At 46.3% G+C, this 114349-nt stretch overlaps 1 protein-coding gene across 1 annotated transcript; it reads left to right on the top strand.

Annotated features, from left to right (window-relative positions):
* The first annotated feature begins 27673 nt into the window (after nucleotides 1–27673).
* On the top strand, nucleotides 27674–107899 carry TRAM2 (translocation associated membrane protein 2). The gene is made up of 11 exons (XM_068279001.1): nucleotides 27674–27850; nucleotides 72424–72487; nucleotides 85945–86054; nucleotides 90725–90841; nucleotides 94383–94441; nucleotides 95573–95657; nucleotides 99280–99350; nucleotides 101515–101619; nucleotides 104080–104226; nucleotides 105697–105869; nucleotides 107149–107899. Exons 1-11 carry the CDS (start codon nucleotides 27734–27736, stop codon nucleotides 107220–107222), a joined length of 1122 nt encoding a protein of 373 aa, XP_068135102.1. The 5' UTR covers nucleotides 27674–27733; the 3' UTR covers nucleotides 107223–107899.
* Nucleotides 107900–114349: the final 6450 nt, after the last annotated feature.

Genomic DNA, 114349 nt, shown 5'->3' with positions numbered 1-114349 from the left:
TTGTCACGCCGGCCACCGTGATGACGACGAGCTTCATCGTTTAGGAAGTGTCAGCCCGACACTCGGCCCCGGTGTCGCCGGTTGTGATTTCTGCCGAGGGACTGGGAGAGGAGCCAGGAGGATGCTGGGGGACCTCCCGACCTACGGTGGGCTGGAGAAAGCCCCAGGTAAGTTCCAATTTAGTTTGTTTTTTTACTCCTCGGAGTCCCTTTTTTAAAGAGAGCCTCAGGTGGGCTCAAAATAAAAATCTGCGGGCTGAGCGGATCAGGTAGCCGCAAAAAAGTCACTCCCGTGGGCCGCACTGGCCCACTTTCACTTTTGTGACCTTATAGGTCACAACGCTGCAACGAGAGACTGTGTTTCTCACAGCGTGCAGGGAGGCGGGGGCGCGGCCAATGAGATAGACTCTGTAGGAACGCCCCTGGTGGGCGATCTTGAACAGGGAATTCCTCCCCACAATGTTTACCTCAGAGATGGCAACAAATATTGTCGCTAATCTTGAGGGGCTATAGTGTGTGTGTGTGTGTGTGTGGGGGGGGGGGGCGCAGAGAGCAGAGGTGTGGGGACACAGGCATGTCAGGAGGCAGAGAACATGCCTCAGTGTCCCATGTGCCCACCTCTGTTTCTCTTTGAAGAGACTCTGAAGTCTCAAAGTATTTTTATTTAACCAGAGGTACAGACTAACCAGCAAGCTCATGGTGACCCAGAACTCATTGGAGTGTGTGAGGGGCTACAATAGTCCTAAAAGCCTCCTTACTAAAATACTAAGGAAAACAAGAGTTTGCTTTCTGAAAACAGAAAGAATTTGTGATAATTCACGTTGGAGTGAGCTCGAGATGTCTCCCAGTGCATCATTGCTGAATATATGCAAATTAACCATTGTTGCCCTTAGAAGCTAAACACACCTCCAGAACCACTGGAATGCAATGATGTGTTATCTCACTCCAACCTGAATTACCAGACATCTCAAGCTCACTCCAACCTGAATTATCGCAAATACTTTCTGTTTTAAAGGGAAGGTTCAGGGAAACGTTTAAAAAAATAAAAATCCATATCTACTTACCTGGGGCTTCCTCCAGCCCGTGGCAGGCAGGAGGTGCCCTCGCCGCCGCTCCAGAGGCTTCCGGTCGTCTTCGGTGGCCGACCCGACCTGGCCAGGCCGGCTGCCAGGTCGGGCTCTTCTGCGCTCCAAGGACGGGCTCTTCTGCATCCCACGCGGGCGCGCTGACTTCATCGGACGTCCTCCGGGCTGTACTGCGCAGGCGCAGAACTACTGCGCCTGTGCAGTACAGCCCGGAGGACGTCTGACGTCAGCGCGCCCGCGTGGGATGCAGAAGAGCCCGTCCTTGGAGCGCAGAAGAGCCCGACCTGGCAGCCGGCCTGGCCAGGTCGGGTCGGCCACCGAAGACGACCGGAAGCCTCTGGAGCGGCGGCGAGGGCACCTCCTGCCTGCCACGGGCTGGAGGAAGCCCCAGGTAAGTGGATATGGATTTTTATTTTTTTAAACGTTTCCCTGAACCTTCCCTTTTAAGAAAGCAAACTCTTGGCAGTGGTTACTCAGGCACCCCTTGACACAGCAGTGCTTGCTCTGGGCTTCCTTGACAGTTGTTGTGAGCCAGGTTATTGTTGAGAATTGTGGCTGTGTGGACTATGCCTGAGAAGTCTTATTTCCTCCCTTAACCGCTATTGTGTATAGCAAGACTGCAGTTGTACAATCTTCATCTGCATTGGGTTGAGCATCGGTGGGTTGAATATCCTAATCTGTTTTATCCTATATCTTGCCGTACTTGGCAACAAATATTTCCTTACTAGATCCCTTGGCTTTCTCCCTGGTACAGTCAAAGATCTATGTTCATTTTTTTTTTTTTTTTGTACAGTGAAGAGGATGTCCATGTGAGAGACACATGACTAGAGTGCCTGGAGCTGGTCTCTGAGGCCTTCAACATTTACTGCTCAAGTCTTCGAGAGCCACTATGACTGAAAATGGAGCGCTTGAAAATGGCATGTAGGTGAGCAGAGGTTCTACCCATCAGAGGGGCACCTCTGCTATCTATACTGGGGAACTGCCTATTCCAGGGGGCACATTTGCTGCCTATACTGGGGGAACGGCATATTGTTGGAGTATCTACTACCTTTACTGGGGGAAAATCTGCTACCTATAAGGGAGAATCTTCCCATTACTGGGGGGGGGGGGGGGGGAGACATCTACCTGTACTGGGTGGTTCATTAGTACTCGGGAGTTATCTGGCTTTCCTTACTTGGGGGCTTATTTGGCTACCTTTTTTGTGGGGGGGGGGGGGGGCGGCACATCTGCTACCTGTACCGAGTGGGCCACCTAATCATGTGGCATTTCTGGCTATCTAATAGTTGGGGAACATCTAGCTTCGTAATATTTGGGGGATGCATCTGTCTACCGAATACTAATTTCTAAGGGTGTACTTGGCTTCCTAATACCTGCCACTACTGAGAACAGTGTTCTCGTTAGTCTTGTTGCGATCTTTGGTGGTGGTTCTGCTTAAAGCTGTATCGTCACCATAAAAATCAAATTTCAACAGCAACTGGTCTGAGTGTATTAAGTGATAAAGATGCTAAGCCTGCATTCAAAACTTTCTAAACTTTTCCTGCTGTTATGTTTTGGAGTTATCACATACTTAAGGAACACTGGCCCTTTAGTAGTCGGTGCCAAAGAATTGCATGCTGGGGGTTCTTTTATCTATAATCTATTCCTCCTCTTCCCTTTATTTCCCTGCCAGCTGCTTATCTGAAACCTAATCCCCTACTCACTTGTGTTTACAAGCAAGGCTGAGGCGACTCAGCGATTGGAGGAGGCAAGAAAAAAAAGAAAAGGGCAGAAATGACATCACGAGTTAGCCTTAACTGTGGGCAAAAGACATGGCCCCCACCAGGAACAGAATTCTCGGCATTTACTATATAACATTCACTGAAATCAAAACATGGACAGTATAATACATGTGTTATGTAAGTAGATCAAGTGTTTATCTACTTATGTGTTTTTTTTCCTGGCATAGTATGGCTGATCCTTCTTCTGCTTTAAGGAAATTGTGTACCGGGAGATGTCGAAATCTGGTTTGGTGGGGAAGGGGGGCACCTGAGGCTGGCCCCAAGTATAATCTTCTTTTCAACACATGTGATTTGGTCGAGAGGAGGCTTCAGTGACCACGCTTGAGGCTTTAGCGCGGTGGAGGGGGTTTCTGTTACATGAAAGTGTTTTGTATAGTACTAACTTTTTCCGCAGCACTTTATAGAGTACACAGTCCTGTCACTAAGGCCTGGTGCACACCAAAAACCGCTAGCAGATCCGCAAAATGCTAGCAGATTTTGAAACCCTTATTCTTCTTTTTCTGTAGCGTTTCAGCTAGTGTTTTGCGGTTTTATGTTGCGGTTTTGGTGTAGTAGATTTCATGTATTGTTACAGTAAAGCTGTTACTGAACAGCTACTGTAACAAAAAACGCCTGGCAAACCGCTCTGAAGTGCCGTTTTTCAGAGCGGCTTGCGTTTTTCCTATACTTAACATTGAGGCAGAAACGCATCCGCAATCCAAAATCTGCAGCAGCCCGGGAGTATGCGTTTCTGCAAAACGCCTCCCGCTCTGGTGTGCACCAGCCCATTGAAATACATTACCCTAGCGGATCCGCACCCGCAAGCATATCGCAAACCGCAGCGGAAATGCTCCGGTGTGCACTAGGCCTGACTCCTGATTGTGGTACTACCTGTCAATTTGAAATTGGTCCATTTCCAAGCTGGAATGATTTTCATGTCATTTGATGGAGCAGAGTGGTTGGTGCACACAGATAGGCACCCAGTACAACAAGTTAGAACTCTTTACTGAAGAAAACATTTAGAGATAAAACCTAAACACACCATCAGGTAATGCAGCTTACTTAGAACAGAGAGGAACATTCATCACAACTCCATAGAGATCACCACACTTTACAGACAGTGACCTCTTGTGGTAGCTTTAGTATACTGCATCTTAGGTAATAATGTTAAATCCAACATCATTGACCACCTCTAGTAGTTCATGCGCTCTCACCCCATTGGTTGGCTCTATGGCACTGGATAAGCTGCACTATTGAATAACTGGAAAGGCACAGTCTCCTGTGCTTGATAAATGTATAAAGCTAGGCATAGGTTTATGGCCCGATATGCCTAGCTAATCGATAACCTTTCTGATTGGAGTTCAACTGGATTGTGATTAAGCTGCACTGCAAACCCAATCTCAATAGATTTCCACAGGAGGCTTATGGTGGGTACACACTGGGTACCGCTGTAGCTTGTCGCTGTAGCTTGTAGCTTGACAAGCTTGACGTATGCGCGACAGCTCGTCGCCAGGTCCCTCTGTGCAGCAGCCGTACACACGGCGCACAGGACAGATGTGGTGGAAGCTGCTGTCGCCGAAGGCTCCTTTCCCCCTCACAACCAAACCCACCCCCCTCCCCCCGGAAGCTACGTCCATTGTCTATGGGTTGCTGTCTCTAGTCCACATACACATGCAGTACACATGGCGGACTAGCGACAGTTGCGGCGACAGCTGTTGCCGGCGATAGAACACTGTCTGGCCTTCTCTTTTCGCAGCCCCATCCCAGATCATGAGATTTTTCTCCCTAAAATCGATAGTGAATCGGTCAGCAGACATCCAGTAGATTTAATTTGATGCAATCAAATTGACTGGAAAAATCCTTGCCTAGCTGTAGCCTATACATGTCAGGTGTCATTGTAATGCCTCAACATTTCATTGCTTACCCAGTGTCTTATCTAGTGTCTCATAAATGTTTGTAGAATTTTCATAAAGTGATGTTTTTAAAGGGTATTATACCCCTATTTATGTTTACATAATGTATCTGTTTAGGCGTGACTAAAAATTTCAGATTTAATGGCTTAAAGTGAACCTCCGGACTAAAAATCTACTCAGCAGAACTGAAAACGCTTGGTGTTTAACAGTTTCACAGCATCAGAACTTTGTTTCTCTTATACAAGCCTCATTTTTAGCTGCACAGAAGAAAACTGCCCGGGCTTTTTTCTCCTGATGCTGTGCAAAGCATGATGGGATTTCTGATTGTTGTTGCTCTTTTTTTTTTTTTTTTAATTTTGAATTTGACAGTTGAAGCCTAGCACGTGCAGCTGGGAGGAGTGATCAGGACACAGGACAGTTGGAACTGTGTCTCCTGCTCCTTGTCACCTCCTTTCAACCAAGAAGATGGCAGCCCCCATGAATCACAAACATTTGCCTGTTCTTTTAAAACAGGGTGGGTAAAAAATTATATTACCTATCTATTCTAATTAACATAACTAATGTAACTTAATGACAGTATGTTTCTTTAGGCTGAAGATCCCCTTTAAGGTGCACACTGATCATACAATTTTGATTGTACAATTTTACCACTTGTATGTAATATGAAGGACCACCTACATTAGTTATTCAAAGCCTATTCATTCAGTGTCCCCTTAATTTACATAGATTTAGGGGGGGGGGGGATTGTACAATCAAGATTGTTTCATTAATGGTCACCTTTTAGAGGAGAACCTTGATATGGCAGCTGATCCATTTTGACATAACCTCACTTTAAAGCGGACATGAACTCAGAACTTCCCCTCTGCTCTAGAATATAAGCAACAGCATAATGACCTTTTTAAAGAAAAAAACCTTTTTCTGTTACAGCTGATACAAATCCTGCAATAAATCTGCAGTGTGTCTACTTCCTGCTTTCATAGAAGTAGACATAGGGTTACCATCCTGTGTTTACAAATTTGCTGCTCTGCGTTGCAGTTTCTGGCGCACCGCATTAAAGCGGAACTGAAGAAAGCAATAAAAAAAATTCACTTACCTTCTGCCAGCCCCCTTGCAGCCGCCCTGTGCCCACGACGTTCGCAAAGGATACGCCCTACAAGTCAACTGCTACTGCACCTGCGGGGGGGGGGGGGGGGGGGGGTGTGATCTGTACACAGTGACAGAGGGGGAAGTTTTTTAACTGTTTGTATGCGCTAAAGTATCCTTTAATGCCCACTAGGCCCCAGGCATCTGCCAAGGTTGTCTTGTGAATGATCCTGACCTTGGTCATCCTGTACTTCTTTAGTGGCGACGCTGCACAATAGGCACCTTCAGTATGTCACCTAAGCTGGATGTCGTCAGAAACAGGGCTGTACAGAGGCTCAGCAAGTGCCCAGATGAGAATCAGACTACAGACTGGACTACCATCTCTCTCATTACCGGTGTGACCTTTACTTTGCCTCAATAACTGCTGCAGGGAGGGGTGGGATTCAGCGTGAGAGGCTGATGGGTGGCATGGGCTGCAGAGGTGTGGCATACGGTGGAGGGCGTGGCCAGGCGCTGAAACCGAAATCCAGAAAAGAGCTGGGCGAACCGGACCCAGAGGAATTGAAGAGCCCCAGCAGCCTACACTGCTGAGATAACCAGGCTGTATGGGATATAGTAAAGCATACAGTCTTTCCACTACTTTGTGGCCATGTAATCCTCAACAAGGTTTTTAAAAAGGACCTGAACTCCATTTAGAGAGTTTAGCTCGTCGCCATCATCTGTGACTAATCACAAGTTGTAATTTGATCTATCAGCTGTGTCAACTCTGGTATCTCCTCTGCCAAGGCAGAGCAGCAGATTTGTAAACATAGGATGGTAACCCTATGTCTACTTCTATGAAAGCAGGAAGTAGACACTGCAGATTTATTGCAGGATTTGTATCAGCTGTAACAGAAAGTTTTTTTTTTTCTTTAAAAGGTCATTATGCTGTTGCTTATATTCTAGAGCAGAGGGGAAGTTCTGAGTTCATGTCCGCTTTAAAGTGATGTTATGTCAAAAATGGATCAGCTGCCATATCAAGGTTCTCCTCTAAAAGGTGACCATCAATGAAACAATCTTGATTGCACAATTCCCCCCCCCCCCCCCCCTAAATCTATGTAAATGAAGGGGACACTGAATGAATAGGCTTTGAATTTCCCACACCGCTGCTCTCTGCACCATCTCCCCCCCCCCCCCCCCCCCCCCCCACTGCCACACAAATTCCAGGATAAGGAGGGTGATCTGCAAACTCCCATGTGCACTAAAACCAGCTTTAATTAAGGGACCAACATAGTAGGGCAAAGTACATCCACAAAACAACTGATGAGTATCGGGCTCACATTCCGCCCTTAGTCGTAGTTGTGACAACTATGACTAAGGGTGGACTGTGAGGCCGATATGCATCAGTTTTGTGGATACACTTTGCCTTGACCATGTTCGTATTCCTTCTGAGATGGCTTATTTTAATGCACACGTGAGTTTGAGGATCACTTTCCTTATCTTAGAAAAATTGTCCTTGTTAAATGGTTTAACTCCCAACCCAATGACATTTCATAGAGTAATCTTTTATGTTTGAACATATAAGCTTTATATGCAAGTCCAATGATGTGACTATTCCAAATGTTGTTTTTTTATTGTATGACTTTAACTGGACATGGATTGAAGGAAAAAAACAATCCTGGAAGTATAGTGTATTATTCTTGTAACTGTGTATGTTATAACTTAATATAATATAATCTATATTTTGTATCAAGCTTTTACTTACACTACTATGTTTGTATTATAAAATATTTATTAATCTTATTAATTTGTGGTCTGCATTTCTTGTAAGGGGAGGAGAGAGAGGGAGAGCTGTGGACCTTTTTGAGGGTTCTTTCACATCAGAGCTTGCGTTTTGGAAAAGCTAAAAGCATGCATCCTAGCTGTGATCTGTGGCATGCTATTACACAACATGGGCCGGGTCCCAGAGAACAGGCGCCCCTGTGAGGCTGAAGATGGGAGTGCACAGCCTCAGACTGACAGAGGAGCGCACCCTACAGGACAGATGAGATGCTACTCTGCCAAAAACTGAGGGGGGGGGGGGGGGGGACAGTTAAAGGAGCGACAGTTAAAGTGGACCCAAATTAAAAATACAAGATTTCAGAAATAAAACCTATTTTCTAAATTATAATAATAAATAGCAGCCTTTGTTCAGCTGCATGATGACAAATATAAAATATTTTACATTTATTGGAGGAACCCCTCCCTTCTTTTCAAATTGCCGGGATTTTTCCGGCAAACTGGTGGAGTAGATGGTGTCCAGCAATGGAGGAATTGCTAATGGCTGCCCCCAGTATAACCCTAGATATAAAAAGAGAAGGGTGAAAAGCATGCACTGAAATGATCATAGGCTTGAAGGAGTGTTTATTTATCTTTGTATGTGTCAGAGTGGTGCAACTAAATATTTTTAATAAAAAAAATGTTTGGTTTGGGTCCGCTTTAAAGGATACCAGAGCCCAAATGAAGATGAAAAATGGGAGGGAGCAGGCATGTATGGTGAGCTGACCTGATGCTCACAGCTCCCCCAGTTCTCCTTTCTAGCCCCCCGTCGTCCGGTTGAGCATCAGTGCGCCGTGGTTGCGTGCTTTAGTCTTAGGCCACATACAGACATCAGACCATAGTCTTTGGAAAATGAAAGATCACAGACCAATCTTACCACCCTTCCTGTAGTATAAGAGCCATACTCTACACAGTCTTTTCTATGGAGCTGAACTCCACATCAGAAAAAAAATCATTGCAAGATGCTGCACACACAGATGCTGTACAGACACAAAAGATCAGTATCTGCAAAAGATCTGTTCCTGCCAAAAATCCATTCCTGCAAATTGCAATGATAGTCTATGAGATCTGCAGATCATCATACACACATGATTTAACTGACATTCATCTGCAGATCAGATCCACCAGGATGGATTTTCAGATCTGCAGATGAATGTCAGTTAAATCATGTGTGTATGATGATCTGCAGATCTCATAGACTATCATTGCAATTTGCAGAAATGGATTTTTGGCAGGAACAGATCTTTTGCAGATACTGATCTTTTGTGTCTGTGCAGCATCTTGCAATGATTTTTTTTCTGATGGGGAGTTCAGCTCCATAGAAAAGACTGTGTAGAGTATGGCTCTGAGGGCTTGTTTCCACTGTTGCGACGCGATTTCGGCCGCATTCCGACGCTTGTAAAAACGCATGCGGATGCGTTTCCACATGCGTTTTTACCCGCGATTTCACCTGCGATTTCGCATGGCAGGGTGCCATGCGAAATTAACCATGACACTGCCAGGGCTAAATAAAATTGAAAAAGGTGCGAAATCGCACGCGAAATCGCGGGTAAAAACGCATGTAACATGCGTTTTTACTATTAAATACATTAGCGGCGATTCGCACGGATTCCCGACGCAGGCGAAATCGTTGGCTCTTTTGTGCGTTTTTTTCACGCTGAAAAAAACGCACCTCAACAACGCTACAGTGGAAACAGGCCCATCCACTTGTATTACATGTGCGGATCTGCATGCGTTGGACGCATGCAGATTCGCGATAGTGGAAACGAGCCCTTATACTACAGGAAGGGTGGTAAGATTGGTCTGTGATCTTTCATTTTCCAAAGACTATGGTCTGATGTCTGTATGTGGCCATAGTTCACATTACAGATACGGGAGGAGGCAGAATAGAGAACGGGGGGGGGGGGGGAGTCTGTTGGGGCGGTAAGCTTCAGGACAGCTGCCAGTACATTGAGCAATCCCACTTTCCACACACCTATACAGGCCTATATTTCTCCAGGCCCGGAAGCCAGTGCCAGACTTCTGCTGGCACACCGCTCCTGCATACACTTGCACAACGAAGAAATGGAGACTGCACATAAAATGCTTCTTCAAGTAATCTGCATAGTCACCATACAGTTGGCGAGCACATGACCTGTTTTGGGCGGACAGGCTAAGCCCGAAACGTTGTGTGCTCTGCAGGCATGCTCTGTAATTGTACGTTGACAATACAGAGTACTTGATGAAGCATCTTGTGCCGTCTCCATTTCTTCATTCAGCTGCCAGTACATGAATACCACCGCCCCACCCCCCCTCGTTTCTCAACTTCATTTGGTCTCTAGTATCTTTTAAAGGACACCCGAGGCTAAAATAAACGAATGAAATGAACAATTGTATCTAACTTCCTTCTAAAAATCACTTTTTAAGATATTTCACGGTTTTATTTTATGTTTGAATCTACTTTTTAAGTTTTAACTGTTTTATTGTTTTTGCTCGATGACACCATCAATGAAGTATGCCAGAGCTAAAATCTATGAACTATTGACCCCTTTTATCTCTGTCCTGCTCTCAGAAGCCATTTTCTGCCAGGAAAGTATTTTATAGTTGGAATTTCTTATCAGTGAGGGTCACACTGTAGTCACTTCCTGTCTGAGTCAGGACTGAGTCAGCCACTTAGATACCTGATATTTAACTCTTTCAGGCAGAGAAAGAAAAAAGGAACACAGCAGTTATTTGTGTGCTAGGCACTGTACATACACATGTCTAGCTCATCATGTCACCTCGGGTATCCTTTAACCTTCTTGATGGTTATCCCGAGCTGAGCTCGGGGTAACCTGCGCAGGAAGATTGCTCAGGCCCCGCTGGGCCGATTTTCACAATTTTATTATTTTTTTTTTATTGCACGCAGCTAGCACTTTGCTAGCTGCGTGCATAACTCGGTCTTTGCCGCTACCTGTCGCGCCACCCCCGCTGGTGGATCAGAACTTCCTATGATGTCGGTGACGTCATCCTGCCCCGTAGCCATGGCGACGGGAGAAGCCTTGCAGGAAATCCTGTTCTGAACGGGAGTTCTTGCTTGCGCAGATCGCCGGAGGCGATCGGAGTGGGTGGGGGGAAGCTGCTGCTCAGCAGCTATCATGTAGCTAGCGCTAGGCTAGCTACATGATTTAAGAAAATAAAGTGCTGCGCTGCCCCCTTGCCGCAATAATTGGAACGGCAAGGGGGTTAAAACAGACCTGAACCAAAAACTTCCTCTGCTATAAAAAATAAAATAAGCAGCAGCATAATATTTAAAGAGAAACATTTTGTTACAGCTGATACAAATCCTGCAATAAATCTGTGGTGTATCTACTTTCTTTCAAGGAAGCAGACACGGTCAACGTCTTGTGTTTACAAATTAGTAGCTCTGGTGAGGCAGCCAGCTGACAGATCAAATTACAGTGGTGATTAGTCACAGAGGAGGGGGAATTAGACAGCCTAAACTCTCTAAATACATACAGGGTGCATTTCTCAGTTTTCCTTCTGTCCTGTGTAAGAGTTCAGGTCCACTTTAATAAATGTGACATTTATTTGAAGTATGACCTCAGTGAAGGTTTCCTGTAACAGGCAGCCACGCGTTCCTTCGCTGAGATCTGCTTGTCCCCGATCACGCCAGACGTTGCTTAATTGGGTAAACTTGCTAGTCGCTAATATGGGAATGTTCTGACTTTGTAGCTATTTATGTTCTTGTTCAATAAGCTATGTAGTACTCTGTGTGTCTCACTGTGAGGCATGGAAGAAGTCGTGCGCCAGGCTCTGGTCATTTTCATCACTGCAAAATTAAAGGACCAACAGAAGTGAGAAGACTATGGAGGCTGCCATATGTATTTCCTGTTAAACAATACCAGTTTCCTGGCAGCCCTGCTGGTCTGTTTGACTGCATGCAGCTAATCCAGTCAGATCTGACAATAATGTCAGAAAGACCTGATCTGCTGCATGCTTGTTCAGGGTCTATGGCTAAAAGTATTGGAGGCAGAGGAGCAGCAGGATAGCCTCTAATACTTTGTTATAGACCCTGAACAAGCATGCAGATCAGATGTTGGAGTGTACCTTGGGTGCAAAAAGATATACTTACCTGCGGTCACCCGTCGCCAAGTGCGGATCCCCCTGAAGACTACTGACAAATGACTAATCCCCATACTCTTGAGTTTTGTTGATAGTCGACTCTTCTTCAGTGCTCGCTGGGGGTGCGGCTACTGCTTGGCTGAACACTGAAAGGGGCACTGGTGTGCTTTCTACAGGAAATTACTTTAATTGCGCCCCCCCCCCCCGGCCAGGTTTAAAAGTCTAATATTCTAACCTGATATTTGCTTATCAAAGTGCTTCACAGCCCAGGACTAGGCTGAAAATTTAAAAGTCAAAATAAACATACACACATCATACTTACCTCCTGTAAAGTCTACTTATCAATCTCTTACTCCTTTCCTGCATCCTGTTTGTCCACTGTGATCAATGCAATTCTCAGTCCTCCATTTTGAAAATTGCCTTTACCCCATAACAGCTTCCTGGTCAGCACACTTATGGCCCATACTCACGGGCTACAATGTCGCCGCAACATGCGGCGCGCGCGTGTTGCGGCGACAGGTCGCCCGTGAGTATGCGGCGTTGCATGGGCGCGCACCCCGAACTGTCGCCCGTCGCTGATGTTGCCAGGTGATTGGCGCGGTCAATCGCCTGGCGACAGTCGCTGCCGCAACTGTCGCTAGTCCGCGTGAGTACGCGGACTAGCGACAGCAACATAATTGTAAATAGACGGCGCTTCCGGCGGGGGGAGGGACAACAGCGACAGCTTCCGCCGCATCAGTTGCCAGGTCCCTCCGCCGTGTGTATGCGGAGGGACCTGGCGACGAGCTGTTGCCGGCATGTCGCGCACACGCTCCCGTGTGCTAGCGACATGCCAAACAGTTGCCCGTAAGTATGGGCCATTAAACTGTATTATTGCCCACTCAAGCCATAGGAAAACATGAACATTACCTTTCTCGTCAGTTGTTCTTTCAGTTATAACTGACAGCAACTGATTTAGGCCTCTTTTCCATGGCCTGTTGAACTGTGTGCTCAGCAAGCAGTTACCAGGCAGCAACAACCAGTTACCAGGCAGCTGTGAGCGTTTGAGAGGCATTTAACTGCCTATCAACAGTCCGTGGAAAAGAGGCCTTATTTCAGTTCTGACAAAATCTTTTCAGAACTGGAAGGAATCGTTTTAAAATGATGAGCTACATAATTTTACTGGTTTCATGTTCTGTTTAAGCTTGCTAGCTACGAAAACACTAGAAACTGCATTTCTTAATCTCATACTTCAGTATTATTCATCCACCCCACGTTATTTATGTCATTTCACCTGTTTGGCCTCATTCCTGGGACACGTTGTGTATGTTTAGACTGATCTGGTCAGAACTGCCTTATTATGGTGGCCACTAATGATCCAATCTTTTTCATCCAATCTTACCAAATCTATGTAGTATAAGGGTAAATTGAGTGAATATATTGAATGGATACTTCAGGCAGTTACCTTATATTATAAAGAAATGGTAAGATTGGATGAAAAAGATTGGATCATTAGTGGCCAGCTTGATATTTGTGAGGTAGAGAGAAGCGCTGCAGTCACCTGTGACAGTGTGATGGGTTTGGCTCACCCCGAGGCCTCTTCCACGGGCTGTTGAACTGCGAGCTCAGCAAGCAGTTGCCAGGCAGCAGTGAGCAGTTACCAGGCAGCAGTGAGCAGTTACCAGGCAGGAACAAGCAGTTACCAGACAGCAGTGAGCAGTTACCAGGCAGGAACAAGCAGTTATCAGGCAGTTGTGAGTTTGAGGAATTTCACTGCCTATTAACAGTGGAAAAGAGGCCTGAATCAGTTGCTGTCAACTATAACACAAACTGACGTGAAGGGCATTCACCATGTTTCCCTCTGAGGCAGTTCACTTCCTTGCATTATAAGACAAGTGTAAACTGACCCACCGGAAAACATGGAAAATTCCTTCTCATCGGTAGTGAGGGCTGGAAATGTCGATTGGAATGGAATTCTGCTTTCTGAGAAGTATATTTCCAAAATTGGAATTTCTGATTTTCAAGCAAATCGGAATCTCCTGTTATTGTTTCTTTGTTTTTGCTATTTTTTTAATAAAGTTTTTTTTAAATAGTTTTTTTTTTGTGTGCAATATCTGCTATATTTTGCTGATTTGCGCTATTGTGCATAATCTGGATTTCCAACTGGCAGCCGCGGTACACTTCCGAATTCTCTGATTGACCTAATAATTCTTGAGTCTTGTGATTGTCCTAGAAAATCGGAGTTTAGGTACTCAGAAATATCGATCTCGGGAATGTGGAATTCCGACTACCAAAGTCCACCACAGAAAGATTTCCGATCAGCAGTTGGAATTCGGAAGTTCATGCCTACTTATCGGTTGTCTGTTGCATTGGGGATCTTTTCCACTAAGGAATGCAAATCACATTTCTTTCTATTTTCCACTATTGCGGTTCTTTCGGGTGTACGGCGCTGCGTCCGGAGCTGTTCCTGAGTAATTCCCTTTGGAAAAGCCAGTCACATGATTCAAAGCAAGCCTGGTGCTGGCAGCAGAGTTGGTCTTCATTGGCTAGTGCTCAGCTCTTAAATGACAACTGAAGCGAGAGGGATCTGGGGCTGCCATATTTATTTCCTTACTAGCTGATGACCCGGCGTTGCCCGGGTATGCATTTGCCTGGTGATGGCTCGGCTCCAACCTCTTTTTATAACCCTAACACACAATTACTCAATGACCTAGTTTGTGAACTTTGCAGTCTTTGGCATCAATAATTTGCATTGAAATGAAACGAACTGATTAGCTGTTTGTGTCTCCACCCCCTTTTCTGAGTTTAAACCCAGCCACCCAATGACCAACTGTACCAGGTTTGAGGCTTGTGCCATTAAGAGTGCAAGAATGGCAGCAATCAAATATTCCGTTTGAAAATCAATAGGTTAATTTTGATTGGCTTTTGTAGGCTCCACCCACTTTTCTGAATATTAATCCCAGTCACCTACTGACCAACTGTGCAAAGTTTGAAATCCCTGCCATTAACAGTGTAAGAATTGCTGCAGTTTACATTTTCCCAGTGAAATATGTATTTTGTCTCCGCCCACTGATGACCCCGGTGTTGCCCCGTTGTGTATCTGGCTGGTGTTTGCTGCGCCCACTTTTTCTAACCCTAACACACAATGAATAAATTACTCATTGACCAAGTTTTTGAGCTTTGCTGTGTTTGGCATTAATAATTTGCACTAAAATGAAACCTAGTAATTTGCCTAGTGTTTTCCTACCCTCTGGAGGATCCATCTGTTGGGCCGCCACCTCCCATCCAGTGACATAGCCCCCCACTTCGCATTAAATAATGTGCTCTTTCCCACGCCAGTATGGTAGCCAGTAGCCAGGCGGGCTCCCTACCACCCCAGTATAGTAGCCAGATGAGGTCCCCTTCCTCCCCAGTATGGTAGGCAGCTAGGTGTCATGTCATACCCGCCACCCCCTTCCTGGAGCATTGCAGGGCGCACTGGGAAAGGTTACAGGCAGCACACTCACCTCTTACAGGCTCCAGGCACTAGAGGTCCCGTCTACCCGCTCTGCACCACCGCCGCTCTGCACTTCCTGCTTCAGAGATTGGCACTAGAGCCTAAACTGAGAAGCAGGAAGTATGGAGCAGAGCTGACAGACGGGACCTCCAGCGCCTGGAACCTATAAGAGGTGAGTGTGCTTCCCCACTGTGATCTATTCAGGAGGACTAAATGTCTGGGAGGACAAGTGCCCCCCCCCAGGAGCATGAGCCCAGTTGTGGCGGTGACCACCACTGCTCCCATCCCTTTATATCTATACTGGGAAGGGAGCCACTTAAAACCAGGGGGGGGGGGGGGGGCACACCTGGCAGTTTGGACTCTCCACCTTTAGCGCAGGAGAACCTTGTCCCGGCCCAGCGTCTGATGTCCTGTGCTGGAGTCAGCGGCAGTTTGGTATCAGAGAACACAGCGTAAGAGATGTCTGTACCACTTTTCTTCCAACAACAGCAGGATCTATTTAAAGTGTACCTAAGACAGAGGGATAGAAGAGATATATACATACCTGAGGATTCCTCCAGCCCCCTCTGGCCTGAACGCCTTCTGGAGCTTCAGTAACGGGTCCCGTAAGTTTGGCCAGTCGGCGCATGCACAGTGCGGCTGCACGCACTCTGTCTTGCTCCTGCGGCTGATAGCGTTCTGCACCTGCAAAGTTGAAAAGTACTGGCGCAGAACACTCCCAGACGCACGATCGTGTCAGTAAGCCCCGACTGGCAAAACTTACCGGACCCATTATCGAAGACCCAGGAGGCGGAGGACGGCAGCGTGAGAGCGATCAGGCCAGAGGGAGCTGGAGGAAGCCCCAGGTATACATAAATTTCTTCTATCGCCCCTTCTCAGATTCCCTTTAAGACATATACATTTAATAACTGGCTGTTGGATTCTGGCCATACTGAGAGCCGTACCGTCCATCTTGTTGGTGTAACTGGAGAGACTGCGGACTGTAATTTACGAGGCGATGATTAGAAGGGGAAGAGGCGAGGATGTAAATTTCCTGGTAAGACAATCCAGCAGCTATGTGAGCCCTCACCAATGAGGACCAGTCACCAGCACATGCTGTATAGAAATACAGGATCTTTTCAAAAAAATAGCATATTGTGATTAAGTTCATTATTTTCTGTAATGTACTGATAAACATAAGACTTTCATATATTTTAGATTCAAATACACACAACTGAAGTAGTTCCAGCCTTTTATTGTTTTAATATTGATGATTTTGGCATACAGCTCATGAATACCCAAATTTCCTATCTCCAAAAATTAGCATATTTCATCCGACCAATAAAAGAAAAGTGTTTTTAAAACAAAAAAAGTCAACCTTCAAATAATTATGTTCAGTTATGCACTCAATACTTGGCCGGGAATCCTTTTGCAGAAATGACTGCTACAATGCGGCGTGGCATGGAGGCAATCAGCCTGTGGCACTACTCAGGTGTTATGGAGGCCCAGGATGCTTCGATAGCGGCCTTAAGCTCATCCAGAGTGTTGGGTCTTGCGTCTGTCTCTCAACTTTCTCTTCACAATATCCCACAGATTCTCTATGGGGTTCAGGTCAAGAGAGTTGGCAGGCCAATTGAGCACAGTAATACCATGGTCAGTAAACCATTTACCAGTGGTTTTGGCACTGTGAGCAGGTGCCAGGTCGTGCTGAAAAATGAAATCTTCATCTCCATAAAGCTTTTCAGCAGATGGAAGCATGAAGTGCTCCAAAATCTCCGGATAGCTAGCTGCATTGACCCTGCCCTTGATAAAACACAGTGGACCAACACCAGCAGCTGACATGGCACCCCAGACTATCACTGACTGTGGGTACTTGACACTGGACTTCAGGCATTTTGGCATTTCCCTCTCCCCAGTCTTCCTCCAGACTCTGGCACCTTGATTTCCGAATGACATGTAAAAGTTGCTTTCATCCGAAAAAAAAAGTACTTTGGACCATTGAGCAACAGTCCAGTGCTGCTTCTCTGTAGCCCAGGTCAGGCGCTTCTGACGCTGTTTATGGTTCAAAAGTGGGTTCATGCTTCCATCTGCTGAAAAGCTTTATGGAGATGAAGATTTCATTTTTCAGCACGACCTGGCACCTGCTCACAGTGCCAAAACCACTGGTAAATGGTTTACTGACCATGGTATTACTGTGCTCAATTGGCCTGCCAACTCTCCTGACCTGAACCCCATAGAGAATCTGTGGAATATTGTGAAGAGAAAGTTGAGAGACGCAAGACCCAACACTCTGGATGAGCTTAAGGCCGCTATCGAAGCATCCTGGGCCTCCATAACACCTGAGCAGTGCCACAGGCTGATTGCCTCCATGCCACCCCACATTGAAGCAGTCATTTCTGCAAAAGGATTCCCGACCAAGTATTGAGTGCATAACTGAACATAAAAAAAACACTTTTCTTTTATTGGTCGGATGAAATATGCTAATTTTTTGAGATAGGAATTTTGGGTTTTCATGAGCTGTTTGCCAAAATCATCAATATTAAAACAATAAAAGGCTTGAACTACTTCAGTTGTGTGTAATGAATCTAAAATATATGAAAGTCTAATGCAGGGGTCTCAAACTCAATTTACCTGGGGGCCGCAGGAAGCAAAGTCAGGATGAAGGTGGGCCGCATAAGAGATTGCACAAAAAAAGTGCTCAAATGTCATTATTAACAGTTATAATTATTTCTTCTGAACATGAAGTGTCCTACCTTATAGTTCGCTTCAGTGCTCCCATTACAAGTAATCCGCCGTGTCCCCACCGCAAAACGAGGGCTGCAGAGCCCCCAAATCACCCGGGGGGGCAATCCGACGGCATTTCCTGGAAGGGACAGAGCTTTCAGCTTCAGCTCTGCCCCTCCTGACGTCAATCGCCGCCTCTGCCCGCCCCTCTCACTCTTCCTTCAGAGAGAGGGGCGGGGAGAGGCGGCGATCCGTGCGGCGATTGATGTCAGGAGGGGCAGAGCTACAGCTGGAAGCTCTACCCCTCAGCGCAGTCGTGGATGTTTGCCCGGGGGATTTGGGGGCTCTGCAGCCCTCGTTTAGCGGCAGTGATGCGGCGGATTACTTGGGAGCACTGAAGCGAACTATATGGTAAAATAGTTTGCTTCCGTGTCTCTTGCTTTTGCTGGCGCGGGCCACAAAATATTGTACCGAGGGCCGCAAATGGCCCGCGGCCCGCTAGTTTGAGACCCCTGCAGTAGATAAATCATCAGATAGATCTCTGATCTATCTGATGTGTTTAGGATTTTTTTTTTACTAGGAACAGATTTCCAATAGATTTCAGTATGAAATCGGACGAAAATCGATTGATTGGTCAATCGATTTGCGATCGATCAATCGGCCGAAAATCGGCTGAGTGTATGGGCCCCTTAACTCTGATAGGGCACTTTTCACTCTGATAAGACACGTTAACTCTGATAAGGCACGCTATTTGTTATGGTGAATCAACCCCATAGGGTGCATTTCTCTATGCTTTGCTTCTATCCTGTGCAAGAGTTCAGGTCCACTTCAAGAGAGGACTCTGAGGGTGGGGTTTCCTCAGCTTCATCACCCTGTCAGGGTTGCAAGGAGGCGGGGCACAGACCACTCTGCCAGCTCAGGGTAACATTTGTGTCTGGTGCATTTGGTCTACAAACACATTCTTAAATATCTCGATGCCTGTCCTCTGTATTTTGGACAAGCAGATTCTTTCTCACAGAAATCCTTCCTGGTGTTCCCATCTATAACTGCACACAGCCAGATGTGGAGGTCGGTGACGGAGGAGGCGGAGGCTTGCGCGGGGTTAACGTAGGCGATTTCAGATTCTGCCTGTTGAACAAAGGGATAGATCTCGGCATTCCTGCCAATACTTACAGCTGTGTTTGCGCACTACCAGCTGTGCGTAGCCGGTAATCCTAGAAGAACAGTACAGACATGTCTGTAAATTACTGTATGCTGCAAAAGGGACATTTGTCTTCAACGTTAAAGCCAAACTCCGGGAGTAGTAAAAACCAGACCCCCGACAAAGCGGATAAGTAGAAATTCTTTACTAAACATGGTGGGCATCAGGACAGCTTCCAGTACAAGACTGCTCCCCCTCTTTTTCCTACTTAGTCCCGCTCTGGTATCCTTTAAAGGGTACCTGAAGTGACTTGTGCTATGATGAGATAAACATGTATACACATAGTACAAATCATACTTACAACTGGCCTGTGTTCACGTTTTTATTTTTTTTTCATTGCGAGGGTTAATAAACCAGTGCTTTATCTCTGCAGTCAAGAAAACTAATCAGAGGTCATAAAACTTCTGTGTGACTGTACAAACACTTAGGGCTCGTCTCCACTAGTGCGGCGTGCGTCTTGCAGACGCACGCCGCTCTGAGCCGGTGAGCGGGATCGCAGGCGAATCCCATGAGCCGTGCCATGCACGGCTATGGGATTCGCAGCCTCTGCGGCGAATTCTGCCGGGGGGTTCCGGGCGAATCGCTCCCGCAAGCGATTCCGCCGCGGCGCCGTCATCCCCTATGGCAGAGTTTCCCCGTGCGAATCATGTGCGGGGAAACTCTGCAGAATCGCCGGTGAAACCGCCCTAGTGGAAACGGGCACTTACCGTAAAAGGATTGTGTTTGAAAGTTCACTAGGTTAACCATTTAACCATCACTCTGCGTGGGAGCTGAGCAAACAGCTTCCATGTCGGTATGATGAACTCTCCTGATTCCTAAATTTTCAACACTTAAAATGGAAATGAGGATCAGGAAGGTTTTCTTTAGGATTAGTTCTGCAGATATAGGGGCCGGCTTATATGTGAGTCAGACTTAAATTTCGATTAACAGCTGGGGGGTTGGGTGTCTCTCTCACCCCAAAGCAGAGCTGCCGCAGATGTATTCTAGCGTTATTGAGTAGAAAGGATTTGGTCCGAAAGAAAAGCTCCTGGGAACATGAACGAGTGTCTATGCACCTAGATAGGTAAGGCCTAGTTCACAATACAATACATAATCGCAATCGCTTCGAAATTTTGCAAAGCATTTTTGTGACTTCTTTTACACTGCAAATCGTGATTCTGATTTTCCCTGGATGCTAGCAACACAAGAAGAAAAATTGCAGCCTTCTGGACTTTTTTTTTATTGCAACAAAAACCGGAATCTAGTAGAGTAGAAAAACGATGTGTGGCTGGCAGAGGCGGGACAAGGTCCTCCAGCACCCAAGGCTGAGACACCAAAGTGCGCCCCTCCATCCCTCCCGCCCCAGCCGCCACACACTGATTGATATTAGACTAAGAGGAGCCCCAAGGCCCCCAACCTCCCAACACCTTAATCTCTAGTTGTCTGGATTGCAGTCACTGCCATGTATTCCCTCTTATTAATTTTCTCTGCTTCAAACACAATAGGGGAATGATAGTTGAGTGAGTTGTGCGCCCCCTCCTGCACTGCGCCCTGAGGCTGGAGCCTCTCCTGCCTCTGCCTCGGCACGGCCCTGGTGGCTGGCACACGAGCAGTACACTCGTTAGACAGCTGGATCCTGGTTAAATATACACCGTGCTCACCATCTCATACACAGTTCAATATGGTTGGTTAGAGTCAAAGTAGATTGGGCACCGGTTGCAATAATCCAGTAGTTACTTTAATCCAATAATAGCAAGAAGTTTTAAATCAGGATGATACAATTTATTGGCTAACTACAAATGAATAAGAATAAACAAGCTTTCGGCCTTGCAGCCTTCGTCAGGTTTACATCCTGTTAGTTTGCAGGCTGGTGGTACAGACAGCTTATATACATGCAACATCAAAAGGGAAAACAGATATTTTTTCAAGCTTAAATACGTCATTAAGATACCTTAATACAAACAGACCATCTAAATGGGGTAAGATAAGGATCCTTGTTTACTCCATTGCTCACAGACCTGGTATTAGGATTGACCCAGAGGTATCGTAAATTCCAATCCAATAAGGTACAGGTTACACACAGGAGTGAGATAGGCCGGCCTTTCTCATTCCTGTGTGTAACCTGTACCTTATTGGATTAAAGTAACTACTGGATTATTGCAACCGGTGCCGATCTACTTTATCTCTAACCAACCATAAAAATCGGAATCGCATGCAAAATCACATCAAAATAAGAATTGCATGTAAAATCGCAGCAAAATTCAGAATCGCATGTAAAGTAAAAGAGCCCTAAGTACGATTTTTAAAGGAATGTGCGTTTTTGCATATTCCTATATGGAAAATTTCTATAAAAATGGTACAGACAGCACGATTTCGATTTTCTGAAAATCAAAAAGCTGCAGTGAGAACACTCTCATAGGGTGACACTGCTTTAGCGCTTTGCTGATTGCTGGCGATTGGCAAACTGCATGCAATCACTCACGGTGTGAGCCAGCAATAAGGGTCTTCCACTGAGATCATCTGGAGAACCTGACTCATGACTCAAAAGAACCCAGCAGCATTTGTAGCACCCAGGGCATCTCAAAAGTACATTAAAAATGCATGCCAACAATGTGGCTCATTACGCAAAAAATTTTTTTTTACAATTATTTGTTAGAGGCTTGTTATACTCTACTCTACTGCCACGGAAAGAGCAGGCAGATAGGGATTGCTGTAATTAGCAGTAGCAATGAGCAAGCTCTGTCAGCTCTGGTGGATGTGCCTGACTACATCCAGTGTTCATCAGCTGTATGTTACCTGGCCTGCCTCATCTGTGCTCCAGCTCCTCATCCAGCTTGTATGGCTATCCATGTTCTGCTCCCCTCGCTTGACCTCATCCTGTGACCTCGACTTTTCCTGCTTTGACCTCTGCCTGTTGTCAGCCTGTCCTGACTTGTTTCTTTGGCTTGGCGCCTGGTCATTCCAGCTCTGATCTGTGTCACCAGAACTATGTTCATATTGCACAGTCTCCTGTTCTTCCTATTTCTGGGGGCTCAGGAGCTGTAAAACTGCTGGTCACTAGTAGCAAAGAATCATTACCCACTAGGGATACTGGTTCATTGTCCCTTGTGGAGTGCTCTAGTGGAGACCGAATGTGGTTTAAATTATATAACAACATATTTTTCTTAAGAAATCTTTATGGTATGTGTGACTAGGGGTGTGCTGGGGGCATGATCAGGGGTGTGGCAGGGGCTTGGCTTAAGTGTCCCTCTTTCTCATCTCAAAAAGTTGGGAGGTATGGTGGCACAGCTTTGCAATTTGGGCTGCGCAGCAGAACGGGAGCCGGGGCTGAATCGATAATCGCTGTGGCCCCCAGTGGAAATAAGCCTGTACACTTCAAAGGTTGGGAAATCCTGCAGCAAGCACTGGCAGTACCTGCATGGCTCAACCACTTTTTTTAACACGCACGCACACATGCACACACACACACCACAATTTAACTTTACCTGGGCTTAGGTGGGCACACCAAGAGAATTTCCCCCTTCTCCGGCTCTCTGGTCTGCCTGCACCACCTCAGTTCAGGAAGCCGACATACATCTCCTGAAGCTCAACCCCCCTGGAAGGCCTCAGGCCTGGATGGCATGTCTTCATTATGCCTGAGAACCTGTGCAAGCCAGCTGGCCCCAGTCCACACCTCCATATTTAACAGTTCCCTGTCGGAGGGCAAAGTTCCCTCCTGCCTAAAAAAGTCAACAATCATTACAGACTCCAAAAAGCCAGGAGTCACAAACCTCAACAGCTTCAGGCCTGTTGCCCTAACACCAACCATCATGAAGATCTTTGAAAGACTGGTTCTCACACATCTGAAGCACTACTCCAATGTTCTACTGGATCCACTTAAGTTAACATACGAGGCAAACAGGTCCATAGAGGATGCCATCGACATCAGTCTGGCATTCATCACAGAACATTTCGACAGACCTGACAACTACGCCAAGATCCACTTCCAGGACTTCAGCTTTGCGATCAACACCATTTGCCCGAACATCATGTCCAACTTGGAGTTGACGCCAGGTGTGTGGATCATGGACTTTCTCACCAACAGGACACAGCTAGTCAAGCTTTGCAGCTTCTCCTCGCGTGTTAAAACCACCAATCATAGGTGCCCTGGAAGGGTGTGTCCTGTCCCCGTTCCTGTTCTCCTCAACTGTGCGAATTAGAGCAAAGTCAACAAATTGGTCCTATATGCAGAAAAAAACTGTTGAACTGACTGTGGGTTTTATAAGCACAGAGGTCCCCAGGGTACAAAGCATCCAGTTCCAAGGTACTACCATCACCTACGATTTGGATGGGGCAAGAACACCACCAAGACCCAGAAGAAAGCCCAGTAGAGGTTGTTGCTCTTAAGACAACTAAGAACGTTTGGTATGCCGCAGGTTTTGCTTCTACACTCCCACCATCAAATCCATCCTCGGCTCCTCCATCATTGTCTGGTTCTCAGGCCCAACTGCATGTGACAGGCACAAACTACAAAGAGTAGTCAGCGGAGAGGATCATCAGGACACCCTTGTCAACGTTGGACCTCCTCCACACATCCAGACTAAGGTCCAGGGCAAACAGGGTAACACTTGACCCCTCCCACCCTGGCAGTCGTTTCTTCAACCTCCTCCCTTCAGGCCGTCGCTACAGGACAATTCCCACCAAGATATCCGACATGTGCCTGTATGTATACTGCATACTTCCCCACCTCTTGTCCCCCCCCCATTCCTTTAGATTGTAACCTCGCAAGGGCAGGGCTCTCTCACCCTTTGTGTCCTGGATTTTGTTATTCATTTCATAGCTTGCACTCTGCTATACATGTTATTCATCATGACACATTTGTGCTTGTAACCACCATTTGTGGATTTTGTACCAATGACCATATTTGATGTTTAGCATTGTCTGTATCATTATGTACCCCATGTTTGTTTTCTTACTTTGTACAGCGCCACACACACTGTGTGTTGGCGCTTTATAAATGAATAATAATAATAATATTGTGCCTATTATTGGTAACACCTGTGCATCATTTAAAGGGGCCCATACACCTAACGATTTTCCCGCCAATATACGGCCGATTCGATCACAGTGATTGAATCGGCTGTGAAATCGCCGCGCACACCGCTGACAGAACGATCGATTTCCGTCCGAAATCGATCGTTCCCATCGATTCTCGTCAATCCCTCCGTGCGGAAGATTTTTCTGGATCGCCGGCGGGTCGGGAGTGCGTCGATAGCGCCGTTCGAATGCCCGACGACCGAAGCAATACAGCGGGTATACATTACCTGCTCCGGCCGGCGCGAGTCCCCTGGTTCCCGCTGTCTTCTTTCCGCGCTGGGTTCCGGACCGGCTGCAGCTACACAGAACTTCCTGTCCAGGGAGGAAGTTTAAACAGTAGAGCGCCCTCTACTGTTTAAACTTCCCCTGGACAGGAAGTTCAGTAGCTGCAGGAACGGTCCGGAGCGGAGAAGAACACAGCGGGGACCAGGGGACTCGCGCCGGCCGGATCAGGTAATGTATGCAGGGGGGACGGCAGCAGCGGCAGCTCCACAGACTGTGATCAGATTCAGGCTGAAATCGATTCACAATCTGTTTGCAGTAAAGGCAGCCATACGATCCCTCTCTGATCAGGTTCGATCAGAGAGGGATCTATCTGTTGGTCGAATCTGATGGCAAATCGACCAGTGTATGGCCACCTTTAAGGGTACCTGAGATAAAAAAAAAATTAAGCATTTGTACTTACCTGGATCTTCCTTCTGCCGCTTTAGTACATTGTCTCCTTCACCATCTTCCGATTCCGCCTTCTGATTCTCTGCTGACTGGTCCGGTCTGATCCTCCAGTCATCCCAGTCGGCGCGTACTGTGCAGGCATGACCTGGCCATACACCCGCCCCCAGGAGTGCTCTGCACCTGCGCTGGTGCAGAACACTTCCGGCGACAGGGGCGTGCAAGTATGAATAAATGCTTTCATTTTTTTATTATTGTCTCAGGTTTCATGAGAAACTAATAAAACCAGGAATGTCATTGATATCTGCCTGACATCTAGAATATCTGCATGATAATTTCCCGCCTTTACTACTGCAATGCCCTTCTGTCTGGTCTCCCTATGACCCGAACAGCCCCACTGCAGTCCATCATGAATGTGGCATCCAGAATTATCCACTGCTCCCATCGCTCCACCACGGCGGATCCCCTCCTTGAATCCCTCCACTGGCTTCCTATCCAGTCCAGAATCAGATTCAAGATACTGTGTCTGACCTACAAATCTGTCCACAAAACCTGTCCAACCTACATTTCCGATCTTACTCAGAGGTACACACCTAGCTGCTCACGCCGCTCTTCCAATGAACTTCGCCTAACCGCCCCCCGCATCACCCAGTCCCATGCACGCCTCCAGGACTTCTCAAGAGCTGCACCAACACTATGGAACTCTCCCTACCTCCACCCATTAGGGCAGCCCCTTCCTTCAACATCTTCAAGAAAGCCCTCAAAACTCACCTTTTCACTCTGGCCTACTACCCCTCACAAGTGCTCTAAACCCACAGCTGAACTCTGGTCCCCTACCTTCCGTGTCCTTACCTCTCCCTCTAGATTGTAAGCCTTTGGGCAGGGTCCTCCTCCTTTTGTGTCCTACCTGATCATGCACCTCCATTACTGTGAACCCATGCTATGCATTTGAGTGAACCTAACTTGCCTAATCTCCATGCTCCCATCCAGTGACTGACTAAGCATTACCTTGTACTCATACTGTGCTGCATGATCTGGTCTTTCTTGTATTCAGGTATTGTCATTTTGCTGTATGTCACCCCTAAATATTGTCTGTAACCTTAACTAATGTCCAGCGCTGCGTAATATGTTGGCACTTTATAAATACAATAAATAAATAATAAAATGTTGATAAAATCTACTTGTCAGAAAGGGAGCCAACAGTCTAAAGAGGGCTGAAGGAAGCCTCAGGTAAGTATAAAGGTGCCTATACATCAGAAGATCGAATCTGATTGGAAAGATCAATTTCGGGCTGAACATGTCGATTGGACATGCTGCAAGATGTCGGGCCATCGTGGTCGATCTTGTGCGCAGCGGTAATGGCGAGCAATATCGGGACGGGTGACGCACATGACGAAACCCCCAGCACTGTCCCCCTAATGTTCAGTGCGCCCCCTGGTGCTCAGTGCAGTATCCATTTCCTGTCCGTGTCCGCCGCTGGCTGTGCGCTCCTCTGTCCATACACGTGGTTGCCAGAATAATGTGGGCTAGTGCAGCCACGTGGGGCGCGGACACGGAAAAGTAATGTATAGTGCACTGGGCACCGGGGGGTACACTGAACATTGGGGGCAACAGTGTCGGGAATTTCCTTGCTCGTCGTTCCCAACGTGCAACGACCTACGACAACAGCCCGATATCTTGCAGCATGTCCAATCGACATGCTCGGCCCGAAATCGGTCGCATCGTCGGTCAGGCATGCACTTGGCGGCACCAATTTATATCCGATTTGATAACAATTATCGAATCGGATAGTCGACCGTCCGCCAAGTCGCCTGGTCTATGTCGAGTACATTTGAAATCGGCACCGGTAGACTTGGGCGCAGGATACAGCGGTATAGGAATGATTCCTATTGCTATTGAAGTCTATGGAGGCGCCGGCTGCGCCCAAATCTAGCAGCGCTGAAAAGCACTGCTCCGTCTATGGGTATCATTCATAAAGGTGCAGTCGGTAGTGCGGGAAAACACCGTTCTTCTCCGCAAGCGGTGCTTATGACTTCTGGGTGGTCATTCATAAAGAAGTTGCCTGTTGCGATACAAGTGCGGAGGTTTTCTGGAGGAAGCTGGCGGTAGCGTGGCGGAAGACATGCGGAAAGATAAAAGCTGCCCGATTCCCTCCGTGCGCTCCTCTGTCTGATGCTGCTTGGGAGGTCCGTCCCATTCATTTACACGTAATCCGCCCGCCTATCGCTACTGTCGAGCAAGTGGTATTTTCCTTCCGGATATACCGCTTGCTCTAATCTTTATGAATGGACGTGTTTGTAACTTTTTCTAGATAAATCTAGAAAAACTCCGCACAAGGCGGAAATGTATCGCTCTGTCAGCTTTTCATGCGGAAAGAGCCTTTATGAAAGGGGATTATGCTGAGTGGTCGGTAAAGTCACCGGTATTAAGCATTTCCGCATGCGGGAATGCTTTATGAATGATAGCCTATATGTCCCAGAAACATCACTGATGTCATCTGCCATCTAGAATATCTGCATGTCAATAAAAGTTACTTCTTGACTTTTTAAATATTTGCTTGTCCTTGGTAACTTCTGCCTGAAATCACCAGTGGACAATAGTCACCTCAGCCAGGAGACACACCCAGCGTGGGGCAGCCGTGGTGGTCCCTGTGCTGGTGGTGGGACACGTCGCATGGAGTGCTGCGGGAGGCAGGGGGTTAAGCAGGGGGCGTCTGCTGCTCATGCGCTGCCCGGGGAGGAGGAAGAGGAGGGGAAGCCGCTGCTGCCAGCTGCACAGCCGCTTCTCACTGCTGGGACTCGGGACTTCTCCTTATCAGAGTGGAGGAAGGGCGGGGAGGGGGAGCACCGGCGCTCCGGACTAGTTCTGATCACTGGCGGAGAGGAGCGGGGAGGGGGAGCCGGCGCTCCGGAGATGGCTTTCAGGAGGAGGAAAACTTACCCCATCTTCAGCCAAGAGTTTGTGATCCACAACCATGCGGACATCGGCTTCTTCTTCATCATCTGTATCCTCATCGGGCTCATGTTTGAGGTAGGAGGACCCCTTCCTCGCTTCCCAACCCCCAAATATTCCAGGAGGAACCCCTCTCCCTTCCCAATCCCCAAATATTCCAGGAGGATCCCCCCTCCCTTCCCAATCCCCAAATATTCCAGGAGGAACCCCCTCCCTTCCCAACCCCCAAATATTCCAGGAGGAACCCCCCTCCCTAACCCCCAAACATTCCAGGAGGAACCCCCCTTCCTTCCCAACCTCCAAATATTCCAGGGGTAACCCCCCTCCCTTCCCAACCCTTAAATATTCCAGGCATCCCCACTTAGGCTTCCCCCCAGACTCTCCGTGTCCTCGTCCAGATCTTCCAGAGTTGCATGCACACAGAGCTTTTTGCCTTTTTAGGGAAGTCTGGGCACTTTAATATTTATGGGATTGATGATGATGTGTCCATCCCTCAAATTTTCCGCTTTCTACTATTTCTTCAACCACCTCGGCTGCATTCCAGTGTCGTAATTACTCAACAGCTCCCCCTGTTGGAAGGGGCACCTTGAGCCTGCAGCTGGATATGCTCTGGTCGCTCTCAAGTTTGCCAGGTGTCACTTTATCGTGAGATAGTTCGTAAAGTTTGGGGATGGTTCTGTAAAGGTTCTGATTACGGTAAGCAGAACTTTTGATTTATGGTTACTGCCTTGGAGAGCAGGGCTGGTGTGATTTCGGAAGGCCCGTGATTGATGGTTTGATTCACCGAGTTGTCAGTTACTCATTAGAGTCCAGATCGGATTAGCTCAGTGCTAAGTTTTTAATTCTGGTAGATCGAAATAAACTTTAAGTTTAACTTTTATAAGTTTTGTGTCGGCTTTGCTCTTATTCAAAGAATAGGCTATTCAATTCTTATTAAATTCAAATAGGCTATTTGAAGTTTGCGTTTTTGGTGGCTTCATTGTGGCAGTAGCGTTCTTCCAGATTAAAGGGCTTCATGTGTTGAGTTGGTCAATCTCACAGGAGATCGTGGCCCTGACTAATTTAAAATTCATGGTGTGACAAAACCCTTGTGGACCAAAGCCACGGAGCGGGCATCAGGAATTAGGCTTAGGTCACATTGTGCCGGAGTGGCAGCATAGACGTATAATATACATATGCTGTCTTTCTGGTGTTCCATGGCAGTGACCCCCACACACGCTGTACTTGGAAGAGACTGCATGCCTTTTTTATGGCAACTCATTCACGATCTGAAACAGTTAAGAAGGTCTCTGGATTGTACAATATGGAAATGTAACAGAAAACCTTGGACATGGGTAAAGGGGTCCTTGCTTTTCCATAGGAAGAGAGGGAGTCCGTTTTGCCTGTCCATTGGTCCATTTGCATCTGTTCTTGGAAGTGGTCCAGCTGTGGACCTGATTTGAATCAACCCTGAAAGAGCCCGTTCTCTGGATAGCTTCAGTGGAAGTGTGAGGAACGTGCATAGCGTATTTCAGTGGGCGTATCCAAACTCCACTGCAGCATTGGCCCAACTTTGCATCAGGTTTGTTGGCTGTGACATGGCCAAAAACGGATCTGCAACCTCTGTATGCTAGTCTAGTTTAAGGTATCCAGCAGGAAACCTCAAAGGGAACAGTTCTCCAATCACAGCACTCACTATGTCATGAAGTGTTGTAATTGGCTAAATAGTGTGGGTGTATTATTACTACAACCTATCTGAAACCTAGCAGTCCAAGAAGGTGCTGTCCACCCATTCACGTTAATTTCCCTACGAAGTTTCATGCTGGATCCCCTAGACAAGACTAGCATCCGCAGAATCTACAGATGGTAGACTGGCTATTGGTGCCTGTTGGCTTACCATCTCCAGAATAAAGCCCTCTACAGACAGAAGACTATAGAGTAGTAAACCAGGGCTGTGGAGTCGGTACAAAAATCTTCCGACTCCTCAGTTTATGAAACCACTGACTCCGGGTACCCAATATGGCTCCGACTCCTTGACTCCGACTCCTTAGTCTAATGCTGGGTACACACGATGAGATTTCCCGTTCGATTCCCGGATCGATTCGATTAAATCAAACATGTTCGATTGGATTTCGATCGATTTTTTTTTTTTCATGATAGGTATGCAAAATAGACGGAAAAAACGATCGAAATCCAATCGAACATGTTTGATTTAATCGAATCGATCCGGGAATCGAACGGGAAATCTCATCGTGTGTACCCAGCATTATACTTACCAGGGCTGTGGATTTTGTACAAAATCATTCGACTCCTCATTTTGTGAAATCACCGACTCTTGACTCCGACTCCGGGTACCAAAAATTACTCCGACTCCGCAGCCCTGTAGTAAAATCAAACCAAAATCCACTTCTTATCGCATGGAATGACTGGATTGTCTGAGAACTGTAAGTGTATTTTTCTACAGACAGATCAGAAGCAACCAATCATTGTTTTATTGGTTGTTGAGTAGAGTTGGTCAACGAGATGCTAATAGTTTTGAGTTCATTCCCGTTTTTTCATTAATTTTATAAATACTTATGGAATTTGAAATTAGACCTACAGTATTAAAATTTAGCAGCTGATGATTTTGATTGACCATGTCTTTGGTTGACCGATCAAATGTTCTGGTAAAAATTGATTGTCGTGCACATGTCATGCTGTGTGTATGTACAGATGATTGAATGACCAATGTAATGTGACAGCTACAAGGACCCGTCAGAACATGCTTGGGTTTAAAACGGGTCTGTGGAGTTGGTACAAATATCTTACGACTCCTCAGTTTATGAAACCTCCAACTTCAACTTTAGGTACCCAAAATTGCTCCAGCTCTTTGACTCTGGCTCCTTAGTGGAGCCCAATGGAGCCCTGGGGCAAAATTAACCTGGGGGCCCCCTCCCTAAGCACATTCATCCCTAGGGCTCTTAAGCCAGCTGCTGCCGCCCTCCAGTTCACCCCCCTTCAAATTTACTGTGTTCTCCCCGGGTCCCTGCACTGTTTTTGTCAGAATAGCAACTTGCCTATCCCGGCGCACTGCTCCAATCATGCTCCTTGTCTTCATCCCCTCTACCTATTTTCCATGACTCTGTGCTTGTCATTGCATAATAACTGGTCGTGGAGAAAAGGCGGACAGTGGGGATGAGGAAAGGGAGCATGAATAAAGCAGCATGCCGGGATAGGTGACTTGCTATTCATGGCAAATCAGTGCAGGGATCTCAGAGGGCACAAGTCAGGGAGAGACCTGGGGGGCCCTGGGGCAATTGCCCCCTTTGCCTCTATGGTAGCGCCGGCCCTGCTTACCAAAGCTGTGGAATTAGTACAAAAAATTATCCAACTCCGACTCCTCAGTTTATAAAACTTCCTGAAAATTGCTCCGACTCCTCAACTTCACAGCCCTGGTTTAATAGAGTTGACTAGAGGAGCCATTGTCCACGTGTGTAGGTTGGTTTGGAATTCTCGTCCAGTTGATAACCCCCAAAGCTTGGCCATGGGTCTGCCCGTGTGTACTAACCCTAAGCCAATCGATTGTTTCCGCTCCCAACCAGCCCTGCAGCCAGTAATGGTTATACCTGCTGTGCTGTAATTACAATATAGATGGGAGGAAGTGGAGGTTCCATGCAGTGCATGTGGGCAAAGCAATCGGCCAAAAAATTCTGTTGAAGAAGACGGACAGTTGCCTGAGATCTGTTAGGTACATTACGCAGGGTATGGCTGTATCTAAAATACTCATGGGCAATCGTTTTGCCTGACAAATATCTGAAGTCTGTCTAGAGCCAAAGCTGCATACACACTTTCAATAATTGTCTCCCCAAAAAATTGTTCTGGGAATAAACATTGTACAGAAGAACTGCTCGGCAGCCAGTTTGGTCGCCCTGAACCGCACATGCACAGCACTCTTGGAGACAGGCTCGTAGGATGGGCCACACAGGAGCAGTTGCACATGACTCATGGCTGTGTCACGCAGTTACCAAGGAGGGGACCCAGAAGGCACCGAGGGACATCACGGGCTACGGGAGGCTGGAGGAAGCCCCAGGAAAGTTCAGTATTCTATTTTTGAGCTCTGTTCAGGGTTCTTTTGAAGGACATCCCCCAGTTATATTTTATATTTAAATCTACTTTTTTTTATTTATTTTTTTTACGGTTTTACTGTTTTTGCTCAATGACACATTCATTGAAGTATGCCAGAGCTAAAACCTATGAACTATTGACCCTTCTTATCTCTTTCCTACTCTCAAGGCTCATACACGCTCAACAAAAGTCTTTTAAATGCAGTATTTGCAAACAACTTGAAGAAGTTGGACAACTTTTGTCAAGTAAAAGACGTGCAAACGAGGCATTATCACTGATAAGACGCAGCTCAAGACCAACGACTGATAAGACGTAGCAACAGTTGGATTGACTTGAGCTACGTCTTATCAGTCGTTGGCCGCCTCTTATCAGTGATAACGTCTTGTCGTTTGCACGTCTTTTACTTGATAAAAGTTGCCCAACTTCTTCAAGTTGTTTAATAATCGTGCATTTAAAAGACTTTTGTTGAGCGTGTGTATGAGCCTTCAGAAGCAATTTTCTGCTAGGAATAGTCGTAATTTCTTATCAGTGAGGTTCACACTGTAGTCTGACCAAGTCCCGACTCAGAGACTCAGACAGGAACTGCTACCGTCTTTCCCCTAAATTAAGACATCCCCCGAAAATAAGACATCCCTTATATTTCAAGCATGCTTGAAATATAAGACATTCCCCGAAAATAAGACCCTCCCCCCCCCCCCCCCCGATCCTCCATGTCGCCGAGCCAACCCCCCCAATCCCCGGCCCGCACCGCCGCTGTGCTGCCGATTTACCTCCCTGCTGCTGGCCCCCCTCCTCCGGCGTACGCTGTGCATAATGCAGATCTCAGATCAGCGGAGAAAGGCATCTAAAGTTGTATAGTAACAGCGCTGACGTATACAGGAAGTAAATAGAGATCACTTCCTGTATGCGGCGATGATACTGTACAAGTTTATCTGCCTTTACCCGCTGATCTGATATTTGAATTATGCACAGCGAAAACAGAGGGGGATTCGACTTCAAAGGAGCAACAAAGGAGGTAAATTGACTGCAGCAGCAGCAGCGCAACCGTCCCGATTGTACTGGATGTCTAAGCTTAGTCAGTTGAATTCCGTGCATTCGCATGGAGAGGTGTTAGTGTCTGCGGCAGGGGCAGGGAGAGGGGGGAATATGCCTATATACGCTGGCTACATAATAGGGGGATTTTGGCCATATACTGGGGGGGGGGGGGGGGGGGGATACACTAGGGGTTTCTTGCTATATACTAGGGGAGATCTAGCTAAATACTGAAGGGGGATCTGCTAGCACCACAAAATATAAGACCTCCCCGAAAATAAGCCCTAGCACATATTTTTAAGGAAAAATTAATATAAGACAGTGTCTTATTTTCGGGGAAACACGGTACTTGCATACCTGATGTTTAACTCTTTCAGGCAGAGAAAATTTTAAAAAAGGAACACAGCATAGTTATTTGTGTGCTAGGCACTGTCCATACACATGTCTATCTTATCATGTCACATGTCATTTTGGGTATCCTTTAAACAGGGTCATATAATTGGCTAATATGGGCTGAGCATGTGGTGTACCCACCCTGCATTTCCCCCCCGGGTACTGGCAGCCCACTTCCCAACCAAGCAACTCAATTTATCCTCTGAGGCCTAGTGCACACCAAAAACCGCTAGCAGATCCGCAAAATGCTAGCAGATTTTGAAACGCTTTTTCTTATTTTTCTGCAGCGTTTCAGCTAGCATTTTGCGGTTTTGTGAAGCGTTTTTGGTGTAGTAGATTTCATGTATTGTTACAGTAAAGCTGTTACTGAACAGCTACTGTAACAAAAAACGCCTGGCAAACCGCTCTGAAGTGCCGTTTTTCAGAGCGGTTTGCGTTTTTCCTATACTTAACATTGAGGCAGAAACGCATCCGCAATCCAAAATCTGCAGCAGCCCGGGAGTATGCGTTTCTGCAAAACGCCTCCCGCTCTGGTGTGCACCAGCCCATTGAAATGCATTACCCTAGCGGATCCGCACCCGCAAGCGAATCGCAAACCGCAGCAGAACCGCTCTGGTGTGCACTAGGCCTGATAGCTGAATCCTCACATGGCCACGTGTGACCTTTGGGTGCCTCTGCAGCTCAGAATCTCGTCTTCATAATTCGATTCCGGGACCTGAAGCAGCCCGACTGGAGGCTGAAAATAAGACTTGACATTATAGAGAAATGTCACCTTTGTTTTATTGTTTAAAACCATAATGTTATGACATATATCAGTGGTGCACCAGTCACTTTGTAATTTAATATGCTTTTTTAAAACCTGATCTTTTCCTTCTGGTTTGCAGCCAGCTGTGAGTGTAACAAGGGCAAAAAACTCAAATATCTGTACTCATTGCTCTCTCTAAAGTACAGACTGCCCAGAAACCCCTCAGTAACTTTCTTTGATGTCAGATAAATCCGTTTTAAAGTAACCTGGGGTCTTTTCCCGGGAGATTTTTTTTTTGTAAGTTGAATTTGATTGTAAGTCGAGTCATACATAATGAAACTTGGATATTTATTTACCTTCGGACAACGCTAGATTTAAAATGGACCTGAATTGTTGCACAGGACAGAAGGAAAACAGAGAGCAATGCAACCTGTATGTGTTTATAGAGTGTAGCCTGTCCAATTCCCACTCGTCTGTGTCTAATCACAAGTTGTAATTTGATCTCTCTTCTGTGCCACCTGACTGCCACGGCAGATAAGCTAATTTGAAAGCACAGGATGTTAATATGTCTGCTTCCATGAAAGCAGGACGTGGACACACTGCATATTTATTGCAGAATTTGTATCAGCTGTACAAAGGAATGTTTTTCTTTAACCTCCCTGGCGTTGCCGTGACAATTTTTCCAAAGCTTTTATGATGCTCATACAGATGATATTATGGTCTGTGCCTGAAATCGGGGGTGTAAGGGTGCCCATAGATGTGTATATGTACCGTCTGATCCCGTGGTGAGCTTAGTATCCTCGCCTGTCACGCCTGCGCTTCTCCTCCTGTGCCATTGTTAGCGCCTGTACCATGTGACAACGCCGCATGTAGTCGCATCTGATTTGATCACAGCGGGATCTGTCCGATGTTTGACCTGGTGGTCAGGTCAAATCTTCTAATGCATGGATATCTTAAAGCACATCTGACCGCAGAACTTCCTCTCTGCGCTAAAAGATAAGCAACAGCATAATAACTTTTAAATAAACATGTATTTGCTACAGCTGGTACAAATCCTGCAATAAAGCTGCAGTGTCCCTCCTTCCTGCTTTCATGGACGCAGACATAGGGTAAACAATCTGTGTTTACAAATGAGCTGCTCTGCCGAGGCAGCCAGCTAACACAGTTGAGAGATCAAATTACACTTGTGACTAGTCACAGATGAGGGGGGATTAGACAGTCTAAACTCTCTAAATACATACAGGGTGCATTCCTCTGTTTTCCTTCTGTCCTGTGCAAGAGTTCAGGTCCACTAGATAGATTGGTGGCCTTGTGCTGATCAGACAGAGGAGGTCAGCCCTCAGCAGCTACGTGTCCTGGGAAACTGGTTTGCAATGCAGGCATCTGGGTCCGTGCTGTAAAATGCTGGCTGGAAGAATTAAAGCATCTGCTTGTCATTTGCTTAATGACCTGGGAGTCTGTTTCTCAGTAAACTGCCCCCCCCATTATTTGCTCAAGATGAGCCGTGTCCAGTGTGAGTCAGGGGGAGGTTTTCACCCTCTCCACCCTCCCCTGGCAGCCCTGTACGTCTGAGGCCGGTTTCACACTACAAACTGGCAGTAGCGTTGTGGTCCGCATCACACCGCCAAAAACAGGCCTTCAGAGAACACGTGTAAGTACACAGTGTTTCCTGTTTGGCCACCAGCCAAGCAGGAAGTGACATGCGCTTGTGGTCACTTCCTGCTTCGGGTATGCGGAAGGGTATTGTAAAAATAGGCTTCCATGCATCGCAACGCAGACATTATAAAAACTTTGCGTCACCATAGAGTAACATCACTTCCGGGCCGACGCAGATTGCCGCGGGTCCTGCATGATAATGTAGTTCTGCGCTAGCATTACATTGGGCACTTTTGGTGCAGCGTACCGCAACATGGAAAGTATGAACCTCCCCATAGGGTGTCATCAGGCTGCGGAAGCAGCGCGGCAATTTGCTGCACTGCGCGAGTGTTAAGGGGCCCTCAGCCTCTGTGCCCGGCCGGTGGTGGACTTGCATGCGTGTCTCTGCTGGTTTCTGTCAGCCTCTGCACTGTCCAGTGCAGGACTTGCATGCGTGTCTCTGCTGGTTTCTGTCAGCCTCTGTGCCGGCTGGTGGGGGAATCCCATGCGTGTCTCTGCTGGTTTCTGTCAGCCCTTGTGCTGGCTGGTGGTGGACTTGCATGCGTGTCTCTGCTGGTTTCTGTCAGCCTCTGCGCCCGGCCGGTGGTGGACTTGCATGCGTGTCTCTGCTGGTTTCTGTCAGCCTCTGCGCCCGGCCGGTGGTGGACTTGCATGCGTGTCTCTGCTGGTTTCTGTCAGACTCTGCACTGGCTGGTGCTGGACTTGCATGTGTGTCTCTGCTGGTTTCTGTCAGCCTCTGCGCTGGCCAGTGCTGGACTTGCATGCGTGTCTCTGCTGGTTTCTGTCAGACTCTGCACTGGCCAGTGCTGGACTTGCATGCGTGTCTCTGCTGGTTTCTGTCAGACTCTGCACTGGCCGGTGCTGGGCTTGCATGCATGTCTCTGCTGGTTTCTGTCAGACTCTGCACTGGCCAGTGCTGGACTTGCATGTGTGTCTCTGCTGGTTTGTGTCAGCCTTTGCGCTGGCCGGTGGTGGATTTGCATGCGTTTCTCTGCTGGTTTCTGTCAGCCTCTGTGCCCCGCCGTTTCTGTCAGACAGGATATTGTGTCCCTGTGCAACCCCAGATTAAGCCTGGCACAGCCGGACGCTGGCAAGGCCTGCCAGTCGCAATGTCATCTCAGGCATGCCGAGCCCCCTGGTAGATCAGACGCCAGCCACTCGTCTTCCTCTGGTGCAGCTTTGAGGACCGGTGTGATGGGCACCTCGGCCTTGTCCTGAGCAGGCTAATTAGCCATTTGTGGAAAGTCTTACTGTGAGAACACCGAGTACAGCCCAGCAGCTCATGCAGAAACGTGTTGTGTAGTTTGCACAGGCCGTCGGACATCTGCAGCTCATTAGCCTGCTGGATAGGGATACTTGTTTTTTTTGCCTAGGGCTACGATCACAGTGGTTGTTGTGTTGCATCTCCTGTGACAGCAGGAACGCTACGCAATGGATTGGGACAGGGGCGCCCCCATTATGCTTGCACTGAGTCTGGTACAGTGAAGCATACAGTCAATGAAAAGTATGCTTTACTTTTTATTATGATTTAGTATTTATATAGCACCGACCTCTTCCGCAGCACTGTGCAGAGTATGTTGTCTTGTACTTAGCTGTCCCTCAGAGGGGCTCACAATCTAATCCCTACCATAGTCATATGTCTGTGTGTTTCGTGTGGTGATCTGCAGTGCAAACTTGGCTCTCCAGCTGTTAAGGAACTACAAGTCCCATAATGCATTGCAGGAGTCTGACAGCCACAGTCATGATTCGTAAAGGCAAATGCACTGTGGGACTTGTAGTTCCTTAACAGCTGGAGAGCCAAGTTTGCAGATCACTGTAGTGTATATACCGTAGTCTAGGGCAAATTTAGGGGAAAGCCAATTAACTTATCTGTATGTTTTTGGGATGTGGGAGGAAACCGGAAACCACGGAGGAAAGCCACACAGGCACAGGGAGAACATACAAACTCTGTGCAGATAGTGCCTTGGCTGGGATTTGAACCAGAGGCCCAGATCTGCAAGGTGAGAGTGCTAACCACTATGCCACCATACTAAGTCAACGAGAGGGAAGGAGCCTACTGTATAGAACCTTCCCAGGCCTCTCACGATGTCCCTGGTACAGCACTATCCTCCAGGGCTGCGGAGTTGGTACAAAAATCTTCCGACTCCAACTCCAGGTGCCCAAAATAGCTCTGACTCCTTAGTCTAATACTTACCAGGGCTGTGGATTTTGTACAAAAATCATCCAAATCCGACTCCTCAGTTTATGAAACCTCCGACTCCCCAAAATTGCTCCGACTCCAAGGCCCTGCTATCTTCAGTTCAAATCCTCCGCCTCCGGAAATGGCTCCGTACTGCGCATGCACGAATGCACGCTGCTCATGCACAGTACTGAGACGGCTGTCTTCGGATGCATTTGAGGGACGCTGATGCTTACTAGGGTCCACTAAGGTGTATCAACACGTTGGTCAGTTTCCTGCAGTGAAAATGACAGCGCTGGAACAAGGGGACCGAGATGGCTCTATGAGATACAGAGCATTCCCTCAACTTAGATGAGTATATAACTTCGCTTCACATTTTGCTTTGAAGCAAACCTGAACTGAGAACTTCCTGTCTGCTCTAAAAGATAAGCAACAGCATAATAACCATTAAAGTAAAAACATTTATTTGTTACAGCTGATACAAATCCTGCAATAAATCTCCAATGTGTCTACTTCCTGCTTTCGTGGAAGCAGACATAGGGTTAACATCCTGTGCTTACAAATGAGCTGCTCGGCCAAGACAGCCAGCTGATACAGTTGAAATATCATATTACAGCTTGTGATTAGGGGGAATTAGGCTAAACTCTCTAAATACATACAGGGTGCATTTCTCTGTTTTCCTTCTGTCCTGTGCAAGAGTTCAGGTCCACTTTAAAGTGAACCAGAGACAAAGCACCCTCATGTATTTTACCATATAGATCAGTGGGAACATTAGAGAAAACACCTACCCTGCTCTTTGCTTCATCCTTCACTGCTCAGCCTGCTTTTGATCAGCCCTGATAAAATCCTCGACTGAGCATTCAGTCTGGCTTTGCTCAGGAATCATTATAGCTGCATCTGTCTTCTATGATGTCTTTTCAAGCCCAAGCCTGCCCCCTTGTGGCTCTGCTTTAAAGACTTAGCTATAATGATTCCTGAGCAAAGCCAGATTGAATGCTCAGTCGGGGATTTTTTATCAGGGCTGATAACAAGCAGGCTGAACAGTGAAGAATGAAACAGAGAGCAGGGTAGGTGTTTTCTCTAATGTTCCCACTGATATATATGGTAAAATACATGAGGGTGCTTCGTCTCTGGTTCCCTTTAAGTTGTTGTCCCTGAATTGTTCTGTGTAGTGTTGTGGAAGGTATAAGTGCACTATGAATGTATAATAATAATTTCGCTATATTCTCTCATGACTGTGGTGGGAGTTGTCCGGTTTCCTGACTAACCTCCAGTAAGTGATCCGTGGCGTCCCTGGCTGAGGTGAGGCCGCATTAGGCGGCAGACACAGGAGAGCGCTTCTCACAGGTTGGAATGTCTTGATTCCGGGAGAGGTCCCGTGTGTCAGCTCCAGGCTCTTTGTGTGTGCTGTCTCCCGGCACAGAGGCGGCATTCATGGGGCCGGCGGTATTGTCATGGTAAGTGTAGCGAGAGGGTACGACGGGTTCAGTGACTGGGGATGGGCCGCAGCCAAGGTGACAATGTAAAGAGGCGAGCGCTGGCCTCTCCTGCATCAGGACTGTCTGTGCGGCCCTGCAGAGTATATATGGAAAATACTGTGTACTTTAAAGAGGAATTGTGGTAAAAATAACGTCATTAATAAAACTGCTTATTTTTTACAATGTCCATTTATAAATATAAAGTCAGTGTTTGCTCATTCAATATACAGATATAGGAAGCATTTCTGATGCTGCAAGCATAAAAATGACTGTAAAAGTGGGTATCCTGAATAATTTACTGCAATCTACTATATGTCACTACAGGGCCTCTTAAAGAGAAACCGTGACCAAGGATTGAACTTCATCCCAATCAGTAGCTGATACCCCCTTTCCCATGAGAAGTCTTTTCCTTTTCTCAAACGCACCATCAGGGGGCGCTGTATGGCTGATATTGTGGTAAAACCCCTCCCACAGTATGATGTCAGGACCATGGTCCTGACCGTTTCCTGTCTCATTGCATTGTGGGAAATGGCTGTTTATAGCTGTTTCCAACGGCCAAGAAAGCAAGCAGCATCTCCTTCCACTGACATCACCTGCCAACAGTAAAAACTCGTCCCTCCTCAAGCCCACCGATCCAGCTCTGGGACCCTCTAAGCCTATCCGAAAAGGGCTTGTCAGAGATGTTCTCGTATTGCGCAGGTATGAGTAGCAGGAAGCTGCTACGTGCACAACCTTTTTCTTCATACATGAGCAGTTTTGTGCCACTGTGCAGGAGCAGACCGCACTCTTGGTTGCACTTGTATTTGGGCGGGAGCACGGCTGTGAACAAAAGGAGGGTCCCAGGCAGTAGTGTTGGGGTCGAGGACAAAATTGGAGCATCCAGAGATTTCCCACTACTGTGGTAAATATAATTTTTTTTTAACTTCAGAGCCATCACAGGCTTGCTTGACACAATGTATTTTTCAGCGTAAAAAATGCACCAAGCGATATATATTCACTAAACCTGGTGCGTTCATGGTCCAGGAGCATCTTGTAGATATTCTCCCCAATTGTGTCCCCCATGTGTCTTCCTATGTCCCCTTCTGTCCCCATGTTCTCCATTGCTCCCCCATGTGTCCCTTTCGGTTTTCCTTTGCTCCCCCTGTGTCCAACTTTGTCCCCCTGTGTCATCCTCCCATTCCCCGTCTCCTCTGCTCTCCCTGTGTAAATACAATTAGCGTCAGCGTGGCTCACCTAATCCACAGTTCTAGCGGTGATCACAGACCTCTCCTCTCCCGTGCTGTTCCTCTAGTGCCGGCTTCTGCTGATCGCATCATAAGCAGAAGCAGGCACTAGAGAAGCAGCACGGGAGAGGAGAGGTCTGTGATCACCGCTGGAACTGTGGATTAGGTGAGCCACGCTGACGCTAATCGAATTTACAAATGGGGAGCGGTGGAGACGGGGGGGGGGGGGGGAGGGAGAAACTGAAGGACGACAACACGGGGACAGTACAGGGAGTCCCCGACTTCGTGGTGAGTCGACGAATCGTATCAGCGGGCGATCGTAAGTTGGGGGCTCCCTGTATTCGCCGTATAAGATGCAGGGACTTTTGTTCCCATTTTTTGGGGGTGAAAATCTGCGTCTTATATGGCGAAAAATATGGTAATTTACTGCTGTCCATTGAGAGACATGCACAGACCCTCAGATGTTCCAGCATCTCTTTCCTTTACACTGGACTGGCAGTGCTTGTGGACATGAACCAGCACGTTTTCCCTGCGCATGCACAAGGTTGCGAACCACACTAGCCCAATTCTATGCTGCCTACAATTTTCACATTACATTTGTATGCAGTCCGGATTGACAGTATTAGCATGATGTGGGCCATCTGTAATGCTGAATATTTTTCCGTTGGCTCTTTCCTTACTCCCGCGCTGCCCTCGTTGCTTTCAGAGTCATGGACTGAGGGAACATTTTGTCGCCTAATGTCATAATTCTTGGAAACAGAGCCCTAGACGATGATTGTTCTCAGGGTAATAAAATATTCCCCACAGAACAAACGTGTTTTATGGAGTTGTTGGTTGTCCGGGTCATGGTGACACAATGCATGCTTCCATTGTCACCCTTTCCACGGTGACGCATTTATCATGCCACTAGTCTGCAAGGCATTTTCCATATACTGTGAATTTTTCTTTCCATGCTTTAGGGGTTTTTTTTGTTTTTAGACATTCCATGATTTTTTTTTTTTTTTTAAAGTAATGTTTTTGTTTTTTTTAAAATCAGAAATTAAGAACCTGAAGTGAGAAATATTTGGAGGCTACCGTATTTGTTTCCTTTTAAACAATGCCAGTTGCCTGGCTATCCTGCTGTTCTATTTGGTTGCAGTAGTGTCTGAATGACACCAGAAACAAGCATGCAGCTAATCTTGACAGATCTGACAATGTCAGAAACACCCGATCTGCTGCATACTTGTTCAGGGGCTATGGCTAAACGTATTAGAGGCAAAGGATCAGCAGAGCTGCCAGGGAACTGGTATTGCTTAAAAGGAAATAAATATGGCAGCCTCCATAAACCTCTCACCTCAGGTTCAATTTAGGTTTAAAAGCAGCAGGGACAGCCATACTATCCCAGGGAGAAACACATATATAAGTAGATAAATACTTATTCTACTTGCATAACACATGTATTGCACTGGCCGCATTTTGATTTCATATTTCTGTTCCAGGCATTTCCATCTTTACTGCCTCTGACTGAAGCCAATCCTGATGTCATTTGCTCCCTTTCTCTTTTTTTTTTTTTCTTCCTCCTAAAAACTGCGCTGTCATATCTAGCTTGCTTTGTAAACACATGAGCACAGCAAAGATAAAGGTATTTCAGCACCGTCTGCAGAGGCATGAGGTATATTTCCCTTCTCATCCCCATGTCACACTGAGCTGCCCTCAGCCAATCAGGACCAGGAATGTGGGACGGGAGATAACAAGCATCCCTCTCCCTGGCAATGTACCAGAATAGAGCCAGGCTGACTGAGATAAGATTCATTACACCAGACACATTTATGATTAGACTGGAATGCTTGCCATGCAGGGTCAGGTTGTAGACTACATAATAAACACAGAGCAGTGGGTAAATGGAATTTGATTTGTGGCTGACAATCCTGCTTTAACTTGGTTTCTCTTTGCAGGGAGCACTGAAAGGGTTAAGCCTCAGTGTTTACTCCTCTTGTTTGTGTGGGTGTGACTGTACTGCGCATGCGTGAGTATGGTCCGTGGCTGTGCGGTAGCACATGGAGAAAAGGCGCAGACCGTACTCAGGCATGCTCAGCATTAGCGGGAGCACGGCCACAAACATACTTGACATGCCCTTGTCGGCTATGCTTAGAGGGTCCCAGGGCTAGATCGGTGGGGTTAAGGGCGATGGGTGAAGCGATTTGTTGTTGGCTTTAAAGTAAACCTCAGACAAATAATACTGGATTTATACTAACCTCAGGCTTCCTCCAGCCCCTTGTAGTCTGTGGGCTTTCTCCGTCTGGTCCCCTCCGTTCTCCCGCTGTCAGCCCCAGCAGTCCCTGACTCCTCCTCCTTGGTTGCGCTCCTGCACATGGGCGGTTTAATACTGTAACTGCGCTTGCATAGATCACTCTCGGCTACAAGAGCGCAGTTAGGTGCGCATGGCTTGGACTATGTGTGCAGTAATAGTAGTTTACTGAGGCTGACTACTGCGGAACGGACAAGACCAGACAGACACTAAAGTTGCCCACAGACTTTAGGGGGCTGGAGGAAGCCGCTGGTAAGTATGAATCCATTTTTTTGGTCTCGGGTAATTTAAGTTGGTATGAACAGTGTGAAAAATGTCTTGTCTCATTACAGATGACTTTTTGTGGCCTTCCGCAGGCGTTGACTTTGTCAGCAGTTAAAGCGACCCCGAGGTGAGCATGATATGGAGGCTATGATGTTTAATTCCTTTGAAGCAATACCAGTTGCCTGGCTATCCTGCTGATCCTCTGCCTCTAATACTTTTCGCCAAAGACCCTGAACAAGCATACAGCAGATCAGATGTTTCTGACATTGTATTGTCAGATATGACAAGATTTGCTGCATGCTTGTTTCTGGTGTGATTCCGACACTACTGCAGCCAAATAGACCAGCAGGGCTGCCAGGCAACTGGTATTGTTTAACAGGAAATAAGTATGGCAGCCTCTGTATCCCTCTCACTTCAGGTTCCCTTTACTGGCTTTGAAGCATAGGGAGTTGCCTGGTGGGATGAGATACGGCCGTAGAGCGTGTTGCAATGGCAGCGTTTCATCACGGTGTTCCTGGCAGCGAGTCCTGACCGTTAGCTGCTCCTCAGTCCCGTTACCCAATAGGACTGCAGGACTCTGGCTGGTGTTTGCCTTTGCGTGGGCAGAGCAGCTCCGAGAGGCCGCATTATGAATCCCACAGCCAAGCAAGGACAAATTTTCTAAAAATGTAAGTGTGTCTGTAACACTAGAAATGTGATAGTCTCACTGGGGATTTTAAAGTGGACCTGAACTCTTGCACAGGACAGAAGGAAAACAGAGAAATGCAGCCTGTATGTATTTAGAGAGTTTAGCCTGTCTAATTCTCCCTCATCTGTGACTAATCACAAATGCCATTTGATCTCTCAGCTGTGTCAGCTGTGTCATCTAGAGCAGCCATTCTCAACCGGGGTTCTGGGGAACCCAAGGTTTCCGTGATAACCCTTCAGGGGCGAACACTTTCATTCCAGCGCAGGAGACTTGGGCGCGCACAGTGAGTAATTTCAGCACCGTCAGGCACTTATAAAACACTATAATTCGGCCGCCAGCAATTGCTGGAAGCCAAATTATTTCATTCCCCACCATCCATGGCGGCCTGGAGGGGGAATTAACATCGATGGGAATTTGTGCAGGAGCAGGATAAGCCATACAGGCTGTATCCTGCGCCGATTCCTCTCGTACGCGCCAGGGGTTTTGCGGCATTTTACCATCTCAATAGTTCCGCTTCCCCTTTTCCGTGGGACGAAGTAGTCCCACTCTGCTGATGCAAGCGGCGGATTGATGTTATCCGCTGGGCTTCACAAAGATGTTCCATTGGCAGTCTTCATATTTCAAAACGAGGAGGTGGCAATGAGCGATGCAGCTGCGCTGGGCTGTGAATGAAAGCATACCACTTCCTGGCCAGCCAGATGGACCTGATTGGGCACAAAAGTAGGAAGTATCAATCAGGGCTGTGGAGTCGTGGAGTCGGGCAATTTTGGGTGCCTGGAGTCGGGGAAAAAAATGCACCGACTCCTAATGAATTTGTAACTGTAATTAAAATAGAAAATATGATAAAATGTTCTATTTCTCAGATAATAGTCATTAAAAATAATGTGTATATATACAGTATACATACAGTAATAGCTGTGCTTAGTCCACAAAAATGAAATAAACCAATCAAAATTAGTTACTTGTGCTGCTTCAATAAAGCAGTCCCCGTATTTTTAAGGTCAGATATACATATCTGATTGTGACTGTATATATGATGTGTACACAGGAATCTCATATATACTTAATAACATCTATGCTGTAAGAATAAAGCCTGATGTGTAGCTGTGTCACTAATAGAGATGGTCAATGAGATGGAAATAATTCTGCATTGATGCTGATTTATGCAAATGTATGCACTCCCTTTGCTGATGAAATCAAATAATTTGATATATTGTTAACATTTGGTTTGGTGACTACAAATTAAAGGGTACCTGAGACGGATGAAAAGAAGAGTGTTATACATACCTGGGGCTTCCTCCAGCCCCCTTCAGGCTAATCAGTCCATCGCTGTCCTCCACCACCCGGATCTTTTGATATGAGTCCTGGTAATTCAGCCAGTCAGCACAGTCCAGCCACGTGCCTCTCCCACTGCCAGGAGCGTTCTGCACCTGCGCAATAGCGCTGTGCAGGTGTAGTGTGATCCCGGTGGCGGAGTGTGTGCATGCGCACTACGCCCGACTGGCTCAAGTACCTGGACTCATAGCAGAAGATCCAGGTGGTGGAGGAGGACAACGAGGGACTGATTATCTTGAAGGCGGCTGGAGGAAGCCCCAGGTATGTATAAAACTTTAATTTCATCTGTCTCAGGTTTACTTTGTTACACAGTAGTACTATACTCTACATATGCACTCCCCACAGAGCTGCAGGGAATCCACTGAGAATGCTGTGCACATTGAACACAGAGGTGTTGTCTGTTTACAATCTCCTCATTCCCCTGCAGAGAAACCTGCACATCACTCTTACATGTACCCACAGTTACATTGCCTAGGGCCTGATAGATGTTCTTTGTTCCGGTCTGTACCTTTTACAAGTACTCTTACCAAGGACTAGTTTTAGTCTAAAGGGAATAAATATAGTACTCTACATATCCTTCTCACTTCAGTTGTCTTGTAAAATTCCTAAGCGTTGGCAGTTAAGAGACGAATTTCATGTTACATACTTTTAATCAACAAAATTGTAATATGCAAATTAGAGGAGTCGGAGTCGAGGAGTCGGAGTCGGTGGAATCCTAAACTGAGGAGTCGGAGTCGGTGGATTTTTGGACCGACTCCACAGCCCTGGTATCAATTCAATTGGCTGGTAAGTATGGTTGTTGATGGCAGTCTGTAGCCCACCTGCACACAGAGGCATGGGGGCTAGGGCACTTCCTGCTAAATAACACTAGTGATTGCAGGGTTGGTGGCCGCACTTTGAGGGAAGGGGGTGCATGGGGGCATGCTTGTATATTTAGCCCACTGACACCTGTCGTTGGAGGCATTTCATATGAGGGAGCCATCGCTGCATTTTGATATGTGGGGGCCATTGCTGCATTTCATATGTGAGGACCATAGCTGCATTTCATATGTGGAGGCCATTGCTGCATTTACAATGTGGGAGGGGGGCATTGCTGCATTTCATACTAGCGGCTTCCACTAGGAGCCACGGATGTTTCCGATTCGACTGCGGCTCCCGTCATGCCGCGAAGACGCAGCCCGAAACGCTAAGCCAGGAATCTGCTGCATGTCGTCCAGGATCGCACCTCAGCCTTTTTTCACTACACAGCTGAATCGCAAATCGCTATTGATTTTTAAATCGCTAGGGTTGTTACTTCGTGAGTATTTTCCACTATATTCGATTTGGAAATCGCAAATTGCAATCGCTTTCTGGAGCGATTTTTAGGGTGGCAATGCAAATGAAAAATTGCAATCGCATAGCAGAATTAATGAAAAATCGCAATCGCTGGCGTTTGTGATTGCGATTGCTAGTGGAAAAGGGCCCTTTCAGACGGGCACCCCAATATAGGAATAGGCAGCATTTCCCCGCCCTCTCGTATGCGGGGAAACTATGCCGATTCGCTCCTGGTGGAAACGGGCACAAAAGGTGTCCAGTCCTGTCAGTTGGCATCAGTTTTGCATGTGTTTCTATGAGTGTGTTTACACGCAAAAAAAGTGTACATTTCCCTTACAGCCAGGTAAAACTGATAGAAAACTGATGCAAAACTGACAGGACTGGACCGAAAATGTGCAGATTTATGTGTAAACCAGGCCTTAGAAGGGTGAATCTGACAGTTATGAGAAACAAAAAAATAAGTTCTTCCTCTTTTGCAAAAAATATATTTTCTTCAAAAACCACAGTTTGAGGACGCTATTAAACTGTATTGACAAGTTGGTCCTTTTTTTTTTTTTTTTTTTTTTTTGCAAAGTATTGGAAAGATGGGCCAAAATAAGGCTGAACCTAAATCCCTGACCAGCAATTCCTGGCAGGACCCAGCATAGCGATCCTTACCACCCTCTGGGCAGATCCCATCATCCTTAAGCTGGCCACTAATGGTCCAATTTCTAGCAAAAAATCGTTCGAGCGATCAGAAATTCTGATCGGATTGGTTGTAAATAATCTCCATTGATGGACACAATCGATTATGAACGAGTGAAAAAAATGTCGCCCGAATGAATTTTCGTCGAACGAAAATTTGGATTTTCTTGGTGGTCGTGATAGATAGGAAGCAATGATTGGTTAGTTGATGGTGTAGTGAACGATTTTTTGTCCGATCAGAATTTCTGATTGCTCGAACGATTTTTCGCTAGAATTTGGACCGTTAGTGGCCAGCTTTAGGAGGGGGGTTGTCCCTGGAGTGGCTGACACTGGAGGGAGGATGAGTAAACATGGGGGAGGGGGAGCTGGGAAAGGGCTCTGGAAACGTTTGTCAAACTTCAGCTAATATGTACTGGTGTCTCTCGTAACACAACTGATCACTATGCCCCCATTCTATGCATCTCTGTACATCATATCTATGACAGAACATCAGGATTCCTTTGTGTGCTTATTCTAAAGTTTCTTGTTCTTAAATGCACACTTGAAGTGAGAAGAATATGGAGGCTGTCACATTTATTTCCTTTTAAAGGACACCTGTAATATCTTTAAAAAAAAGAAGTGTTTAATTTACCTGGAGCTTCTACCAGCCCCCTGCAGAAGACCTGTGCTCCCGCCGGGACAAAACGATCCCCGGGTTCCCCGCCGTGGCTCACTTTCGTTTTCTCGGTCGGTGGGCCACTGCGCCTGTGCAGCCCTGGGGGGTCCTCTCTCCCACTCACAGCGCCGGGCGCATCCTACGCAGGAGCAGTTTGAGGTTTTCTGGTACTGCGCCTGCAGGCAGGGCTGCACAGGCACAGTGGCCATCGACTTGTCAGTTGGCAGTAATGAAAGTGCGCTGCGGCGGGGGACCGGAGTATTGTTTTTTTCTGGCGCATGCACAGGATGTCTGCAGGGGGGGGGGGGGGGGGGGCGGGTCTTGTCAGGTTTAGACAAACGCCTGATCAGCTGCATGCTTGTTCAGGGTCTATGGCTAGAAGTATTATGCTGGGAATACACGGTTTCCTTTTTGAGGCAGATAGATGGTTTACGACATGTTCGATCGTTTTGCCGCTCGATTTCTGATAGATGTGAATGGGAAAAAGATAAGAAAAACGAGCAGAAGATAAGAGAATTGACTGCAGAATCGAGTGGCAAAAATGATCGAGCGGAGAATTGAGCGGCAGAAACGAACAGTGTATGCCCAGCATTAGAGGCAGATGATCAGCAGGATAGCCAGGCAACTGGTATTGTTTAACAGGAAAATATGGCAGCCTCCATATACCACTCACTTCGAGTGTCCTCTATAGCCCCACTGCTCTAAAGAATTATAGGAAGTAATTCCCGTTGTCATCCTAACCTAGGCAGTGCGGCCATATTGAGTTGTCAGCAGCTTGTGCAGGTGCATGCTAAAGATAGTAGAGGAAGCTACAACAAAATCTTCCTTAAAAAGTTTACATTCGGTCTTTGTTGAGAAATGTCATCCCTTCCGTCCGAACACATTCCAGCGCATGAGACTTAGGCGCACAGGGAGTAACTTCAGCGCCGTCAGAAGACAGAGCTGAAGTTACTTATAAAACACTGTAATTCGGCCTCCGGCAATAGCTGGAAGCCAAATTATTTCTTTCCCCACCATCCATGGCGGCCTGGAGGGGGAATAGTATTTAACGTCGCCAGGAATTTGTGCAGGATAAGCCATATACCGTCTGTATTCGGCGCCCAAGTCTCCCCCGCTGATTCCTCTCGTACGTCTTCTGTCCAGCTCTGTGGAGTGTTATGCTGGGTACACACGATGCAATTTCCCGCATGATCGATGGGAATCGATTCACGACCTGTCTGATCGTCTCCGGATCGATAAAAGCAATCTATTTTGCACACTTAGCCATCGAAAATGATTGCTTTATCAATTGGGAGCCGATCGGACATGTCGGAAATAATCGATTCCCGTCGATCAGGCGGGAAATTGCATCGTGTGTACCCAGCATTACCCATCCATTCAGATAGTTTACCTTGTATAGCTAACTTCCACTCAGCTGCTCCTCAGTGCTCATAACAGACTCTGTAAACACTGGGCGTGTCTGAGCTTCCTGACTGTCCCTCAGTTACTGCAGATGTGGTAAACAAGCAACATCTGCTCTGTGCAGCTGATTACTTGTCCAGGAAGAGGATAACACCTGGGTATGTCTGTACTGAAGTTAGTGCAGCAGATTCCGGACTAGAGAAGCAAACTTGGGCTTTCGTTTCATTTGGGAAATTTAATAGCTACCTTCAAATTCAAAAAGAAAGCAGGAAACACAGTTAAATGGGCGTTTGACCTGTGATTCCTGGGTCTCTGTCGCAGTGTGTTCCTGTATGCAATGGTGTTTTCTGCCCACATTTTTTCTTTTCGTTCTGCTGTTTTTCACTTGTGGTGGAATACATGAAATTGTGAATGGGCGCGTTGTGTGGAATAAAGCAGTCATGCAATTTTAAAATACAAGAAAAACGTGAACACGAGACGAGAACCAATGCTTTCTGAGCGAGGCTATTGACTTAAAGGACCACTATCGTGAAAAAAGTAGGCAGTTAACATCTGACAGAACCGACAGGTTTTGGGCCAGTCCACATCCTCATGGGGGATTCTAAGGGTTTTGTTTTCAACAGCATTTCCTGAACAGTAGTTTAACTGCCAAAATAGTAAGATACCAGCCAGCCTCCCTACTCACTTGCACTATATTTTGTCAGTTAGACTTTTCAACTGCTGTTGAAAGCAAAGAAAACTCTGAGGGTGCGTTTCCACTAACGCGAATTCGCATGCGTTCCCCGCATGCAAATTCGCATACCAATAAAAGTGAATGAGCCTGTGTCCACTTGTCAGGAAAACGGAGCGTTTTCTTGTGCAGGAAAAATCTGCTCAGCAGAGCCATCCGAATTCGGACACCGCACACACGCATGCGATTCGCATACAATGTATTTAATAGGGAATTCGCATGGTGTTTTTTCATGCGAATTTTCATGCGAATTCGCATACGATTTCGCATGGAATCAATGAAAAAGCACACAGGCACTGACATGGTTAAATTCGCACACAGCGTCATCCATGCGAAATCGTATGCGAATTCGCGGTAAAATTCGTATACAACCGCATGCGATTTCGCTCCTGCATGCGAATTCGTCCGCGGAGAATCCGCGGCGATTTCCCACCGCACTAGTGGAAACGCACCCTAAGAATCCCCCATGAGGAGACGAACTGGCCCGAAACCTGACTGTTCTGTCAACTGCCTACTTTTTTCACGATAGTGGTCCTTCAATAGCCAGTGCATCCATGCACATTTTGCCGTTTGCTCCGAAACGCACACAAATCCAGCAAGTGTGTTCCCTGCCTGGGGTTCAAATTGCAACTCAAGGCGGTCTTTTTTTTTTTTTTTGTTCGTTTTTCCAGATTGCAAAAACTGACAGTCGATGGATCCTATGTTATTAATAGGATCTATTTACAGCCCGCAACGGATCCAATAAATTAGTTGCAGTAACTGCGATGCAAAAAATGCAACCTACATGATTTTTGCTGACAACAGGTGTGTTTTCCCACAGAAGACTGGGGTGGAAACCCATCTGCTCCCGACTCCGACCGAACACAACGCACCATCGGTGTGTACGCCGCGCTCTCCGCTCCAGACGGCAATCTGGCTCCATCTGAACGCGGAACATTGGGGAAAACATTTGTGCAGCGCTGATAAACATATCAGTGCACATCAATGTTTACATCTTTCTTTTCTTTCAGGTTTAACATTTCGATGCACTTTTTATGATCGAATTGTATAGAATACTGCACCGTTTGTGGTGCAAATCGATGTGATACGATTGTTTGTTTGGTTAACAGGAAAAGGAAAAACTATAGATTAGTCAAGATCGTTCAAATTGCATTGAAAGATTGCATCTGATGAAAAAATTGTACTGTTAATGGGCAGCTTATAGCAGATTTTTACCAAGAGGGGAGTTTGACTTTTGCACATGTATGGTTCCGTGATTTTTCTTGATCTACTCTTAAGCTGGCCACTAACGGTCCAATTTCTAGTGAAAAATCGTTCGAGCGATCAGAAATTCTGATCGGATGAAAAATCGTTCACTACACCATCAACTAACCAATCATTGCTTCCTCTCTATCACGACCACCAAGAAAATCCAAGTTTTCGTTCGACGAAAATTCATTCGACATTTTTTCACTCGTTCATAATCGATTGTGTCCACCAATGGAGATTATTTACAACCAATCCGATCAGAATTTCTGATCGCTCGAACGATTTTTCGCTAGAAATTGGACCGTTAGTGGCCAGCTTAAGTTCTTCAGCTAAGAAAAGCTTTGTCGTAGCTAATTGAGTCCAGGTTTGCTCTCAGAAACAGGATCCAGGCCAGGGTGGAAGTGCGCAGTCCAGCTGCCTGTTCCGCTTTGGGTTTGCGTGGCCTGCAGTTTTTTTCTCTGTTATAACTGTACAGACATCAGACTGAGCGTCTTGTGACATCACTGCGCTGGCCGCGATATTTCTTGGCTTGGATAAAGGAATGTGGGCTGGAATGCTTCTATTGATCAGACTGCTTGTCTGTCGCCGTCAGAAGGACGCAGATAAAGAGAGTGATCTCGCTCCTACCAAGGCCCCAGTTCTGTCTCCTGTGTTCACTGCATATTGTGTGGACTATATCGTAATCTGTATTGGACAAAGTGTTCTACATTACACACAAACCCTACATTATTATATTTTCTTTTGTAACCTGGCTTGCTGGCTTTGCCATGTTGACTTCCTGTGTGACTGACCTATACTGCTTTGCTACACTCAACAGGAGTCTGTGAGTGGTCTAAACTCCTCCCACTATCCCATCATCCCTCACAGGAGGGAGTCTGGGAGGGGAGACTAGCCAGTCTTGCGAGCAGATCTGACAGCTGTGATAGGCTATCAGTCAGCAGGAAGGAGTGGCTCTAGCTGACTGACTTATCCCTCGCTCACCTGCATGCCCAGGTGACTTAAAGAGTAACTCCAGTGAAAATAATGTAATAAAAAAGTGCTTCATTTTTACAATAATTATGTATAAATGATTTAGGGCTGGTGCACACCGAGCGGCTTTTTGGGCGTTTTCAGATCCGCTTGCGGCTGCGGATCTGCTTGGTCAATGTATCTCAATGGGGTGGTGCACACCAGAGCGGCAGGCGTTTTGCAGAAACGAAAAATGCCTGGGTGAGGCATTTTTTGGATTGCGGATGCGTTTCTGCCTCAATGTTAAGTATAGGAAAAACGCAAACCGCTCTGAAAAACGGCACTTCAGAGCGGTTTTGCAGGCGTTTTTGTTACAGAAGCTGTTCAGTAACAGCTTTACTGTAACAATATATGAAATCTACTATACTGAAAACCGCAGCAGCAATCCGCAAAACGCTAGCAAAACGCCTCATAAAAATAAAAAAAAGCGTTTAAAAATCTGCTAGCGTTTTGCGGATCTGCTAGCGGGTTTTGGTGTGCACCAGCCCTTAGTCAGTGTTTGCCCATTTTAAAATCTTTTTAATCCCTGATTTACATTCTGACATTTATTACATGGTGACATTTTTACTGCTGGAAGGTGATGTAGCTGCTGCATGCTTTTTTGGCAGTTGGAAAAAGCTGTAAACAGCTATTTCCCACAATGCAACAAGCTTCACAGACAGGAAACTACCAGGAGTACCACGGTCCTCAGAGTTTTCTGTGGGAGGGGTTTCACCACAATAGCAGCCATACAGCGCCCCCTGATGATCCGTTTTGTGAAAAGGAAAATATTTCTTACAGGAAAGGGGGTATCGGCTACTGATTGGGGTGAAGTTAAATTCTTGGTCAAGGTTTCAGACAGGCTGGGGAGTGGTTCAGACAGGCTGGGAGTGAGCAGGCAGTAATAGGTCACTGAGGAGTTGAGGATCTAGAAGTTGGTGTGTCAGAGGGTTTTTTTTTCTTTAATATCCAAAACCCTTTTTTTTTTTTTTTAATGTACGATTTATAATTGTGTTCTATTAAACACTGGTGCTTCAGTATTTCTCCATATGCCTGCTGTAAGCATCAGGTGTCGCCTGCTGAGGGCGCCACTCAGTGCCATTAACTTCTTTAAAAGTACCAGTCAGTGGCGACTACAAGCGCACGTTAACATCTTAACAGGTTTTTGGGATGGGGTTAGGGGTCAGGCATGTCCTGACCAAGATTTGGACCTGGGATCCTAGCGCTGCAAGGCAAGGTTGATCCATTATGTTGCTATACCAGTTAAAGTTGCGCAATCTGCCAATCACTCCTGTAGACATGGCAGCCAACGGTAGCCTATCTCAGCTCTTCCTGTCTGGTTGTGCCATTTATCGGATATTCTAGCGATGTGCCGAAACTCCCCCTTGCTGATATATAAACTTCTGACTCATCCAGAGGGGTGGAAACTTTTCATTGAGCGTGCAGCAGAAGCATTGACTGTCACAGTTTTAAATGGCATCGGACAGTTAAAAACTAACCAATGTAATTCAATCTGTTAATTATTATTTAGTATTTATATAGCACTGACATGTTCTGCAGCACTTTACAGAGTACAAAGTCATGTCACTGACCTCAGAGGAGCTCACAATCTAATCCTACCATAGTCATAGTGTAATGTCCTGCCATATTATTATTATTATGTATTTACATAGCACTGACATCTCCTGCAGCACATTAGAGTACATAGTCTTGTGTCTGACTGTCCTCAGAGGAGCTCACAATCTAATCCCACCATAGTCACAGTCTGTCCTACCACATTATTATGTATTTATATAGCACTGACATCTCCTGCAGCACATTACAGAGTACATAGTCATGTCACTGACTGTCCTCAGAGGAGCTCACTATCTAATCCCTGCCATAGTCATAGTCTAATGTCCTACCATATTATTATTATTATGTATTTATATAGCACTGGCATCTTCTGCAGCACTTTACAGAGTACATAGTCATGTCACTGACTGTCCTCAGAGGAGCTCACAATCTAATCCCACCATAGTCACAGTCTGGCCTACCATATTATTATGTATTTATATAGCACTGACATCTTCAGCAGCACTTTACAGAGTACATAGTCATGTCACTGACTGTCCTCAGAGGAGCTCACAGTGTAATCCCTACCCTTATCAGATTTATGCTTTTGGAAAAGCAGAGCACCATACTTGCTGCTACTCTGATCGATTATTTGTCCAACTGGACGAGTGAGGCTACAATTACATATTACAAGTGTGATCGGATTGTCAAGTAATTGGCAAAAGCCTTGATGTCCTAATTTCTTATTGTGATTGTTTAACAATTTAGTAGATAAAAACGGGTTTTTAGGCCAGTTTTATGTCTAATTTTTCTGTTGTGGTTGGGATGCCAATCGCCCGGATCATTCCTCGCTGTAAATTGTACTGTTAGTGGGCACCTTCACAGAGGACTGACTCTCTGCAAGGAAAACAGAGAGGAATGCACCCTGTATGTATTTAGAGAGTTCAGCCTGTCAATTCCCCGTCATCTGTCACTAATCACCATTGTAATTTGATCTCTCCCCGTGTCCCCTGACTGCCGCGGCAGATAAGCTCATTTGAAAGCACAAGATATTACCCCGATGTCTGCTTCTATGAAAGCAGGAAGTAGAAAAAGTGCAGATTTATCGCAGGATTTGTATTAGCTGTAACAAAAAAGTTTTTCTTTAAAGAGAACTTGAACTGAAAATAAAAAGTCAAAATAACCATACACAGGTCATAGTTACCTCCGGTGTAGTCTATTCCTCAATCTCTTTCTCCTCTCCTGCATCCTGTTTGTCCACTGTGATCAATAGAATTCTCTGTCCTTCATTTTAAAAATGGCCATTACCCCCTAAACGCTTCCTGGTCAGCACACTGTTAAACTGTAATATCACCCACCTGAACCATAGGGAAAAATGGACATTACCTTGCACATTCAGTTGTAACTGACATCTGCTGATATATAACTGACAGCAACTGGTATATTTCAGTTCTGACACAATATTGTCAGAACTGGGAGGGATCACTGTAAGAAGAAAATGGTGAGCTTCTGAGAGGAACTGACGGTGAGGTAAGTATGTAATATTCATTTGCAGCTACATCATGTGTTTATTTTAAATAAGTTTGCTCAGTGCAGGTTCCCTTTAAAGTTTATTATGCTATTGCGTATCTTTTAGAGCTTTAAGTGATTGGGAGTCGGGCTGTAACAGTGTACACAGGCCCAGTGCACACCAAAAACCCTCTAGCGGCTCTGCAGAACGCTAGAGGTTTTTGAAGCAGATTTATAGCGATTTTCTAGGCATGTTTTCTAAACATGAGTAGCGTTTTTGTGGAGCGTTTTTGTGTAGCAGATTACATATAATGTTACAGTAAAGCTGTTACTGAACAGCTTCTGTAACAAAACCGGCTAGAAAACCGCTCTGATCTAGTGTTTTTCAGAGCAGTTTTCCACTTTCCTATACTTTACATTGAGGCAGAAACGCCTCAGAAATCTAAAAAATGCTGCAGCCCCTGAGTTTGCGTTTCTGGAAAAAAACGAGCCGCTCTGGTGTGCACCATCCCATTCACTTTCATTAGCCAAGCGGTTTCCCCCCTGCAAGCGTTTTAAAAAACGCTTTAGGACCCATCGGGTGTACACCAGCCCTGAGGCCCAGTGCACACCAAAAACCGCTAGCAGATCTGCAAAACTCTAGCGGTTTTTGAAGCGTATGTTATTATTATGAAGCGGTTTTGTGTAAAGTGAAGCGTTTTTGGTAACGTTTTTGTGTAGCAGATTGCATATATTGTTACAGTAAAGCTGTTACTGATCAGCTACTGTAACAAAAACGCCTGGAAAACCGCTCTATAATCTGGAGTTCTATCAAGCGTTTTGCGTTTTTCCTATACTTAACATTGGAGGCAGAAACGCCTCCGAAATCCAAAAAATGCTGCAGCCCGGGAGTATGCGTTTCAGCTCTGGTGTGCACTGGTTAAGGGCTCTGCCTCTGACACAGGAGACCAGGGTTCGAATCTCGGCTCTGCCTGTTCAGTAAGCCAGCACTAATTCAGTAGGAGACCTTTGGCAAGTCTCCCTTACACTGCTACTGCCAATAGAGCGCGCCCTAGTGGCTGCTGCTCTGCTCTGGCGCTTTGAGTCCCCAAGGAGAAAAGCGCAATATAAATGTTATTTGTCTTGTCTTTGTCTTGCACCAGGCCATTGAAATGCATTACCCTAGCTTTTCCTCAGCCGTAAGCATTCCTAAAAAACACAACCGAACCGCTCTGGTGTGCACTAGGCCTGAGAGAGGATTTGTCGGCAGGGAGAAAGTTGTGCTCTGAGTTTTTTCCTCCCTGCAGGAAGTTGCAGTCTCCTGGCGAGATCTTCTCTGCTGAGCCAAAGTATGCCAGGAATGTGATTCTGGGAGAGAGGCCTTCTCTCTCTCTCTCTTCTCTCACAGCTCAGAGGCTGAGGGTCTGAGTGAAGCTCTGTTCCAAACAACCCCTGCCTTGTACACCTGGCTCTGGGGAAACCTGCCTCTCTATTGACCCAGCCTCTCTATAAATGGCCCTCACTTTCTCTCCCCGTCCCCCCTCCCCCGGCTGCAGAGTGCCACGTTTTCACATTGGAGAGCAAAGCAGGAAGAAGGGGTGCACAAAATGCAAATCTTGCTGCTTGAGGAACTTCTCAGGGCCAAGAAGGTCTTCTGTATTTCTCGACATCCACATTTCTGTCCTGAGAATGCGTAAAGGCGAAACGGTTATTTCCTGTGCAGGCCGCGCCGGTTCAGTGAGCTGAGCGAGAGCTGCAGATGTTACTGTAGCTGGAGTTTTGCTATGTTGGAACACCAGGTGCTGAAACTGTACACTCCACGTATGTGAGGAGAAAAGATAACCGGAATCTTATCTCATTATAATGTTATCTGATCTCCAAACAGTTTTAGTATATTGCAGAAAACAACCTGTGTAATGCTGGGAATTAGGGCTGCTCAAATCCGGATCCAGGAGATGCCTGGATAGTTGCTATCCGGATATCTCCCAGTAAACCTGTGTGGGGTGGGCGGGGCTGTCAAGCTTACCTGTCTGACGTGTTCTTCATCTATCCCTGGCGCCTCCCACGCGGCGGTCATGTGACTACAAACATTTCCTCCTTCCGGGTTGAAGGTGGAAGTGTTTGTAGTCACATGATGTGCGTGGACCGCATTGTGGGAGGCGCCAGGGACGGACGAAGAAGACTTCAGACAGCTAAGATTGTGTGTGTCCCCCCCCCCCCTCCCCCGCACAGGTTTACTGGGAGATATCTGGATAGCAACTATCCGGGTATCTCCCGGATCCGGATTTGAGCAGCCCTACTGGGAATACACGTTACGTTTTTCGCATTTGATTCGGCACGCAATCTATTAGCCATTCAACTTTCTGCTCGATTCTGTTATCTTCCACTTGTTTTTTCTTATCTTTTTTTCCATTCACTTCTATGAGAAATCGAGCGGAAAATCGGACATGTCGAAATTTTATCATCGACGGCATCTGTCGGAACGATTCTTCGCAAGAAACTGAACGTGTATTCCCAGCATTAGGGTCCATTCACACTATAAATCGCAAAACTGTAGCGCTTACTACCGTTTTGCGTGGGTGATTATACTGCGATAAGCACGGTAAAATCACTGCTGACACTTAGCGATTCAGAGCAATCGCGGTCAGCGTTTTATAAGCACTGTACAGCAATCGCTCTAGAATCGCATCGAAATGCTGCATGTAACGTGTTTTGCGATTGGAGCTAATCGCAGGATGCCCGCGAACGGTGCCAACCACGGCAGCGAGGTCACTGCCATAGGGTAAAATGGCACTGGCGCTTTGGTGATTAGCGTGAGTAACCCGCTAATCGCCACAGTATGATTGGGCCCTTAAGGTGCCCATTCATCAGATGATCTAGAGATCAAGAGACAGATCTCCCACTGATCAAATCTGATAAGAGAGAGAGATGGGTCAGCTGTCCATACACCGCACGCCAACTCCCGCTCGATTTCAGCATGAAATTTCGCCGCATCTGTCGCCCCCGGCCGCTGTCCCATCCCCCCTAATGTGCCGGATGCAGTATATTTTACCTGTCCATTCCCACGGCTTGCTTCATCCACGCAGTTGCCAGGGTAACGTGGACGCCACTCGGCTCACGTATACGCCGGCATCCACGTGGGCCGCATGTACGTGGACGGATTGTGGACAACGAAGACAGTGGCGGAAGCCAACAGATAAAGTATGCAAGCTTGGGGCACCGAGGGGCAAATTTTACTCTGGGGGGAACAGTGCCGGGGGTTCCGCTGCGTATAACACCGTACCGATATCGCACCCTGTTACTGCCGTGCACCCGATCGAGCATGTCAGCCCTACACATTGCAGCATGTCCAATCAATACATGCATTTAATTTTGCTCCCAAATTGGTCACATTGGCGATTGGGCATGCTCTTGATGGCACTGATTTTCATACGATGATTATAGTAACGGATAAACAGTAACCAGCACAACTGCCATCTTCGTGTTTACTAACTACCTGCATCAGTGTTTTACTACAGCTTACATCTGGAAATATGCCTGAAGAAGGGGACTAGATCACAGAAAGCATTCATTATTTAACTTTATCAGCTAGCCATTAAAAGGTATTACTTTTACAAGACTTTGTTTTTTTCTACCTAGATACGATGATTAGAATTTGATGGTCGATCGGTTGCCAAGTCGCTTGATGTACGACAGCTTTTAAGGCAATACACGGGTTAATAATGCTTATTTGATTTAATGAAAGCCTTATGCTGGGAACACACAGTGCGTTTTGCCTTTCGATAGATGCGTTCGATTGTTTTTTCCGCTCGATTCACCACTCCATTCTCTTATCTTTCGATCGTTTTTATCTTTTTCCATTCACTTCAATGAGAAATCGAGCGGTGAAACGATCAAGAGGCATATCGGACATGACGGAATTTATCAATCGAACGCATCTATCGAACGGCAAAACGTATCGTGTGATTCCAGCATTATGTCTGGTACACACCATGCAATTTTGAATCAGATAGATGAATAGATAGATAATTTCTGACAGATCCAATCAGATTTCCGATCGTTTTTCCAATCCTTTTTTCTGATCACCTCTATGCAAATCGATCAGAAAAACGATCGAAAAATCAGATCGGACCTGATGGAAATTATCTATTCGTCTCATCTATCTGACTGGAAATTGTATCAGGGCTGTGGAGTCGGTACAAAAATCTTCCAACTCCGACTCCTCAGTTTATGAAACCACGACTCCAACTCCGGGTGCCCAAAATTACTCCGACTCCACAGCCCTGAATTGTATGGTGTGTATTAGGCTTTAAGCCTGGCACTCACATTCCATTTAGATTGACCAATCATTGGCCAATATATTACCACTTCCATGTAGTAGGAGATGCACAATCTGTTCATAGTATTTAAAATCGGTTTGCCCTCATACTACATGGAGGTGATAAAATTGGCCAGCCTTTGGCAAATCAAAATTGTATGTGTGTGCTAGGCTTTAGTTCAACTGCCTATTTTTTATTGCCTATTATAGTTAAATTTGCATGAATTAGCAATGCTCACAGTTTTATTGCAAGGCTGTACTTTCTGCAGTAAATATATTTGTGTACCTGGCTGGCTGGCACCTGTAGCTCCATTTCCTGTTGAGTAGACTGCAGTTTTATAGGGCAGTCCTGATTTGAAACCACTCCTCTGCAGGTCATAATAACTGGCATGAGGCAGTCTTGCATGAGTTGGTAGGGGGCGCTGGCTAGTCAGCATGCAGATAGCTGCATTCAGACATTATTAAAAACTGAAAGATCAGCGGTGCTGCCAGGTAACTAGTATTGTTCAAAAGGAAATAAATATGGCAGTCACCATGTCCCTCTCTCCTTGGGTTCCCTTTAAAGAAGGATTGTCCTGCACAAAATCAGATTTCATTTACCCACTGCTCTGTTTGTTATGCAGTCTACAACCTGACCCTGCACTACAAGCACTCCAAGTCAGAAAAGTTTCTGCTGTAATAAATCTTCTCTGTTAGACTGGCTCTGTTTGGTACATTGCTAACGAGAAGGAAACTTGTCGCCTCCCATCCTACATTCTTGCTCCTCCCTGATTGGCTGAGAGAAGTTCACTGTGTTACAAAGCTGAAATCTGATCTTGCTGCGCTCACATGTTTACAAAGCAAGCTAGCTGTGACAGAGCAGGTTCTAGGAGAAAAAGAGTAAGGGAGGAAATAACATCAGTATTGGCTTCAGTCAGAGGGAACCAAGATGGCAAATGCGGACACAGAATTCTCTTTATTTACTTTATAAAATTCACTTAAATCAAACCATACACAGTACAATATATCTGTTATGTAGAGCAAGTAGTTATCTACTTATATATGTGTGTTTTTTTTCCTGGCACAGTATGGCTGACCCTGCTGCTTTAAAGAGACTCTGTAACAAAATGTTTAGCCTTTTTTCTTCTATACTATAAGTTCCTATAGCTGTTCTAATGTGCTCTGTCTTACTGCAGCCTTTCCTAGTTGCACAGTGGCTGTATTATCTGTTATATGATCTAATCTTCTCTCCTCCGTCGGGCTCAGGCAGTGAGGCTGGAATGTGCTGTGCTGCTTGTGATTGGATAGAAGCTATACACACCCTCTCCAGATCCCCTGCACACTCTGAATGACTCACACACTGAGCTACTCTCAGCCTATCACTTGCTATGTCTTTTATTTGTAAACACTGCATAAAATTGGCAATTACAAGCCAGGATTGCAGCAGGGAGTGATAGAAACAGCAAAGAGGGGCCCAGGAGAACATAATGAATAGAACTGTATGCTTTTTATTGTAAGAATTTTACAGTACAGATTCTCTAACTCCAATACTGACGTAAAAAATACAAAGCAGACCTGAAAAATTAAATACTGAAATTACCTGGGGCATTCTTCAGCCCCTCCCATAGTCCATGATATACCTCTGCGTCCTGTTCCCTGCGTTCTCTCTTCGTCAACAGCCTGGCCAGGAGTTGTGTGCAACTACACATATGCAGCCTGTCCGCGCGCCCATCTCGATAGCACACCCATTGCTGTGAGCTTCCTGCGCATGCGTGGTTCCTGGAAGAATGAACCGCACATGTGCAGAATGTGCACGCTCGTACATTGGCAGGACAGGCCTAGACCGTTTGATCCTGAGCTGCAGTAAAGCTGTTTTGAAATTTAGTTTGCACAAAACGTTTTCATTTTGGATAATGCGTTTGGGAGAATTCCTGTAACTTCCGATTGGCCTAGAGACAGAAGGCAAACTGAATTCCACGATTTTGTAGCTGTCAGCAGAACAGGAGACTGACAGCTGTGAGAGGCGGGATTTCCCTTTCCACTAACTTCCTGTCGAGTCTAGGGGACAGGAAGTGCAGGGAGAACAGGAAGTGCAGGGAGAACTCCTAAGTGGCAGAAGCCAGGTGACAGGAGGTGCAGACAGGCAGCAGGGAGCCGAGGAGTAAATTGAGGGGATGAGGAGAGGGCAAATGAGTTAGGCGGGGGAGGGGGGGGGAAGTGGCTTCTCAGGAGGAGGGGGGACAAGGTGGTGTGGGAGAAGAATAATGGGAGGAGAGGGACAGAGAGAGGGCACAGGAGTAGCTGACAGGAAGAAAGGGTTGGTAGGGAGGGCACTGAAGGAGCAGAATACTCTATCAATAAGCAGAAAGTGGGGCACAGGAGGAAGAGAGGTGGGCACAAGAGGAGAGAAGTAGCAGAGAGGTGGGCACACGAGGAGGAGAGGTGACAGTAAGGTGGGCACAGGAGTAGGAGTAGCAGATGTGGGCACAGGAGGAGGAGAGGTGACAGAGAGGTGGGCACAGGAGGAGGGGGATAGCAGAAAGGCAGGCACAGGAGGAGGGGAGTAACAGAAAGGCGGGCACAGGAGGAGGGGAGTAGCAGAAAGGTGGGCACAGGAGGAGGGGAGTAGCAGAGAGGTGGGCACAGGAGGAGGGGAGTAGCAGAGAGGTGGGCACAGGAGGAGGGGAGTAGCAGAGAGGTGGGCACAGGAGGAGGGGAGTAGCAGAGAGGTGGGCACAGGAGGAGGGGAGTAGCAGAGAGGTGGGCACAGGAGGAGGGGAGTAGCAGAGAGGTGGGCACACGAGGAGGAGAGGTGACAGTAAGGTGGGCACAGGAGTAGGAGTAGCAGATGTGGGCACAGGAGGAGGGGAGTAGCAGAAAGGTGGGCACAGGAGCAGGGGAGTAGCAGAGAGGTGGGCACAGGAGGAGGGGAGTAGCAGAGAGGTGGGCACAGGAGGAGGGGAGTAGCATAGAGGTGGGCACAGGAGGAGGGGAGTAGCATAGAGGTGGGCACAGGAGGAGGGGAGTAGCAGAGAGGTGGGCACAGGAGGGGAGTAGCAGAAAGGTGGGCACAGGAGGAGGAGGGGAGTAGCAGAGAGGTGGGCACAGGAGGGGAGTAGCAGCGAGGTGGGCCCAGGAGAAAGGAGGCAGCAGATGGCGGGGCACAAGAAGAGGAGAGTAGTGGCAGAAAGGAGGAGGCATACGAGTGGGAAAGTGGCAGAAGGGGAACACAGAAGGAGGGGAGTGGCAGATGTTGGGGCGACTGTGGAGCAGAAGTCTGTACCTGGTTGGGAGTCAGTTGCTGCAGGAAGATTCCCCTCATACAGCTGCCAGGTTACGGAGCACAAACACGGCCTACATGTACAGACTCTGCAATTCCCCCGCCAGGAGAAGAAGCCATGTTACACGATATTCTGGCTGCCTGATAACAGCGTGCGGGGGGAATTCCTCATACAATACAGATCCGTGCCCAAATCCAGTCATCAGGAACCCTGAGAGGATGCGCCAAAGTGAGTGTGTGTGTGTGTGTGTGTGTGTGTGTGTGTGTGTGTGGGGGGGGGTTTAAGAGATAGAGAAACTGGCTCATATCGGAGGACAAGGAGGCCACAGAGCGCTATAAGTGCCAATAAATACTGGTGGTAGTAGAAAGGGTTGTCTAATTTTAGAGTAAATGTACAATTTTTGGTTTACTTTGAACTTTGGTTACTCTGCTTGTGGGAATTATCCAGCCCTGATTTCCTCTTCCTCGCCGGGTGGTTGACTCCTTGTGGAGCGCTCCTCCCATTCATTCACCAATAACTCTATCACTACTTTTCACACCTATATGATCTATATATCTATATCTACCAGAGTGAATGTGGGTTGCTGTGGTTGGTGATTGTGAGGAGCGCTCCGCAGTATTTTTAAGTGTTTTTAGGGCAGGAATAGTGTAAGTGGTTTTGATACTATAACTTTTTGTTCTAATGGGGAGATTGCAAGACATGGCTGGAGGCTCGGTGAGTTTTTGCAGGAGTAGGTTTGTGTGTGTTTTTTTTTGTTTTGTTTTGTTTTTTTAGCCGGCTGCTCAAGCGCATGCACATGTATCAGGTGATCTCTACTGGCTTCGGATACTGGGGACTATGCTGTAATAGAGGACTTCTGCTTTCAGTTTCAATGTTTTCTGCTAGTAGAGAGAGATCAAAGCATTCCAAGAATGTACAGCACAGTGAGTTCTGCCGACTGAGGTCAAAAGCAGAGCACTTATCTCAAACGAGAGAACTATTGAAGCTGCTAATGTGTAAATCAGTATGGTAGTCGTCACTTTATAGCCAGTAGTTACCAGCAGTAATGGTGAGCGTGCAAAGCTATGGCGATAATTTGAGGTAAGGATGTAAAGATCTGCACAAGGCTATAACGCCCCCCTTGTATTTTGGCATAACGCAGCATTATGCACTTCCTTGCATACTATCAGGCAGGTGTCACACCGGGCTGTGTTTGGAGAGGGAGTGCTGAGATTTGCAGTAGCAGATACCTGGTAATCTAATCTGGCGGCTGGAATCGCAGAGACACACAACCCCGTCTGTGTCCGCCGCTCTGTTTTCCCCGCCGCTAAGCAACGCCGCTAAGAATGTCTTCCAGGAACTCTGCTTTCAAAGCACAGCGCTGAGATCCGCAGCCACAGAGCAGGCGGTCCACGTCAGCGACCTGTCTGGCCTGCACACCTGCGTACAGCACTAGGCCGCCATTGTCAGGCCAGACTGCGGAACAGAGGAATGTGCTTCAGCGATGTCGCCTGGGGACCTTTTAAAAGGCTCTGTCCTTTTTTAAGTGGTTCCTGCTGATTTTAGCTATTTTTTATTATTCATGGAAAGCTCCTTTTTTTTTTTTTTTTTTTTTTTTTTTTTTTTTTCCAGTCAATAATGACCAATAAATAATAATTTCCTTGAACACCGTAGAGTCAGACGTTGCAATAGGGGATGCCAAGGTTGTGATCGTAGAGGGGCCCTGAGGAGACCTCCCTTATCTGCAGTATTAGCTCTCTATTGGTCCTGTGCTTCTAATAATCACTTCTATAGATGCTTTGAGTAGTAGTAATCATTAAAGTGGAGCTGAACTCCTGCACCGGACAAAAGAAAACAGAGAAATGCACCCTGTGTGTATCTAGTGAGTTTAGCCTTAAGGTAGCCATACACTGGTCGATTTGCCATTAGATCGACCAGCTGACAGATCCCTATCTGATTGAATCTGATCAGAGAGGGATCGTATGGCTGGCTTTACTGCAAACAGATTGTGAATCGATTTCAGCCTGAAACCAATCACAATCTGTTGAGCTGCTCCTGACGCCTGTCCCGCCCCCCCCCCCCCCCCCGTATACATTACCTGACGCTGGCTCCCGGGCGTCTTCTCCACGCTGCACCGCACCGCTCTGTTCCGGCTCCATCCCGGCGCTTCCTGTGTCACTCAGTGACCAGGAAGTTCAAATAGAGCGCCCTCTATTTGAACTTCCTGGTCACTGCAGTGACACAGGAAGCGCCGGGATGGAGCCGGAACAGAGCGGTGCAGCGTGGAGAAGATGACCGGGAGCCAGCATCAGGTAATGTATACCTGATCGGATGCCGCTAGCGACGCGCACCCTACCCGCTGGCGATCGAGGGTAATTTCCCCGCACGGCGCGATCGACGGACCGATCTGATTTCAGGAGGAAATCGGATCGGCGGGTGCGTTTAGCGCGAACGATTGGCAGCAGATTCGATCCCAGGATCGAATCTGCTGTCGAAACGGCCGCGAATCGGGCCAGTGTATGGCCACCTTTATTTCCCTCATTTGTGTCTAATCACTAGTTGTAATCTGATCTCTCCCCTGTGTCATATGACTGCCAATGGCAGATGTGCACATTTGAAAGCACAGGCTGCAGTGTTCTCCCCAGGCTCTTTTAGCCTAGTGCTCCACCCAGCTAGATTTGGTGACCACCCGGCTGTCTTCGGCTCACCTCCTCACCTCCTCCTATGCTGTAAGCAGAGCTGCCCTGCATTTTCATCTCGCCCCACCCGGCTACTTTTTCATGCCACCCGGCTACTATTTCATGCCACCCGGCTAGAAACAAATTCTGGGGAGAACACTGTGCTGTAAACAATATGCCAGCTTCCATGAATCAGGAAGTAGAAACTGTGCAGATTTATTTTAGGATTTGTATCATTTGTAACAAAGCAATGTTCTTTGTTTAAAGGATACCTGAACTGACATGTGACATGAGGTAGACATGTGTATGTACAGTGCCTAGCACACTAATAACTATGCTGTGTTCCTTTTTTTTCTTTCTCTGTCTGAAAGAGTTAAATATCAGGTATGTAAGTGGCTGACTCAGTCCTGACTCAGACAGGAAGTGACTACAGGGTGACCCTCACTGATAAGAAATTCCCCTTTTATCTCTTTCTTGCTCTCAGAAGCCATATTCTGCTAGGAAAGTGTTTTATAGTTGGAATTTCTTATCAGTTAGGGTCACACTCTTGTCACTTCCTGTCTGAGTCAGGACTTGAGTCAGCCACTTACATACCTGATATTTAACTCTTTCGGGCAGAGAAAGAAAAAAAGGAACACAGCATAGTTATTTGTGTGCTTGGCACTGTACACACCCATGTCTATCTCATCATGTCACTTCAGGTATCCTTTAAAGGTTATTATGCAGTTGTGTATCTTTTAGAGCAGAGAGGACATTCTGAGTTCAGGTCTGCTTTAACAAACTGTTCCCCATCCCCTTCTTGAACCTCAGACGCACTGGTTTTCCTTGGCAGGCTTTGGTGCGCTGTATCAATTATGTATAGAGTGCTTGGGGGGCCCATGTAAAACTTGCACTGGGGCCTATAGCTCCTCAGCAACACCACTGGGTGTGCTGCAAAGTAGGCATCAGTCCTGCGTGTGTCACACAGCGTTTTTGGTTAGATGGCCGATTGGTGTGTGTGTGTGTGGATCAGTCATTGCACACGTGTGTGGCATCTTTGCTTTTCTGACTGATCGCTGATTGGAACGATTGATCCATAGAAAGGTTGGCCTCAGACACCCCTCATGTACCAGCCCTTCAAAATATTGGGATTAGATTCCATGGGCCTCAAGGAAACCTGACCAAATTGCTGTGGGCAGGAAGTGGCCGTGGGTCCGCTCAATGAGACTAGCGCTACAGCTGCTTCCTACTGCTGATAAAGTGAACCTCCGGACTAAAAATCTACTCAGCAGCACTGAAAAGGCCTGGTGTTTCTTTAACAGTTTCACAGCATCAGAACTTTGTTTTTCATACCCAAGCCTCATTTTTAGCTGCACAGAAGAAAACTGCCCGGGCATTTTTTCCCCTGATGCTGTGCAAAGCATGATGGGATGTCTGATGATGTTGTTCTCGTTGCCTAGCGCGCACAGATGGGAGGGGTGATCAGGACACAGGACAGTTGGAACTGTGTCTCATGCTCCCTGTCACCTCCTTTCAAAGTCTGCATCTCCAGTGCAGGGGATCCCAGGACACCGGAGCTGCGGCAAGGGGCATATCAGCTGCCAGGGGCTGGAGGAAGCAACGGCTAAGTAGATCCTTTTATTTTTATTTTTTTATATATATTTATTTCCTTGGATCCTCCCTTTTTATAAGGAAATAAATATGGCAGTCTCCATATTCCTCTCACTACCGATGTCCTTTAACCCTTTGCCAACCGCTCCATGCCAATTGGCCTGAACACGGCGGGAGACCCAGGACCACTCCACGCCAATTGGTGTGAAGTCCTAGGGCGGAGTCATCCCCGCTTGGATGACTGAGCTCTGCTCTGTCATCAGTCTACCAGCGGCGATCGTCGCTAGGAGACTGTTAGACGAAACCGCCGTCTGTGTACTCATTACAGCGCTGCAATTTACATCAGCACTGTACTGGGGACAGCGGTGTGACACTGCAGTCCCCCTGGGCGGCAGAGACGTGATCCACTGTCATAGGCTGAGGAAAAATTATTTTAAAAAAATAGGGAAATTTATTTAAAAGATAAACACATCAATCTTTATTAAAAAATAAACAAACACTGGAGCACCAATCAGAGCCCACCAACAGAAACTCTGTTGGTGGGCAGAAAAGGGGAGGGGGGAATCACTTGTGTACTGAGTTGTACGGCCCTGCAGCGAGCCCTTAAAGCTACAGTGGCCTAATTTGTAAAAAATGGCCTGGTCACTAGGGGGTTTAATACCTTAAAGAGGCACTGTAGTTACATACAGTAGAATGCAGTAAATTATTCAGGACTAGTCATTTAAACTATTACATAAAATGCATCAATATTATAAACAATAAGCAATGTTATTCATTATGTTATGTTCACTGCAGTTCCTCTTTAAGCTGTGGTGGTTTATTTTTTTCATGGAGTTTAATGAAGTCTGGAAATAAACGATTAAAGTTGTATTTTTATGACAGCCCGGAGCGAGGGAGCGTTTTACGGTATTTACTCAAGTAATGAAATGGTTCCATTAGGAATGGCTGTGAGGTCACGCGTATTGCCGGAGCCTCCAGGGTAACTGCGGAGACTCCATTACGGAAACTGAAGCGTCTTCGGCTGTCGGACAGAACAAACCTCACAGAAACGCGCCTATTAAAGCCATTCTAATGAGGGGCTGCCTGGCCTTCCCCACGCCAGGATCGCTCAGGACACCCAATTATAGTGCCTGTCCTGCTTTTCTAAAAGCAGCGATTGTAATGTGCATTATAGCAAGGGAAAAGGACTTAAAGGGGAACTGAAGAGAGAGGTATATGGAGGCTGTCATGTTTATTTCCTTTTAGACAATACCAGTTGCCTGGCAGCCCTGCTGATCCTCTGCCTCTAATACTATTAGCCATAGCCCCTGAACAAGCATGCAGCAGATTAGGTGTTTCAGTGCTTCAGACTTATAAGTCAGATCTGACAAGACTAGCTGCATGCTTGTTTCTGGTTTTAATCAGATACTACTGCCGAGAAATAGACCAGCAGGGCCGCCAGGTAACTGGTATTGATTAAAAGGAAATAAACATGACATCCTCCATATACCTCTCTCTTCAGTTCCCCTTTAAGCCTTGTTCACACTTAGGGCTCTTTCACACTAGAGGCTGCGGTAGAAAAGGCTGAAAGTCAGCCTTTTGCTTAACGCCAATACATAGCGTTTTCAAAGCCTTTTGAAAGAGTTTTACAGCCCATATGAAAACGTCCTTTTTTTTTTCTTCTATAAAAATAAGTGAACAAGATAGCTGTAAAACGCTTTGAAAACGCTTTGAAAACGTTGAAGTTGGCGTTTTCCATTGACTATCATTGAAACGCCAACAGCCAACTTCGGCTGTAAACAGCCCTGAAAAAGCTCCTGGGAGCGTTGAAACGCAACGCTCCAAAACGCCAAGTTAGATGTGAAAGGTAAAATGAAAGTCTATGGACTTTCTTTTACCTAGCAAAACGCCAACTTCGGTCGTGGCGTTAAAACACAGAAAAATCCCTCTGGTGTGAAAGGGCCCTAAGGGTGCTTTTTGGCTTTTTTTTTAAAGGATACCCGAAGTGACATGATGAGATAGACATGTGTATGTACAGTGCCTAGCACACTAATAACTAGGCTGTGTTCCTTTTTTTTCTTTCTCTGCCAGAAAGAGTTAAATATCAGGTATGCAAGTGACTGACTCAGACAGGAAGTGACTACAGTGTGACCCTCACTGATAAGAGATTCCAACTATAAAACACTTTCCTAGCAGAAAATGGCTTCTGAGACCAAGAAAGAGATAAAAAAAAAAAGGGTAATTTCTTATCAGTGAGGGTGTAAAGTTCCCTAGGTACACCACTGGTGGGCGCGTGTATGTGTGCATGCTGTGTGTATGTGTGTGTGCATACACACGTCAGTGACAGTTATACGTGTTGTGTGTGTGGGCGCGTGTATGCGTGCGTGTGTGCACACGTCAGTGACAGTTATACGTGTTGTGTGTGTGCACACGTCAGTGACAGTTATACGTGTTGTGTGTGTGTGGGCGCGTGTATGCGTGCGTGTGTGCATACACACGTCAGTGACAGTTATACGTGTTGTGTGTGTGGGCGCGTGTATGCGTGCGTGTGTGCACACGTCAGTGACAGTTATACGTGTTGTGTGTGTAGGCGCGTGTATGTGTGTGTGCATACACACGTCAGTGACAGTTATACGTGTTGTGTGTGTGTGGGCGCGTGTATGCGTGCGTGTGTGCACACGTCAGTGACAGTTACACGTGTTGTGTGTGTGGGCTCGTGTATGCGTGCGTGTGTGCACACGTCAGTGACAGTTATACGTGTTGTGTGTGTGGGCGCATGTATGCGTGCATGTGTGCACACGTCAGTGACAGTTATACGTGTTGTGTGTGTGATGGCGCGTGTATGTGTGTGTGCATACACACGTCAGTGACAGTTATACGTGTTGTGTGTGTGGGCGCGTGTATGCGCGCTTGTGTGCACACGTCAGTGACAGTTTTACGTGTTGTGTGTGTTGGCGCGTGTATGCGTGTGTGCACACGTCAGTGACAGTTATACGTGTTATGTGTGTGTGGGCGCGTGTATGCGCGCTTGTGTGCACACGTCAGTGACAGTTTTACGTGTTGTGTGTGTTGGCGCGTGTATGCGTGTGTGCACACGTCAGTGACAGTTATACGTGTTATGTGTGTGTGTGCGCGTGTATGCGTGCGTGTGTGCACACGTCAGTGACAGTTATACGTGTGTGTGTGTGCGCGTGTATGCGTGCGTGTGTGCACACGTCAGTGACAGTTATCCCTTCACAGTTGTCAAACCATCTCTTTGATCAGCTCCACCCATGTTCTTTGTGAGCCCTCTGCTCCCTGTTGGCATAGGCACAAGTATGTGTGTTGTAGTATGTGTGGTGGAAGGTTTGCCTAGTAGGTTAAGCCGTCTCCAGAGGTGTGTTGTTAGCTGGAATGTCAGGTACGTGCCTGCAGCTGTCTCCATTTCTCTGTCAGCTTATTGACCTACTTTGTTGTCAGATTGTTGGAATCTCAGAATATCAGTTCAGGTCAGTGCAGTTTTTTTTTTTTTCTAATGCATTTTGAAGCGGACCTGAACTCAGAACTTTCTCTCTGCTCTAAAATATAAGCAACAGCATATTACAATTTAAAGAAAAACATTTTTGTTACAGGTGATGCAAATACTGCAATAAATCTGCAGTGTGTCTACTCCCTGCTTTCGTGGAAACAGACGTAGGGGTAACATCCTGTGTTTAGAAATTAGCCGCTCTGCTGAGGCAGAGGAGATTCCTGAGCTTACACAGCTGAGAAATCAAATGAATGTGGTAATAAGTTACAGATGAGGGGGAATTGGACAAGCTAAACTTCCTATCTATGCTTTCTTTCTGTCCTGTGCAAGAGATCAGGTTCAGAACACCATTTTGAAATTCATTTATGAGCAAAAATGTTGTGGGTGGGGCAGAGGAGGACTAGTTTTTTGCAACCTCCCCCCAGCCCCCCCCCCCCCCCCCCACTTTGCATTTAATTCATAGATACTCTTCAAAATCACTAGACACTTCTACGATTTCAAATCGATCGCGATCAGCGCTTTATTAGCACTGTACCGTGATCGCTGCAGAATCGCCCCAATAAATGCTGCAGGTAACACTTCTGCGATTGGCGCTAATTGCAAAACGCCCACGATTTGCGATAATCGCCGCAGTGAGAACACTGCCATAGGGTAACAAAGCACTAGTGTTTTATTAATTAGCGGGAGTCGCTCGCTAATCACTTAAATGTGAATGGGCCGTTAGTCACTTGGCTTCAGCTGGCAGAGCAGCCACAGTCCTCCCTGCTAAGTGAGTAAAGGGGAGGAGACTTTATGGGAATGTAGTAGTAAACAGGCAGCTGTAGGTTGCTAAGGATCTATGAATTATAAACGTTTTATACATACCTGGTGCTTCCTCCAGCCCCTACCGCACGGACCACTCCCACGCCATCTTCCTCCGCCTCCTCCAGCTCCGGGTCTTGTAACAAGAGAAGTGCGCCTTCTACGTATGTCTCCGGAAGCTGTGTAAATAGCGCACTTCTCTTGCACAGACTGGCCGCGACTGGCTGAGCTTACGGGACCTGGTACCGGAGATAGAGAAGGCTGAGGGCGGCGGCGTGGGAGCGATCCGTGCGGATGGGGCTGGAGGGAGCCCCAGGTATGTATAAAACTTTTATATTTTCTCAGCTTTGTTACACTTTAAAGAGACTCCGTAACAAAAATTACATCCTGTTTTTTATCATCCTACAAGTTCAAAAAGCTATTCTAATGTGTTCTGGCTTACTGCAGCACTTTGTACTATCACAGTCTCTGTAATAAATCAATGTATCTTTCCCTTGTCAGACTTGTCGGCCTGTGTCTGGAAGGCTGCCAAGTTCTTCAGTGTTGTGGTTCTGCTATGAACTCCCCCTTCCAGGCCCCTCTCTGCACACTGCCTGTGTATTATTTAGGATTAGAGCAGCTTCTCTCTTCTCTCTTATCTTTTACAAGCTGGATAAATCGTCCTCTGAGCTGGCTGGGCTTTCACATACTGAAGAATTACAGACAAGGGCAGACCTGTTTGCAGGAAGAAACGAGCAGCCTGAAACTTCAGTGCATGAGAACAGGGGGAAAGAAACACACAAATGATCTCTTGAGATTCAAAAGGAAGGCTGTATACAGCCTGCTTGTGTATGGATGTATTTGCTATGTGTGGACATACTGTACATCAACCTACTTCCTGTTTTGGTAGCCATTTTGTTTGTTTATAAACAAACTTTTTAAAACTGTTTTTAACCACTTTTAATGCGGCGAGGAGCGGTGAAATTGTGTCAGAGGGTAATAGGAGATGTCCCCTAAGGCACTTGTATGTTTACTTTTGTGCGATTTTAACAGTACAGATTCTCTTTAAGATAAACAAATAGTACTATAATTTATATACTAATATGACCTTTTTTTCCGTTCTTGTGCTCCACAGGTCACCGCTAAAACTGCCTTTATCTTCATCTTACCTCAGTATAACAGCAGCCTCTCAGCTCTCGGTAAGCAAAGTACTTCACTTTATCCATACATTGCTTTAGAGGTTTTAGCTACCAATTATAAAAGTGCCATTCTGAAAAAATGAAACCAGCCACTAGAGGGCAGTGTCTCGAAGGGCTTGGCTACAGCAGGTAGGTCATTGCTGCTTCTGATCAGAATAGTGATGGGAATTCCGGCTCTTCTCAGAGAATTGGCTCTTCTGAATCGGCTCCCATTAAAGAGCCGGCTCTTACGGCTCTGAATCGGCTCTTCATTAAATGTCACTAGACACCACTCAGAATCGGAGTAAAAGCCCCGCCCCCATCTCCATGACTGCTTATCTGACTAGGGCAATCCCTCCTGCTACTGCTCTGCTCCCCCCCATACATCCGCCCCATACACACCTACAAGCTGAAAGAGGACTACATCTCCCAGCATGCCTCAGCGCCCTTCATCACAGAGCAAAGCAGAGCTGTGTGGGCGGCTGAGGCATCGGCTCTTTTAAAACTGAGAACCGGCTCTTGTCGTTCGCAGCAAAGAGCCACATACGTTAGGATGAGCCTGTGGTTCCCTTGTTGTATGTTTCTAAAGCCTCGTACACATGAGGCACAAATGTAGCAAGCCAAAAAAAAAAAAAAGCAGCGTCAGCTGGTCGCCATGTCCCTCTGTGCAACCCCCACCCCGGAAGCTTCGTCCGTGGTAAGTGGGTTGCTGTCGCTAGTCCACATACTCACGGCGGACTAGCGACAGTTCTGGCGACAGCTCCGACGGTTCGAGGCACGCGCGTCATACGCAAGGGTGACCTGTGGCCGCAACGTGCGCGTGCCACGTGGTTGCGGCGACAGCCGTAGCCCGTGTGTATGAGCCATAAAGGACAACTGTAATGAGAGGGATATGGAGGCTGCCATATTGATTTCCTTTTAAGCAATACCAGTTGCCTGGCTGTCCTGCTGATCCTCTGCCTTTAATACTTTTACCCACAGTCCCTGAACAAGCATGCGGCAGATCAGGTGTTTCTGACTGGAGTAGCTGCATGCTTGTACAAGTATGTGACTCTGACACTACTGTAGCCAAAGAGATCAGCAGGACAGCCAGGGAACTGGTGGTGTTTTCAAAGGAAATAAATATGGCAGCCTGCATATCCCTCTTATTTCTGTTGTCCTTTAAAGGTCTATACCATACTTTTAAAGGCAACACAGTAACCAAGCAGCTCAGGGTGACCCAAAACCACTAAGAAAGTAAAGGAGACTAAAAGAAAAGACCACCTACTAAAAAGCAATGCTTAGTGTGGTGTGCCTTCTTAATACAGAAGGTACTTGCCATAATTTAGCTTTAAGTGAACATAGGTGGTTACCCACAATGCACTGCCACTGAATATGCAAATAATCTCTTTATGCCCCTGAAGTCAGGCTTGAATCCAGAACTGCTGTTGTATAAGCAAGCCTGCAGCTTTAAATTTTACAGAGACGCATCAACCCCACATGTAGACAGCCTGTTTCGAACGCTTGGTCCTCATCAGTACATGGCAGGGACTGATATGGCTCTATGGCAGGGGTAGGGAACCTATAGCTCACATACAAATCAGTAGGGGTTGATTCACTAAGCTACACTGCTCAAGCATCACAGCTTACTGTGGCAGCGCAAGTAACATTTTCAAAGTAGGCACACTACTGCTGTAGCATGCACTACTTACTGGGGCTCCCCCCAAAACTAACAGCCGCTCCAATTGTCCCGCCCTGGACCCTGTCAGGTCCAGTGACTTTGTAGGATGAGATACCCGGACTTTGATTGGCCCAATAGGCTGCCTGTCACTTGACAAGCAGCCTATTGGGCCAAAATGCTGGAATCTCGTACAAAGTGAATCAACCCCCAAGTCAGCTAGCTAATTGCACAAGCGGTTAGTCGGTATTTCTCCTGTCTGGCTCTCGGGGAAATTCCTGATGTTGCTGAAACCCAAGAGAAGCTGAAGACGTGTCTGACACTTCCGCTGCCCAACGGATCAACTGTATACACATTACCATGGCAACAGGGGCGTGAGCCGTACTGTCCCAATTTGAAACATATTGTATGTCTCTCACGGAATTACATTTTAAAATATCTGGCGTTTATGGCTCTCTCAGCCAAAAAGGATCCTGACCCCTGCCCTGTGAGATAGGGCTTGGACTAGTACAACAGAGAAACCAAGCAGCTCGGGGTGACCCAAGAAGGCAAACCACACTTGGGGCCCGTTTCCACTTGTGCGGTGCGAATTAGTCGCGGAAAACACAAAAACGGATTCGCACGCAGATGCGAATTTTACCGCGAATTCGTGGGCGTTTTCGCATACGTTAATGAGTATGCGAATTTAACCATGTCAGTGCCTGTGTGCTTTTACATTGATTTTATGCGAAAATTCCCAGAAATTCGCGGTAAAATTCACATACGAAAACGCTTGCGAATTTCCTATTAAATACATTGTATGCGAATCTCGCACCGCAAGGCGGTGTGCGAATTCTGAGGGTTCTGCCGTGCAGATTTTTTCTGCATAGAAAAATGCTCAGAAATCCTCACACGTGGAAACAGTCCCATCCACTTGTGTTGTCTATGCGAATCTGCATGCAGGAAACGCTTGCAGATTCCCTCTAGTGGAAACGGGCCCTGAGGCTCCCTGCACACTGCATGCGATTCGGATTCCGCTTTTTAATCGTTTTTTACATCCGATTACTGCATGTTGCATTTTTGATCCGTTTTTTTGTTGAATGCATTCAGGGAAAATCGGAATTAAAAAATAGGAATCGCAAAACGGATTTGCAGTGTGCAGGGAGCCTAAGCATTGCTTTTTTTTTAGTAAGAGGGCCTGTCGGTCTCTTTTAGTTCCCTATTCTTTCCTTGTGGTACTGGGTCACCACAAGCTGCTTAAAGGACCTAGATCGCGAAAATCTTACAATTTTTAACACATGTAAACATATACAAATAAGAAGTACGTTTCTTCCAGAGTAAAATGAGCCATAAATTACTTTTCTCCTATGTTGCTGTCACTTACAGTAGGTAGTAGAAATCTGACATTACCAACAGATTTTGGACTAACCCATCTTCTCATGAGGGGGTTCTCAGGGTTTTCTTTATTTTTAAAAGCACTTAGTGAATGGCAGTTGCTCCATCCAACTGCCAAAAAATTGTGCAGTGAGCAGGGAGGCTGGCCAGCGTCTTTGTATGATTCCTTTTCTTGGAGAGTATTTATAAAGAATAAAGGCCATGCTGAGAATCCCCTATGGAGAGATGGACTAGCCCAAAATCTGTCAGTAATGTCAGATTTCTACTACCTACTGTAAGTGACAGCAACATAGGAGAGAAGTAATTTATGGCTCATTTTACTCTGGGAGAAATGTACGTCTTATTTGTATGTGTTTTAAATTTTAGGATTTTCGCGACAGTTCCTCTTTAAGTATTCTGTTGTTTTGGTCCAAGCCCTTGTCCCATAGAGCCATATCAACCCCTGCCATGCACTGAGGAGGACCAACAGTCTGAAACAGGGTGTCTGCATGTGAGGTTGGTGTGGCTCTGTAAGATTTAACGCTATAGGCCCACTATACACCAGCGGTTCTGGATTCTTTAGATTATGAACACACTAGGCAGGATCGCATGTGCGATTTCCACTATATGCTATGGAAAACGCATGTGCGATTCTGCCTGGTGTGTTTTTAAAGGGACAGACAGTAGTGAACAGGGTGGTTTTCCAGCTATTGGGCCATCAGTGGGTGTTGAGACACCTGTACAGGTTCTGAAAAGTGAATGAAAATTGACTAGGTGACAAAAATCACTTTGGGCGATCGAAAGGTCCTATTCACACTCAGAAACACAAAACGAGATCGCAGTCGCCATTTTGCGTTGCAGTGTTGTGCAATTTGATTGGCCCCATCATGCAATACCATATAGCGCGTGATGTCCAGAGAGATGTAGTGCTCACTCCTGCCCCGTGCAGCACTCATCACCAGCTAGTAGCTAATAAAAAGCTTACAGATTTTGGACTAGTCATTTCCTAATGGTAGGTTATATCAGTATTGCCTACATATTTTTAAAAAGCACTTCCTGGAAAGACATTTATACAGAGATGCTCGCTGCCCTACTCATATGGACTCTGTTTTGGCCTTTGGACTCAGCAAGTGTCATTCAGTAAATGGTTTTGTAAATAAAGAAATACCTGAGTATCCCCCATGAGGAGATGGACTGGTCCAAAACCTGTCAGATTTCCATTCCCTACTGTAAGTCCCTTCCTCACATTTACACTTTGGGAAAGTGTTTCTATGTGATTTTTTTTTTCCCCAGTGCGGTTGTGATTTCCATTCATTATAATGAATGAAAATCGCAATGTGTTTGCAGGAATTTATCTGCAATCATGCACTGCGTTTCCAGCTGTAATAGTACAGTCTATGCACTTCTGATGTTACTGTGGATCATGTCGCATTGTATAAGCCCATCATAAGGTCTATTTCCTAGCACTGGGATTTAGATTACAGAAATATATTTGCAGCACCCCTCTGTGGTTACAGTAGTTTTATTAATTAACCCTCTGAGGACTGTCTGCCTAACCCCCCTTAACCCTTTCCACTCGGAGTTCTTTCCTAAAGGGAGTCGTTTCTGCTCTGAGTTTTTTTTTGTTTTTTTTTTACAGAAATGCACTCTCCCTCTTACTCTCTCTCCCATGGAACATAACATAGTAACATGGTATATCTTATTTTAAAGAACACATTATAACGTTTAATTTGATACCATATTTGGACAGTTTGGCATCTTCTATTGGCTGGTAGCAGAGGAGATAGCCAAAGTATGGTAAATTGTGAAACAGTTTCCTGGGTGTAATCCTGGCCTGCGTGAGCAAGTTTCACAATAATAGGTGGTTTTATGCCCGCGGGGGGGGTTGTAGATGCACCGCAAGCCGCCACTGGCGCATCGGGAAATTCGTGATGTCCCGCTGTGTGGGACATACGAGTGATAAGGGAATTTTACCCGGGGGGGGGGGGGGGGGGGGGATTGCATTTAGGGAGTCAGGCAGCCGGATTCCCAGTGTATATAGATGCCCATCGGTGTCCCCAGTATAGCCAGGTGTCCCCCGTACTGCCAGCAGCCTTTACTCACCTCCCAGGCTCTAGTGATGAGCAGCTTTAGCCCCCTCCGCTCTGGCCGGCATCCACACTCGTACTGCCGCTAAGTTCCGGGTCGTGGCTTGATGACGTCATCAGGCCGGGACCTGACACTCAAGGCAGAACGAGCAGGGATGCCAGCCAGAGCGGAGGGGAGCGATGATCACCGGGGGAATATCAGGAAGGTGAGTCCTCATCCTTCTCCTCCTACCGCGGCTTATAGTGATCACTGCGATCATAGTGATCACATGATCAGGAGCCAATCGCCATGGCTCCTGATCACTGAGGGGTGATGTAAGCTGTCATATGACCGCTTAATCTCCCCTGTTGGGTGCGCACGATCGCGCCAGGAAAGCTACAAGCAGGTGGCGTAAATCCTACGCTGCATCAGAGTTGGGCAGCCACAAGTGCGGCGTAGGATTTACGTTGTACGGTCCTCAGAAGGTTAAAGGGCCACTATCGGGGGAAAAAATGTAAAATGTAAAATACATACATATGAAATGCACATTTTTCCCAGAGTAAAATGCACCACAAATTACCTTTTTTCTATGTTGCGGTCACTTATAGAAATGGCAAGAAGCTGACAGATTTTGGACTAGTCCATCTGCTCATGGGGGATTTTATTCTTTATAAAATCACTTCCTGCAAGGGATCTCTATTTAGCAGTGGCTAAGGGCTCTGCCTTTGACATGGGAGGCCAGGGTTCGAATCCTGGCTAGGGTCTGTACCTATTCAGTGAGGAGTTCAAGGCAAAACTCCCTAAGGGCTGGTTCAGACGGACGTTTGCGGAGCGTTTACCGCAAGCGTTCGGACCGTCGCGGTAAACGCTCCCATTCAAGTGAATGGGAGCGTTTACACCGAGCTTTTGTGCGCTTTTACCTGAACGCGGCATTCGGATCCCGATTTTCGCGAGCGTTCGGGCTGCCCCTGGAAGCAACATGTAGCTTCCAGGGAGCGGCCAACCGCGACGGCTAATGTTCCCCTACGGGATAAAAAAAAATGCGACCGCATCACGACGCGACCGAAGGCTACTGAAAGCCTGACCGCGCAGCCGCCGCAACGCCCCCAGACGCGACGCGACGCTACGCAGACGTCCGTCTGAACCAGCCCTAACACTGCAGGGTGGCCTCTTGAGCGCGCCCCAGTGGCTGCAGCTCTTGAGCACTTTGAGTCCGAAAGTAGAAAAGCGCTATATAAATGTTCGGATTATTATGATCTATACACAGATGCCAGCTAGCTTCCGTACTTGGTTGCACACTATTTTGTCCGTTGTACTGATCAACTGCAGTTAAGTGCTTTTGTAAATAAATAACCGAGAATTCCCTACAAGGAGATAGACTAGTCCAACACCTGAAAGATTTGTCAGATTTTCTCTACTTAGTGGAAGTGACAGCAACATAGGAAAAAAGTAATTTCTGGTACATTTTCACTTTGGAAGAAATACATGTTTATACGAGTATTTATTTATCGTGTTTATTTTGCGATACTTGTACTTTTGAAGTGGACCTGAACTCTTGCACAGGACTGAAGGACAAAGAGAAATGCACACTGTAGGTATTTAGAGAGTTTAGCCTGACTAATTTCCCCCTCATTTGTGACTAATCACAAGTTGTGATTTGATCTCTTGGCTGTGCCACCTGACTGTCACGGCAGATAAGCTCATTTACAAGCACAGGATGTTAACAATATGTCTGCTTCCATGAATCAGGAAGTAGACACACTGCAGATTTATTTTTGGATTTGTATCAGCTGTAACAAGGAAATGTTTTATTTTATATTTAAATCTACTTTTTACGTTTTTTTTTACTGTTTTATTGTTTTTGCTCAATGACACCGTCATTGAAGTATGCCAGAGCTAAAATCTATGAACTATTGACCCTTTCTATCTCTTCCCTGCTCTCAGAAGCCATTTTCTGCTAGGAAAGTGTTTTATAATTGGAATTTCTTATCAGTGAGGGTCACACTGTAGTCGCTTCCTGTCTGAGTCAGGACTGAGTCAGCCACTTACATACTTGATATTTAACTATTTCAGACAGAGAAAGAAAAAAAGGAACACAGCCTAGTTTTTTGTGTGCTTGGCACTGTACATACACATGTCTATCTCATCATGTCACACGTCACTTCGGGTATCCTTTAAAGGTTATTGTGCTGTTGCTTATCTTTTTGAGCAGAAAGGATGTTCTGAGTATAGGTCCGCTTTAATGTGGAAATTCCCTTAAAATAATAATATAATAATATGGATTATGCTGGTTGTCCTTCCATTATTTTTATACTTGAAGCCCAGATAGCACTTCCGCTAAACACATGGGAAACATATTGTCCTATATTTATAATGTGAAGCTGCTGTGCTGACCACAGTAAATGACAGGGCAGGATCCTGGCTGCTGGCGTTCTGCATGCCACATCCGCTGTGGTTACTGCGCCAGCCTCACTGTCTGCCCCCTGCCAGGCACAGAGTTATGTCATACAACCTTTACTCCACATGGTGACAACCTACAATGCTACACAGAGGACATGGCTGCAGGTCTCTCTGTAAGGTCCATGCTTATGGGTGTTTATGCGTCTCTAGTGTTGGTGTCTAAATTTGGCATAATGAGCGTTACACTTCATTTCAGGCAATCGGGCAGGGTCAGGGGAGGTCACTACTTGTCACGTGACTTCAGTACTTCCCCTTTCTGGCTTTGGAGTAGTGATCTCCCCCTGGCCCTGTCCACTTGGTCAGTAGTCCAGTCTCACGTGTGCGCAGTACAGATGCTCTAGTCGTCGGAAATACCGGGGGACGGGAATACTTCCAAATTCTCCCTGAGGACTACTCCGGGGCGTATCTGGGTAATATAGCACCTATGGCAAACAATGAGTTTGCACCCCACACCTCCCCAGAGCCCTATTCCCCTCTAAAAATCGCATGCTTTCTCACATACCTGTGGTAAAGTTGTGTTTTTTTGGCTCGGTATATTGCTGAAGTTACTTTTTTGGAAATGTCTCTTCTTATTCCCTCTATTTTCAAACACTAAGCCAAGTGCGCCCTACATACATGAATTAAGGATCCACAATCCCCAGATAACAGAATTAATCTGATCTGAGTGAGAGGGGGTGGGGCACGGTTACAGTCATGGCGGCGCAGCACAAGGGCAGGTATGGGGGCGCACCACAGGGTAGGCATGGCAGCGCAGCACAGGAGCAGGCATGGCTTCCCTGATGCTGTGGCGCCCATGGCACAAGCCATGCCTTCACCCCTCTTGATACGCCTCTGGGACTACTGAAGCGATAACCAATCAAGGAAAGTCTAGTCTGGCACAGTGCAGGAATGACGGGCAGCACAGAGGACCAAGAAGAGTCTAAAGTATCCAGAGCCTTCCTTCTTCATAGGTGAGTATCAAACCTGAGGGGAGTTTCCTCACTTCAGGTTCATTTTAAACTTCTTGGTGGTAATCCCGAGCCTGGCTCGGGGGGACCGCCGGGAGGTATAGGGAAGCGGCAATGTGTAGCGGCATTTGTAACTCGCCTCCCCTGGAATCTGGAAGCTCACAGCTCGTCTTCTTTTGGTTCTCAAAGGCTCACGATCCTTTGCGTTAGATCGCCATAATGTGCAGAGGCTGCTGCTGTATGGTTTAGGGTATAATAGTACATGAAAAAATTGTACTACTTTTAGACCCTAAAATCAGGAAAGAACCATTTGGCTGTACTTAAAATGGAACCGAAGTTAGTTTTAAAGCAAACAGTATCACTTACCTGGGGCTTTAGCAGCCGTCCTGTCCCACGCCGGCCCCCACGAGCCTCCGTTCTCCTGCCTCCAACTACTTTCGGTTTCGCCGCTGCACTTCTGCGATTGCGCTGCTCTGGCCAAGCGTATCCTTCCTCGCGTTCCCGTCTGCAATAGCGCTATAAAAAGGTTACGAGTAACGAAATGGAGCGGCGGCAGGAGAATGGAGAACTTGCAGGTAAGTGAAACCAGTTTTAAAACTAACTTCACTTCCATTTTAAGGCCCAAGGCAAGCTAAGTTCTTTAGTACTGCGATGGTTTATCTACTTAATAAGGTGGTTTTTTTAATTATTTTTTATTTTTTACTGTTTAACAACTTCAGGACTACAGGCTTTACCCCTGCTAAAGACCAGACCATTTTTTGTGAAATAGGCCACTGCAGCTTTAAGACCAAGCTGCAGGGCCGCACAACACGGCACACTAGTGATTTCCCCCTCTCCCCCCCCCCCCCTTTTCTCCCCACCCAGAGCTCTCTGTTGGTGGGGTCAGATCACCCTAGCATGCCCCCCCCCCCCCCGGATGTTTTGTTTGTCAACGATTATTTGTCCATTATTTTGATACATTTTCCTGTCTTTTCTTTAACATTTGTATATTCCCCCCCTCCCTCCCTCTCCCTGCCAGCCAATCCCCATGATCAGCCGATCACCCCTGAGCACACGGAGGAGACAGCCGTGTCACACGGCTGTCCCCAGTACAGCGCGGCTGCAGATCGCAGCACTGTACGAGGTAATTAGACGGCGATCGCCGCTGGGAGATTAAAGGCGGAGCTCCGCCTACCAAGTAGGAGCGTGCGATCTCCTGCTAACTGCAGCCCCAGGACTTTACGCCGATTGGAATTAGGCTGTCCTGGGGCTACCGCCGCGGTCAGGCTCAGCGGTGGCACGACCCGGTCGTTGGGTAATTAAAGAGATCTGTTGTTGGGACAGGTTTCCTGTGATGAATAGAGCTATCTGTGTGTAGTACAAATTAAGCAAATACCATTTTTTTCACAGTGATATTTTAGCTAAAAATAAGCAAAAAAAAAAAGTGTAAGATTTCTAAATATACTAGATAAGTCAGAGTAAGCATCCAAAATCAAATGGGCAAATATTTATTCAGCCATTGATGCTTGTTTTTTTTTTGTTTTGTTTTTTTCTTCAAATCTATGAAATGATGCTCTCTCTTAAAAAATATGTGAAGTCTGTTGTAAATAGGATTTTATGCATCTAGAAAGTCGCCTTAAAATGGAGGGAGATGATTAATAGTCCTCTATCCTTGTTTTTATTTTTTATTGAACACAAAAATAAACGCCCCACCACTCAAAACAGATTGCATAATATTGTGCCTGACAAGAAAATCGGACCTATGAGAACCCTGAATGTCCTAAAGTCTTCTTTACCCCTTTCCCTGCTAAGCTTTCACTCCAAAATTGCACTACTAGTGGCCAAGCCAATTATAACCTTACTTGCATCATGAAAACACATTTTGAGTTTCTTACTTTGGCAGTATTTTAAAACAGAGCTAACATCAGTAAGGTAATTATTATTGCATCAGTTATTTTAAAGTGTGATCGTTAGTCATAAAATTCCATTTACTCACTGCCTTGTGTTTATTATGTAGTCTATATGCAGTCTGCAATGCAAGCATTCCAATATAATTAGAAATATTTCTACTGTAATGAAACAAGCAGCATCAGAACGCTCAGGAGGAGGTAATTTAGCACACCATGCAATGGCTACAATTCATGAAAACTTAATTAGACCCCCTCCCCTATGGTTACACCCCTTCCCTTGCCTCCCCTTGGTGCCCTTCATGGCCTTGAGGCTTGTCTCACAAGGGTCATAAAACAAGGGTGGCCATGATGATCTTCACACCCATAACAAGTGTAGCCACACAAACACCTGATCTGCAGTGCTGTTCCCTGTATGGGAGGAAAGGAAGCAGGGGTGTAGCAATAGTGGGTGCAGATGTTGCGACCGCATCGGGGCCCACCCTCAACTACAGTATTAGCTTTCTATTGGACCTGTGCTGGTAATTATCACTTCTATGGATACTTTGAATAGTAGTAATCATTAACCATCTGTCCCCTTTTCCTTCTTGCTCCTCTGACACTGTGGAAATCCTTGGCAAGTTTTGGTGCGCTGTATCAACTGTTATGTATAGAGTGATTGGGGAGGCCCCATGTAAAACTTGCACAAGGCCCACTGTTCCATAGCTACGCCACTGTAGGGAAGGTTAGTAGTTGTGGCCCCCCACAGCTCTGGGCCCCCCTGAGATCACATGGGCAGCTCCCCTCTAGATACGCCCCTGACACCATGTGCTTCAATCTGTGTTTTTGTTTTGTTTTCCCATGAGGGGGAACAGTATTGCTTCAAAGCCACGATGAATACCAATTCAAATAGAGAAGAGCTATAGATCCACAAGAAGGACCGGCACCACACAATGTACCTATAGCTCTTTAAAGTTTTATTGATGCAAACATGATAGCAACAACAGACCGCTGTTTAGGCCTCCTCAGGCCTTTGTGAAGTTGCCTAGTGAGGCAACTTGACAAAGGCCTGAGGAGGCCGAAACAGCGGTCTGTTGTTGCTATCATGTTTCCATCAATACAACTTTAAAGAGCTATAAGTACATTGTGTGGTGCCCATGGGCGTCCGCAGAAAATTTTCCAGGGGGGGGGGGGGCAAAAAGTGGGGAGCAAAAAGCGGGGCTGGGTTGGTGTTACGCGCGCCAAAAAATGGAGCTACGTCATGCGGGCCGAAAAATGGGTGTGCTCATGAACCAGAATGTGGGTGTGGTCGTGGGTGGAGACAAGTTTACATGAACTAAGCAATTGTGGGACATTAGATTAGGACAGTGGTGGCGAAACTTTTGGAGGTCGAGTGTCCAAACTGCAAAGTCACTTTACTATCACAAAGTGCCAACAGCAATTTAAACTAAATACAAACGTTTTAACTCATACATGAACATTATGGAAAATTAAGTTGAAAAAAAAAACTGTGAAGATAAACAATTTCATCCATCGTACTCCTGAAAAAATTATTCATTTTTTTTAGAACCTCCCAGTTTCATTTTCTGTTTTAAAAAGCGGAAAAAGTAGGTTTAATGCTATTGTCTCATATGATGATGATTCAGCTTTTTCCATAGTCTCGCAGTTAGCAATCATGTGACCCCCAACAAGACAAATTCAGCAATCATGAGGCCCCCAACATGACCAACTCAGCAATCATGAGGCCCCCAACAAGACAAATTCAGCAATCGTGAGGCCCCCAACAAGACAAATTCAGCAATCATGAGGCCCCCAACAAGACAAATTCATTAATCTTGAGGCCCCCAACAAATCATGAGGCCCCCAACAAGACAAAGTCAGTAACCATGAGGCCCGCAACAAGACAAATTCAGCAGTCATGAGGCACATAAATAGACAGCTTTTCACATAAATAGGCAGAATGCCCCCTTAATATGTAGACACCTCTCACCTGGCAGCAGTTCCCCAAAATGCACTCAATCTGACAGCAGTGGTTCCCCAAAAATAGGTAGCCCCAGGTCTATAGGTGTCCCCAGAATAGGTGGCCAGCGGTATAGATGTCCGCAGAACTGGAAGCCAGGGGTAGAGATGTCCCCAGAACAGGGAGCCAGGGGTATATGTGCCCAGTATATGTAGTCAGGGGTATACTGTATGTGCCCAGTATATGTATGTAAGCAGGGGTATATGTCCCCAGTATATGTAGGCAGGGGTATATGTCCCCAGTATATGTAGGCAGGGGTATATGTCCCCAGTATATGTAGGCAGGGGTATATGTCCCAGTATATTTAGGCAGGGGTATATGTCCCAGTATATGTAGCCAGGGGGATATGTCCCCAGAAAAAGTGGCCATGTGTGCCCCAGCAGGAGGGGAGCAGCGCAGAGAAGAGGGAGAGCTATGGGCACTCACCTTAGGGGGCTCTCCCTCTCTCGCTCTCCCCTCCGGAGTCCAGAATGAAGTGTGGAGCGGCTGGCAGCGGGCGGAACTTACCTCCTCTCGTCGCACGCGCCGGATGGATTAGCCGCTACTCTGGCCTGATCCAGACCAGAGTGCGGCACCAGAACGTCAGGCGCAGGAGCGAGACGAGGTAAGTTCCGCCCGCTGCCCAGCCGCTGCACACTTCATTCCGGAGGGGACAGCGAGGGAGAGAGCCCCCTAAGGTGAGGGAAGGGGGGGGGGGAGACGTCCGCCCTTCCCCACTGTGCCCATAGCGCTCTCTCTTCTCTGCGCTGCTCCCCTCCTTCTGGCTGCACGGGCACGCGGCCAGGGGGGGGGGGGGCAGCGGGCGGCCAGGCTCGGGCAGATGCCCGGTTTTGCCGTATGTGCGGACGCCCATGGTGGTGCCGGTCCTTCCTGTGGATCTATTGCTGTGACCTCCAGGTACCGGGGTGAGGACCTTTGCACACCAGTATTATCTATTGGAGCCTTTGGTGGTGCTCCTGGATGCTTGTTAAACAAATGGAGAAGAGCTGTAATGTGATAATTCCTCCGATTCTTGTCAGATAACCCCTCTGTGTTGTGTTCTCATATTGTCAGCCATTGTGGCAGACCAGCCCTCCCCACTCACCAGTGTTTTTCTTCTTGTGTTCCAGACGGCGAGATCATCTACTATCACTACGGGGCGAAGGACCTGGTCACCATATTGTTTTATGTCATCATAGTAATCATATTGCACGCCATTGTGCAGGAGTACATGCTAGACGTAAGTGAATGGCAAGAAGGTGGAGTGTGTGTGTGTGTGGGGGGGGGGGGGCGGGGGGTGTAACTGTATCTGTATCTGTAAATTTTATACTTCAATTTTTCCTATATTGGACTATGTCCCAAGTTGGACCTCTGCAGGAAAAGGCCAATGTCACACATAAGTCCCAGGGCTGTGGAGTTGGTTCAAAAATCTTCCGACTCCAACTCCGACTCCTCGGTTTATGAAACCTCTGACTCCAGGTACCCAAAATGGCTCCGACTCCTCGACTCTGACTCCTTAGTCTAATACCTAAAGTGGATCTGAGTTGAACTTTTACTCATTGCATAATTGTGTTCCTTTCCTATTGTTTATAGCAGTGATTCCCAACCTTTTCCGGCCCGTGGGAACACTTTCTGACCGTATTTTTCTCCGGGGAACGGCGGGGGGCGTGCGGGTGTTTGCGCGACCTAGTGGACAGTGCCGTGTGTAGCAGGCTATGGGGGGGGGGGGGGGGGGGGGGCTGGGGTGCGGCTGCATAGTTAGCATAGTTGCCCCAGTATAGGGAGTTTAGTTGCCCCAGTATGGTTAGTATAGTTACCCCAGTATAGTGCCCCAGTATAGCTAGTATAGTCCCAGTATGGATAGGTAGTGCCCCAGTATAGGTAGGTAGTGCCCCAGTATAGCCAGTAAAGTGCCCAGTATAGCTAGTATAGTGCCCAGATAGCTAGTATGGTACCCAGTATAGCTAGTATAGTGCCCAGCATACCTAGCATAGTGCCCAGCATAGCTAGCATAGGTAGGTAGTGCCCAGTATAGCTAGTATAGTTGCCCCCAGTGTAGCTAGTTTAGTTGCCCCCAGTATAGCTAATTTAGTTGCCCCCAGTAAAGCTAGTTTAGTTGCCCCCAGTAAAGTTAGTTTAGTTGCCCCCAGTAAAGCTAGTTTAGTTGCCCCCAGTAAAGCTAGTTTAGTTGCCCCCAGTAAAGCTAGTTTAGTTGCCCCCAGTAAAGCTAGTTTAGTTGCCCCCAGTATAGCTAGTACAGTTCCCCCCAGTATAGATGCCCAGGAGGGGGGGAAGCAGCGCTAGAAGGAGGGGCAGTGGAGGCAGCGGTGGGGAGGGGGGAAATATCCCCCCCTCCCTCACCTGGGACCCCTCCTTCTGCCTCTCTCCCCCCTCCATTTAGCGGTGGCAAGTGCAGGGCGGCTCGGCGGCGGGGAGACATGCGCAGACTTACCACTTCTGCGTTCCAAGCGCCGGCAGCGTCATGTCGTCAGATCTCCGCCTTCAATGCCGCCCACTGCTCTTCCGCTAATCAGGAAGCACAGTGGGCGGCATTGAAGGCGGAGATCTGACGACATGACGCTGCCGGCGCTTGGAACGCAGAAGTGGTAAGTCTGCGCATGTCTCCCCGCCGCCGAGCCGCCCTGCACTTGCCACCGCTAAATGGAGGGGGAGAGAGGCAGAAGGAGGGGTCCCAGGTGAGGGAGGGGGGGGGATATTTCCCCCCTCCCCACCGCTGCCTCCACTGCCCCTCCTTCTAGCGCTGCTTCCCCCCTCCAGCGTACTGGACGGCACACCTGGCACCATGCCGCGGCACATCGGTTGGGAATCACTGGTTTATAGGGCATTCCTCAAGCCAAATACTTTTTTGTTTTTGTTTTAATACTCTAATTCCCTATAAACTAAACAAGCCTCACCCACAGTTTTCAGAGAGCCTTGGCAGTAGCAAGGGCTCATGGAAGCTCAGTCTGGGCAGGAGGAGGGGGAGGTATTACTAGCCAGAGATTTCAGAGGCAGAAGGGGAGGAGGCGGGGGAATTAGGTTTTTTTCAGTCTGAGTGCTGATGGTGCAGATAAGCCTGCCTCTGTGTAATGTTTACAAACAACATGGCTGCTGTCATTGTATCGCAGGAAGAAATAATCATATTCTATTAAAGCTGCTTGCAGACAGATTTGCAGTGTAAACTGTACATAAGATATATATATTGACAAGTTACTTGGTATAGTTAGTTTTTCATCTCGGATCCGCTTTAACAGGGCTGTGGATTTTGTACAAAAATCATCTGAATCTGACTCCTCAGTTTATGAAATCAACGACTCCGGGTACCCAAAATTGCCCCAACTCTGATTCCTCAACTCCGACTCCACAGCCCTGCATAGTCCGTCATAGGATTGGAGAACGTTACTTAGTTATTTGGGTTGGGTTATTTGGGTTGAATAAAGATACATCCATAAAGTTCAACCAGAAAATGAGGTACAACACTAGCCTGTACGTTGTTTCAACAACCTAAAACCTGGTACACACTTTAATGATTGAAAAACAAGAAAAGTAGCGCTCCAGATCTCACAAGAGTTTACAATCAGACCAGTCCAATGTCCAATCCGTGTCAGTCAAAATCCCTTCAAACGTAACACTCTGGATCATCTAGGTCTCTGTGCTTCCACTCCATAAAAGATCAACACGATATATAGATAAGAGAAAAGAAGAGCATATAGTGTAATTCCATTAAGGCTTACAGAGCCTTAAAAGCCCTAAAAGAGCCTTTTAGTCCCGCAGTAACTTGGTTGGAGAGTGATATGCGGATTGCTGATACAGTCTATTGACCCCCATTGGCTTTAAATCCTACCTCCGGAGATCCAAGGAGGCCCATTGGGTGAGTGCGGACACGGAGGGGGTGTGTCAAGGTGCTCACCAGTGGTGTATTGTAACTAGAAATCACGGCTGTTGGAATACAGAAGTGGTGGTGGTGATGCTGTAAGCCTTAATGGAATTACACTATATGCTCTTCTTTTCTCTTATCTATATATCGTGTTGATCTTTTATGGAGTGGAAGCACAGAGACCTAGATGATCCAGAGTGTTACGTTTGAAGGGATTTTGACTGACACGGATTGGACATTGGACTGGTCTGATTGTAAACTCTTGTGAGATCTGGAGCGCTACTTTTCTTGTTTTTCATAGTTTGCTATATCTTACATCGGATATTTAAGAGCGCACCACGGCAATAGAGGTAACTGTGGTACAATCCCAGGAGCTCAGCTTTAGGGGAATTGTAACACTTTAATGATTGGCCAATCCCTGACCAATTTTACCACCTCCATGTACTATGAGGGTTTGCATACCTATCTGCTCATAGTGTTCCATATCTGTTGATCCTCATATTACATGGAGGTGTTAAGGTGGCCACTAACGGTCCAATTTCTAGCGAAAACTCATTTGAGCGAACAGAAATTCTGATCGGATTGGTTGTAAATAATCTCCATTGATGGGCAAAATCGATTATGAACGATTATAAAAACCGTCGTCCGATTGGATTTTTGTCAAACCAAAATTTGGATTTCTCTTGTTGGTTGTGAATAGATAGGAAGCAGAGATTGGTTCGTTGATGGTGTAGTGAACGATTTTTCTTCCGATCAGAATTTCTGATCGCTTAAACGATTTCTCACTAGAAGTTAAACCGTTAGTGGCCACCTTTTAAAATTGGTCAGGAATTGGCCAATCGTACAGTAATTGAAAATGTGTATCAGACTTTATATGCAGGGTTCACACTTGACGGTTTTGGATGTGTTTTCTCTCATTGCAAATTAGAACTTACTACTAATTTAAGTCAGTGGGATCTTTCACACATGGATGCAAGTTTTGCATGCAGGGAAAACAAATCTTACGACCCGCAGTACGATTTTTCACGCCATTGTAGTTTTCTCTGAAGGTACTAGTTACAAGCTAGATCCACAGCACATCCAACCTTTGAGATCTTTGGTGGCCACACACCATACAATTTTTTGAATATCTGTTCAATTTAAGAATTGCAATCAATTTTTCTAACTGATTGTAACATTTCAAAAATATGACCAATGTACCACACACATGTTCAATTTTTCCCCAATTATCATAATCATAAAAATGATTGCAAACTCTGGCAAATTTGCTAGAGTGTGTGTATTAATAAATTGACAATCTAACACACACCATACAATCTTTAGAAAGATTGAAGAAAAATATCTGGCATTCCAGATCGATAAAAATTGAAGAAAACGGGAAATCCGATCGGATTTTTCAGTCGAATGAAAAAAAAAAGCTTTCGATTTTTTTCGGGAGATCCGATCGTTTTGATCAAATTGCCGTAAAAAAATCGGATCATTTTATTGTATCGTATGTGGCCACCTTAAGGCCATTCCCCTTCTCTTTCCCCAACCTCTCATCATGTTATTCATCATGTTACATTTGTCATTGTAACCACCAATTCTGTATTTTGTACCAATGTCCATATTTGATGTATAGCATTGTCTGTATCATTATGTACCCCTTGTTTGTTTTCCTACTTTGTACAGCGCCGTGGAATATGTTAGCACTTTATAAACCAATAATAATATTCGTTCTTCATACTATGCTTTGTTTTTGTATTTTTGTTGTGTTTTTACTTTGTAGTGGCTGGATAGTGTAATGGTTCTGCCTCTGACACAGGAGACCTGGGTTCAAATATCTTCGCTTCCTGTTCAGTAAGGAGATCTTGGGCAAAACTCCCTAACTCTGGTACTGCCCACTGAGTGTGCCTGAGTGGCTGCAGCTCTGGTGCTTTGAGTCCAGCAGAAGAAAAACACTATACAAATATTGGAATTCTTGTTATCATTATCATCTGTATGTTGCAGAAAATCAGAGAGCTGTATTAATTTGTTTTTATTTCCCTTTCTAGAAGATCAATAGACGGCTGCACCTGTCCAAGGTGAAGCAGAGCCGGTTCAATGAGTCCGGGCAGCTGGCGGCGTTTCACCTGGCTTCCATGTTCTGGAGTCTGTATGTGGCTGCCTCAGTAAGTACAATATGCTCATAGTCTCCCTGTGTTGGGGCCCTTTTCCACTGGCAGAAGGGATGCGATTTGTCTATCGGGTCCCGTCACTTCCTCTCCCGTTCGCGTCACTTCCGCACTGAGAGAAGTGTATAGGGGGAGACAGCGGGCAGATGCGGTCATGTGAGAATGTGCAGCATGAAGCTGCAGTTTCTCGGATCGCTCTGCATAACCACCACGCAGTGGAAACTGTTCCATTGCTATGCACTGGTTTCAGTACAACCGCCGTGCGAATTGTCTATATAGCCGCATTGCACCGCGTACAGTGGAAATGGGCCCTTACTGCCATATACCCAAATTCTGCATGCATCACTTTTTTTTAAATACACAATCGCATTACATGGGGAGCAGCCCACTTATTCACGTGGACTTTAAAGGGGACCAGAGCTAATGGAAGGAAATGCTGTTCTACATACCTGGGGCTTCCTCCAGCCCAATACGCGCTGATCGATCCCACGCCGGCATCCACCGCTGCCCGCAGCTATGAGAACCGTCTCCCATCGCTGACGTCATCAGAGCCGTGCTACGCAGGTGAAGTGCGCCCTCTACATATCTCTCCATACACTGCTGCAGAGATACACAAAGAGCGCACCTCTGCTACGCTAGACTGGCTCCGACTGGTGGCAGAGCGCGGTCCTGGTTCTCCTAGATGCAGGCAGCGGAGGATGGCGGCGTGTGAGCGATCGGTGCGTATGGGGCTGGAGGAAGCCCCAGGTATGTATAGAATCTTTTCTTTAGGTTAGCTCTGGTTCTCTTTAAAGGACCGCTATTGCGAAAAATGTAAAATAAATGTAAACGCATACAAATAAGAAGTATGTGTCTTCCAGAGTAAGATGAGGCATTATTTACTTTACTCCTGTTTTGCTGTCACAGTAAGTAGTACAAATCAGTCGGCACTGACAGGTTTTTGAGTAGTCCATCTCCTCATGCGTGGGTGTCGGTATTAATCTATTCTTTACAAATGCACCCCTTGGATAGGATCTATACAAAGATGCAGGTTGCCCCCTCTACCTGTTTGCACGCTATTCTGGCAGTTGGACTGAACAATTGCTGTTCACTTAGTGCTTTTGAAAATAAAGCAAGCCCTGAGAATCCTCCATGAGGAAATGGGCTAGTCCAAAACCTGTCGGTTCTGTCAGATTTTTACTACCTACTGTAAGTGACAGCAACATAGGAGAAAAGTAATTTATATCACGTTTTACTCTGGGAGAAATTAACTTTTATATATGATTTCATGTATTTTCAATTTTACATTTTTTTTATGATAGTGGTCCTTTAAAATCTAATGTGGTATTGCGAGCAGAATAATGCAAAAAAAATTTTTAAAAAAAATGTATCTATGCACGCACGCACACACACATATATATATGTGTGTATGTGTATATATATGTATGTATGTGTGTGTATATACAGGATCTTCTCAAAAAATGAGCATATTGTGATAAAGTTCATTATTTTCTGTAATGTACTGATAAACATTAGACTTTCATATATTTTAGATTCATTATACACAACTGAAGTAGTTCAAGCCTTTTATTGTTTTAATATTGATGATTTTGGCATACAGCTCATGAAAACCCAAATTTCCTATCTCAAAAAATTAGCATATTTCATCCGATCCGACCAATAAAAGAAAAGTGTTTTTAAAACAAAAAGTCAACCTTCATATAATTATGTTCAGTTATGCACTCAATACTTGGTCAGGAATCCTTTTGCAGAAATGACTGCTTCAATGCGGCGTGGCATGGAGGCAATCAGCCTGTGGCACTGCTCAGGTGTTATGGAGGCCCAGGATGCTTCAATAGCGGCCTTAAGCTCATCCAGAGTGTTGGGTCTTGTGTCTCTCAACTTTCTCTTCACGAAATGCTCAATTCAATTTTTTTCCTAAAATCGTTCAGGCCTACAGGATGGCATGAAAAAGTAGTCGGGTGGGGCGAGATGAGAGAATGCAGGACCGGTGCTTCTCTGTACAACTATGCTTACAGCAGAGGAGGAGGTGAGCCAATGACTGCCGGGTGCTCACCAAAATTAGCCGGGTGGAGCACTCGGCTAAAAGAGCCTGGGGAGAACACTGCAGTTTAGTGAATCATGCCCATAGTGTGATAGTGTGCAACATGCAGAAATATCAGAAGTGCATAGACTGCACTGTTTGACGTTCAGACTACATGCGTTGCGCAGCAGAGCGTTGTGCTATCACACTGATGCATTCCTTTTCTGGCAAAGCGCAGCGCTGACCCATTCACTGTACTGAATGGCATCAGCAATGCACGGCATCGCAGATGGTGCGTAATCGTGGGCATTACGTTCTGATCGCACGGCCATGTGCATTGCCTAATTTGAACAAAGTCTAAGGCAGGAGATTTAAAAGAGGCCCTGTAAATCTGGGTACTCACAGTACTATTTTCCATCAGATCGATCTAATAATTTCCGACCGGTCCGATCAGATTGCGATCGATTTTGGGTAGTTGTCAACGGAAAATCGATCACATTATCAATCGGAAACAGTTTGGCTAGCTACACACAATGCAACTTCTTATCCGATCACCTGTCGATCTGATGGAAAATTGTGTACTAGTTTCACTTACATCGGGCTTCTGCCAGCTCCCTGCAGCCATCCTGTGCCCGTGCCGTTTCCAAACGATCCTCCAGTCCCCTGCCGCGGCTCACTTTTGTTGACTGCACCCTAGCTGCGCGCATCCTTGTTTGCGTTCCTGTGGCCAGGAGCGTCCTGCACAGGTGCAGTACGAAAGGATCTCTACTGCTAGGACGCAGTGGGCGGTGACTGTCAGAAACGAAAGTCTGCGGCATTGGAACAGAGGATCGTTTGGTAATGTTGCGGGCACAGGGCGGCTGCAGGGGGCTGACAGAAGCCCCAGGTAAGTGAAAATCTATTATTTTATTTTTTTTATATCTTCAGGTACGCTTTAAGGGAGTGGTAACTGGATCCATCTGCAGAGGGTTTGTTAAAGCGGAATATAACCCTGCATTTTAACTTTGCTCTAAAACATTATTTACAGCATATTATATGCAACCAGCATTTTTTTTTACTAGACTAGCATTGGAAGGGTTACACACAGAGCTTTAAAGTTCCTGGAGAGAACTGCTGCCACATCCGAAGCTTACATAGATACATTTAAGCAAAACAAAATGTAACAACTGTGGAATGTGACTCTCTCTGACTGTGCAGGAGCTGGAGGACAGCCAAAGTGTAACATTCACCACTTGCTACATTTTGTATCTATCTAAACTTCAGCAGTTCTCTCCAGGAACTTTAAAGCTCTGTGTGTAACCCTTCCAATGCTGGTCTAGTAAAAAAAAAAAATGCTGGTTGCATATAATACGCTGTAAATGTTTTAGAGCAAAGTTGAAATGCAGGGTTATATTCCGCTTTAAAGGATAATTTGGACTGTGCTGCTTACCATACCGTGTGCTGCTAGAATAATAATAATTTGCTTTCATCTATGAATATAAATTGGATAATGCGATCTCCTCTCTCCTGTTCCAGGAAGGATACTTGTCCAATCCGAAGACGCTGTGGGAGAGTTACCCCCATGTCTACCTACCGTAAGTTGTTTCTTATGCAGATCCTCACCCCTCCAGGCTTCCAGTTATAGTGCTTAAAGTGAACCAGAGACGAAGCACCCTCATTTATTTTACCATGTATATCAGTGGGAACATTAGAGAGAACACCTACCCTGCTCTCTGTTTTATCCTTTACTGCTCAGCCGTCTTGTTATCAGCCCTGATAAAATCCCAGACTAAACATTCCGTCTGGCTTTGCTCAGGAATCATTACAGCGGAGTCATTCTAGCAGAGCCAGAAGGGGGCAGGCTTGAGCTTGAAAAGACATCAGAGAAGACAGGCTTAGCTATAATGATTCCTGAGCAAAGCCAGACTGAATGCTCAGTCGGGGATTTTATCAGGGCTGTTAAGAAGCAGGCTGAGCAGAGGAGGATGAAACAGAGAGCAGGGTATGTGTTTTCTCTAATGTTCCCACTGATATATATGGTAAAATACATGAGGGTGCTTCGTCTCTGGTTCCCTTTAAAGTGATGAGTATAGATTCTGCTTCCGACGTGCCAGCGTTAACGTCTCTTATCAGCAGCGTCCAGCTTCCTCTCCTTGACAACGGCGGCTCTTGTCATGGGACGCACTCACGTCCCGCCGCGTCACATAAGAGCCACCGTTGTCAACCAGAGGAACCCGGGCACTGCTGAGGAGAGACGTTATCACTGCCACGTCGGAAGCCGCTGAGTTTTTCTTCTGCTGTAATGCCCCGCTCACCACTCTGCAGAGGGAGGGAGGGAAGGGCTATACTGGGCTGGGGACTGCCATTATGGACCAGGTCCCCTAGGCTATCACTACAGGGCAGCTCATCAAAGAGGGAGGGACGGGCTATATTGGGCTGGGGACTGCCACTGGGGACCAAAATTATAAGCCCTCCCTGAAGATAAGACCTAGCACATTATTTGGGCGGGGGGGGGGGGGGGGGGTAAAATTAATATAAGACAGTAACACGGTGTATTAGTATGACGTTGTGACTCTTGTAGGAAAATGTTGTTTTCTGTCATTTATTATAAAACTGGTTACAAAGGAACTAACAAACAGGGGCTTCAGTTGTTAATAGTTGAAGGCACATTTTAGATGATGCAAGTTTTGCGCTGTGATTGACGTGTGTATTCTCTTGGGTTGCAGTTTTCAAGTGAAGTTCTTCTACCTGTGCCAGCTGGCGTACTGGCTGCACGCGCTCCCGGAGCTCTACTTCCAGAAGGTGAAGAAGGTAAGCGGGGATGTGTACAGGCGAAGCAGAAAAGAAGGGCGCAGGAGCCCTTTCGGAAAAACCGGCGCCGCCACAGGTGCCTATTATAAAAGCTGCGATTAGTGGCAAACAAAGGAAATTCGGGCACTCAGCGGTATAGCGGTATCAGAGGCTTCCGGGCACAGAAATTTACCTTCGCCGCAAATCATGGCTTTTTATAATGGCCGTGATATGCAGCAAACAAGGTAAATTTCAGCACTGTCGCCATTTACCCTCTATGTAATGCCTCCTTTTACATTTCCGCAAGCCCCGATGCCCGGGATTCTATCAGGCGCTGATATTTCAAATCATCACCGGTAAATATGCGCAACCGGATGCCGACGTTTACCCACTTTTGCCGCACATACTTGCGTGGGGGTAGGGTTTTGGGGGGGTAGGCACCACCAGGGAGGTCTTAGGACTAGGCACCACTGGGGAGGTCTTAGGATTAGGCACCATGGGGGGGGAGGAGTCTTAGGGTTAAGCACCACCAGGAAGGGTCTTAGGGTTAGGCACCATCAGGGAGGGTCTTAGGGTTAGGCACCACCAGGGAGGGTCTTAGGGTTAGGCACCACCAGGGAGGGTCTTAAGGTTAGGCACCACCAGGGGGTGGCCTTTGTGTTAGGCATCACCAGGGGGTGGCCTGCCTTTGTGTTAGGTATCACCAGGGGGTGGCCTTTGTGTTAGGCATCACCAAGGGGCCTTAGGATTAGGCACCACTGGGGGGAAGGCGTCTTGGGGTTAGGCACCACTGGGGAGGGGGGTGTCTTAGGGTTAGGCATCACCAGGGGGGTGGTGTTAGGATTAGGCACCCCTGGGGGGGGGGGGGGGGGAGGTGTGTTAGGGCTAGGCACCACTGGGGGAGGGGGTGGTCTTAGGGTTAGGCTACACCGGGGGAAAAGGGGGGGGGGACTTAGGGTTAAGCATCACTGGGGTGGCTTAGGATTAGGCAATGCTGGGGGGTGTCTAAGGGTTAGGCAACACCGGGTGGATCTTAGGGTTATCAGAATCGCATTTTTTTGCCAAGTATGTCAGTCATACCCGGAATTGCTTGTGGTTCACATGGCATAGGCAGAGAATACATAGACGTTAACATACATCCAATACTACAATAAATATACAATACAAGGATACATAGACGTTAGCATACATCCGATACTGGTACAATAGATATACAGTACAGAGATATGCAGTGGTACATGTTGTTCTTCCATTTGGAAACTATCTGAGGCAGGCATGTGGGGCATACACTAGAACCAGTTAAACCTCTTGAGGCCATTTTGTGCCGGGGTTTGAGGCCAAAACGGCCCAGAGGGAGTTATGAAGTCCAGAGTGACCCGCTGGTTGATACGTTGACTACAGAGGGGGAGGAACTGGCATTTAACAGACAAACTGCTTGGGGAAAAAAGGTGTTCCTGCGCCTAGTGGTTCTGGATGGGATGGTTCTATAACGTCTACCCAATGGAAGGCTTCCGAAAAAACTACTGCCTGGGTGGGAGGGGTCCTGGGAGATCCTGGTAGCCCTTGTCTTTCAGTCTGGCAGTGTAGAGGAGATCAAGAGGTGGCAGGGGGGATCCATTGATCTTTTCTGCCTCATTAATCACTCTTTACAGTTTATACCTGTCGCTAGCCTTTGCACCACCATACCAGACTATGACCGAGGAGCAGAGGATGGATTCCGTGGTAGCGTCGCTATAGGCAGGGTTCTGTGTGAGAGTAGGGTTAGCCATAGTAAAATATTGGTAGGTATTACCGATATCTTACTATCGGAATTCAGTAGTAGAATATCGCTAATTTTAGCGAGAATCTACTAGCGGCAATCCCCTGCACCCTGTTTTCCCAGGCGCTTTTTTTTACATGTATGTGTGTGCAGATCCTCCTGATTTGACTTGATGGTCGACTCTAGTGTCCATCTCTAAGTGTATGGCCACCTCTGGAAGACACAAAGGGAGAGAAGCCCTAACATGGCGAGCTTACAATGTAAAGGAATAGGGAGGAAACGAGAGGTGGGGGGATACATGAGGTTAGCCAGGGTTGCTGTGTCAGACTGTAGCCTTCTCTTTGTGTACATTAGCAGGGCTGGATGTATAGGCTTATATGGTTACACAGCCTGGTATGCGTGACCCCTGTATGAGGACACAGCGACTCCCCTCGAGCGATCTAATGACAGCGCCGCTCTCCTGCTCTGCCTCATGTGGCGGCACGTTGGCTGTAATTACCTCGTGTCAGGCAGGAAGGGAATGTGTGCTTCACAATACAGCTACTTCCAGGTTTTTACAAAATGCATAATTGTTTTTTTCTGCACTGTGTATAACACGACCGCATACATTGCCCTGGATGACCTCATGTTGTCAGTGCCTGGAAACCACATGCCAGTTTATTTAACAGAGCAAAGAGCATGTTACCTCATGTGTGAAGGTACTTTATCTTCCCATGCTGAGGTGCTGCCGGGTATGTTATATTTTTTAGACCATCCTGATGTATTTGTATCGTCATACGCAACACGTACTGTATGTGACTTAAAGCAGTACGATCCGCCATACTATGCCAGGGAAAAAACACCTATATAGGTAGATAAATACTTGATCTACTTACATAACACATGTATTATACTGTCCACATTTTGATTTCAGTGAATGTTATGGAGTAAATGAAGAGAATTCTTTTCCTGGTGGGGGCCATGGCTTTTGCCCACAGTTTAGGCTAGATCCTGATGTCATTTCTGCCCTTTACTTTTTTCTTTTCTCCTCCAATCCTGAGTCACCTCAGCCTTGCTTGTAAACACAAGTGAGCAGGGGATCGTGTTTCAGATAAGCAGCTAGGCAGGGAAATACATGGAAGAGGAGGAATATATTATAGATAAAAAGAACCCCCAGCATGCAACTGTTTGGCACTGACTACTAAAGGGCCAGTGTTCCTAAGGTATGTGATAACTCCAAACCATAACAGCAGAAAACGTTTTTTGAATGCAGGATTAGCATCTTTATCACTGAATACACTCAGGCCAGTTGCTGTTGAAATTTGATTTTTATGATGACAATCCCGCTTTAAAGGAATACTTAAGGGGAAAAAAAAAATGACATTTACTCACCCGGGGCATCCCTCAGCCCCCTGAAGCTGGATGGTGCCCTCGCAGCCCCGCTCCGATCGTCCTGTCCCCGCCGGCGGCTACTTCCGGGTTCGGTGACAGCTGCCAACAGGCTGGAAACGCGGCTGATTTTCCGCGTTCCCACTCGCTATATGCTGCTATAGCGTATATAGCTACGCTATAGCAGCATATAGCTACGCTATAGCAGCATATAGCGAGTGGGAACGCGGAAAATCAGCCGCGTTCCCAGCCTGTCGGCGGCTGTCGCCGAATCTGGAAGTAGCCGCCGGCGGGGACAGGACGATCGGAGCGGGCTGTGAGGGCACCATCCAGCTTCAGGGGGCTGAGGGATGCCCCGGGTGAGTAAATGTCATTTTTTTTTTCCCTTAAGTATTCCTTTAAATGCAAGCATTTCCAAGAACCAGTAGGAGAGAGCGCTCTGCCCTTGCATCTTATGTTGCAGCAAAAGACATGGTTATGGTACGATATTTATCTGTTTTCCCCAATTTATTTCAGGAGGAAATTCCTCGTCAGCTGCAGTACATCGTTTTATATCTACTTCATATAGGAGGAGCTTATTTACTCAAGTAAGTCGAGTAACGTTATCCAATTTTGATTCTCAGTCATCTCCGATTTGCCCCTCAGTGACGAACCCTACTGACTGTAGCTCCTCAGTGACGATCCCTACTGACTGTAGCTTCTCAGTGACGAACCCTACTGACTGTAGCTCCTCAGTGACGATCCCTACTGACTGTAGCTCCTCAGTGACAATCCCTACTGACTGTAGCTCCTCAGTGACGATCCCTATTGACTGTAGCTCCTCAGTGATGATCCCTACTGACTGTAGCTCCTCAGTGACGATCCCTACTGACTGTAGCTCCTCAGTGACGATCCCTACTGACTGTAGCTCCTCAGTGACGATCCCTACTGACTGTAGCTCCTCAGTGACGATCCCTACTGACTGTAGCTCCTCAGTGACGATCCCTACTGACTAGTGTAGGTTTTGCTTCATGTAGATTTGGGTAAGACCTTATAAATAAACACAATTCAAATATAGCTGGCACTGGCGGTCAGTTTTATTAAAAAAAAAAACAAAGCTGCCAGTCTAAAGGTGCTCTTACATACTGTATCTCCGACTTGGCGGCCAATCGACAATCCAGTTTAATAATTCTTATCGAATCGGATGAAAATCTGTGCTGCCAAGAGCATTGCCCGATCGACAATGCATGTTTTCGGGTCAAAATTGGTTGCAAATATTGTGCCAGGTGCGCATCGGTAATGGCGAGTGATATCGGGGCGAGCGTTGAAACCCCTGGTGATGTTCCACCAGTGTACCCCCCATGTTTGCATTTATACATAAATGTGTCGCCCACCGCATGGTGCCCATCCGTCTTCGGGAGCCCCGTTGTTTCATAGTGCGTGTGTGACGTCACATGTGCCCTGTGCCATGCGCCAGCAGCATGTATATTGCAAAAGGAAGATGTATAAATGAACACATGGGGGGTACATTTATACACTGGGGGGCAGCAGCGATTTCAGAATGAGATTGATCGGGAATCGGCCTGCAGTGTATGGGCAGATGACAGATCTCTCTCTAATCAGATCAGAGAGCTTTGTCTCTTGGTTGAAACTGCCCATCATAGCCTGATGTATTGCTATCTTAAAGTGAACCAGAGATGAAGCACCCTCATGTATGTTACCATATATATCAGTGGGAACATTAGAGAAAACACCTACCCTGCTCTCTGCTTCATTCTGTACTGCTCAGCCTGCTTGTTATCAGCCCTGATAAAATCCCCGACTGAGCATTCAGTCTGGCTTTGCTCAGGAATCATTATAGTTGAGTCATTATAGCAGAGTCAGAAGGGGGCAGGCTTGGGCTTGAAAAGACATCAGAGAAGACAGACTCAGCTATAATGATTCCTGAGCAAAGCCAGACTGAATGCTCAGTCGGGGATTTTATCAGGGCTGATAACAAGCAGGCTGAGCAATGAAGGATGAAACCGAGAGCAGGGTAGGTGTTTTCTTTAATGTTCCCACTGATATATATGGTAACATACATGAGGGTGCTTCGTCTCTGGTTCCCTTTAAAGAGAACCCGAGGTGTGTTTAAAGAATGTTATCTGCATACAGAGGCTGGATCTGCCTATACAGCCCAGCCTCTGTTGCTATCCTAAACCCCACTAAGGTCCCTCTGCACTCTGCAATCCCTGATAAATCACAGCCGTGCTGTGAGGCTGTGTTTACATCTGTAGTGTCAGTCTCAGCTGCTCCCCCTCCTCCTGCATAGCTCTGGTCCCTGCCCCCGTCCCTTACCTCCAATCAGCAGGGAGGGAAGGGATGCAGGCGGGGACTGGAGTTCTGCAGGAGGTGGGGAGAGCAGCAGACTGACACTATAAAGATAAACACAGCCAGCTCTGACAAGCTGTTTGTCAGCAGCGTGGCTGTGATTTATGAGGAATTGCAGAGTGCAGGGGGACCTTAGGGAGGTTTGGGATAGCAATAGAGGCTGGGCTGTATAGGCAGATCCAGCCTCTGTATGCAGATAATATTCTTCAAACCCACCTCGGGTTCTCTTTAAGCAGCTCTGTCATTGACTTCCTGCACAGGTCTATGATATCGTGTGCGCCTTTAGTTATGGTCATTTCTGATTGATGTGCATTAGAGGGTCAGACATTAGAAGTGGTTGCTGAGACTGTTGTGTCACTTTGCTTGTCCTGACTTTGCTTCTCTCTCCTCTCTTTCCTGCAGTCTGACCCGCTTGGGGTTGATATTGCTGCTATTGCAGTCCGTGTCGGAGTTTCTGTTCCACATTGCTAGACTGTTTTACTTCACAGATGAAAACAATCAGCGATTGTAAGTAACCAGACTGTCCTCGGGGGCATGGGGGAGGAAGGTGTAGCATGAGGACCAACCAATCTGGACTACTATGAACAGCATGGTAGTGAAGAGGTTAGCTCTCTCGCTTGCAGCGCCGGGTCAGATCTCAGCCAGGGCAATATCTGCATGGCGTTTGTATGTTCTCCCTGTGTCTGTGTTGTTGCTGAATTATTGTTCTTTTTGCAAATGTTTGCAGCTTTAAAATGGACAAATAAAATCCCTACTTAGTTTTTTGATTGATTGGTCCATTTTGAAGTTTACATACTGAAATTTGCATAATACACCTGTTTCCACTTGAGCAGAAAATGGACATTTCCGGCACAAATTGCAGCTCGTATGTACAATATGTTAAAAGCAAACCTGTGATAAGGAGGGAGGGGCAAATGCCCACTTATGCTTGAAAGCGGGAAACCTCAGGATGGTCCACAGGCTTTCAAGATCCCCTTCAAGTCCACCGTTCCTCCAGAGAACCCACTTCTTCTGGCCACACCCCCATCCATTCACCAGCGGTTTTGTTCTACTGAACATGTGCAGACACGATGCCCAGTATGGATGCTCTCCTGCGAGAGGGCGGCCATGAGAAACCTATTCAACAAGCTCTTGTGAATGTGTAGAGGGCCCCAGTGCTGGAACGGTGGGGTGCAAGGGCATCAGGGAAGCCTCAGGACTATTCAGGGGCCTCCTACTATTGAGGCAAATATCCAATTTTTTGTCCTTTTTTAGCTTCAGGTACTCTTTAAGCAGGAACTGCAATACTTCCAGTTGTAATATATGTGAAATGGTAAAAGTAAAACTAATCCAGGTCAATCCCTGTTTGACCCCTACAATCAGGATTTTGGCCAGCCCACTCCACCTAGACTGCCCTCACCAAGGTTATCGGTGACCTTAAGCTTGCCAAGGTCGATGGAAGATGCACCATCCTCCTCCTCTTCAATCGGTCAGCATTTGACACTGTCGATCTTTCCCTGCTCCTCCAATCTCTGCAATCTACGGGTATTCAAGACCTCGCCCTAGCTTAGTTCTCCTCCTTCCTCTCATATTGTTCCTTTAAGACCTCCTTCAATGGTTCCTCCTTAACCTCCACCCCCATTTTAGTTGGAGTGCCCCAAGGTTCTGTTCTTGGCCCCCTGCTGTTCTCAATTTACACCGCTCTTTCAGCAAACTTCTCTCTGGGATTCAACTATCTCCTATATGGAGATGACACCCAGATTTACCTCCATAGCATGGACCTCCTCACCACCTCTCTTCTCCACCATGGAGAAGGTATCCTGCCTTTCAGCCAGGTTCCTAAAGTTAAACCTGGATGAAACCGAATTCCTAATCTTCCCGCCCCATGCAGTCTCGCCTCCCACGAACATCTGTGTCACGGTCAATGGTACAATCATCCACCTAATCGCACAAGCCCGCTGCCTGGGTGTCACCATGGACTCTGCCCTCTCCTTCACCGCCCACATCCAAACCATTGCTAGGGTCTGCAACTTACATTTAGGCAACATTTCCAAGATCCGGCCCTTTCTGACCCAGAACACTGCCAAACTCCTTGTCCATCCCCTCATCATCTCCCGCCTGGACTACTGCAACACCCTCCTGTCAGGCCATCCTCAGAACCGTATCAACCCTCTACAATCCATCATAAACGCAGCAGTCAGACTAATCTACTCCTCCCACCGTTCTGTCTCCTTAACTTGCTTCCAACCCACTTCAGAATCAGCTTCAAGATCTATGTTTGGCCTACAGATTTATACACAATCCTGCCCGACATACATCTCTGACTCAGCAGATACACACCTGGCTGCCCACTTCGCTCCTCCAACAACCTCCTCCTATCCACCCCACACATCTCGCACTCCCATGCTTGACTACAGGACTTCACTAGAGCTGCCCCCAACCTGTGGAACTCTCTCCCACTGCCAATCAGGCTTGCCCCCTCCTTCAAACAGGCCCTCAAAACTCACCTCTTCAAGGAGGCCTACCCCACCTCACCTCTGCACTAACTCGCTGCCGAGAACCTCTCGATGCAGTCCCCCTCCTTTTTTGTCACCACCCCCTCCCTCTAGATTATGAGCCTTTGGCAGGGCCCTCTCTCTTATTGTGTATCATACTTGTTGTACACTCTACCCAGAGTAATGTGAACTTGTATTATTGGGACTACCCCTCCAGTGTATGATCTGGCTTTGTATTAATACTTGTATTGTGTACCTTATTGCTTATTACCTGTATTGTGTTGTCGGTCAGCCCTGTTATCATTGTCTGTAATACTATTTATTGTACAGTGCTGCGTAATATATTGGCGCTATATAAAACCATTAAAAAATAATAATCTTTAACATGCTCAAAGGGACCCTATCGTGGACTCAAGTTTAAGAATCCACTACTTGCTCTAAGGACAACAATTGACATATGGACAAAAAATGTCACTTTCCCTTTGCGGTTTAGGTTTAACGCCTGGGCGGTGGTGTTTGTGGTCTCGAGGCTGTTTACTCTCACCCTTTCCGTTCTGACCATCGGCTTTGGACTCGCGCGGGCGGAGATCCACACGTTCAATCCAGACAAAGGAAACTTCTTCAACACGTTACTTTTCAGGTGAGCCCCTCTCTGCCCTTGGTGGGTGTTACTGCCCCGCCCTTCTTAAAGAAGCCCTGAACGCTTAAATGCCCTCCGAATGTATTTAGAGAGATTAGCCCTTCTGATTCCCCCTCATCCGTGACTAATCACCACTGTAATTTTACCTCTCAGCTGTGTCAGCTGGCTGCCTGGGCAGGGCAGCTAATTTGTAAACACAGCATGTTAACCCTATGCCTGATTCCATGAAAGCAGGAAGTAGACACACTGCAGATTTATTGCAGGTTTTGTTCAGTTCCGCTTTAAAGAGGCACTGTAGTGACATATAGTAGAATGCTTAAATTATTCAGAATATGCACTTTAGTGATAATTCTCCTGGTTTTAGAAACACTTCCTCTATCTATATATTGCTGTATATTGAATGAGCTCCGCCCTCCCAATGATGTCACATACTTCCTCTTTCATCAGTCCTCAAACAAATAATAGCTGTCAATACTTGTAAGATTAGTGGCAAAGTCACATGATTGCCACTGTGCCATTCTGTCCCCCTCTCCTCTGATGTGAGAGAATCATTGCCTTTCCAGAAGAGGGAGGTGTGCCCAGACTGGGCGGAGTCATGATGCTGGTGCCACGCTCCCAGAAACCGTGAGGAGGAGCCCACCTGTCTGTCATTTTTACCGTACTTCTTGTTCATAAGTTTTAAAATATTGGAGATATAGATAGGTAGGTAGGTAGATAGATAGATAGATTCATATGTGTGTGTGTCTATGGATGGTCATTGAGATGCTGATTATTGCGAGTTGATGCAGATTTATCCAGATTGCATATATTTTCATAAAATTAACAAACATTTGCATCAACTCAGAATGATAAGCCTGTCATTTAAAGCGAACCTGTAGCGAAAAAAAAACTTTTGATATAATGAATTGTGTGTGTGTGTAGCATGAATAATGAATAAAACATTACTAGCAAAGCAAAGTCTCTCATATTTTAATGTTCGGTTTTATAGCTTTTTGTTGGATAACATTGCATCATTCTGTCACATTTGCAGTTCTAAAACCACACTCTGTCCTTTAAACTGTAAAACAAAGCAGAAATAAGGACCCTTTGACGTTTGCTGTAGCAAAACCTTATCTAAATCGGTCTCTCGCTGTGTCTTGGCTTTTCAAGTGCTTTAGAAAACAGGACTGTATTAAACCCAAGTTGAGTCTAATAGCTCAGAAAAGCTCTTTTGCATAGATAACAGCTGAAGGTTTTTTTTTTTTACTCTTCCAGTACTGGAAAACAATCGGAGACTCTCTTCTTTGCTGCTAATGTTCTATTTCTTATCTGTACTACACATATAATTAATTATCTCCTAAGTCTATTTTCACTTCAGGTTTGCTTTAACAATCTGTATTCGTCATTAAGAGATTTTCGTGGATTTGCACATCCTTTCTCTGTCCTTTGGTTTGATGTGTTTGACTGAAGCCCCTCCCCTTCCTGTTCCAGAATGTTTGTCCTCCTCATGATGTGCATCTCTCAGACATGGATGATGTGGAGGTTCATCCATTTCCAGCTGCGGCGCTGGCGAGAGTCGTGTAAGGAGCAGGCAGCCAAGAAGAGGACCGCCTTTGCCGCCGTCCTCGCCAAACAGCAGGTCAAGGTGCTAAAAAGGGAGTCAGGTAAGGGGAAGTTGTGCAGGAAATTCTCTCATCTTATTTTAGTGTTTTATTTATTGGTAATACACTTGGGGGTTGATTCACTATCACTATAGCTCCCCTTTACTGCACGCTTGGCGTGCCTTATCAGAGTAGAATAGCGAGCGCCACAAACTTATGCCTGCTAATTGGCAATGACGAGAGCTCTACTCGTCCTGCCCTGAGCCCCTGCGGGTCCAATTACTTTAAAGGACATTATCCCCGCACTTTGGTTTGCCCAATAGGCTGCCTGTCTCTTGACAGGAAACTTGACAGGCAGCCTATTGGGCCAATCAAAGTGCAGGGATAATGTCCTTTAAAGTGATTGTACCCGCAGGGACTCAGGGCAGGACAAGTGGTGCTCTTGTCATTGCCAATTAGCAGGCATAAGTTTGTGGCGCTCGCTATGCTACTCTAAGGCACGCTAACTCTGATAAGGCACGCTAACTCTGATAAGGCACGCTAAGCGTGCAGTAAGGGGAGCTATAGTGATAGTGAATCAGGCCCTACGTGTTTAATTTTCAAGCCCAGATTTTTCATTGTGAATAGCGGACTCTGACGTTGCTTCCACATTCTTTGTTTGACTACACTAGACCTTAGGCCCGTTAAACCATTTCTAGAACTCACAGCTAGGGATGATCAATGAGATGCAAATAATTTAGAGTTGATTCAAGATTATGCAAATATATGCAGCTTGAAAATGGACCAATCACATTTTACCTCAGCAAGATTTGTTTCGTTTTCAAGCTGCATCAATTGGCATACAAAATGTGCAAAATATACAAACAATAAAAAGCGCTTCACTGCCCGTGCTAAATTTGAACCAAAGATGCCGTAAACAGAGTCCTTTTTCCCATCTGAATCAGTCTGGAGAGTCCAGTGGCTGTTGTATGTTTGTCAGATATAGATTTAAAGCCGCATCTACACGCGTAGATGCGGCCGCGATGTTCCTTATCAATGCGGCTCGATTGATAAGATCCAACAGGACGGATCTTGCTTCCGCCGATTCCCTGCTCGCTCCCCGCGAGGGGACAGTGGCAGGGAATTGAGCAGAAGATAAGCGGCGCCGGCAGGGACGAGCGGGGAATCGAATCCGGCGCACGCGCAGCGAGCGGGGACGCGGCAGAGGCGATCCGGCGGCTAATCGAGCCACCGGATCGCCACAACATCTTCCCGTGTAGACGGGGCTTAAAAAGGGATGGGATCATTTATTTTTTTTGTGTGTATATCTAGATTTTTTTCCTAATTTTCCTTCCTTTTGCAGGTTACCATGAAAATGGACTGGTAAAAGCTGAAAATGGATCCACACCTCGACCGAAAAAAATCAAATCTCCGTAAATGCGAAACTCTGAGTGAGGGGATACAGGGAGAACCAGGACTAGCACTGTGTTCTGACTTTTGCCAACGCTAAGCCCCCGAGGGCTAATAAAAGTGCCTTTAAGAATCCTCATTAGAGACTTTTTTTGTTACATATTTAAAAAGAAAACGAAATTCTACAAAGTTGTTGAACTTGCCTTCAGTCACGTCCTGGTACCTCGGATAATGGACGTATCTTCTTCTTCAGTATTTCTTTTATTCGTTTCTTTTCTTTTCCTTTTTTATTTTTTTTTTGTGCGTTAGTCATTTATACCGTGAATGCTTCCAAATCGGACTGTACTGTTACTATCAAATGCCAATGACTTGCCTGCTAAAAGCACTACCTCCTCCCCGACCATACCAAGCGAACTGGGCAACAGCCCCACCTTGGATTTTTATAACCGTTGAACCTATGCAGTCTGATCTTCCGGGAGCTTTGGTCAGGGTTTAAGCTCGTTTATGGTAATCTTCCAGGAGTCGTAATGAAGATTTGGTTTGTTTATTGTAATCTTTCAGTGTTTGGGATGATGGTTGGACGACACCATTCATGGAACTGTGAACATCTGGCGATCTAGACACGGGAATGTTCCTGAATCCTGGAGATTTTATGACATCCTCTGGGACAAAAAGAAAACTCAATAAAGAGTCTCAGAAATGAAGAGGAGCCGTTGGCATTGCAGGAATTTTACAGGGTCACGATAGTTGCCTACAGGGCTTGCAGGAAGCTCGACTGTACCTTCAATGTCCAAACGACATGTCTAATTCATTCCCATGTTGTACAGGGTAGGGAAATCCAGTGTCCTACAACTGATTTTTAGCTCACTAGAAATCATCTAAGACAAAACAGGACAACCCGCAAAAATTGGGAGCCTTCAAAGCACTAACGCTTGAGTCCTATTATAATTGGGGTCTTTCTTAACATTTTCTTTTTGTTTGAGCTAACCTAAAAAGGTGCCCATACACTCGTCAGATTGGCAGAAGATAGATAAGAAATGCATCTGATGATCTATCTGATGCGTTTTTAGAACATTTTTTACCAGGATAGAATTCCAATAGATTTCAGTTTGAAATCTGTTGAAATTCGATCTGATGGCATTTTTTTGCCATCAGATTTCCATTAAGGCCAATGCAAACTGATAAGCAATCTCATCAGATCGACCTAAATTTTCCACCCTGCAAGTTCGATGGAAATCCATCGAAATCGATCGAAATCGGCCGTCGATCGGTCGATTGGCCAACCGATTTGCGATCGATCGATCGATCGATCGATCGCGATCGATCGGTCGGCCAGAAAATCGGCTGAGTGTATGGGCTGCTTAAGATTACCTTGACTGAATCACCAATCAGGTTGGCTTTAAGTTAAGAACACACTCCATCATGTGGTTTAAAACAAAAGGTGGGTCTGGGTAATTTCACTTAAGCCAGAGTGAAGAAGTGCTGCAATTAATTTATCAATGCCAATTTTTGCTCTTCTAACACCATGCTGCTGACATGCCCATTGGATTGCTTAGTGATGACATTTTTCTACTCAATTTTTAAAGGAATCCATTGGAATGTCAGGTTCCTAATTTAAAAAAAAATTCACCAGCGCTTAAGAGAGAAGAGGTGTTTGCCGTTAGTAAAATTTTGGCTCGCACCTGGTTAGAAGGCATAATCATTGTCCATGATTTCAGGAACGTTTTTTTTACCTTTTACTGGAGACAATGGCCCATATACTATTAACTTTTTTTTTTCTCTTGAGTTTTCTCCTGGGAGCTACTCTCAAACCTTATCAATTAGATACCTTTAAAGCTACCACCATGCAAGAAAATACTCAAATTAATTTTTTCACTTATTCTTTTTTATACTATTCTTAGTACTTTTTCAATTGCTAAGTGAAAAAGTTATTTTTAGGTAAGATGAAAAATGATCTCCTGGGAGAAAACTCGAGGGTAAAAGGGTAGTTGGACAAGGGCCAATGCCTTTTTCAACCTAGCTTTACAGGACAATATGTCCAAACAAGGTAATTTTGAAACTGGAATTCACAACCATAAAGCTCGAGTTGTACTTTTTCTGTTGGAGCCAGAGAGTATTTGGCATGCTAAAGCTAATTACCCACCTGCAGGTCTCGTCCAGATGGATCGGGGATCTCTGCCGACGAACGATTGTTCCACGATCCATCTGGCTGAATCTGTGAGCGTCATTGTCAGAAATTATAGATTGTTTACACTAACGCGGCAAAAGTCAATGAGCGTTGGAACGATCCTCCACAACTTACTTGGACATGGAGGTCATTCAAAAAGGAACAATCACCGCTGGTGGCAAGTGCCGTGAAACATCGTTTAACAAATTTTCATTGAACAGTGTTGTGCGACATCGCTAAAAAAATTGTTTGTTGTGCAAAATTGTTAGTAAAAATCGCTTAGGGGGTACAGGCCTATAGTGGATGCAAAGACTGGTCAGTGGCACGTTTTAGACTGTCCATAAAGTTGCATGGAAAATTTGAACATTTGTAGCATCATTTGTGGTGAAGCATGTAGGATGTGGAGGGCATTTGTATTGTTGTTCCTGAACAGTACCAGATTTACTTAGCAGGTAGCCCCGTAACTGCAAAGAAATTGTATCTTTTCTGCTGCATCTGGAGTAAAATCCAGGAAACCAACCAACGTTTACGTTCCACCTCTGCAAAAGCCAAGTATATTGCTTGGTTTTCCATTGTGCGATTAAGCAGTCGACTTTATTGGGCGATCAACTACAGTGTGTTTGATCGAAAATGGATTGAATATATGCCCACACACTACAAGCGAGATCCTATGTTATTCTTCTTCATTAATCTGAACGATGATGTGCCTTCATGCTCCGAAACCAAAAATCGATTGTGTGACGATTGAAATCATGTGAACGGTAGCCAATTCCTGTGCGATCAACTCATATTTTCCAGCCTGTCTGGGTTAATTGGTCGATTTGACCAGATATCGTCCAATTTCCAATAATCGAGCAGAATGGAACATAATCAATTCTTCCCCAATCCGATAAAATGATTGAATTGATCGAATCGAAGGGTTGCTCGTACAGAAATATCAAGTAATGTACAGGTACCTTAAAGGGAACCTTAAAGGAATACTGTAGGAGGTCGGGGGAAAATGAGTTGAACTTACCTGGGGCTTCTAATGGTCCCCCGCAGACATCCTGTGCCCGCGCAGCCACTCACCGATGCTCCGGCCCCACCTCCGGTTCACTTCTGGAATTTCTGACTTTAAAGTCAGAAAACCACTGCGCCTGCGTTGCCGTGTCCTCGATCCCGCTGATGTCACCAGGAACGTACTGCGCAGGCCCAGTATGGTCTGTGTCTGCACCGTGTGCTCCTGGTGACATCAGCGGGAGCGAGGATACAGCAATGCAGGTGCAGTGGTTTTCAGACTTTAAAGTCTGAAATTCCAGAAGTGAGCCAGAGGTGGGGCCAGAGCATCGGGGAGTGGCTGCGAGGGCACAGGATGTCTGCGGGGGACCATTAGAAGCCCCAGGTAAGTTCAACTCATTTTCCCCCGACCTCCCTACAGTATTCCTTTAAGTGAGATGGATATGGAGGCTGCCATATTAATTTCCTTTTAAACAATCTCATTTGCCTGGCTGTCCTGCGGATCCTCTGCCTCTAATACTTTGTTATAGACCCTGAAATAAGCATGCAGATCAGATGTTTCTGACAAAAATCTGACTGAATTAACTGCATGCTTGTTTCAGGTGTGTGATTCAGACACCGCTCACCAGAAAGAGCAGCAGGACTGCCAGGCAACTGGTATTGCTTAAGCCTTTAGCAGCCAATTTATTTAGAGGCTTGCAAGTGCTCCAGGCCTACTTATTTTAGCACATTTATTATTTATAGTTCTGCTACTGCTTTCAGTTTCTATATTTTCTGCTAGTAAAGGGAGATCAAATCATTCCAATAATTTACAGCGCAACGAGTTCTGCTGACTGAGGTCAAAAGCAGTGGACTTCTCTTAAACAAGATAACTCTATTGAAGCTGCTAAGGTGTTAAAAGGAAATAAATATGTTGGCCTCCATACACCTCTCACCCAGTGCTGGGCCGAAATTACGCATGAGCATAATTACGCATCGTAATTCAATGCAAATTTACGCGTAAGCGCTATGCGTAACTTACGGTCTTACGCGTAATTATTTACGCGTAAGCAGTTAAGTGGTATCGTAATTACGATGTCTACCGTAATTGCTAGGTATGCGTAATTTTACGAAGACTTGTGCGTAATTTTACGTGTAATTACTAACGTAAAAACTCCCCTTTTCTAAGAGTAGCCAATCAGTCAACATCCTAAGCAACCAATAGTATCTTCTCCCGCCCTTCAGTATAAGCGTACGTTTTGACGCATACGAATGATGTGTACGCAATAACTGTCACATTGACGGCTATTGCATACACATCGTCCGTATGCGTCAAAAAATACGTATTAATGGGTATTACGGCACTACACGTAACATCGTAGCGTAAGCGCCTACATTATGGTATCCTTACGTAACTGCATAAGTTAGCGCGTAATTACAGTGATGAACCGTAGATAATTTCCTGCGCTGTAACCGTAATTGTGTAATGGCGTAAAATTACGCGTAATGATCCGTAAGCGTAGATTTTTCCATTACGACCAGCACTGCTCTCACCTGAGTTTCCCTTTAAGTTCGCTAAAGTAAGAATTGTAAGTGAACTTACCTGTTGTGAGAAAGTTTCTTTTAGTATCTGTGTGTCTAAAAGCTCATTGGCTGGCTCTACTATGACTTGTCCAGTCTAGTTTCTCGCTGTTCCAATCCCTCTACATTCTGACAGAGGCACCTGACTGACGGAAGAATGTGTTCAGGCCAGAAACGGTTTACTGTGACACTGTTTCTTCATTGAACTTTGTTGAACTCTTATTCTAATTGCTGGTACTAATCTCTATGCAATGTTTCCACTTCTCTGAAGGATCTCAAGACGTTGTCAGCCTTGAATTGCTCCAAATCTCTTTAGTTGACCCCGTTATGGAAATACTCCACAAAGTCCCGTTTCCAACTGTGTGTGTGTGTTTGGGGGGGGGGGGGGGGAATTTACGAGTATTGTTCAATCCCCCTCATCAGTATGTCATGATTGAGCAGTTCTAATTAGTTTGGAAGAATACCCATCTCATCATACTGCTCATGCCAGCCGAATTAAGATTTCACACACCAAACATGCATGCTGTGGAACAATGTCGTTTGAATGGCTTAATAATAATCCTAACATTTGCATAGGGCTTTTCTCCTGTTGGACTCAAAGCGCTTGAGAGCTGCAGCCATTAAGGGCATGCTCAGTAGGCCACCCTGGGGTGTTAGGGAGTCTTGCTCAAAGACTCCTTACCGAAGGCTTGAACCCAGATCTCCTGTGTCAGAGGCAGTGCCTTTAACCAGTACACTACCCAGCCACTTGGGCACATCTGGCTGACTGCACAATATCTACCCAACAGTCTTCTGAGTTGGTCCACCAGTTGGATCGGGGCAGATTGTCCGATCTGTGGCGCTCGTTGTTGTTTGGCTACATTTTTCACAAGGTTTAACATCCGATACGGCAAAATCTGTTGTTCGTCTGACGTTTCAAATTACCTTTGTCTAGTGTGTAGCTTAACTTGAGCTTCCCCACCAACTTGTCCTCTTGCCAATTGGGACCATTCTTGTGCTTGGTCACCTCACTGGTGTCTATGGAGGCTTTCATATTTCTGCCCTCTGGCGCTTCTCAAATCTTTTTTTTTTTTTAAATGTTTGCAATTCCTCGATAGCAGATTGGGAATTTTATTAGTCATGAATTTTCTTTAATGTAACACAGTTGGCCTCACCTGGTGGACAGGTCTTTTCAATCATACATTGGTGCATCATACAATCTTATGGCTGAATTAGCCGGTAATTTATTTTGTGAAGGGCTGAGAACTGGTCAGCTATGAGGAAATAATGGGATGCCCTTTGTACCTGCTACATTGCAGTGTATAACGCACAGGACAGTAGTGGTTGACTTTTTGAAGTCCTAGCTATAAGGTTCTTCTACATTTCTCCGCTGCAGCGCACAACGCACTTCTGCGCACATTTTACCAGGCAGCGCGCGTGTCTTTCATTCATGACTGTGACCAGCAATACAAATATGGCGTGAAAGAGCAGCGTTCTCCCCAGAATTTTTTCCAAGCTGGGTGGCATGAAAAAGCTGATGGGGCGTGACGGGGGAATGCAGGGACGGCGTAACTCGGCTCTCAATATCTGCTTACAGCATAGGAGGCGGGTGAGGAGGCGAGCAGATGACACCTGTGCCATGGTGATGTATACAGTTGATCCACCGGGCAGCGGAAATGTCAGACATGCCTTCAGCTTCTCTTGGTTATCAGCAATTTCCCCAAGAGCCAGACAGGAGAAATACCAAATAACAGCTTGTACAATTAGCTAGCTGACTTGGGGGTTGATTCACTTTGTAAGGAGGCAGCCTATTGGGCGAATCAAAGTGCAGGAATCTTGTCCTGCAAAGTCACTGGACCTGACAGGATCCAGGGTGGGACAATTGGAGCGGCCGTTAGTTTTGGGGGTAGTGTAAGTTAATAGTGCATATTACAGCAGTAGTGTGCCTACTTTGAAAATTTGACTTGTGTTGCCACACTAAGCTGTGCTGCTTGAGCAATGTAGCTTAGTGAATCAACCCCTAACTGTGAGCCAGATGTAGCCATCAAGAGCCACATCTGGCTCCCGAGCGTTCTCCCCAGAATTTTTTTCCCAGCTGGGTGGCATGAAAAAGCTGATGGAGCGTGACGAGGGAATGCAGGAACGGCGTAACTCAGCTCTCAAACTCTGCTTACAGCATAGGAGGCGGGTGAGGAGGCGAGCAGATGACACCCGGGTGCTCACCAAAATTAGCCGAGTGGAGCATCCAGCTAAAAGAGCCTGAAGAGAACACTGGAGGGCCTTTGGTAAATCAAGTAGTGTGCCACTGTCTTGCCACTGCTCAGATGACTATTAGTAGAGGCAGGCTGGTTTATTGTCTTTACAACTCGGGATGTTCAGGCCGGATTATGCACTCGAACCAACTAAATTCAACCTTGGCAGGATTCGATTGGTCCATTTTCAAGCTGCATTG

This window comes from Hyperolius riggenbachi, chromosome 4 (genome assembly GCF_040937935.1).
Source record: "Hyperolius riggenbachi isolate aHypRig1 chromosome 4, aHypRig1.pri, whole genome shotgun sequence".
In the NCBI taxonomy this organism is placed as follows: domain Eukaryota; kingdom Metazoa; phylum Chordata; class Amphibia; order Anura; family Hyperoliidae; genus Hyperolius; species Hyperolius riggenbachi.
Note: the sequence above shows the minus strand (reverse complement) of the source record. Positions and strands in the feature narration are given on the sequence as shown.

What these genes read in the sequence shown, in the direction of transcription:
- TRAM2 (XM_068279001.1), top strand. Translation starts at nt 27,734, where the DNA reads ATGGCTTTCAGGAGGAGGAAAACTTACCCCATCTTCAGCCAAGAGTTT. An exon ending in CAGCAGCCTCTCAGCTCTCG is followed by an intron (nt 72,488 to 85,944) that starts GTAAGCAAAGTA and finishes CTTGTGTTCCAG; the next exon opens with ACGGCGAGATCATCTACTAT. An exon ending in TGCAGGAGTACATGCTAGAC is followed by an intron (nt 86,055 to 90,724) that starts GTAAGTGAATGG and finishes TTCCCTTTCTAG; the next exon opens with AAGATCAATAGACGGCTGCA.